This window comes from Leptodactylus fuscus, chromosome 4 (genome assembly GCF_031893055.1).
Source record: "Leptodactylus fuscus isolate aLepFus1 chromosome 4, aLepFus1.hap2, whole genome shotgun sequence".
Taxonomy (NCBI): domain Eukaryota; kingdom Metazoa; phylum Chordata; class Amphibia; order Anura; family Leptodactylidae; genus Leptodactylus; species Leptodactylus fuscus.
The window spans coordinates 181,164,260-181,308,438 of NC_134268.1; the positions used below are offsets into that span (position 1 = coordinate 181,164,260).

The 144,179-nt window shown below is 41.5% G+C and overlaps 1 protein-coding gene across 1 annotated transcript; it reads left to right on the forward strand.

Annotated features, from left to right (window-relative positions):
* Positions 1 to 20,369: 20,369 nt before the first annotated feature.
* On the forward strand, positions 20,370 to 109,454 carry AHR (aryl hydrocarbon receptor). The gene is made up of 11 exons (XM_075271422.1): positions 20,370 to 20,660; positions 38,241 to 38,428; positions 72,004 to 72,107; positions 78,830 to 78,919; positions 91,390 to 91,510; positions 94,161 to 94,291; positions 95,681 to 95,883; positions 96,023 to 96,132; positions 96,723 to 96,864; positions 98,699 to 99,941; positions 104,800 to 109,454. Exons 1-11 carry the CDS (start codon positions 20,605 to 20,607, stop codon positions 104,953 to 104,955), a joined length of 2,544 nt encoding a protein of 847 aa, XP_075127523.1. The 5' UTR covers positions 20,370 to 20,604; the 3' UTR covers positions 104,956 to 109,454.
* The last annotated feature ends 34,725 nt before the right edge of the window (positions 109,455 to 144,179 follow it).

Consider the following 144,179-nt stretch of genomic DNA (forward strand, 5'->3'; position numbering starts at 1 on the left):
CATGCTGCGATTTTCAAAAACGCAGCTTTTCCTTTGCAGGTTTTTTTCTGCAATGTGTGGATGAGATTAACCAGAATCCTATCCCCGTTTCAGGTACTGTAAAATGCTGCATCGTGGAAGCTGCTGCCTTAAAACCTCATTTATTTATTTTAGAAAAATTTTTAAGTTCTTTTATTTATTTCAGGAGTTCCTTGTTAAGATCTCTTTAAGGCTCCTGCCAAGGGCAAAAAACCATCTGCAAGGAGTTTGTATGTTCTCCCCATCACATATTCCAAAAAAAAGACATACTGATAGGGAAAAAATGTACATTGTGAGCTCTATGTGGGGCTCACAATATACATTAAAAAAAAAAGGATTTCTTTAAAATGAAGATGAAGAAGAAGGATGCCCCCATTGCTGCCGAGACCTCATTAGCATATCGGTAAGTTCCGGTATTTCTAAGAAACGGCGCGACGGAGACCACATCTAAAGGTAGGAAACGAATAGCCTTTCTTAAAGGGGTTGTCCCATCACAAGGATCCTATCTATAATGCTTGTTAATGTGAATGTAAGACTTTTCCTAAATACATTGCTTCAGCAAAACTGCTTTGTTTGGCCACTATCTTACTTTATTCATTTTTTTGTGGCCACAGCCCTGACCTAGCTGCTCCTGAGTCAAATGATGTATCAGCCTGCTCTCAGGGGGAGGGAGGAGGGGCTAAGTGCACGGGAGCGAGCCTGGAGGGGGGGGGGTAGTTTACCCTTTGGGGGAAGGGGCCGCCAATACAGGGTTAGACGCCGGCACAAGTGAAGTCAGCAACATCTCTATGCTTCTGCCCTGCATGAAGCAAGTAGCGGCAGAAGCGATGCTGCTATTCCGGGGCGGGGGGGTGGAGGAGCGGAATAACAGCATCGCTTCTGCCGCTGCTGGCTTCATGCAGGGCAGAAGCATAGAGATGTTGCTGGCTTCACCTGTGCCGGCGTCTACACTCCCCGGCGTCCGCTGTAATAGAGAGGGAGATGCTGGGGACAGTTAGACGCCGGCACAGGTGAAGCCAGCAACATCTCTATGCCACCCCAGCCACCCCAGAAGCGATGCTGCTATTCCGCTCCGGGGTCACATATGCAAAGCCAAGCGGCGAGATGCCGCCGGCCCTGCGTGCCCGCTCATACACCAGTCTAGCCTTCACAATGCGAATACAGACCCGACACCCTGTCGCGTCTGTATTTGCACTGTGAAGGCTAGACTGGTCTATGAGCGCGCACGCAGGGCCGGCGGCATCTCGCCGCTTGGCTTTGCATATGTGACCCTGCCCACCAATGACGAGACAAAGCCGGAAGACAGAAGAATTCACAGAAACGAAGACTGGTAAGTATGCGACGTGGGACAACCCCTTTAAGGCTATTCCGACGTAGTAATTAGAAAAAAAGTTGCTTTAATGGTAGAATCCCTTTAAGGCCGAGGCCCCCCTTGCGGAAAAATACACACAGAGGACACGCTGTGATTTCCAAAACCAATGTTTTGTAAATTGAAGCATGTCAATTATACCTACGGAAATGCCAGCAGTTTCCCAATAGGTATAATGGAACTAGAAAGTCCACAGAGGAAACCTTCCTTACTTTATTGTGACTCATCATTGCAATGGGATTCCTGTATACCCTCACATTCCCCTCAGAGCACCTACCATCACTACCCCCAGTAGCACATCCTCTGCCACTTACTACCTAAGCCAACACTCATTTCACCTATACCTCCTCTACATCAAAAAACACAGTCCATTCTTATCCAACTCTTTAAAAAGAGGAAGAAGATCAAGAAATCTCGGCCATGAGGAATATCATTCTCAGCATATGCCACATGACTACAAGAGAATGGGATTTGTGTCAATGAGGATTAACGAGAAGACATGGTTGACAGTATAGAAAAACAAAATGGTAAATTACATGTTGAGGGGGAATGTTTAAAAATGTCATTTGTCTCAGGAAGTATGGCAATACTTCAGCTACTAGCAGGGTTGTCAAGATCAGAAGCAGTGTTGCCGTTGACATCCACATTCTTATTGTTAACAGTAGTACTTGCATAAGTGTTTTCTTGTCCCTCTCCTGTTGACTGTCCCCTGTCCTGTTTTTTTCTTTATTGCTTTTTCTGGACTGTGCTAGCCTATGATGCAGTGAGATGGATCACAAATCTATTTGCATGTCCACCATTTACAGCAATTAAAGGCTAATCACAAGTGCACAAGCTATTATACTCCATATGACACCAGCACTGTCCACCTTCTAGTGCTTATTGGCTGAGAGGCTGTCAGGTGTTGCTACAATGTCACCAGGGCTCACACCTCAGTCACTCCTGCCATGACAAGGACACTTCTACTGTACACTGACCCTTTATAAATATCTCCCTCTTATAAGACTTCTCCCACTCCCTATGTGTCTCATCTGGTGTGTGGTATGACTGCAAGTCATTAAGGGACTAATCGTTCAGCATCACAACATGGCACTGTGATCACCATACAGGCATTAGTGATGTCGATACACAACTTACATTGACCATAGTTAAAGGTTTACTAACTCCCTGAAATTAATGATAAAAGGTATGTCCTCAAGTACTGCCTGAATGTATATAATAAGAACACTATTTATATACAGTACAGACCAAAGGTTTGGACACACCTTCTCATTCAAAGAGTTTTCTGTATTTTCATGACTATGAAAATTGTAGATTCACACTGAAGGCATCAAAACTTATGTAACATGTGGAATTATATACAAAAAAGTGTGAAACAACTGAAAATCTGTCTTCTATTCTAGGTTCTTCAAAGTAGCCACCTTTTGCTTTGATTCCTACTTTGCACACTCTTGGCATTCTCTTGATGAGCTTCAAGAGGTAGTCACCAGAAATGGTTTTCAATTCACAGGTGTGTCCTGTCAGGTTTAATAAGTGGGATTTCTTGCCTTATAAATGGGGTTGGGACCATCAGTTGTGATGTGCAGAAGTCAGGTGGATACACAGCTGATAGTCCTACTGAATAGACTGTTAGAATTTGTATTATGGCAAGAAAAAAGCAGCTAAGTAAAGAAAAACGAGTGGCCATCATTACTTTAAGAAATGAAGGTCAGTCAGTCCGAAAAATTGGAAAAACTATGAAAGTGTCCCCAAGTGCAGTTGCAAAAACCATCAAGCACTTCCAAGAAACTGGCTCACATGAGTTCTAGCAGCAGACACATCTCTACAACAACTGTTAAGAGGAGACTTTGTGCAGCCGCCGGCCTTCATGGTAAAATAGCTGCTAGAAAACCACTGCTAAGGACAGGTAACAAGCAGAAGAGACTTGTTTGGGCTAAAAAACACAAGGAATGGACATTAGACCAGTGGAAATCTGTGCTTTGGTCTGATGAGTCTAAATTTGAGATCTTTGGTTCCAACCACCGTGTCTTTGTGTGATGCAGAAAAGGTGAACAGATGGACTCTACATGCCTGGTTCCCACCTTGAAGCATGGCGGAGGAGGTGTGATGGTGTGGGGGTGTTTTGCTGGTTACACTGTTGGGGATTTATTCAAAATTGAAGCATACTAAACCAGCATGGCTACCACAGCATCTTGCAGCGGCATGCTATTCCATCCGGTTTGTGTTTAGTTGGACCATCATTTATTTTTCAACAGGACAATGACCCCAAACACCTCCAGGCTGTGTAAGGGCTGTTTGACCAAGAAGGAGAGTGATGGGGTGCTATGCCAGATGACCTGGCCTCCACAGTCACCAGACCTGAACCCAATCGAGATGGTTTGGGGTGAGCTGGACCGCAGAGTGAAGGCAAAAGGGCCAACAAGTGCTAAGCATCTCTGGGAACTCCTTCAAGACTGTTGGAAGACCACTTCCGGTGACTACCTCTTGAAGCTCATCAAGAGAATGCCAAGAGTGTGCAAAGCAGTAATCAAAGCAAAAGGAGGCTACTTTGCAGAACCTAGAATATAAGAAAGATTTTCAATTGTTTCACACTTTTTTGTTAAGTATATAATTCCACATGTGTTAATTCATAGTTTTGATGACTTCAGTGTGAATCTACAATTTTCATAGTCATGAAAATACAAGTATAGTTTGTGTGTCCAAACTTTTGGTCTGTACTGTATATATACGTACAAGTATTAGTTGGGAACATTTCCCAATGTATACCCAAAACAGGAAAAAACAAAGTGTGAATGTAACCTAACAAGGTAAGACTTTGGTTTATTTTAATCTATAATTTCCTGTTTTCTAAATGAGTAAAGTCCAAAGCAGGAGAGACCAAAAAGTTTTTAAGCTTCAAGCTAGTTTTTTTTTTATATGAAACCACTTGTATTAAGAAAAAGGAAGCTATGTTTGCTTCAGAAAACCTTTATATTGCATTACTTAAGGCGCTATACAAATAGATAAAGGTCTAGAAATGCTTAAGCCTCTGCTTTTCTCATTCAGTTGCATAAATGAGAATTGGGAAACTTTGATAATAGATTTGTAAGATGGAATTGTAAGGGGTAAGGGCTGCACTGTCTGTACAGATGAAATGTGCTTTTAACCAAATTTGAACTAAAACCTGTGTGCTTTAGTAACTCGACAGAGGTGGTCAAGTCTCTTACACTGCAGAGCTGCAAAGTACTCATACACTTACTATACAGCCATATAGGACTATATGAGCCATTGTACAAGGCTCTCTTGGATGTCCTTCCTATTACTCTTGTTGTGAGATAACCTGATATTGATAACATCCTAAGGTTACAACATTAATACAATAACCCTGAATAACCCCTTTAACTTCAATCTTAGGGATGCCACAGTGCAGACATCTGCTATTTATGATATGCAGAAAGTCTGCATAGAAACCTAACATGGGGTTTAAGCTTTGACAATTTAACAAATAAAATTGCAAATTCTATTGAAGCAGGTATTAAAGGGAGTCTGTCAATAGTAAATTGGTTACATAGAAATAGGGCTCAGACATATTTGGAAATTGTAGAATCACGTCATAAAGATATTTGGATTAGGCTTATAACCAATTTACTGATGCCAATCTCCCTTTAAATGAAAGAGGTCACTGAAACAGCGAGGGGTCGGGGAAATGTATGCTTATCATAAAGTCAAAGAGGTGTTGTAAAAAATTCTATTATCACTTGGGGCTCCAGTACATGGAAAAAGTGTCCCAGCGCGCCACACTACAGTACTTGATAGATCAGTTAAGAGCGGTCTGGAAAGGAAACACAGTAAATACTTCCAGATGAAATAATACAGGAGTTTCGCAGTTAAAGCATATACCTCCAGTTGGCCATATATAGAAATAGATTAAAATGTAACAATATAACATGAGAACTTGCTAGTCAAAGGAGTTTTAGGGACTAAAATAGTCTGGGTTCCCAACAGATTAGATTTTCGAAGTGGCAGTGGCACTCTGGTGCTCACTCTGGTAAGTATCTATAGGCAATATGACCTGTTTGCAGCTCAGTCCCATTCAAGTGAGAAGCGTGGCTTCTAGCATGTAGACATTACCGGGAGCTGAATATGAGATTTGTGGGGGACTCACCTGTTGGACACTCAGGAATCTAATTTAGATGACCTGCCCGAAGGATAGGCCACCAATATTAGAAACTGTAAAGCCTATTTAAAGGGGCTCTATCAGCAAAATTATGCTGCATGAGCCCCACATATGCGTGAATAGCCTTTAAAAAGGCTATTCAGGCACCGCTAAAGTTATTTTAACTCCCCTGTTTTAAATTATACTTATCGTGCAGGCTGGGCGGTCATGCACTGTCCGACATCATCTTCTGGCACGCCTTCTTCTTCTTTCGGCGATGACCTCCAGTCCTGGCTCTTCCCCGGCTTCATCGTCCTCTTCTTCCGGCGGGATTGGCTCAAATCCTGGACGTGAGCAGTAGCGCCCCCTCCGGAGCTCTACTGCATATGCTCTGGCGCCATTTTTGTCAATGGCAGTACGCTCACGTCCTTGAGGCAAGCAATACTGCGCACGCGCTGGATTTGAACCAATCCCCCTGGAAGAAGAGGACGATGAAGCCAAGGAAGAGCGAGGACTGGAGGACATCGCCAAAAGAAGAAGAAAGAAGTGGAAGGCGTGCCAGAAGATGACGTCGGACAATGCATGATTGCCCACCGTGCACGATAAGTATAATTTACATATATGTTTTTAGGGTTTTATTCTAAAACGGAGGTGCCTGAATAGACTTTTTAGAGCCTTTTTAAAGGCTATTTACACATATGTGGGGGGTCATACAGCATAATTTTGCTGATAGAGCCCCTTTAAAGAGGACCTTTCACTTCCTGGGGCACATGTGGTGTAATACACCGCTAGAAAGCCGACGGTGCGCTGAATTCAGTGCACTATCGGCTTTCCCGTTCTGTTCCCCCCGGTGAAGAGCTATCGGAGCCGGTACCGTAGCTTTTCACTGTCAGAAATTCCCTTCTGACAGTGAAGAGCTATGGTACCGGTACCGATAGCTCTTCACCGGGGGCACAGAACGGGAAAGGCGATAGTGCACTGAATTCAGCGCACTGTCGGCTTTCTAGCGGTGTATTACACCACATGTGCCCCAGGAAGTGAAAGGTCCTCTTTAAGGCCGGGTTCACACAGGGTTTTTTGGGCCGGATTTTGACACAGAATCTTCTTCAAAATCCGTCTCAAAAAACCGCCTCCCATTGAATTCAATGGGTTCCTTTTTCCACAAGCGGTTTGTTCCCATTTGCGGAAAAAAGAAGCGACATGTCCTTTCTTCAGGCAATCTTAGCAATGTATTCTTGAGACTTTTTTCTCAAATGCAAAATAATTTTTTCCTAATAACCCCTCTAAAATGGATATATACCCCAAAATGGTGCAACTAAGAAATATCACTAGTGTTGAGCGAATAGTACTCGAAACTATTCGTCGTATACATCTTATGGGTGCTGCATCCAGAAGGGGAATGAATGGAGAAGTGGCCCCACGTAACAGCCAAAGAGTGCAGTGGGAAGGCGTTTTTTTCCTGCAGTGTTTTTCATAGAAAGTCTGCAAAGTTTTCCACTGTGGACTTTCTGCTTCAATTATACCTATTCGGAAACCACTGGCGTTTTCTTAGGTATAAACTGACATGCTGCGATTTACAAAAACGTTTTGTTTTTAAAATTGCAGCATGTTCACTGCAGATATTTTTGTTCAATGTGTGGATGGAATTAGCCAGAATCCTATCCCCTTTGCAGGTTCTGTAAAATGCCATAGTGTTTACTCTGCATGGGGCCCATTCCAAAATGTCTTAGATAGGATTATCCCAATTTAAAGGGAACCTGTCAGGTAGTTTTTCCACCATAAATTGACCTTGTTATATGCAGGATCAAGCACATCCATTTCCGTTAGTGTCGTTCTGTGATCTTTCTGTTGCAGCAAAGTGAAGTTATAAATATATGAAAGCATAAAAATTCCTTAGTATATTACTCTAAGTAGTCACTAGCTTCAGTCTTGTCAAACTGTCCAGTTACTAATCACACGTCTAGGGCATGATTGACATCTCCCTCATAACATTAGAGAGTAAGGTTACATTCACATGATAGTAAATACTGGCCATATTACATAGCAGATGAGGTTGGATGGAGACCTCAGTCATCAAGTCCAACCTATAACCCTACAATCCCCTACAGTGTTGATCCAGAGGAAGGCAAAAAACCCCATGAGGCTCATGCCAATTGCCCCATTTCAGGGGGAAAAAATCCCTTCCCGACTCCAATCTTGCAGTCAGTATAAAAACCCTGGAACGTGTCCTTAAAATCCAGAGTCCATAACCTGTAATATTGTTCTATTGGAGAAAGACATCCAGGCCCTCTTTGAACTTGTGTAATGAATCCACCATCACCACTTCCTGGGGCAGAGACTTCCATAGCCTCGCTGTTCTTACTGTGAAGTATCCCCTTCTATGTTGCCGATGAAACCTTCTCTCCTCCAGACGTAGAGGATGTCCTCTTGTCACTGTCACTGGCCTAGGAGTAAAAAGATCCTTAGAAAGATCTTTGTATTGTCCCTTCATGTATTTGTACATTGTTATTAGATCTCCCCGTAGATGTCTTTTCTCTAAACTGAATAACCCCAAGTTTGTTAATCTATCGTTGTACTCCAGTCCACCCATTCCCCTAATTATTTTGGTTGCATTTTTTTGAACTTTTTCAAATTGGATTATGTCTTTCTTGTATACTGAGGCCCAAAATTGCGCACAATATTCTAAGTGTGGCCGTACCAGTGATTTGTATAGAGACATAACTATGTCCTTGTCATTAGAATCTAGACCTCTTTTGATGCATCCCATAATTGTATTTGCCTTGGCAGCAGCTGCCTGACACTGGTCACTAAAGGTAAGCTTGCTGTCCACCAAAATCCCCAAGTCTTTTTCATTGGCTGTCTTACTCAGTAATTTACTATTAAGTACATAGTCAGACATTTTATTACATCGACCAAAGTGCATTACTTTACATTTGTCAACATTAAACTTCATTTGCCAAGTCTCCGCCCATGCTTCCAGCTTCCTTAGATCCCCTTGTAATATTCTACTATCCTCCTCATTATTGATTACCTTACAAAGTTTAGTATTATCTGCAAATATGGACACCCTGCTTTGTAAACCCTCTACCAGGTCATTAATAAAGATATTAAACTAGAGAGGACCTAATACTGACCCCTGCGGCACCCCACTGGTGACTGTGGCCCAGTCTGAATATTTACCATTAACAAGTACCCTCTGTTTCCTATCAGTGAGCCAGTTGCTAACCCAAATGCATATGTTTTCCCCCAGTCCCAACATTCTCATTTTGCATACCAACCTTTTATGTTGTTGAAAACAGATTCACCACATCCACTGCATTACCCATGTCATGAACTGACCTTTTCATAGAAGCTGATCAGATTAGTCAGTTGTGATGTCAGTTTTTTAATGAACGTCACATGACAGAATTAATTTCACTGTCAGACAGTGGGGGCTATTCATATGACCGTAATTTTGATGGTCCATTGTCACAGAATGTCAAAATATAGGTCTCGTTCTATTTCTGCCCATTTTCACTGTCTGTACACTAAATGTATGGGGGGTTCTTGAAAACTTGATACTGGAAGACCTGGTGAACCCTTTATGAGCCCCTGGTGGTTTGCGCAACATGATGAGGCTGAAGCTAGTTATTTTATTATCCTAAAATTTTTATTGTTTACGTTTATAATATGACCTATTAGATCCCCGTTGCCCAACCCACCAGGTCTTCCAGTAAAAAAAATTTGCACAACATACTAGCTACAAGGTTCACACTAGTGTCTGGGGATTCCATCCCCCTATTTCACTTAAAACATGAAGAGAAAAAAGTCCTGCAAGCAGGACTCTTTTCTCTTCTCCGATTTCGGGCAGAAACTGGGCAGACCCCATTACAGTCTATTGGGTCCACGGATTTCCGTTGGTAACCGTTTTTTAAGAGTATAGGGTTTCTATTGTTCAGATCCCCAAGTGGACACAAAGAACGGAAAAATTAACTCTAGTGTGAACCTAGCGTTAGTGTCGTGAACTGTATATGACCCACAGTAGAGCTATAGGGCCACCTTGTAGACCTTATCTATCCAGTATGGAGCAGCATTCTAAGAAATGCGACTACTGCTAGCAGCTTCTTTCTATAATTAGAAAGGCCCTCATCTCCCTCAGTGTACGGATGCTATTTCTGAATTGTGGTTTTTTATGCTATGTACCATCACAATTGTAGAACACTGTTATTTTTGTCACAAACATTCCTAAAACGACAAAATAATGGTCACGTGTCACTCGGAAATACTGGGTGCATTGTATCATATAAAACCCTTGACTTATTCTGATCCTTAAAACACATTTAATCATTCATTGATCATTGTGGTGATTCATTGATCCCTGTGGTATCATCTACTTTATACTTCCTCTAAACTAAAATGACAAGTATGCAAGCCATGATAAGTCAATAGGTCATTTATTCAGTGTAATTCTGTCAATGTAATGCGCTCCACGAGTTATGTAACATACATTTTCCTGTTTATGTGACATACCACAAGAGATGTTTTCTTGTAGCACAACACAAATAAAACTAAAGTGCAGCCCAGACATATTTTCACAGTGAAATATTTAGCAAATTTTAACAGAACACTTTATGTAGATATATGTCAAAGCGGTATTATAGTCTCAGCCAATAAATTCGTTGGATAATGAGAACCAGAGGAATAGCTAGTGGGGGGGAACAGGAAGGTTGGGAGCACCACAACGTGGCAATTTCAATCGAATCGGCATAACACCAGTACAGTTGAAATATATGGTAGAGGAGGAAGCTGATATATGGTAGAGGGGGAAGCTGATGGCTTCTTTCTCTACCACACTTAACTTACAAGATTTCTAATAATAGAATAGGCTCTTGTACACAGCCTGTGTGTACTTCCTGATTTGCCCCTGAGTCCTGCAGTACTAGTGAGAAGTAGATAGGGGACCCCAGAGGAGAATAGAAAGTGCACACAGGTTATGTACCAGAGATCTCTGGGCGGTACATCAGAAGGTACATGACACCTATACAGTATAACAGTGCAGGGGACGTGGTACAGAAGGTATTTGGAGGTATGTTACTAATTTAAGGGGGCGCACAGGAAGTATTGTTAACCTAAAGGTGCACATATGGAATATTATTCATTATAGATGTTATGATTGGGGTAGCAACAGGATGGGTGTGCAGGTGAGTAAAATGTGCAGCAGGTGCCTGGAAAAAGTGAGGAGCTAAAGATGTCTGTGTTACAAACTTTAGAGACACAGCTGGTAGAAGTGGTCATGGTGGTCCAGATGGAAGAGACAGGAAATGTGAACAATTATGGTCATTTATGTCACCTGTAAGCAACTCAATTTTTCCTGTGCTGTATCCCTCAAATGGTTTGCATAATCCTGTGTATTGCCAGTATTTATTACTAAATGTTCACTGTATGATGGTAATTTTGAAGGCCCCCTCCCTCTGCTCACACAGCTCGTCCATAGACGAGCATTATCAGGAGCGGGAGGGGGGAGTTCCTCCCCGCGCCACAGTACAGCGCGATTGGCGCCGCGAGGCAGAAGGACGTCTCTGGCTAATGGTCAGAAACGCCCTTCTGACCATAGAGCACTACGGTACCGGCACCGTAAGCTCTTTACACCGGGCACAGATCGGGAAAGCCGACAGTGCGCTGAACTCAGCGCACTGTCGGCTTTCTGGCAGTATATGACACTGCATGTGCCCAAAAGTGGTGAAAGATCCTCTTTAAATCTCTGTCAGTTGTTTCAGTATCTGATATACTCCATATTAGACCATGCATGCCCTGCTGAGAACTCTGGGTAAGGAATATACAACGAAGTCCTCATTGATTAAAAAAAAAAAAAAAAGATGAATTTGATCCTAACATAACCTTTTGGAAGGTGTCAGGATTCTCAATTCAGCTGCTATTCCTTTAAGGTTACCGTGTTCAGTTTCAGAGGTTCCCTGTGCTTATCCATTTAGCCTCTGAGGAGGAATATATATTCTCCTGGTGATAATTTTGACGCCCAAATTCAGTAAAACCCATCTGGCCTTGCGGCTGGCGCTGGTGAAGGTGTTTGGGTTTCTGTCTCTATCCCGTTGTGCTGGTTTTAAATAGATTGTTCTTCTGCTGGTTATCAGCCAGCAGGGGCGTAACTACCGCAGAGGCAGCTGCCACAGGGCCCGGGACATTAGGGGCCCGGTGACAGCCGCTATTGCTGCGGTTTTTTTTTTACATTTTTTAATAGGCCGTTACTTCAGACGGTAACGGGCCCTATTTACGCACTGATCCTGGCAGGGCCAAGATCGGTAAGTGACACCGCGGGCCCCACAAAGACTATCATTATACTTGGGGGTCTTTTCAGACCCCCGAGTATAATGATCGGAGGCCCAGGAGGGTTAAGGGAATGTAACAAACACTGTTACTTACCTCTCCACGATCTATGCATGCCTCAGGCCTGTGGTACTTGTCTGACGTCACATGATCCCAGCCTGCGTCCCGGGTCATGTGACGTCTGACGTCATTAAAAAAGGATGAGAGCGGCGGCCGACAGCATAGGAGCCGGGGGACAGGTAAGCAACAGTATTTTTTTTAATGTTTTTATTCCCCCGGGTCTCCGATTATTATACTCTGGGGTCTGTAAAGACCCCAGAGTATAATAATTGTTTATGGGTGTCCACAGTGGAGCATAATACTGAGTGCAGGGGACACTATAGGGGATAAGGGTGCATGCACACTACGTAACGCCGGGCGTGTATGAGAGCCGTACACGCCGGCGTTACAGCAGGGCTGCCGAACACTTCCCATTCACTTCAATGGGAGCGCTCGTAACAGCGGCGTTTACGAGCGCTCCCATTGAAGTGAATGGGAAGTGTTCGGCAGCCCTGCTGTAACGCCGGCGTGTACGGCTCTCATACACGCCCGGCGTTACGTAGTGTGCATGCACCCTAATACTGTGTGCAGAGGCCACTAAGGGATATAATACTGTGTGCAGGGGCCACTATGGGGGATAATACTGTGTGCAGAGACCACTATGGGAGATAATACTGTGTGCAGGAGCCACTATGGGGGATAACATTGTGTGCAGGGGCCGCTAAGGGACATAATAGTGTAATAATAATAATAATAATAGCATTTTTTTTTCAGGAGCGGCAACAAACTGCTCGCAGAAAAAGGAACCCATTAATTTCAATGGGAGGCGTTTTTTTGAGCTGGATTCTGACGTGGATTCTGCAACAAAATCCGGCCCAAAAAAACCTGTATGAACTCAGCCTAAGATAGGAAAAAGAGGAATTTGCTCCTAGAGTCATCTTTTGGAAGGTAGCTCCCTATAGATTAACACCTGTTTTTCAAAGAAATGTAAGGGCATAATCTGGGAATATTAGCTAAATCAGTTTGACTTCTGCAAAAGGAAGAGATTCCTATCCACAAGAGAAGGGGTTAATCCTCTTCTTCGACATCCAGGCTGTCCAAGATGGCACCAAAATGTTATGATTCTGATGAAAATTACAATCATGAATTCTTGAAATGGTGAATTAATCAAATGAATCTAATTAATAGCATAGCCCTGAGTGCAGGAGACAGGAAGATCTACTGGAAGTGTCCAGGGAGGGTCTGCAGCTATAGCTTCTCATTACTCATCAATTGATTTATTGCCTTAGACTATGATAATTTTTTGACATAAATCTACATAAAATGTTGTTAGAATTTCCTAAATTTTTCAGTGTGCAAATATTTCTGGACTGCACTTTAGTTTAATTTGTGTTGTGCTACGAGAAAACATCTCTTGTGGGATGTCACATAACTCCACTGGAGCGCATTACATTTACATTAGATATTGATAGAATTACACTGAAAAAGTGACCTATTAACTTATATGCTCATCTTATTAGTTTAGAGGAGGTATGAAGAAGGAGACGGAGAGAAGTCCAGGCTATGAACTTGAAGGATTCCCTCGGGCAAAGAGTACCTGAGGCATCTCCAACCAAGACAGAACCATAAAAAACTTACACTTGATCTTAGCCAAAAGGCTGAGGCACAAAGCACAGCAAGCTGTTTTGAGGTTTTTGGCTCACGTCAGTGCAGAGTAGTACACTGGCTGGTGGAGAGTCAGAAGGGGTAATGTCTCTCATTAGGGAGAGACTGGTACAGGGACTAATTAGACCATGCGTGCCCTGCTAAGAACTCTGGGTAAGGAATATGCAACTAAGCCCTCATTGATAAAAAGAAAAAAAAAAGAAGACGAAATTGCTCCTTGCACAAGGTGTCAGGATTCTAAATTCAACTGCTATACCTTTAGGCTAAGGCCCCATGGGACGATCTGCAGCGCTAAAGCACTGCGGGAAAACCAGCGACGGGAACGCATCACGATTAAAGATGAGCGAGTAGTATTCGATTGAATACCTCCCCGCCATAGGTATTCGTGTAAGCGTCCGAACACCGGGGGGGTTAAGCGCATCAGTATCAGTATATTCGATGTGCTTAACCCCCTGGTGTTCGGACGCTTACACGAATACTTATGGCGGGGAGGTATTTGATCAAATACTACTCGCTCATCTTTAATCGCGATTCTTCCCGCAGCCCTTTAAACAGAAAGTTCGCAGAGTTTTCCTCCGCAGACTTTCTGTTACAAGTATTAGAGATGAGCGAACACTGTTCGGATCAGCCGATCCGAACAGCACGCTCCCATAGAAATGAATGGAAGCACCTGGCACGCAGACTTTGCTGGCGGCCGGCCGCTTAACCCCTCGCGTGCTGGCAGCTTCTATTCATTTCTATGGGAGCGTGCTGTGAGCGTGCTGTTCGGAACGGCTGTTCCGAACAGTGTTCGCTCATCTCTAACAATTATATCTACGGGAAAGCGGCTGGGGTTTTGGAAATCGCAGCATGTTCAATTTTACCGCAAAGTGGGTATGGGATTCATGCAAATCCCATCCACTTTGCTGTTACTGTATAACACTGCGATTTTTCCCGCGGCGGCAAATCACGGCATTTCCGGCCTGTGGGGCCCCGGCCTCAAGGTTACCATGTCTACTGGGGAAGCTCCTGCAGTTTCAGAAGTTCCCTATGCTTAATAATAATAATAAATTTTATTTATATAGCGCCAACATATTCCGCAGCGCTGTACAATTTGTAGGGTTCAGATACAGACAGATACAAAACAAAGAACGTCATTTCACACAATGGGACTGAGGGCCCTGCTCACAAGAGCTTACAATCTATGAGGTAGAGAGGATGAAACAAGAGGTAGGAGGGGCGGCATTGCTTATACAGTGTTCAGACAATTTTGTAATAGAGGTTGCAGCCATTACACAAACAAAGCTTTATGGACCGTCACTAGTAGTGTCCTTTAACATGTGGATAGAGCATGGACAAATATGTTAGGCTGAAAAGGCATCAAGAAGGGTTTGCATTAGGAATTATGATAGGCCTGTCTGAAAAAATGCGTCTTTAGTTTGCGTTTGAAACTGTAGAAATTGGGAGTTAATCTGATTGTTCGGGGTAGAGCATTCCAGAGAAGTGGTGCAACTCGGGAGAAGTCTTGTATACGAGCGTGGGAGGTTCTGATAATAGAGGATGTAAGTGTTAGGTCATTGAGTGAGCGGAGAACACGGGTTGGGTGGTAGACAGAGATGAGGGAGGAAATGTAGGGAGGTGTGGCATTATGGAGAGCCTTGTGGATGAGGGTGATAACTTTATATTTTATTCTATATTGAATAGGCAGCCAATGTAGCGACTGGCACTATGCTTATGCAATTAGCTGAAGAAGAGGCATATATATTCTTCTTGTGATAATTTCGACGCCCAAATTCAGCAAAGCCCATATGGCCTTGCAGATGGTGACGGTGTTTGGGTGTCTGTCACTATCTCGTAGTGCTGTACTGGTTTAGATAGCTTATTTTTCTGCTCTCTGTTATCAGCCAAAAAAAAAGAAATGTGCTCCTAGCATCACCTTTCATGGTTTTCATAATCTGAGAACAATAGCCAAACCAGTATAACTGTTCTGAAAGGAATAGGTTCTTATCTACAGACTGCTGTTTCGTCTAAGGCCACATGCACACAACCATAGTGGTTTTTACTGTCTGCAAAAACAGATCCATATTCCGCAAATATTGCATCTCTATGTTATCTGCAACCATGGACCAAACCATTTTGCAGATGGTTTCAATGGCCTGGACATTGACCTGTAAAAATTACCAGTGTGCACATGGGGCCATATTCTATCTGCAATTATAGATCAGTAATTGAGGACAATATATTAATGATAACTACAGTTGTGTGCATGGAGTCTCAGATTCTCACTACGGTCTCCAAAACTTTTCCTGTGATGCACCAGTTCTTTGGGTGTCAGATTAGAAAGTTATTTCAATAATGATCTGATCATTGGGGGTCTAAGCCCTGGAACCCCCATTAGTCATGAGAATGCCCATTATGAATGCAGCGGATGGTTGTGCATGCATGCTGTGGCTCCATTCAGTTGTATTTTCTATATTTTTTGCTTACTTATATAGAACCATCATATTCACAATGATTTACAGGTATGCAAACTATCCCGAGTAGGGCTCATAGTCTAAATTCCCGATCAGTATAGGAGAAAACCAGCATGCCCACGTGGAACCCACACAAACATGGGGACTCCATTTGAACCCAGGACTCCAGTGCTGCAAGACAACATTGCTGTCTATGGGACGAGGCCAAGCTTCTCTGCAGCAGTTCTATAGTGAAAATGAAGACGTGTAACATACCTCTCCAGTCATATCAGGCGCACAGGACCAACTTGATTGGTGATGGTCTAACCGCTGACCACTGGATAGGGGATAACTTTTAATTATAGGACTTCCAATAAACAGAATTAAAGGGGCTCTATCAGCAAAATCATGCTGATAGAGCCCCACATATACGTGAATAGCCTTTAAAAAGGCTATTCAGGCACCATAAAAGTTATATTAAACTACTCCCCTGTTTTAAAGTAATAACCTAAAAAAGAATGTGCTCTACTTACGGATCGTGCACCCTGGGCGGGCATTCAGGGTGTGTCTTCTTCTTCGTCCACGCCTCTTCTTCCTCCGGTCCCGTCCTCCTCCGGCGCTCGCGAGCGGACACTGATATAAAAAAATAGCCTGGGTGCATGCGCAGTAGCATGCGGCTTCTACTACGGCTATTGCGCATGCGCCCAGGCTATTTTTTTATATCAGTGTCCGCGAGCGAGCGCCGGAGGAGGACGGGACCGGAGGACATCGGAGGAAGAAGAGACGTGGATGAAGAAGAAGACACACCCTGAATGCCCGCCCAGCGTGCACGTTCGGTAAGTAGATCACATTTTTTTTTAGGTTATTATTTTAAAACGGGGGGGGAGGGGGGTAGTTTAATATAACATTTACGGTGCCTGAATAGCCTTTTTAAAGGCATGATTTTGCTGATAGAGCCCCTTTAAGCAAGTCTATGACCATTATTATTCTAAGTATCCTCATGATTTTTTGCAGCACTTTACAGACACTGGCCCAGATTTACTATTGTGGCTCCTATGACTAGATGTAAATGTGGTGCATCTCAGGACATGTAGTTTGTACTAAAATTTTTCAAACTTTTTAAAATAAGCCAAGGAAAACATAGTATAAACCTAAACTTGACAGTCTAAAGATACACTAGATGTAACATCAAGCACCAGCAACTGTGATAAATTTAGCACATATTCAGACTGCCAGTCTAAATATACAATGTCAAACAGTATATCTAGGCCGCTGCCATCAGTCACTGTCCCAAGCATGGCTTACATTCTAAATTCCCGGCATGTGCAGGTCCTGATGGGCTGACAGAATGGGGTCAGAGTAATCATCAATAGTAAAGCACAAGGTGTAGAGGTGGAAAATACCATGCGGGGCACTAATGGGACATTAAACTTTGTGGGGCCACTAATGGGCACCATCATGTTGTGTGGGAAACTTATAATGGGTCATAGTAATGTGCATAGGGGCAATAAGGAGCATTATACTGTGTATAAGGGTCAACAAAGAGCCTTATACTGTATACAGAGTCCGGGCATTCTACCACACATGGAAGCTTCTAACAAAGTATATACAGTATCTACTTTCTGTATTACAGCTGCAAGTCCTGTTATGGGGTCAAAACATGAATATTAATTATGGCATGGCACTGCAAGTACCCCATCCTTTCTTTTCTTTAAATTGACACGCCGTATATAAATGGTTGCCTATACCTGCTTTAGATAGATACTGGCTGGGTGACTCATGCAGCTCTATATGTAGTATACAATTCAGTATAAAATCACTTCTCCGTCCTGTGTCAATCCTCTTTATTTATATCTTATAAAGACTTGTGAGCAGGGCACTCACTACTATTAGTTACTTCTGAACCATATGAAATGTAAAGTGATGCAGAGCAAGCTAATAAAGATTAGTATTATTGCAGGAGATAATCTGTCCTGGTTACGTGATGATCATACAGATGAACAACTTCTTACAAACCGCAGCTCTGGTGACTGTTACTGTATCAAGCTGCCCACTAGTGTAATGCAAGTAAATAAAGAACTTCCCATTCACTGCAAGCAGAGATCTTAAAGACCATAAGCAATTGGTACAGACATTATATTTTAATAACTGCATAACTTTGCATTCATTCCCTAGTAAGAAAAGGGCAAGAGGAAGGAAGTGCAAGGATCTGACTGACTTTGCTAAAAGTTATTTTGTGACAGCTAATATTAGGTATTATGGGTTGTTCTAGAAATACTCTGTTAAGTACCTACCAAAAAAGGTTCAAGGAAGGAGAACTGTTAACTAGTGAGAGGCTCGTTGATGAGCGTGTCAGGATCAGACCAAGGCTTGTCCATTTTGGCCACTCCTGCAGAAGAGATGCTAAAGCACAAGTTACTGCTGGCTACCACAGAGAACACATTGAGTGTAGTAGCGTGCTACATGTGGGACTTCATAGCTGTTGAGCAGTCAGAGTAGCCATTGCTGAGTCCTGTTCACTGCCAAATGCAGGCATGTAAGGATCAGAACCAGACCACAGGAGAAGGTGTCTGATGGATCAGGTTTTCTGTAGATCATGTGGATAGATGGTTGTGCATCATCTACCTGGATGCACTATGAAAAGTCAAACAAATGTAGTCAATGTTTTGCTGGGAGACCCTGATTCCTAACATTTATGAAGATTTTACTTTGACGTGTCCCTCCTACTTAAAGGGATTTCCAGGATCCTTAAGATAGCCCATGGATCAACTAGTTGAGGCTGTGTCTAATCTTTATTATATACAGCATATGGATCCAGAATCAGAGCGCTCCATACACTGTACAGTGGCCTGATGGCATTACGGCACCTCAATGTATCTGGGATCAGTGAAAACAGGTGCCCCTCCTTTGTGTGAATCTAGGCTTAGAGCTTGCACAAGGGGAAGTGAGGAACCTAATGTATACGCAGCCACTGCAGGGGAAGTGCAAGGTTGATTCTGGATTTACTGGAGATAACTACACTGGCTCATTGATATGAAGGTCACATAATATGTCAGGAGAGCACGGGGCTACTGATCAGGTACAGGGGCCACAGCACATCACTGCCATAACAATACACTGGGATTGTGTTTATTATTTTACATTATAAAAGTTAGTGCATAGCTTGTTTTTTTTCTAAGTAGAGGGAAAACCATTGAGTTACAAACAGCTCTGCTTCATGCACACTACATACTCTGCTATACTTATTATTATTATTTATTTATATAGCACCATTAATCCCATGGTGTTTTACATTTGGGGGTTACATACAATACACAAAATATACAGGTAGATATAATACTAACAGTGACCGACTGGCACAGTGGGGTAGAGGGCCCTGCCCACGAGGGCTTACAATCTATGGGTATAATTGTGTACATCATACAACAGCTCTGCTTCATACACTATACCTATACTTTTTTTTCCACAGTTCTGCAATACACACACAACTCTGCTTCATGTACATTACACACTACTCTACTTACTGTACATATACACACCACTATCCCCCTGTGCAATACACACACAGCTCTGCTTCATGCACACTACCACACTCCGTGTACACTTCATGCACAGCTCTGCTTCAGTCACACACCTGTATATTTCATGCGCAGCTACTTATATATTACACACACCACTATTACACACTCTGCTACTTTTTCCTTCCCTATACAGGGCCACTCCATCCCGCACGTAGTATTACATAGCACTGTATTACATAGCACTGTATTATACATAGTGCTGTATTACATAGTGCTGTATTACATAGCACTGTATTACATAGCACTGTATCACATAGCACTGTATTATACATAGTGCTGTATTACATAGCACTGTATTACATAGCACTGTATCACATAGCACTGTATTATACATAGTGCTGTATTACATAGCACTGTATTACATAGCACTGTATTATACATAGTGCTGTATTACATAGCACTGTATTACATAGCACTGTATCACATAGCACTGTATTATACATAGTGCTGTATTACATAGCACTGTATTATACATAGCACTGTATTATACATAGCACTGTATCACATAGCACTGTATCACACAGTACTGTATTACTTAGGGCTGTATTACACTTCCTTCCTATGCTCTCTCGCATACACCGCCCTACTCTCTACCACGCTCTGTCACTTCTCCTAGTGGGAGCCTCGCGCCTGACTCCTCCCCCTCATGTGACAGGTCACATGGTCATGACATCACCGAAGGTCCTTTCGCTGCCCAGGATCCTGCATCTACCGAGAGTTCAGGCAGGGAAGAGAGAGAGAGAAAACACACAGAGCCGTGTCCAGGCTGGGCGGTCCCATTATCTCCTGTGGCAGCAGCAGCAGCAGTAAGCAGCAGCAGGAGGAGGCAGCAGCAGCAGTGACGGCTCCGGAGTTTCACTTTGTCTCCGCTCGTCACCGTCAGCAATGTGCTGGACCTAACCCGTAACCTGTGCGGACCCGGGACGGCTACTGGAGCTTTACACCCGCTGCCGGCCTGGCAGGAGGAAGGGGGCGAGGAAGCCATTAAATATTCAGGCGGCTTTGGATCCCCTGACGGCAGTGAGTGCGGGAGAAGACGAAGCCATGAACACCAACATCATGTACGCCAGCAGGAAGAGGCGCAAACCCGTGCAGAAGACGTAAGTCCCCCGGCTCTGCACACAGTCCTATAGGCCTAGCACTGACTGCTGTGCACAACACCCCGGGCAGCACAGCCACAATGTATGTGTCCTGTGCGGAGACACCGGCCCACACTGCTTGTTTACATGGCTGTCACTCTATGCAGGGCATGCACGGGTTAATGAGAGAGGGCGCCCCCTGGAGGAGAGGTGTATGACTGCCCAGGGATAGGACAGGGCACTGACACTTGCATATGCCTGATCTGTGTATGTGTGTGTATATTATATATAGCTGTATGTAAGTTATACACACCTGTTATACTGTATGTAAGTAGGATAAGACAGGGCTATGACAGTCTTATATGCCTGCTCTGTGCATATGTGTGTGTACTGTATATTATATAGCTATAGTTATGTTATACTGTATACATGTAGTATAGGACAGGGCTAGGACACTCTTATATGCCTGCTCTGTGCATATGTGTGTGTATATTATATAGCTATAGTTATGTTATACTGTATACATGTAGGATAGGACAGGGCTAGGAAACTCTTATATGCCTGCTCTGTGCATATGTGTGTGTATATTATATAGCTATAGTTATGTTATATTGTATACATGTAGGATAGGGCTAGGACACTCTTATATGCCTGCTCTGTGCATATGTGTGTGTATATTATATAGATATAGTTATGTTATTAAACTCCTGTTATACTGTGTATATATATAATTTTTTTCTTGACATTGACACTTTTGTCTGCCTGTTTTGTATGTGTGTGTGTGTATATATATATATATATATATATATATATATGTGAAAGATTTTTTTTCCCTCTATTGCACACACATATATGTATTAGGATCGGACTGGACGCAGTATAATATGTTTCTAGATTATACATCAGTGACTTGGATGCTGATTCCACCTAGTATGTCCATGTGGTAAGCCTTGCCCTACCTACCCTGCATTCTTGTGCCCCCTCTCCTGCATGCTGATAAGCAATATCCCCTCCCCCTGCATTCTGATAAGTGGTGCCCCTGTACACAGTGGTGAAATTTAGGTTAGATATTTGGGGAAGATGTTTAGTTACAGGAAACCTGTCTACCATCTTCACATCTACGTTGGGTTGCTTAGGCAAAGGCTGTTTACTGTTCTGGTATATAAGCCGAAAGGAGAGGATGGGGTTAACAGTGATCTGTATGGTACTGGAGGTGTTGGAAGTGTCTGCTGTATACATATAGATGTTGTTAGCCTTATTATATAATGTATTGCACTTGCGGTGGAGATATTACCCCAGTGATTACATCCCTGCTTATACTGTGTAGTGTGTACTTTACCAGACATTTTAAGCATTTTGTGTGCTGCTTTTCTAAGCCTGCTCCACCCCTTATTGTTTGGAGGCTTCTTTTCCTTGTCGTTCACTATGCCATACAGTTGTATATTATACCGTATATTATTTAGTATTTGAGCTGCAGTGACATTCAGGATGTTAATGTAATAGCAAAAAGTTTTTAAATAGTTGGGGTGGTTGAAACAACTGCAGTCCATCCATTCCATACTATTGTATAACCCAGTTGACCTATTTTCACCCCACAGTGCACTTTCGTATCGGACTTGCCTATCGCCTGTGGTCAGTCCCCTCCTGCCTGCCATACTGATAGAGGAGCAGCTACATAGACACAAGTACCATTGTGGTGTGGTGGTTGTTTACGTATCTGCTTAATTCTGAATATGAGTCCGAAATAGAGAATTATGTTCATTGAGTTGGTCAAAGGTGTAGCTGCTGCAGGGGGCATTTGCCAGGGTGGGTGCCAACATGCCCTTGCCAGGGTATTTAGATATAAGTTTAGGGCAGAAATATCAAGAAGAGGAGAAAATGGTCTCTGCATCCAAGTGAGATGCCAGGACTTCGACGATAGATCCAGGATATTTACGTACAAAAATATAGTAAATTCATGCTGTTGCCTTGTTCTACATGTTTGTAATGGCCGCCGAGCCTTCACAAGTCTCCTGCTTCCCTTAATCCATCTCCAAGATGAGTCATGTAAATATCACAACAATGAAGTTATGAAATACTTATGAAACCTACACGCATATTTTGTCTATGCTTGGGAGATTGCATCCATTTGTCTCAGATTTCTTACAATCAAACCCTCTTCTCTCCCCGCGACAGAAACTTTGCAGGAAATAATCCCGTTTCAGAATATTTTCCTTCTGAATAATAATGCAGAACCAAACCCCTGTCGCAGTGGCTTATGACACCATCCCGAAATTAATACGGTGTCATGTATACCGATGCATTGTGGGAAATTCCAATTACAGAATTTCAAAGAAATATACCAGCGGTTTAGCAGAGAGACCCAGGCTGGACGCTGAGGGGCCTCCTTTCTTTTCTTCCGTGCCACTGCTGCAGACGGTGGTGGGAGCGCTGCTTGTTGGGACTTGTAGGATGATACTACTTAGCCTGTTTGTCATCCTAACATTAGTGATCGGGTGTAGTTGGAGGGTGGGCTGCCTGGAAATGTGATGAAGCCCTTTAATTTACTGCTTCACTGGAAGAGGCCAGACCCAAGCACTGGCGACAAAATACACACAGACCTTGGATACTGTATATAGGTTCTCAAATATAGATCCCAATATTTTATAAAGTTTCCCTTATTTTTCCTGTCTTTTAATCTATATAACCTCTTCGGAAGCGATTGGAGAATACTATTAATTACTTAATTACTTAATTAATTATACTATTAATTAATTCACACCTAGCAGGAAATGGTAAAACATCAAAATGGCAACAAATAAACATGTGAACAGCGCCTTGTCATTCAGGGAATTCAGAGTTGAATCCAAACCCGGTTTCTTTTATGTATTTCCTTTTTTTAGATTTCTTATGGGAATTTTTTTCTGCAATACTTTATTGCTATTTTTGTCACCATTTTTTTGCTCTCTTGCATACAGTTATTTCGATGTCTCCTTCCCGATGAGCTTGTGTTCTCTGCCTAGTCACCTGTGGTGATTTGTAGTGACTTTGGATTATTTATTTTATTGGATTATTTTATTTTTATTGCTATTTGTTTGTAATATTTACTTAGCATTATTACCTTTTTACTTTTTGTTTGTATTATCGTGTATAAATTGTTCTTTTGGCTCTATTAATGCAAATGTCGCTTTAAAGGCTGCGTGATCTTTTTTTCTTTATGAGGAGCGATTTTTAGACAGCGATAATTGTAATGTTCTTCCTGAAAAAATCCACAAAAATATCTGCCCCCTCCCTATCTCTTACAATGATATTCATATCTCTGTTGATATACGCTATTATATAAGGATAAGTTATATAAAGTCGTGAATGTAGTTTTTTTTTTTTTGTCTGCTTTTCGCATTAGGTAAGGAAAGGGTTACTGGCGGCTTAGTGGTATGCTACAATGCAGCAAGAGTGGGCTTCATGCCAAATAATATGTCAGAGGACAGCGGGAAGACCTTTGGTCTTTATTTAGAAAGATCTTCAGCCTTTTAATGACTCTGCTGCATCGTTTTTGCAGGAGATTTTTGCAGGTCCCTTTCCAGTTTCGGGAGCGCTGCTTTATATTAAGTGTTTGTAGAGCCCCCTCTCTCCGCTCAGCCATAGCCTTGTTCCCTCTATTCAGCGCCTTGACATTGTACATGACATGAACTTGTTCAGCGCTGAGGTCTTTTTTTTCCTCCCTCATTCGATTAGATATGCTTTGCTTTGTGACTGGCTAGTCGGGGGTGTGGAGAGCAGCAGAGCTCCACAAAGGAGACATGGACTGTGTAATAGGGTTGTGTACACACATGACTGTAAGGCTATGCCCTTTACTGGTGGGCAACTGGGAGCTTTCCTTATTCTTATCCGTTCTATTGCACAGGGAAGTTTCTAGCCTTGTCTTGTGTGCAGGAAATACAGAATGGAAAGGCTGTAGGGTGAGGATCGAACTATCTGAAATAGTCTATGATTTATGCATAACTGAGAGTGTTGCCGTTCACACCCCTTCCTGGCCGAATAATAGATGAGGTTAGTATATTCATGTAGACAGAGATGTGTGCGCGAGCGTTTCGTGTGACTACAAATGTGGGTGGCCAAATCACATTATCCCCTAATTGGTTAAACTCTGTCACCTTTATGGACTCTCTCAAATTGTCCAGCTTAGTATTGAGTTTTACGGGCTAGAAATAGCCCTGTACCTTCTCCCAATATCACACCGGCCAGATAGTAAATGGATGGGAGGTAGAAATGACATTTATAGTGTGAGGACTTAGAAGAAGGGAGAAGTGTAAGTGTTTTCTTTATATTTACCTTTCCGTGTGAAGTCATTCTTGGCATTAGCTCAAAACAAACAAACAAAACACAGCTTTTCCTTAATGTGTGGACTTTAACAGGGTTTCTGGATATTTCATTCTTTTTATAATAAAAAACAAATCACTTGTCTTTCTTATACATTTATGTTAAAAAAAAATAATAATAAAAAATTCATAAGACTCATAAATTCTGCTCCTTTATCTAAGCAGTAGAGCAGGGGCCGGTGTAGCGTCCTCTGTAATGTCATACGTGTCAGTGTGAGTGGATGATAAGGTCATGAGATGTCACAATAGATGACATCAGCCAAGGCTGTGCTCTTATATATGGGGCCGTGGACCTGTCACCTCTCCCGATGGGCCCTAAGAAAATACTATAGTAGTATAACAATTCCGTAGCGTATTTTCTTAGAACTCTGTTGTGTGTTGTATTGTTCTTCTGTTATTCCTCCTGGAAATTTACCAATAAATTGACAATTGGTGTATGAATTGTGTGTTTAAGGACAAGCCCCCAAAATGGGAACTCTCATTTAAAACAAAGCACTTACTAGGGTGTAATAACTGACTCGGTACATTGCATGTGAACAAATAAGCGGAGCACACGTCGTATTATATGATTGGACCGCATGTTGTCCTTGTTACTGTTTGTTACGTCTTTCTTCTTTTCAAAACAAGAGAAACATCCTAAGTGTGAAGACCCACGTTGCGAAAATGCTGCGTCTTACATTACCTGCAAAGTGGATGGAGTTGCTGGCTAATGTCATCCACACATTGCAGAAAAAGACTGTAGCGGAAAAGCTCTGTTTTTTATGCATTTCTATCCGCAACGTTTTTTCCTGCATTTCGTTACATGGGGCTTTATCCTAAAACAGAAAGTGACACGTTTTTAGGAGGATTAATAACATTGGCACAATACATGTTTATAAAAATTAAAAAAAAAAAATGAAGAAGCAGAAGATGTCAGGAGAGGGTCAAGTCCATTGTAACATGGTTTGTTAGAAGGAATAGAAGGTTTCTAAAATATATATATATATATATATATATATATATATATATATATATATATATATATATATTTTACAGTTTGTTTCAATATTTCTAGTTTTGTATGAGAAATATTTTTATTTTTTTAAAGACCTAAAAATGTCATTTTTGTTTTTCCTTGTTTCATTCTCGTTTTGTTGAATTAGTAAAATTAGTTTGTTGAATTAGAGTCCCAACAAATCTGCCTCTAGTATTGCAGCGTTTGCCTGTGATGTAATGTACTATAGAGGTTGCACAAATTGCTGGGCAGACAGTTTTGTAACAAGAACGTGCAATTTTTTTTTGTCAATTTAGAATTTGTAAAGAAACTCGACATCTGCAGAGACACAGATATTCTTCCGTTGTAAATTGTTTGCATGAATATCTAAGACCCTTGGGTTTCCCTGCAGTAGGAGTAAACTTCTGGTTGAGATGCAGTTGATGGCTGAACTCAGTTCACGATAGTGATGGGCGTTATTCCTAGAAATTAGTGCAGGCGAAACGTGGCAGTGTCAGGCGGATTCTGGCTTTATGAGTTTCTGATCAGATGTCTGACAAGTCGTCTCACTGATCAATGTGGCAGCGATGATGCTTATTGTGTGCATGCGGTTTTATGTGAAGTCCTTTTACTCCTAATGTCGTAGATTCCTTTACAGATTCTCTCCATAATGGCTGATTTTTAAATTGATTGTCCAGTTTCCACAAGTAAGGGCTCGTTCACATCTGCGTTCTCCTCTCCGTACTTGAGGTTTCCGTTTCCTGCCTAAAACAGAGCAGGAGACGGAAACCTGCAGGAGTCTTTCTCACCCATTCATTTGAATGGGTGAGAAAGCTGTCCGGCCGTGAGCGGCGGTGAGCGTTTTGCGCTCTCCGCCGCAAAACCGGGTTTTATAATCCGGACACAGAGTCGGACATGCAGTACTCTGTGTCCGGATAAAAAAATCCGGTTTCGCGGCGGAGAGCCTAAAACGCTCACCGCCGCTCACGGCAGGACCCGGTCTATGGTTTCCGTCTTCTGGCATGCAGAAGACGGAAACCACAGAACGGAGACCAGAACGCAGGTGTGAACCTAGCGTCAATGTTATTGTTTCTATAATAAAATCTTATACAGTTTTCCAACATACTTTCTGTATCAATTCCTCACGGATTTCTAGATCTCTGCTTGCTGTCATTCATTCTGCTTACATCCCATGGATAAAAATCAGTCCATGGTCATGTGATATACAGTAATGGTTATGTCATATACAGTCCATGGTTGTGTTATGGACACACAGGTGCACAGTGCGTTACAAGACAGATGTTTGATTATAGTCACAGCTCAGTAACGCACTGTGCAATAACATTTATTTGTGGAAACTGGACAACCCCTTTTAGGCTAAGGCCCTATATAGCGGGGCACAAAACACTGCGGGAATGCCTTGTAAGGCTCGTTCACACATGAACAAAGGGGCGGATTTTGACAGCGGATTTCGGTTCAAAATCCGCCCCTTTACAATGGTGGTCTATGCAGACCACCGGGCTTCTTTTTTCCACTAGCGGCGGGCTGCTGCTAGCGGAGAAAAGAAGCGTCATGGCCTTTCTTCAGGCGGAAGCCGCGGCGCGCTGGACCGTACCATGGAAGGGTAAAGTTGAGTTTTTTTTGTTGCAGATTTTCTGTATATTTTTGAGTCAAAGCCAAGAGTAGCTTTGGAAGGATTTGGAAATATAAAGGAATCTTTTTTTTTTTTCTCTTCTGCTAAATCCTCTCCTGGTGTTGACTCAAAAAATGCACAGCTTTTCTGCAGCATAAGGCCTGGTTCACATTTGCACATGGGTTTCTGTTCGGGAATCTGCTTGGGGACCCCTATAACAGAAACCTAATCCACTTAAAAAAAAAAACGGTTACTTTGGCTAACCCGCAGACCCTATAGACTATAATGGGGGTCCGTGTGGTTTTGGCTCAGTTTCCGCACAAAAAATGCAGAGAGAAAAGTGCTACTTGTATTTTTCTTATGCAGAGAGGGGAATGGAATGGCCCGAACGCAGATGTGAACTGGGCCTTATAGGTGGAAATGCTTTTGCACGTGCAACTTGAGAATTTAATGCAGTAAAATGTTCTTAATCCATTACTGACAGGACCTAATAGATTAGCATATACATAGCAATGCACATTGTTCTATTTGACAATTCCCTGGTCTTGTAAAATTACATGTTCAGTCCAGTGCCTTAAAGAAGTGGTTACCAAACTTTCTGGCGCTTGGCTATCTGTTTGTAGCAGTAGTGTGCGTGTATGACCATTGCTCCACTCCATTAATCTATGCTAGATGGGGGGCTTGGGACAGGAGGAGGGGGCTCTGTGCAGGAGCTCCCAGCAATCATCACCCATTCTGTGGATAAGTTAGAAGTGGTTTTTGTGGGACAATCCACTGTAAAATTATACTAAGAAGATAAAGGGTACTGGTGGTGGGGTGATGTGTAGTAGTGCGGGGCCCCATCTCTCAGCATGATTTGTTGCAAATCCAGCCCTTTTAGAACAAAGCAGCATAACTTCCTGATGGCATCATTTTCCTTTGTAGTGCACGGCTCCATCCAGTAGGATCCTGTCCTCCGGCAGACTGCGTTCACATTACTAAAGGTTCATGTTGTAGGCTTGTTTCCCTTTAAATAATCCACTTCAGACTTGTCTTGGCTTTCTTGGTTCTATTTTTTGTTCTTTAATGTGTTAATCCTTGTATCTCCAGATAATAAGACCTTTTGATGGATGAAAAAAATAGTCGTGTTGCTTCTTGCCCATAGAAATGTAACTTGCCCTAATTTGCTTGGGTGCAATTTAGAGACTGGAACAGTTTCATTATTCTCCAAGAATGTTGTGTGTGTTTAGAAATGTCTGCAGCATCGCACCTTAAGGTGAGGAGACTCCGGACTAGTCACTAGACAGTAAGTGATACGGTCTCCATTACCGAAGTGCAGCGCCAAAATATCAGACATGGCAGTCACTACAGCATTGGCATGTGTGGATCAAATTAATCTATTCAGCAAACCTAAGACATATATCTTTACCATCTTGTAACAACAAAACTGAGGGGTGAAGAAACAATTCAGTGTTGACTTTTCCTATGCCTGTCTTAATCATTTGTCCTGCTGGCACCAAATGTATCCAGAATTAAAGGGGTTTTCTAGCCCCAAATTGAGTTTTCATTCTCATTACCTATCCAGATCTAGCGGCCTCCAGATGCCGGAGCTGCTTGTGTACGGGTGAAGCCTGCGGCAAGTAAGAACTGCACATCCACTAAGCCATCTCTGTTACCTGGAGTCTGCTAGGACACATGAACTGTGCGGGATCTGGGCGTCACACCCTGACAGATCACTAGGTCATCAGTATGAAAATTTGGTTTGAGACGGAAGACTCCTTTAAGAGGCTCCTGCCTCTTAATATCTACAAAGCACCACTTGAGATGCACCAGAATTATTACCGGTTTTCTTTCCCTGCCCGCCATGATACTTTCTCTTCACAGTCTGTCCTAAAAAGTGTTCAGCATGGTGAAAAAAAACCCTACAAAATGTCAGCTCTTTGGTGCAATTCAGCGCTGTTGCATCATTTCTGTGTCACTTTTGTTTGGCTCTATAACCTGCTGCTTACAGGAAAGACTGCTTGTATAAAGCATACCTACCAGGCTTTGCATAGCTCTATAGTACATCAGGTGTACATGAGGAAAATAACCCTTTTCTCATCAGGTTTCCCCTTTATCATACAGTGCACTGTAAGGTAGAGAAGATGTGTTTTCTGTGGTAACGCTCTCCCTGCACATTGGGATCATATAGGACATTACAGAGGAATACTGACTACTATTGCTGTGGATATATGACTTTGGTTGTTATGTATTCTTCCAGTTCAGCTCCAGCAGGCTCTCTTTCCTATCTCAGCTCCTGCTCGCTCCTCCTTCTCCCCTCTCCGTAGACTTATGTGTAAAGCTGTAATATTATACATCAGTATGCCTAAGGGCTCGTTCACATCTGCGCTCGGTCTCCGTTCATGCAGGTTTCCGTTTCCTGCACAAAACTGAGCAGGAGACGGAAACCTGCAGGACTCTTTCATATCCGTTCATTTGAATGGGTTTGAAAGATGTCCGGCCGTGAGTGCCGGTGAGCGTTTTATGCTCTCCGCCGCGAAATTTTATTTTATTTTTTAATCCGGACACAGAGTCGGACATGCAGTACTCTGTGTCCGGGTTAAAAAAAAATACGGTTCCGCGGCAGAGAGCATAAAACGTTCACCGGTGCACACGGCCGGACCCAGTCTGACAGCTTTCCATCTTCTACATGGAAAAACGGCTCCCATTAAAGTCAATGGGACTTTCCATCATCGCTGGGTGGTAAGGAACGACCACTCTGACGGTATAGAGCTATGGACGAGTACTGTCAGGAACGCCCTTCTGAAGATGAAGAGATATCGGTAAGGGCACTGATATCTCTTGCCCCGGGGCACATAACGGGAAAGCGCACTGTCTGCTTTCTAGTGGTATATAAAATCGCATGTGCCCGAGGACATGAAAGGTCCTCTTTAAGCTAAGACTTCAGAGTGAACGCCAGTTTAGTAGGGAGGATAGAGCCTGAAAAGTAAGATGTATTCATTGCATTATTGATTTATGCAAAGTTTGTTGAAAAGTTAATGACCATTTAAAGGGGGTTTTGTCATGTAAGACTTGTATCCCCTCTCTACATGTTAGGAGATAAGTGTCAGATCGCTGAGGGTACAACTACTGGGAGAAAAATGGGGCCTAAAAGTCTCCCATGCCTCCTTCATGTAAAAGAAGTGCTAGTGCACTTGCCTGATGGGTTCTCCATTCAAGTCTGTGAGACTTCCATGGATTGCAATTCTGGAAGCCCCATAGGCGTGAATGGTGCGCCTGTCATAGAAACACAAGTTCATTCCTTCACTCTCAGGATGCATGAGAGACTTTCGAGTCCTCCTCCTCCTGATCCTGGGAGTCCCAGCGGTTAGACCTCCAGCAATCTGATAATTATTCCCTACCAATTGGATAGGAGAAGAGTGTCGGGTTTACTATTTTAAAGCTTTAATTCATTTGATGGTTAGTGGCCCCTGGTATTTGTGAGAAGCTGTACTGTCTGCAAAACCATCTGTCCTCCAAATAACATGGCGATCAGTGGATTATGCGGGAACTTTACATACAAATTCATTGTGAGACCATTTTCGACTTGTTGCAGATCCCCTGTCATGTAAAAGTGGAGAAGTCTCGGCAGTCAATCTATGTTATAAAGACTTCTAATGTAATGACCTATGTACTAGTAGAGCACTTTTGTATCTGAGGATAGCGTCACTCGAGATGGCTGACCCTTCTCCTTGTTGAGCATAACGGGCCATAATAATTTTATATGACTTTATTTTTTTGTTGTAAATATTGGTGGCAATCCATTATTTTTTGTCTTATTTTAATGGTTTTCAGGCAAAAATATTAAAACCATCCTTAAGTGGCAGAAAGGTATATATCTGTATGGCTTATTTTCCCCCACCCGGTTTCGTTGCATACGACTCTTACTATTTTCACACGTCCAGGATACACTTGTAACACTGCTGATAGATTCTGTGACACAATATGGATGGAGTTTTTTTTTTTTTTTTTTGCACATATTTTGCATTGTAAATGTAGAGCCTTCAGCAAGTTCTATATTGTTGGGGGTAGAGAGTCAGGACAATGACTAAATACTATGATATTTAGTCATCGTTCCTTGGTGTATATAGTATCACTGTTGTTATGAATCCATTTTCCGGCCGGTCAGGATGTTCTCCCTATAGATTATATGAGATAAGCTCGTAGAGCAATGCTCTGGTCTCCATCCTTGTCTGTGGCGTTCGGAGCTTGTGTATACACTTCTTCCATGTCTGTTCTGTCAGTCACTAGCTGGGCGCCACTTGTTTGAGGTGGATCCTCGCAGCGATTTCATCCCCCTCCAGTGCTGGTTGGCACTGTCATTTATAAACTAGTACACACTTGCAGAAGAGCCTTGTGAATCCCCGGCTAAGACTGCTCTTCAGTGGTGAGTTCAGCATTTTCTTCGTTTCTTCGTCCTGTACTCGCTGTGTGATATACAAACTATATATTGTAACCCTGATGGAAGGCGCACAGAGCGGCTCTGTAGATCTTATGTGCTTGTTATCTCCAGCCATGTCCTTCTCTGTAGTGTTCAGTAAGACATTATAAATCTAATCTTAAGATCTGTACATAAGGTTTTCCCAAATTGGAACGCCTTCAATATAATGTGAAGAAATCCTTAATAATTTTAATTTTTTTTTTTTTTAATTGAAAGTTTTTAGATGTTTTAACTATTGCAAAATGTATACAATTTATAAACTGCAAACCTTATTAAAAGTAACAATTTTCAGGATTTCTAAATGAAGGCTATATAGGTGTGATCTTTTTATTAATTGTAGCCATCTTTATAATATTTTAGTAGGCTTTGCAGATGCCAGGAGTCGGGTAGCCAGTAGTATTTATAAAAAGAGAGACCTACTAACCAGAGCACCACATAAGGTGTCCCTTAGATATACGACCAGCACGGATATCCACAGGGTCGTATAGTTGTCACCATTGTTGATCCTTTGACTTTATGGGCATGCCTACTTTTTGAAAGGCTACTTCTTTACAGCGGACGTAAACATTCAAACAATGATTCTCTTTTATTAGCAGAATTTGTTGCCTTTCTGTGAAATCCTGCCCTGCTTTTATGCTATTCACAGTTTCTGTATTGTAACCTGAATCTATACACTGCTTCTCAGTGGTATATAGGTAGGTAGGATATTGTATAATGCAGTGAAGCTGAGGGAGGATAGGGGGTCACTTTGAACAGTAGTATTGGGCATTATAAGGCATAGAACAGTGCTCCTGGTGTCATCTGAAAGATGAGATTAGGATTCGCTGCATATAAACTTGCCAGTCCAGTTGTGTTGTCTTCAACTGTTGATCTCTCTGGAAATAATATCAGTCATGGTGTTATATGAGAGTTGAGAATCTCATCTGTGCTGTGACACCAGAAACACTGTTCTATGTTTTATAATGCCCGAGATATAACGGTTTAGTACATCAGCTTCTATTATACACAGTCCAGTCATATTAATGTGACCAGCACCTACTTTTGACGCCAACGTTAAATAACTAATTACAGAAGGCACGTGTCATCAGCCATCATTGTGGAAGGCACGATGGATCAACCCAAGTATGCATCTATCCTTGCGGACGATGTTCACCCCTACAAGCTAAATGTTTTCCGTCAGGATGATGGGCATCTACCAGCAGGACAATGCGACGTGTCATATAGCTCATATTGTACGTGCGTGGCTCGAGGAGCACCAGGATGAGTTTACCGTACTCCCTTGGCCAGCAAACTCCCCAGACTTGAACCCAATTGTGAATCTGTGGGACCTCCTTGATTAGGTTGTTCGCACCATGGATGGTCAGCCACGTAACCTAGCGCAGCTGGCCACGGCACTGGAGTTGGCATGGCTCAACATCCCAGTGATCATCATCACAACATCCCCTCTCTTCCTGCTCGTCTCGCAGCGGTCTGCTGTGCTAAAGGTGGTTATTCTGGATTTTGAAAGGGGGTCACAGTAATGTGACTGGACTGTGTACAATAGCCTACACAACCCTATATTCTGATGAGAAACAGTATATAGATGAAAGCAGAGAACAATAAAGAAGCGACAAAGTAGATTTTGGTGCAGGACACCGAGATGTGTTAATAAAATGAATAAATGACACACATGTTGCTTGAAAGTTTAAGTATGCTTTAAATGTTATAGACTATTATCCCCTACCCTATAAGTGCCACATAACTGGTGGTCTGATGATAGTCGGCTAAAAAGTCCCCCCATGAATGACGCGCCAGTGCGCTTGCGTGATCCTAACACCTCGCGCTTTTATGGGGCTTCTGAGGATAGGGGATAAAAGTCTGTAATGGCAAAACCTCTTATAGGTATTTGCAGGGCTCGTATGAGGCTTGAGCGGCTGTATTCTGTGTAGTTATGTCACGTGCACCTTGCGTGTGTGCTGCAGAAGGGAGGCCTATTTCATAGTTTATTCAGAATCCTTTCTTTAATCAAATAAACGCACTATAATTAATTTGCGCTATTTTAATTGACCGGTTCAAAAAATTAAGAAAAGGCCTTTGCACTCATAACACACTTCAAAGCCTCTAAATGGCCGCATGTGTAATGGTTTGTTCTTATCACTAGGCCTTTTCATGTCTCATTATGTTTCTGCTTCGTTGACTCTCGCTCTCCATAGCCAGTTCTGACTGTCCTTAAAGCACTTCTGGATGAAGAAAGTAAATAAAAACTGTGTACACAATGAATTAGGGCACATCATTGAGGGCAAAGCTTGTCCTATAAATGCGGATAATCAGCACCAACCATGGTCGGGCCAAGACTCTGGATTAGAATCTCTTTAGAACGGTCATAAGGTACTGAATTTTGGTTGGTCTCATACATTTGGGTCATGTGTGTGTGTTTTGTTTTTTTAAAATTTTCCTAAGCTAATAGATCAATAGATATTTTTCCCCTCCCCCACGCATCCATGGGGTCTGTAATATTAGCCACATACTCATCCTTCCGTTTTTATGTGTATAGACAGTACAACAGTATGTGTGGTGTTTTATGGCAGCTGCAATGAGTTAGAGTGATCGTTTAATTTCTATTGATTGTACACCAACACACCTTTGTTTAGTGGTATGAAGTAGTGCAATTGACTATGCTATTCTACAAAAAATAAAAAACTAAATATATATATATATATATATATATATATATATATATATATATATATTTAGTTTTTTATTTTTTGTAGAATAGAATAGCATATATATATATATATATATATATATATATATATATATATATTGTATATTCATTTCTTTTTTTTTTTTTTTTTTTTTTTATATAAACACCGGTGCCTATGGGCAATGGATGCCACTATGTAGCAGCATCTGTTGAGGGTGTACATCAGGAAATTGACTGGAGACCTCATACATTCCAATTCATAACTGAGTTGTTTTTTTTTTTTTTAATCCCCCCCCCCACAAAAAAAAAAAAAGAAGAAAAAATGACAAAAATAACAAGGGAGGGGGAACACTTTCTTAAATGACAGGCAGCATCAGCTATATACATGTAGGTACAAAGCACAGTGCTTATCGGTGGCCTGCACCCTGACCACTGGCATATGAGAAGGAGATTGAATCTGGAGGTTCTCTATATACGTAGTATATTTGGTGAACCCAGAACTTATATAGTAGGTGTGCTCAGCAGGGGGGACTGTGCAAAAGCATGCCCACCTCTTACACAAGTATTAGTGGATTTGTCTCACCAGATACATGTGGCTGCTTTCTAGTCTGCAAACCTGTCTAGATGAATGGTCACCATAGCTGTCCAATGTAGCAACCAAATGCAGTATTTTAAGGTGCTCTGCCACCATTCAGTAAAGTCTCTTGTATATTATTATTATTATTGTTTACTTATATAGCACAATTAATTCCATGGTGCTATACATTTGGGGGTTACATACAGTACACAGAATGTACAGGTAGATATAATACTAACAATGACCGACTGGCACAGTGGGGTAGAGGGCCCTGCCCGCGAGGGCTTATAATAATCACATGCATTAAAATTGCACTATGCAAGTACATCACTATATGCATCTCTGTCGATTTAAGCACTACAATAATTTGTATGATCAGCAGTGTTTTGTGGCATCTATGTAGGATAGACCATAAATATCATCTGATCAGTGGGAGACAGATAGCTGGCCCTGCACTGAACAGCTGTTCAGGGCTGTATCCTCTCCTTGTACTACACAGTGTATAGAGCCAGAAGTGGATAGCGCAGTACACTGTGCAGTGGCTTGGCAGCATTACTACACTTCAATGGGAACTATTGGAGCCAATCTCTCCAACGCCATACACTGTATGTGAATAACAGCGGAGGAATCAATTATTCACTTTTCACAGGAACCCTGTTTCATTGTCAGGATTAGCCATATTTAGACACTGCACATTTCAGATTAATATGCTTTATTATGCTTTGGGTCTTAGAATTTTCCCGGGTGCATGAGTCTTCACATTATACCTCCGCGAAAGTCACCACATGGATTGCTAAGTAGTTCTCCAAAATATCAATGTATTAAGTATTTATTAGGTAAACGGAGTCTGCATGTAGATGGACTGATATAAAACATCAAGTAGTCGCAGTCCCAAGAAATAGCTTATAGGTAAGTTTGGGACCCCCCACCAACCAGACAATGATGGCCATAGAACGAAGAATGCAATCCAGAGCTTTAGGCTGAGGCCTCATTTTGTAGAAAAGCTGCTTTTTTGCGCTTTTGCTGCATTTTTGAGCCAAAGCCAGGAATGGATTGAGCAGAAGGGAGAAGTATACTCTGCTTCCTATATATCTCCAATTCCTTCTATAGCCACTACCTGGTTTGGCTCAAGAAACGCAGCAAAATCTGTAACGAAAGAGAGTGCTTTTCTGGAATAAAGTGGAAGGACTTTCCTTGTTAAAATGTTGCATTGTATTTTTTATTTTTTCTTCTTCTCGGAGTTATGATGGCCCATTGTGGATCTGTACGCTGTGAACGGGTATAAAATGCTTTTCTTGCCAGATGAACACAAGGATATACTCTATTATACTATATTATACTCTATTCCACCCCATCATTTATCAAGTCAAACCTCCTATTCACTTTATGTACTCGCTTGTTAACACTGGAGGGATGTTCCTTTAGTATAGTATACTGTGTTGCCTTATGACACCATCATATCTTGTGGTGTAAATGATATGTTTGTACACTTGTGGATTTCATGTTGCTATATGGCTTGTCTTGGGGGAATATGTATCCTCTAGTTGTCAAGGGATCGGCTTCTTCTGTGGTATAGCAGTTGCTAAGTTCCCTCCCAATTATATTCCTTGTAAGTTTCCTGGAGTCTAACTTCTACTCTTGAGATCACTTACCTGTACTCTCTTAGATTTTTTTTTTTTTTTTTTTTTCATTCGAGGTATATGTTTATTTAAAGGGATATGTTCATTGTGATTTTTTTAAATTTTTTATTATAACTTTAAAGGGGTTTTCTTGGACTTGTTTATTGAAGACCTCGCCTTAGGATAGATTCATAGAGATTTGACACCTGTGACCCATGGATCAGCTGTTTTTTGCTTCATAGGCCATGTGGCATCACAACAATTCAACTTTGCTGAATTGCATGTTGAAAACAAATATATATATATATATATATATATATATATATATATATATATATATATATTTTTATATTCCTTTAAAAGACAAACTCTCCTCCCAAACTGCAGACCTGGAGAGCTGTGCCTATTTCGGAGCTTGGAATCCCCCCCCCCCCCCCTCGCCCCCATGTTCCTTCCATTCTCTTAGAGGACATTATTTTGCAAACAGAAATGAGAACACGAATAACTAATCTTTGTTCAAACATTAGTTTGCTGTGTCATTGCTCACAAGCGTGTGAGTGGAGCCCTGCCGTGGATCCCATGACAGATATGCTACACTACTGGAAGGAGTTCACTTCGTTTATTTGCAATAGTGAAAACATATTAGATTTTTTTTTTTTTTTTACTTTTATAAAGCTCAAGAAATAATCCATAAGGGGGTTTCTGGGGCTTTTAAATTGATGACCTATCTTGGCCATGTGACGTCACGTCCATTGGTCTCTGAATATTGTAGCCTCTTCAAAACAGTGGATCAGCTGAGGGCTTGGGCTAAGGATAGGGCATCAATTTCTTAGCCTGGGTAGCTCCTTTCACAAGTCATGATTGCTATTTTGGTTATTTTTTGCAATTTTTTTCACATTTGCCACCGTGAAAAGGCCCAAATATTTTTAATATGTGTATTTAATCTTGGGTTTTAGATTTAGCGATAATGAAATGTACCTGTAGAGGAGGAGAGGTCAACTTGCCGGTCTTAAATTGGTTACTTGATGATGTATTTCGCTCTTCATTGCAAAATCAAAAAAGTGACAGTAAAATGCCAAATTCTCTATTGGAAACCCACCAGATTCCATTATGGTCAATGGGGTCAGTTGGGTTCTGTTCATATCTATAAACTGATCTGCCACTTATGTTGGTTTTGTTGTTCTTCTATAACAGAGGTGAACACCAGGAATACCAATAAAGCTGTGTACCTAGCCTAAAAGCCTTACATAATGTGCCCACCAACTTATTGTGTTCTTTGCTGTTTTTCTTTTTATACAGAGCTAAACCCACACCGCCTGATGGAATTAAGTCCAACCCATCGAAGAGGCATCGAGACCGCCTGAACACAGAACTGGACCGACTGGCCAGCCTTCTGCCCTTCCCGCAGGAAATTATATCTAAACTCGACAAGCTTTCAGTGCTGCGGCTCAGTGTCAGCTATCTTAGGGCCAAGGGCTTTTTTGAAGGTAAGATATGAGTACGCTATCTCGCTTCAGAAGGAAGTTCCTTATTGATCACAATATTGGGTTATTTATAGCGCTTGTTGTGGACTTTGAGATCATTTACTATGTTTATAGGATGGTTGCATTTATTATGATTGATTCTTGGTTTTCTATGCGTTTTTTTTTTTTATCTTGGTTACATGTGGTGTTATTGGGTTTGTCAGCATCTTAGGCCACTGTTATGGTTGTCCTAGAGCAGTGATGGCGAACCTTTTAGAAACTGAGTGTCCAAACTGCAACTCAAAACCCACTAATTTATCACAAAGTGCCAACGCGGCAATTTAACCTTAATGATCTTCGGATCCACAATTTCACACAATTACAGACCTGCAAAATATGGTCATACGAACGGGGCTTTATAGAGCTATCTGCTCCACTGTGACCCCCACTCAGTCCAATCTGCTTCACACTGATCCTCACACAGTATAATCTGCTGCACAGTGGCCCCCACACAGTATAATCTGCTGCACAGTGGCCCCTACACAGTATAATCTGCTGCACAGTGGCCCCCACACAGTATAATCTGCTGCACAGTGGCCCCCACACAGTATAATCTGCTGCACAGTGGCCCCCACACAGTATAATCTGCCTCACAGTGGCCCCCACACAGTATAATCTGCTGCACAGTGGCCCCCACACAGTATAATCTGCTGCACAGTGGCCCCCACACAGTATAATCTGCTGCACAGTGGCCCCCACACAGTATAATCTGCTGCACAGTGGCCCCCACACAGTATAATCTGCTGCACAGTGGCCCCTACACAGTATAATCTGCTGCACAGTGGCCCCCACACAGTATAATCTGCTGCACAGTGGCCCCCACACAGTATAATCTGCTGCACAGTGGCCCCCACACAGTATAATCTGCTGCACAGATGGGTGCCCAAAGAGAGGGCTCTGAGCGCCACCTCTGCCATCCATGCCATAGGTTCGCCATCATGGTCCTAGAGGATGAGCGTCTTACATGGAGGATAACTTACTGTCTTGGCTTCCTTGTGTATTTCACTAGGTTTATCTTGTTTTAGGTAGACTAGATACCTCTTTGTAGTGTTAAGTGGGTAATGCCAGGACAACATAAGTAGTCCAGTGATATATATGTTTTCATATTTGCTTTACATTTAAAAAGTAAGTTTCATACGTCGAATGTTACGTTTCCATGTATATCTTACATTTACGTATGAGTTTGCATCTATGGTTGAGTAAGTCTTTCTTTCCACATCTTGTGTAAGTAGTTTTTGAAAATCTAAGTTTTGTCTACTCTGGATAATCTATTGTTAGAACAATCCCACCCCAGGAAAAGCCCCTGTGTGGCCACTAGAGGTAAAATGTGGTATTACACAGTGTCCATTCAAAAGAATAACTTGCACAGTGTTCACCAGAGTAAAAGCTGGATTTTGCAGTGACTCTTCTCCCACACAGTGTTCCTTATACATTACTATCAATGTGTTTAGATACTTCCCCTGGTTCTATTTGTGCCTTGGATCTGACCCTGCATTAGAACTGGCAAGTGATGGCACCCTCACACCCGTCTCACTTTACTATTGTAACCTAGATTGTCAGTCCCCATAACTGAACACAGGAGTAGCTGGACCTCTGATGCTGGTTCTAATCATGTGACCCAGGGTCGGAACCAACCTAAAAATCAAAGGTACCATCCAAATAGAACCAATGGCATGTAAGTGTTTTAAACTGGTTGTCCAGAACCCAGACTTTTTCTACTTGCTGCACCAATGTCACATATACCTGCTCATCCCTGTCCTGGCGTGGTGTCTGCATTCACTGATGTGGGTTCACCTAGCCTTCCCCCGCCCTGACCTGTGAGCATTACTTGTCTACTTCTCAGTGCCCTCCTCTATTGCACATGTGTCCGATATCTGTTCTTCCTGTATATAGAGACCAGAGATTGGGCGCATGTGCGCTAGAGGAGCGTGAGGCACTGGACCACGTGGTCACATGACTATATCGGAAATGGGAGAAATGGACCATTCTGGTTATAGCAATATATTACAAATTTACTGCAGATGGCATGAATATTTAGAAAAAGTTTGGGTACTGGACAGCCTGTTTAACAACTCCCTGGATAACCCCTTTTAAAAAAGATTTTCCAGATGGATCAAGCCCTTTAAGACTGCTTACAGATTTATTTTCCTTTCCTTAAAAGGTTTATGCAGAACAGTATTTAGTATAATTTTTGAAGCGGACAATATTTGGATAGGCTTTGGGTGTGTTGTGAAGTTTTATAGTATAATTTTCCATTTAGTTTAGCTTAGTGTAAGGTATGTGAATAAGAAGTAAAATATACCTTGTGTAATAGGAAGCGTCCTCGGAGGAACTGGAAGTCATTACCCTACATCACATGCATGTAATTGTAAGCATAAGACTTGTACTTGTGTATAGGAGCTTTGACATTTTCCTTGCTTTGCTCTAGGCCTAGTTTCGTTTATTTCTGCAAAAAAATAGGAGAAGGTATATAACTCAAGATAATGGCGGTATTGAAAAGAATGTAATGCAGATGGCAAACTGCAACTGTATTCCCTTATATGCTGGATAATATTACTGCCGGGATATACTAAATAACATTGTGCCTAGAAAACTGTTGCGACTTCCTCTTCAAATGAAATAGTGAGATATATAGATACATATATATACATATACATTTTTGAGAGGGGATGTTTATGTCGTGATGTTTATGTATTCAGGTTGGAGTGCAAGTGGCTGTTTTTACTCATATATTATAATATAGATAATTTTTTATTTTTTGGGGATTTCAGCACAAACAAGAAAACATCAGTATATCTGTGCTCAAATGTAAAAATAAAGACTTTGTGTTCAGCAGTATTATAATCAATTACTATCTAGATTTTTTACAGAAATGACTTAAATTCAGTAAATGGACTCCTATCCCTCTCCTCCATAGACTTCTGTGTAAACTTACACTGCTTCTGTATGGAGCACAGACTAAATTCAATTACACAGAAAAAATGCATGGCAAAGTCACTTTTCTTTAGAGAATTATATTGCAAAGTTGGTTTCTTTCACCTGCACTACTAATATATGAAAAAGTAAATATGTTTACTTGCACCATAAAGGGGTTTTTCAGGGCTCACCATATTGGTCTGTCATAAGGATATGCAATCTAGATGGTGGAGTTATGGTCCCTAGCAATCTTAGGGCTTAGCTATTCACCTATGTCTGAGTCAGCAATGATGATGAAGGGGGTGTTTGGCTCCATTCATAAACTAAATCCGTCCCCCTTCCTGTGGATTTAGCAAATGAGAACAGGACTGGATTAACTAATGAAACAATCCGGATAGCCGGCCCCTTCGAACATGTCACAAACCTGATAGAAAGTTCCCTGCCACCAGAGTCTGTGTCATAAAGTTGTAACTTAGAGCAGAAGCTCCACTTAGAGGATCACAGATCCAACCATCTGAGAAGTTTACAAAATTAAAGCTACCGTAATTACTTTGCATTTGCGCATGATAAATAAATGTTTGTACAGCCGGTCAGACTCTTTAAGAGAACTTTTCACCATCTTCTCCCAAATCAAGTTCTTGGCATCCGTGAGTAGGCGCTGCTCCATTAATTCCAGCACAGTTGGCATTTACTCTCTAACCCCCACCATTTATGAGCAATCAATGCTGTTTTGAGGCCTGATGTAGTGGTTAAAGGGATTCTATAATTAAAAAAAAGTTTTTAAACTAAAACCACATAGAAGGCTATTCATCTCTTACTTTTATTCTGAAGGTCCTCGTGGACGTTTTTAAATTTTTCTTTAATTCTTCATTAAGGTAATTGTGCTCAAAAAGCACAGGGGCATATACCCCCTGTGCTCTAAGAACAGCGATGTTATCCATTCCTGCAATGCCTGTCTTCTGTGTCTCCTCCTCTTCACCTCTCTTCTTACACAAGACCACCACAAAATGGCCGACGGATGTGCGCAGTTTGGCATTATGCGGTGATCTCGTGTAAGAAGAGGAGTGAAGAGGAAGAGACCTTGAAGACAGCGAAGGCACTGGAATGGATAACATTGCTGTGCTCTGAACACAGGGAGAACGCCCCTGTGCTTTCTGAGCACAATTAGCTTAAAGGGCTGATTGCTCATGTCTGCGGCCAGTTTTTTGTGGCCGCTTACACAGTATGCTTGTGTAGAAAAATTCAGAATGCGGCAGCGAGGATCTTCAAAATAAAGGTAAGGGATGGATAGTCTTTCTAAAGGCTAGTCATACGTGGTTTTAGTTTAAAAACTATTTTTTAATGCGAGAATCCCTTTAAGCACTGTAATGTCAGGCAGGGGGGTGTGATTCAGAGCTAAAAAGTTTGCATTGTCAGCATAACCTTTGCTCACTGTAAGGCTAAGCCCACACATGGACATCTTGTGGTGAAATTTTCCATTTTTAACTGTTGTGCTGTAGCTGACACATTGAGCTGTACGCAACGAAATGAAAGCTGTCGACTGCAGCTGTCCCTTATTACTCTCACTACAAAAGGGCTGTGTGTAGCATTACACATCTGTGGGTGGGCACTGATATCCTTGTAGATATGTATATAGCGTAATATCCTGTAATGTGCTTTGCATGGCCTAAAAAGATTGTGAAGTCAAGATATTGAAGGGGTTTTCCAAGACACATGTTTTTTTTTTTTCTTCAGTGTGTGGTCTGTGGAGGCCGACACCTAAACTCTGCAACCTTCACCTGTTGCTTCAGCCTCCGGGTGCCAGAAGTTTGTAGTCTAGAAAAGAAAGTCTATTCTTCTCCTACCTTTTAGATGTCATCTCCGTACTGCCATTCGGTATAAATCCTGGTTTTTGTCGGTATACAAATGAGTTCTCTCGTAGCACTGGGGGCGAGCCCCAGCGCTCAGACAGCACTGGGGGCGTCCCTAATGCTGCGAGAGAACTCTCCAGCACCGCCTCCATCTTCTTCAGGAATGACCTCTTCACGCGTCAAACCCGCGACCACAAGAAAAATGGCCACTTACACAGTAAGTAAAGACGCATGAAGATGTCGTTCCTGAAGAAGAGGGAGGCAACGCTGGAGAGTTCTCTCGCAGCATTGGGGACGCCCCCAGTACTGCAAGAAAACTCGTTTGCGTACCGACAAAAAAACGGGATTTATATCGATCGGCAGCGCGGAGGAGACATCTAAAGGTAGGAGAAGAATAGCCTTTCTTAAGGTTACTCCTACGTGTTAGTCACAAAAAATTGTGTTTTTAATGATAGGATCCCTTTAAGTATGTGATCCTGACATGTTCATACTTCTAACAGGCTCCGCTTTCTGGGGTTTGACCAGGTTCTATAATAAGTAAATGTTATCCATCACTACTAAATGAAGTCTTTTGAGCAGTATTTACCGCCATGCTATATGAAGGTCAGTGTATAGGGATTTGTCAGTCGGAGGGCCTGGTTTACATGACTGCCTCTATTTATTGCTAGGACTGTAACTAGAGTTAAGATGAAGCAGTCTGTGAATAACAGGATGCGAATGGGGGGGGTGTGAATTCCTGAGGAAAGTAAAATATAAATGTGCAATCATATCATCTGCTTTGGAAGGAAGCCGATTTTTCTGCCAGTAACAATAGATATCTTTTAAAGAAAAACATTTGATCCGAGTTGAAATAAGTTGAAGGCCAATATTTTAACTATTTAAAGGGGTTTTCCGGCTCAAAAAAAAGTTATGAAAAGATAAATCTAAAATGTAGTGATACCCGCCCTCCTTCTTTGTGGTGGTACCCTGGGGGTCTCCATATCCTTTGATCCAGTAATGATCTAAGTTACCCTCATGCAGCTACTACAGCCAGTTTTTGGCCTTGGTGGTCTGTGCGGTCGTCCGTCGCATCATTGATGTCCACGGGGGCCAGTCAGTGATTGCAGAGCCCACGGTGAGGGGCCGTTCAGGTCATTGTCATTGCTTTGCTTGACCTCCTACTGCTCTTAGCATTGTGTCCCACCTTTACAATTTTGCTTGGAAATTTCGGCAAAGTCTTTCATCCACTCCCATTTAGGGTCGAAGATTACATTCAATTCCTCCATGAGAGTGGGCCTTAAGGCTGAGTTCAGACGGGTTTTTTTGGTCTGGAATTTGACTAGGAGGCCACCTTAGATTTTGGACCAAAAAAACAGTACCCGCGACTGGATGCCAGTGCAGTGCATCGGCATCCAGTCGCGGCACATTGCTCCAGATTAGACCCAATGAATGGGCCTAGTCAAGAGGGAGTGTCTTCAGGCGGATGTCCACAGCTGAACCGGCTTCGGAATCCGCCTGAAGAAAGAGCATGTCGCTTCTTCAGGGAACGAGCTGCTCATGGGAAAAAGAAATGACTGGCACCCATTGATTTCAATGGGTGACGTTTTTTGGTCAGGATTTTGATGCAGATTCCACGTCAAAATCCTGACCAAAAAAACCCCATCTGAACTCCGCCTTAAGGGGATGACTGCTGGATCATTCTCGCCCCCCCAAGAGTGACACAAAAGTCATAGACTCTCCCACTGCTCCCATTCTGGTAGTGCCATTTTGAGTCTTTAATAAGACATTGATCCTCTAGACAACCCCTTGAAACCCCCGTATATTGCACTACAAAGCATCATGGTCCTGTAGTTTTTTTTTTTTCTCTAGAATTGAATGTATGGGTGTCGTATAAGATCAGTAAATAGAATTTGTTATTCCGTTCATAAACGCCGTTCTTTTTAATAATAAAAGTATTGTAGGAGCACGCGGGGGACCAGCTGCAGACTGTGTCCCCTAGACTTACATGCTTGTTTTGGTGACATTGACATCATTGCAGTTGATGTCAGCACTGGAGAATTGCTCCCTGTTCGTCGGGCGCCTGTCACATGCAGCTGTTGACATCTCTGCACTAAATGGATAAAATCCACAATGCTCGGCTCTTGTTTCTCAGCTCAGAAAGGAAATAAGAGAACCTGCAAATCGTATGTGTTGTCTGAGTGCACGCTTAATATTGTCTTGTTTGCCTGTTTGTGTCAATACAAAAGCGAAGGAAGTCAAGTTAACCGGGAAGGACTTCCAAGTAACAATTTTCTATCCCTGGTCTTCAACTTTCTCCATTTTCATCTAGCAGCAGCTGCCTCCTAGCCGGAGCCTCCAGAGGATATATGACCTGGTTTTCTTTCTCCTGCTGAGAGCTATGAAACAGACTGGTGGCGTTTCGTAGACTTTGAAGTACAGTCCAAATATTTATCAATGAAAGCTTCATTTCTGAGCGCTGCTCTTCAGGCCTTTATACCTCCAAAGGATTCAGCAGACAAAACATCGCATTATTTGCCAATACTTTTTTTTTTCATACTTCTTAAATTTGGGTGCAGAGTTACAAAATACCAAGGAATGAAGTGATGATCCTGATGAGATTTGTTCACAGCCTTAAAGGGACCCTACACAATTCTATAGAAATACCTTTTTAAACATGTAGGTTTTATTAGGACCAAGAAATTGAAGTTATAAGGATAAGTTCACACAGGGTTTTTTGGACCAGAACTTGAGGCAGAGGCCGCCTCAGGTTCCGGTCCAAAATACGGGTAGCTGCGACTGGATGCCGCTCCAGATTAGGCCCAGATTGGTCAGTATTTTGAGGCCGTATCCGCTATCCGTATCACTCCGTGTGAACTTACCCTAACAGTGCCTTTCACCATGTTAGTCGCAGGATGGTCCTGCAGTCGTAACTGACTAGTCGTGATTGTGGCCGCAGTCTTTACTATAATCGTGCCCACTTTTCCTTCACTCTGTGTGATGTCAGCGGTAGCTGTTCTGAGTAGGATGTCAATGAAGTCTACAGCATGGCGAATGATGGATGGGGAGGGGAATTGTTGGTGAGTATATAATGGATGCATGCCCTGTGCTATCAACTTTGGGCCACCTGTGCCTAGCATTAGTTATTGCAGATAATGCTATGTTACTGAGCTTATTGTAATTTTTATGGCGTCCTGACCAAATTATCATTGAGCTCACCCTCCATTTAACATGGGAATTGAACAGATAATGAATTCGAAGACTTGACAGGGATTACGGCACCCCTTTTTGCAAAAACCTTTATTTTATTCTGTGAAAGGGTTGTTAAAGGGGTTTTTTAGGTCTTCGAAATTTTTATTTTTTATACTGATGGCCTACCCAAACGACTGTCCATTAGCATCTCATTGGTAGGGGGTCCTGGAACCCCCATGCAGCCGCTGATCAGGCTGATTCTGGGCCTTGGAAGCTTCTGCAGTGGAAAAGGTCAGAAGTAACTCCCAAGTAATAGGCGCAGGGCTGCACAATCCCATCCCTACCAGATCAGCGAACAGATACTGACCCCCACTACTGATGACCTGTAGATAAGAGATGCTATTTGGGCCGGAAAACCTCTTTAAAGTTGCATTGTATTCTCTCGGAATGGATAGAAGCCATCTACACAAGTGATTAGTGTTCCACTTGAAAGACGGGATAAGTACTGTACTGTCATAGTTTGTGGACTTTCAAGTGAACTCCCTGAACTACAAATGTCATGTGATATCATTGCGATGCTTTAATATGTGGAAGCGGTTTATAGCCTGAGTCATAATAACCTCAGGAGGTCATCACTTATTCTGCCTATACAGGATCTAGCATAAATGAGGCAGTATAATGCTATTAACAGATGACTTCAGACTGGTTGTCATGAGTGTATACGGTGTGTATATATGCGGATACAAGTCATGATTCTCTAGTAGCCTATGTTCAGCACACATAATGCCCCTGTATAACATGACTATGGATGCAACCCCTCCTAAAAGCGCTCTTATTGCTATATCCCTGCTGTGCTGCTGCCATCATAAAACTTTGTGACGATCAAAAGCTGAGTATATTCTATTTAAAGGGAGTCTGTCAGCAGCAAATTGGTTGTAAACCTAATGCCAGTCACGTGTAGAATTGAGTCTACAGTATCCAAATGCCTCTTTTGAGCCCCATTTATTCATCTTTGGCATCTTATTAATACGTAAATAAGGAGAAAATGCTTTGCTTAGTAGTCTACTGCTGAGACCAAATCCAGGCAAGACACATCCCAAAGCATCTTTCCTGTCATTTGCATATGAATTAATGCCATAATTTAAAGGGGTGATCTGGGACTATGATATTGATGTCCTCGTATCTGCTTACCAAGCACAGGGCTCCTTACCAGGCAGATGTCTGATTACTGTAACGAGCTCTGCACCTGCGTGTCCATCACATGGCCATGGACTGTAAGGGCGAGTTCACATCTCCGCCTGGTGTTCAGTTTGCGCAATCCGGCAGGTTTCCAACTTCTGCCCCGAGCAATTGGACAGGAGATAGAAACCCGGCGGTCAGTTTTCAAAGTGGCGATTTGGAAAGTGACAGCCTGTGTGTTTCTTCTGCCTGTCCACGGCAAAACCTTTTTTTTTTTTTTTTTTTTTAGCCGCACGCAAAGTCGGACATGCAAGACTTTGTGTCCGGTAAAAAAAAAGCTGGCTTCACCGCGGACAGGCAGAAGACGCACATGGTCGACCACTTTGCAAACCCATTCAAGTGAATGGGTTTAAAAGCTGTTCGCCGAGTTTCCATCTCCTGCCCAGTTTCTTGTGGCAGAAGATGGAAACTCGAAAGCGGAGACCGGGCGCAGAGTGAACCCGCCCTAAGCTGAATGAATGACATCTAGCAGAGATCTAGAAAACTGTAAGGAAAGTCTATTGGAGAATTGTACAGCTTTCCCTTATACAAACTCTAATACTTGTCTCTGAATTTTGATCTGATAGAGGACAGCCCCTTTTAGCTCAGTCATTTATCACTTTGATATTTCAGATATTTCTGGTATTTTCCTCCATGGCTGCACATCACATTAGCAGATTGTCATTCGGTTCTAAACAACTTTTCATGAGTGAATAGTGCATTATAGAGACTTTGTAAGATTCGGTATCTTTATTAAGGAGATCTGTTTGTTCCTCCACTTTATTAATTTGTTCTCGTGCTCTGTATCTTACTACTACTACTACTACTACTACTACTACCTTTATATCATTTCAACATAGACTGCAGCACATTACAAATCTGAGGGTACATGAACAGACTACAATGTGACAAAGAATTATTATATCAGACAATAGGAGTGAGACCTCTTCACGCAGGAGCTTACAATCTATGAGAAAATATGGGGACACAGGAGGTAAGAGGGCTTATTTGGTACAATGGTCCAGGTCATATAAGTAAAAGTGTCTGAGAATATACAATTTGTATGTGTGGAGTGCAATATAACTGTATGTTGACATTCTATTTCGGTATTCAGCCTCACACATACAACTCTATAGACCAGGGAGGAGCTGAGCAGAATTCTCCTGATTGGCTGGTTAACTGATTTCTTGCCTCATGCTGTGTACTAGCAGCCTCTTAACTACAACCTAGCACTGTGGTTTTTGTATCCCCCTTCCTCTCTTCATAGACTAATATGGAGAAAGTTACTGCCTATAAAGTCAAGAAAACAGATTTCTTAAAAAAGCTAGATTACAATGTTTGTCATTTTCACCAGTATTATTCATTTAGAGAAATTTGGTTATGTCTGAAGTTCTGTTCTAAGTGCCTCGTGGTCAGTATTGGTTCCGCTATTGAACAGGGGTTATGGCTTTTGGGTTGGACACCTGATGAGATGGTTTCTGAAACGGCATTGCTTTGTGGAGAGATCCCACAGAAGGCGTTGCTGAAGGAGCACTTTGTGCAGTGAACCGGAAGCGCTGTTTGTGTCTAGGGAATGCTTTTAAAAGAAGAGATGAGGAACATGGAGTTATTGACCTCGCTGCACAATCCTTCTAAAGGCTTTACAATCAGCCCTGTGTTCAAGAAGAGACATTCTCATACAGGCATCATAGAAATCTGAGAGATCTGGGCAAACAAAAATGAGTTGTTTAATGCTGGCAGTGAGCTGCCTGCATTTCTGTCTGCGGAGAAGTCATTACAAAGAATTCTTTGTTTAACATTCCTCCTTCGCATACTGTAAATGCACGTTGTAGCATGTTGCTGCTCATCACAGGCTTTCATTTGTCTCTAGGACCACTACCAGACCAGATTTGCAGCGACACTGCGTTTTCCAGCTTCTGGCCTTCCCATAGAAACCTCTTATGCTATATTGTTCAGCAGGATATGTGCCGGGGTAGAGGGGGCTTAGTCATGGCGTTATCGGAGCCATTTGAGGGCCTGTAAGTTATGTCCAGCCCCATAGCCCCCTTAGTCATCATTTTGGTTGTGACTGCTTTCGATGTATACATGCAGACATTGTACATGAAGCAGCTTATTGCATAGGGCTGCATAAGATATATGCACAATGTAGACAACTAATTAATAAGAATAAATATCAATAATATAAAAAAAAATGTGTATCTGTGTATGTGTCTAATAAGCCTTTTGCATCATACAGGGTCAGGGTGAGGTCCTGTGCATCATGTTTCCTAGGTTGTTGGATGCTTTAGCTGGTAAATGTGTAAATGGAGTGCAACGTTGGGAAATCAATAACGGTGAAAATGGATTGACTCAGTTTTTTATTTGGTCGGAGGGGCCATTTGGTCATGATGGCAGTACTAGGTTTCCTTATACCAGAGAGTATGCTGCGGGGCTCTAGAGTTGGCTGGCCACAGACTTCTCTTTTGTTCCACCTTGTGACTAAGTGGCTGATGGTCAATCCGAAGCAGTAAAGGCTAGGGATTGATTCCTATGAAAGTAAGTCTGTAACAGAATATACATCTAATTTAATTATAGAAAACTAACGAGAATCCAAACCTCATTGGGCTAGAATCTACCGCAACTTTATTTGTCCGTTTGGACAGGTAAAATATTCAGCAATACAGACCATCTCCACACAGCGTCCTTTCCTCTGACGTGTTTACGACTCTGAGTCCTTAGTCATCGATGAGGAAGGAAAGAACAATAAGACCTGAGCTAGGTGCGGACAACAATAGAAATCGCCCACTCCAGGTGTATATCATACACTAAGGAAAAGACAAAAAATAAACAAAAACAAAATATACATTGAAACCTCTCCAAAAGACTGCCACTTTGAGACCACCACGTATTCTGTGACAGATTTTCAGTTTTCCATAGTCACTATTTTTCAGAAGACCATCGCACTATGGGACAACTTTTTTTTTTTTTTTCCCTATCAGTATATCATTGTAGAATGGGAGGAAATTCACACAAACATGTGGAGAACATACAAACTCCTTGCAGATGTTCCTGGCGGGATCTGAACCCAGGACTCCAGGGCTGCAGAGCTAATCACTGAGACACCACGTTGCTTTTTAATGCCATTCTGGACGGTCGTCTCAGAGAGGTTTCACTGCATAAAAAGACAACAGATATAGTTTAAATTAAGATTTTTTTGACACACACACACACACACACACACACACACACACACACACACACACACACACATATATATATATAGTGTATACACACACACACACACACACACACACACACACACACACACACTGTAATTATGTTATCACCTATGTGTGGATAAAAAAAAACAATCACAACATATTCATATTAGTCATCCTCACTAAAACAGGATGTTGCATCTAAGTAATACCTTTTATTGCAAGACTTTGATGTAAGATACTGAGAAGAGGCATTGAGGAAAATATCCTGAATTTCACAGACGTCCCTTGTAAGTCATGCTTGGATTTCTGCTTTGAAGAGACTCCCATTATGGCTTCCTGTGCTTAAGTATAACTCGATGATGGAGGAGTCTTACTATTTTCTGGTCTGAAGTTTGTGAGACTTTGGTTGTGTTTAGCTATAATTGTCCTGGGAGGGGGCTTACTTACACCTCTCCCCTTCATGTGCCTGTATAAACCTCACCGCAGAAGTGACAATGTGTTCATATGGGGTAACTTCTTTGAAGAAAAAAAATAAAAATTCTCCTAAACTTGGTTTTTCCATTTTTCAGCTGTGCAATCCACATATTTAACTCCTATCCATACTGATCAGTTATGTCTGTCAGAACGTGTAGAGACAAAAACAAGGCAGTAGAAATCTTCTTGCTGGACCCACAGTGCCTTATTAAGGATCATATTCCGTTTTGTAGCTTACCCCACGTTCACATGACCGAGTTACACGTGTGTAAACTGGATTTACCAACCTGAATCAGGACTCCAAGCAAGACGGATATGCTGCTAGGAGACCCTGCCTCTAAAAGACATGGGATATGTGGTACAGGACAGTATGTCACTGACAGGCCGGCACATACTGTAGATATTGCTGAGAGTCCTCCTGGCACACTGATCAGGCCGGTCAATCCAACCAACACACTCTGAGATTTATGGGTGAAACTTAGGGTCTGTTCACACGGAGTAAACGCGCGTGTATTTTGGCAAAATACACATGTAAAAACTACACGTGTAAAAATAAGACTCCCATTGACTTCAATGACATTTTACACGTGTATTTTGACGTGTTTTTTTTACACATGTAAAAAATGTCATTGAAGTCAATGGGAGTCTTATTTTTACACATGTATTTTGCCAAAATACATGCGCATTTACTCTGTGTGAATGGGCCCTAAGTCGTGTGAATTCAGGGTTAAGCTGGCTGACGTTATTGCCCAGTTACCCATTGCTTTATCTATCATTTGCAAGTATATACTCGAGTCTAAGCTGAATTTTTCAGGACAGTTTTTGTGCTGAAAAAGCCCACCTCGGCTTATACTCTAGTCAAGCAAAAAATTGACCAGCTGCAATAGTAATGTATAAATTTATAGAATCTCCCATAAAATAGTGGGGGGAAAAAAAAAAAAAGCTTTAAAAAAATAAATAAAAGTTGTAAATCCCTCCTTTACCTAGAATACATATAAAAGTAGAGAATGAATGTGAAACACATACACATTAGGTATCCCTGTGTCTGAAAGTGCCCGGTCTACTGAATATAGGGGATCTGCAGTGCTCCTGTTCCGTCAGGAAGGGGTTAATAGGAGCACTGCAGATACCCTATATTCAGCCAGGCTGAATAACAAGTGTGGGGGGGGGGGGGAAATCCCAGTCCTCAAGCTCAGGGAAGGGGCAGACAGACAACCAAAACACCCCCTCCCCTTCCCCAGCACCCAGCAACTACTGCACCCAAAAACTCCGACCATTTTCATTTTTGAAATTTTCCAGTAGCTGCTGCATTTTCCCCCCTCGGCTTATACTCAAGTCAATAAGTTTTCCCAGTTTTTTGTGGTAAAATTAGGGGTCTCGGCTTATATTCAGGTCGGCTTATACTCTAGTATATACGGTAACTAAATCTCTCTTCTTTACAGCTGGTTGTGTAGATTACATACCTGGTTTGTTTGTTTTTTGTTTTTATTTATTTATTTTTTTAGATATTGATCTGAAAAATTACAAGCATTAATATGTTACACCCAAAAACATGGTTTAAAATATAGGTCAGTTCTGTTGATCCATTCCCTTTAATAGTATACTGTCTAAATTCGAGAAATGAAATGTAGATCTGCTCCATTGTGTTCCTGAAACATCTCTAGCTTTATTAGTGATTTTTTTTTTTTTTTTTTTGTATGCAATTACACAACTTATTTTGGTGACTGCATAAAGACTTATCGTAATGCATTTAGAGGGAATGAGTTCCTTTTCTTTTATACTAAACTACATATGGATCTAAAACTAATATGAAGAAGTAATTTTTGTAATCCATTATGTAATTTTTTATTTTTTTTTTTATAAGGTACATCACTGGCACATAGATATGTTGCCTGAGCCAGTGCTCTGCTCTGTTACCAGCAGTTCAGAGATTCTTCACAGCAATCACATGGTCCCTCCATAATGTTGTCTGATCATTCCACCAGTGATGATAATGGCTGCTGAGAAGTGATCTCTAGAAAACAGGAAGTAGTAATCTGGTTTGAGGTTTAGTGGTCAGCATGCAAACTTAATAAAGACAGTCCTGATGATACATTCCCTAGATGCAAATTTCTTGACTTTAGAATAAATGAAGGATTCACACACTATTGAAACACAAAGGTAAAAATCAGCATGGCGTTAGTTAAAATTCTACCTAGAAGTACAATACAGATTTTAGAAAATTGATAAATTGTATCATGACACTACTTTTATTTATCTAGGCTCATGGGGTCAACAGAATATACAGAAGGCGAAATTCGAAAAACTGATGTGTAATAAAGATGGTTCCATAATAATAAAATGAAACAATAGTTATACAATGAATATAGAAATGCTTCTATATAAAATCATATTACATGGATAATTCAGATTAAGATCCATAATCTGATGAAAACCTACATCTAAAAAGACACTGAAAGTTGTTTTTTAGTGTATAGATGTACATTTGTATTTTCAAAAATTGTAGTAAAGATTAACCCATGAGCCGTGTGACTGGAGTACAACATCCGCCCTTAAACACCATTATTTTTTTTCGATGTACCGGTAATACTGTCAGAAATGTGGTAGGATTCATTTTCTTTATATATCTTTACATCTGGTTTTCTTTTCCATATGAAGAAACCATAAGAATAAGATCCTCATAGAGGTGACTATGGGCAGGTAGTGTTTTATCATGTTCTTCTATGTTTACGTAGAGGATCAGGTCTCTTAAGTGCTCGGCTAGTACATGGATGGCGTCCATTTTTTCTCACTGCAGCCACAAGTTGGGATCAAGGAACCCTTCCCATGAGACAGATGAGGTGTTGAGGTGCGATGCAGATGAGTGCGGCTATAGCAGTCAATGACAGGAGAATATCCCATACAGTTAGCAGGGTGTTATTAGCTGTGTGGGGGTGTTTGTGTGGTATTGTTGTAGAATTTGCAGAGGGACAGACTAAGCACGTATTGGGCAGGATTTTTTATACCACTAATGATCTTCATCCCGTAGGATTAGTACAGATTCCTACGTAGTATGCCAGACATTTTTGGACATGTACCTGCAGCCTCAGATCTTTTTGGCACTGCCTTGTTAAGTAAAGCCGTACATTGTATCCTTGTATCCTCTGATGTTTAGCCTTTTGACTCCCCTCTGCGAAGTGCCGGGCATGTTTTACTTTATCTCAGTTTTTTTCCATTTGTTTCTTAGGATAGTCAGAGTAGGCAACAGCATTTTAACCATAAGTGAAATGTAACAAAGGAACTGCCATAAGTCATAAAGTCGTGTGCCAACACCTATAAAACATGGCCTCATAAAGGCAACATCCGTTACAATAACAGGAACTCATTAGGAGCGAGAGCTTCAGCAGGACATGTATATACAAGAAAGTATGTTATATCACCCTGAGAGCGGACTGAATCAGAGTTATAGGTTTCTGTACCTTCAGCTCATTCATTAATATGACAGAAGAGACTGCACGTGAGAATGGATAGATAGATGATAGATAAATAGAATATAGATAGATAGATAGATAGATAGATAAATGATAGATAGATAGATTGATAGATAAATAGATGATAGATTGATAGACAGATAGATACATGATAGAGATAATATATAGTTTTATATATCTTTATTTAAAAAAATAGTTTGTTTTTTCCAAGTCCATATTGTACTATTAGATTCTGTTGCCCACAATGTTTCCACAACATATTGTTTCATTTATATTTATTTATATATTTTTTTCCTTTTATCCATTTAAGAGTGCATTCACACGGAGTAACGTGTTGTGTGACCTGGCACGTATACGCCATGTGAGATTTTGAGCGCCGTATACGCTCCTATTGATTTCAATGGGAGCCTGGATCGTATACGCTGCGTTATTTTGCGGCTGTGATTTTGCAGCCGCAAAATCACGCCCGCTAATTAACACTGTGTATACGAGACTAACTCCCATTGAAATCAATGGGAGCGTATACAGCGCTCAAAATCTCACACGGCGTATACGTGCCAGGTCACACGACACGTTACTCCGTGTGAATGCACCCTAAAACTATCTTCTATGAAAAGGATACATAGATGAAGTTTATAGTCTAGAATTGCCCGTTTTTGCCAGAATGAATGAGCTTTGTAGGGAACTTATACAGTATGTGTTGCAGTTTATGGCATGTTTTCTATGATTGCTTTTACAAAGATCATGGCAAGAAAGCCTGCCATGACTGGGACATGTGGATTCGGCGATAGATAGATAGATAGATAGATAGATAGATAGATAGATAGATAGATAGATAGATAGATAGATAGATAGATAGATAGATAAGGTTTTATTTTCTGAGTCACTATTAAAAAAAATAAATAAATAAATAACAAGACTAATAGTAGAGTGACCTTCACCAATTCAATAGAGTGGTTTTCATTCAGATAGATATGAGATAGATATGAGAGAGATTGATAGATCTAGTCAGTTACAAGAGGCCGGTTAGGTAGACCTTCGTTAGACTCAGGATGAATATGAGTCGACAGTGTCTTCCCGAGGGGCCCATGTGACCTGTAGGGTCTTGTACAAGGGGTATTGCTGCTCACAGGGGGTACCGTTGGTGTCCTCATTGCATTTCTATAGCACTAAGATTGAATTTATGAGCTCGATATAGACTTTTACAGCCGAAAAGTTGCTCATAACGCTGCATTTTCACCACGTGTAGCACAATGCTAATGAAAATAAAAATAAAATCGGAATTTACTACCTAATATGCATCTATTGGGATCCTTTAATTTACTTGTTATACTGGGGTGGGACCCTATCCTATAGACTATTACAGGTGCCGGTCATCCCTTTGACTATAGTCAGTTACAGCTTCACAGCTTATCTATTCTCCCTCCCTGGATGTCTAGAAAACTCTACCATAGACCTCATATAAACATCACCTGATAGAAATACTTCTGTTTAGAAAAAAAAGAAATCTTCTTCTCTATATAGCCTCTATAGTCTTAGACTGCTGTTATTTCTGCTCCTTTGGGCCTGGTCCTTGTCACTCCTGTCGCCCTTACATGTGATGAGTACAGGCGGCTTTGTCTCTACCCTTATTGTCTCTGTTTCCCATTGAAGTGTCAGCTTTACCTTTATGATACCGCTGTCTGATGTCATGTGGCCTTAAAGTGAGTACAAGCATAAACCAGCTCGTAAAGATGTCAGTGTGTTACTTAACATGTGCGGGTTGTCTTTTTGCAACACCATAAGTATTCATAGAGCCCTTTTTTAGAATGTATGGGGCAATGAACATTTCTAGTCGAAGGGAAAGACCTCTTGGATAAACCGCATGTGGCTTCAGCATTGTTGTACAGTTTTAGGCTGGAGTGGGACAAATGCTGCAGAGCCGGGCATAAATCAAAAATAGAATTGTTAGATTTTTTTATTTTTTTTTCAGTTAACAAAATAGAAAGTGAACGAATAAACGGGAGATTTGAGACTTTTTTTTTTTTTTAATTCAAAGTTTTTATTGTTTTATCATTTTCAACTACGGGGCAATACAACATTTGCACAATCATACAATTACAGCAAGGTATCAGGATTATACAGCAAAGAGTGAAAATATGATATTGGATAACAGTCTCGGAGATAACAAATCAGATTAGAATACATAGAATTACTCCAATGGAATAATCAATTGTTGTTTTCAACGGCATCTGATGGGGTATTCTAATCTTTGAGATGTAAGACCATATTTGAAGGAACTCGATAGGGAGGTTGTTCCAACATCAACTAAGCAGAGATCTTCTGTGGATGTAGACTTGCTCCAATCCTTCTGTCTCTTCATGTAATCCAAGACTGACTGGAGCATGTTGAAGTCCGGGCCATATCACCACATCCAGGACTCTTCCTCCAAGGGAACCTCGCACCTAATATTGATGGGGTTTAGGTTTCTCTTATAATCTATTAACCCTTCTATTTTTGGAACCATTCTTACTTTGCAGCATTTTTCTTTATATTACATATATATATATATATATATATATATATATATATATATATATATATATATATATATTAAATTAATCATATTGGAGCTGTGTGTCTCTGTTGCATAGGTTTTACTAGTAACCTCATGACTAGACGCTGCATTCCCTACCATAGATTTTAAGAATGCCGTCCAGTATTCTGGAATTTCTCTGTTCACACGTTTTCTGCCAGTCGGCCGCCATCACTCACCACCTGCTACAGGCTTAGCACTCATGCACTATATAGATAACTTCGGATTTTCAGTCTTTACGATTCCCCTTTAAGTGATCCGCTGGCTGGGTTTCTCATTCATGTGCACAGTTGTGTGATGTGAGATTTTAAGGGAAAGGCTTTTTACTTGTCCTTTTGATGCTGAAATGGAAAAGGAAGTGTATTAAATGTCTATATAAAGAACGGGAAGCGGCAATGCTATATGTTCCTTTATAACCTTGGCAAGGTTAGCTACTGCATATAATGTAGGTCGAGTGAGTTCAGTGGAGTAGAAGGGAGCATTTATTATTTATAGGACACAACCAATGCAATCTCTAATGTTAGAAAGGATTTTTTTTTACAGAATTCCTGATTCTGAGTACGAACGGTCTCGCCGCCTTTTATTTTTATTTCCTTCATAAATTGTCTTAATGTAGAGATATGTGGGGGTTGTAAGATATCCCAAGGTCAGATGAAATCCTACCCATGGACATGTGTACAAAGGCAGGATATGCTATATAGATTTTTAGATTTTTTTTCTTTTTTCAGTTTAGTTAGCATGTAACTATTGTCTCTCTCTCTCTCTCTCTCTCTCTCTCTCTCTCTCTCTCTCTCTCTCTCTCTCTCTCTCTCTCATTCATATATATATATATATATTTAAAAAAAAACAAAAAATGGACACCTTCTGAACAGAATCCAACGTTAGTGTGAACTCTGCCTAAAAACAGTGGAGCAGATTTCAGTTCAGGACTGCCTCTCTGTATGAATTTACCTTAAAGGGGCTGTATCAGCAAAATGATGCTGTATGAGCCCCACATATGCGTGAGTAGCCTTTAAAAAGACTATTCAGGCACCGCTAATGTTATTTTAAACCTCCCCCCATTTTAAAATAAAACCATAAAAACATATATGTAAATCATACCTTATCGTGCACGGTGGGCGGTCCTCCAAGGTTTGACGTCATCTTGCTGTCACGCCTTCCTTTTCTTTCTTCTTTCAGCGACGTCCTCCTATCCTGGCTCTTCTCCGCCTTCATCTTCTGTTCTTCCGGCAGGTTGTGTTCAAGTCCCATGTGTGCGCAGTATCGCTCCCTACGTAGCGCTACTGCGCATGCATCGGCGCGATTTTTGTTTAGTTCTAAGTACCCCTTAGAACTACGCAAGTGAACTTCTTCATTCTGGAAGAAAATAAAATGAAGGCAGGGAAGAGTGAGGACAGGAGGACGTCGCTGGAAGAAGAAAGAAGAGGAAGGCGTGACAGCAAGATGACATCAGACCTTGGAGGACTGCCCACCGTGCACGATAAGGTATGATTTACATATATGTTTTTATGGTTTTATTTTAAAACGGTGGGGGAGGGGGTTTGTTAAAATAACACTTGCGGTGCCTGAATAGCCTTTTTAATAAAGGTGAATCCAAGTCCTAACTATGTCCTTCCATTTCTTTCTCACTTTACTGGCAATAAAACATCCTTGCTCAATAAGAAATTCAGTTGAGAAACTCCAGGAACATTAGACTCTGGTTTGGAGAAATGTTGCTCAGTGCATGAATGCTGAAAGAAACCTTGTTTTCTGCAAGGAATTTTTTGAGGAATGCACTTCCGGACTCTTCCTCCTATTGCCATTAGTATTAGTCATTGTGTGCCGGGTAACTGCAGATAACAACAAAGCAACATATGCTATAATGACATATTGTAGTGTATACAGAGGAGGGACTGTGCTCAGGACATGCAATACTGGCATAACAAGACTTCCCAGAGTTTCCGGATCTGTAGAACAGTACTCCTACCGTGTATCATTGACAAACAGAAGGGAACAAGCATCAAAGTACTAACAGAGCAAACAGAGGAAAAACAAACGTTTCAAGTCACTTTTTTATTGCAGAAAATGTCTTTCTGTATAATACATGGACTGGAAGTCGGACGAAATCGCATTATAAACCTACACGCTCCTATGTAAACCCATATAATAATACTATGACTTTGTAAGGAGCTGTACTCTGATAAAAGATTACAGTCACCTAGTAGAAAAATATGTCAAAATACTGCAAAAGCGTTAACGTTGTTCTAATGTCACTCTCGGGACAAGGCTGTGTGCTCGGTCAGGAAAAGGATGAGTTTTGTACCTCCGAGGGTTGTCCATTTTCACGGATCCTCTTAAACTTGAGTCTAGTGAGTGGTGTGTGTGGTGGGGGTTGTTTTTTATTTATTTATTTTTATTATTATTTAAAGAAACTAAATATTGGCCAAATACTAAAGCTACGTTTGAGAAAACTATTATCTAAATCAGAGATGTCAATAGAAGCCCCCTTAGTGTATGTATCTCTGTGTATACGGTTTGTATTCGTGTATATGTAGATATCATTTTACAGTGTTCAGTAGTCGTCCCCATTGAACATATACAACGTGACCCTTCGATGGGGTCAGTGATGATCCTCCGGTTATGCAGGCAGCCATCACTCTGGTTCCTGTTCACGTTACCTTGCCCAACCTTCTAATCTCCCCATGTTAGAACATCTTTCTATATATGTTACTCCGCTAAATAGCCTTGGAACATCAGGAAGGTAAGAGGGGGTGGAAATGAGGATAGAAAGTTCAATGAGGCTATAAGTTTTTATAAATGGGTGATAGGCTAAAAATGAGAACTGTATCTGTGCAGAAAACTGTATTCCAGGGCTGTTGGGGCCACATTTCTCCATTTTGCTCACATCTGGTATGCTTTAAAACATTTGCACAGTGTAAGGCCTTACTCACATGTTGTTATTATTATAATAATTATTTTGATTAATTATATAGCACCATCATATTCCGTAATGCTTTATCAGTCGCTGTCCCACATAGGGCTCACAACCTACAGTCCCCATCAGTATGTCTTTGAATTGTCGGAGGAAACCGGAGACCCCAGACATCCATATACCATGTGCAATTGCTGTCCGCACTTTTTGCTGACTGCCTATGTACACGTTATTTTCATTGCCTTTATTCAGCCTGTCAAAACAAAAAAGTCATACATGTGGCGTCTGGGTTTCTTACAAGTCCCATACTTTGGAAGGTTAATGGTCTTCTCCATTGGCAACTGCTCATGACAAGATACTCTTCACGTGCACGTCTGTGCATGGGTTTCCGTTCGGGAAGACTGCTTGGGAACCCCTGGAACAGAAACCTAAAACACTTTAAAAAAAAAAAAAAAAAAAAAAAAAGGGGTTACTTTAGGAAACCCATGGATCCCATAGACTCTAACGGGGTCCATATGTTTTCCACTTGGTTTCTACATGAAAAATGCTGAGGGAAAAGTGCCATTCCCCATGGAGAGGGGAACGGAATGGCCCGAACGCCATTGGTTAGCAAGAAAATGTTGCAAAGTTTATTTGTGATTTTTTTTTTTTATTTTTTTTTTAAATTATATTTTCAAAAATGTTTTTTTTTTTCCCGCAAATGTAAATATGGTTATGTTTGCGGGAAACCTCCTTCAAGTATACTTTATTTTACTTTTTTATTTTTTTTATCATAGGTTTTTTTTTTGGCCATTTACAATTTTTTTTTTTTTATGGATCGTCTTTAGACTGAACTTTTAGGGGTAGTGTTTTTTTTGTTTTTTTTCTTTAAAGCTAGCATTGAATCCAAAAGGCGGAAAAAATGTAAAGTAAATACTTGTCCTCCTCTCCTTTGTTCACTGCTGCCTGGCATAGTTCTGTCAATAGGCAGAAGGAGACAAGCCTTTGTCTGACGTTCAGCGTTTTCTATTTTATTTTTTTCTTAGTTGACATCGGATTATTGTGCATCCAGCCTATACAAATTGGGTTCAATAAATATCAAATGTATTTTCTGAGATATGTGTGTTGTTTTGTTTTTTTTTATTCCCCCTGAAGCCTCAGAAAACTTCCTCTCGCTGTTTCGCTGTCGTGCAGGCGTTGTTGCTCGGCCAGTTATGTTCAGCTGTGGTGACCAACCTTTTTTGAGCTAAAGCCAAGAATGTCTACAAAGGAATGGAAATATATAGGAAGTGTTTTTTTTTTTGTTTTTTTTTTTTTTTTTACTTCTTATATTTTTACCTTTTGCTCGATACACCACTGGCTTTGGCTCAAAAAACAGCAACAAAATCTGCATTTCCACAACGTGGGGTCCTAGCCTGAGAGGTGGCTGTATATACTAGAGTATAAGCAGAATTTTTCAGCACAATTTTTGTGCTGAAAAAGCCCCCCTTGGCTTATACTCGAGTCAAGCCAAAAAAAAAAAAAAAAATGTATTTATTTTTTTTGGGAGGGGGTATCTATGACCAGCCGCAATAGTAATGTATAGAATCTCCCATAAAATAGTGGAAAAAAAAAAAAAAAGCTTTAAAAATATATAATTAAAAAAATAAAATGTTCTAAATCCCTCCTTTCCCTAGAATACATATAAAAGTAGAAAATGACTGTGAAACACATACACATTAGATATCCCTGTGTCTGACAGTGCCCGCTCTACTGAATATAGGGGATCTGCAGTGCTCCTGTTCCATCGGAAAGGGGTTAATAGGAGCACTGCAGATACCCTATATTCAGCCAGGCTGAATTCCAAGTGGGGAAAAAAAAAAAAAAAAAACACAGTCCTCAAGCTCAGGGAAGGGGCAGACAACCAAAACACCCCCTCCCCTTCCCCAGCACCCGGCAACTACTGCACCCAAAAACTCCGACCATTTTCATTTTTGAAATTTACAGTAGCTGCTGCATTTCCCCCCCATGACTTATACTCGAGTCAATAAGTTTTTACCAGTTTTTTGTGGTAAAATTAGGGGCCTCGGCTTATATTCGGGTCGGCTTATACTCGAGTATATACGGTATTTCCTGCATTTCAAGGGGGACCTGAAAGTAGAGACCAACAATGGACCCTGGCCATTGACTCCAAATGGGTGTTTAGTGTCCTAATATAATGTATTTGTGCAGAGGTGTCCATTGTATGCCTGTAAACTAAGGACACACAAGCTTGGTATTTGTCCATGGGATAACCTCATTTGTTTGTCCTCTGATTTATGTAGTAATGGAGTAAGGGAAGGTTGCGTGCCTAATCTACAATACATTTGTTGAACTTTTGACTCTGGTTATGAAATGTAAGGTTGCAATGTTCGAACGCCCACCTGTTTGGCAGATCGGTCAAAGCTATGCCCAGTGTTAATGCAATCCATTTTTTTTTTTTTTTAATCGCTGTTTTTTGTAGAGCTTTTTCCTAAGAGATATTGGGCAAGTTTTATAAGGATTTTGATTGTCTTAGTTGTTTCCTATTTTTCTTTTACAATGTAAACCAGCAGCGCTAGATCTCTGGACATGAGGTTTGTGATCGGCGATGGCGCGGAGTGCTGGGGAATTGATTTCAGTATAAACTTCAATGAAGAGCTTTGTAAACATTGTAAAGTTTATTGCAGCCCTTACAGTCTCTACAATAGCTGCATTATGTAAAGTGCTCACATGGCCAAAAAGTTCAGGAGATGAAGCAAAGGAAAAATATGTAAACGTATTTTGGGATTAATAAAATGATTTCAAGCTGTATATCACTGGGATGGGACGCCTCTATAATTCTGTATTCTTAAGATATTATAAATATATTTCGGACCACCACCATTCATGGCCATGACCAGTCCTTTGATATATAGGTCTCTCTCTCTCTCTCTCTCTCTCTCTATCTATCTATCTATCTATCTATCTATCTATCGGGTTCACAATGTACTTTTTTTTCCCCCCTTATCAGTATGTCTTTGAAGTATGGGAGGAAATCTATGCAAACACGGGGAGAACATAACTCCTTGCAGATGTTGTCCTTGACAGGATTCGAACCCAGGACTCCAGGACTGCAAGGCTACAGTGCTAACCACTAAGCCACCATGTTACTCCTTCAGTCCTTTAATTTTTTTTAGTTTCCTGTTATTATTCTGTTTAGTATTGACTTTGTTCAGCACCCTGCACTATTTTCTACAACGGTGGGCATCAGGTCAGAGGCTATGAAACATGTAATGTCAATGGTTGCCTCAATAAAGGGATTTTCTGGGACTCCAGTTCCTGGTATGGCTGTGGTTGTGCCCTTTTATCTATTTCCATACGCAGCGCCATATGTTTTCTAGTGGCCGTGCCTGGACTTGCAGCTTGGTCTCATTCACTGGAACAGGACTGAGGTTCTGAGAGCTGTAGTACTTTGTATAGTTGCTACAAAATATAAGGCAGTCTTGCTGGTAAATCAATGGGACAAATTGGTGGTTAACGTCCTAGCTTTAGTTATCTGATCAATTGGGGTGTCAGGACAAGCCCCCCTACATGCGCACACAGGATTGGTACCTTGGATCCCTTGTAATCCATATGCCAGTACCCTAAATATTAGCTGGTGGTCAGTAAATTTCCTTGCTACACTCTGGGCTCCTTCCCGCGTCTGCTTAACAAGAAGTTCCCAGTCAGTAAACCTCACTCGTGATAGGATTGTACAGCTTAAGCCGACCCCTTTCTTTGAGCTGCTGTTTGGTCATGCCTATAGAATTCAAAGGGAAATCTAACTTGCAGATCTGGAGGAAATATCTGTCATTTCTGTAAAATCCATGCAGTGTCGAGAGATACTGAGCAGGGTTGAAATCGGAACTCGGAAATGTAAGTTTACCTCGATAGCTGTGGAGCTTTTGTGTTCTTACTGTACATCGGCTACATTACAGGAAATGGGTTCTGTTTTTTTTTTTGTTTTTTTTTCTTTTACCCTAAGGAGAGCCGAATAACCTTTAACCCCTTCACTAATCCACTCACACCGTGTGAAAGGAAACTCTGAAAACATTGAGTACTACTACTACTATATGGCTCATATCGATTACCTTATCTCGGAATATACATTAAACGCACCTATTATTTTACTTCCATATTGATACATTGGCGGTCTGATACCTCATTGAGTTAAACCTTCAGAATTGTAGTTAGAATATATAGATCATTGGGGGGCAAGACTGGAGTATGAGTGTACCCCACCTCCATTTATATGGGGGGAACTAGATCTCATGATCATTGGGGTATACAAAGGTACAAATGGCACTTCAGACTTCTATATGTGCAAGTGAGATTTCATATAGTTAATAAATGTGGCTAGTATGGCAATTTATTGAGAAATAACCAAAAGTCATCTCAATCAATGAATGTGAACTTGCTGATATGGATAATATTGGGTCCACGTTATCCTGACTCTCACTGCCATTGGCTAAGGGATATGACGCTAACTATGGTCTATCCAATCAGAATGACTAATGTGAATCACCACTCAAGTACTACAGTTTACAAACCCGGTAAGGCCCTTTTCCCATACCCCTATATTATCGCTTGTATTATTTCTTCATTGAAAAAATGTGTCCTTATAGTGATCATTATTAGTAATACATTTGTTTGTAGGGTTTGTTTTTTTTCCCATAAAAGTTATGGGATATAGATAAAGTACCTTTACTGGTTGGCAAATTTTAGTATTGAAGTGAATTTTTTCCTGGTTCCACACCATACCTATTGGCTGTTAGGTTTTGTTGTATGTGAATAACCAAAATTCAGTGGCCTATGAATAGGGGGCATGGCGTGTAGATGGGTATTATCAGGAGAGGGAGGGGGCGTTCCTCCTCGCTCACACAGTACAGCGCGATAGGCGTTGCTGGGCAGAAGGGTGTCCCTGGCTAACTGTCAAACGCCCTTCTGACACTAAAGCGCTACGGTACCGGGACTGATAGCGCTTTACCCGGGGCACAGATCGGGAATGCCGACAGTGCGCTGAATTCAGCGCACTGTCAGCTATCCGGCAGTATATAGAACTGCCTGTGCCCGATCTGATGAAAGGTCCTCTTTAACAATGATAAAGTTGTAGGGATTATCCGTAAAGCTCTGCTTCCAATTTAGCTATATTATTGTAAATTATAAGTAAGAGTTAGCTTGTGTATTTTGTGCTTCCCCCGGACATGACACTGCCTGCACATGGAAATGTATATGTACCAAACAAAGGTTGCCTCAGTTTGTAATTGCAACATGTAGTCACTCGTGCAAATTTAACTTCACGGGCTTATCCCATTATCACAGGATTATTATTCTTCACAGGGTAAGTGATGACTGTATGATGCCTGGGGGTCCCACTGCTATGGCCCCCACCAGCCAGTACAACTATGTGGTCCTAAGCTCCCCATTCCAAAATGACTTGTATGAAGTGATAGTCTTGTATTCCATTCAATGTCTACGGTACTTTATCAATATTCTTGAATGAGATGGGCCCACAACTTTAAAGGGTTTGTCCAGGGATTATAGGAAACTCATGAGTGACCAGAGTGGGTGTTAAACAAAAAAGTCTCAAGTGCTTCTTGGTGCTGCCTCGTCTCTGAATCAGTTGCCTTTCCCATAAAATAACAATTTTGGGGCATCTTTTCTTTAAAACGCTTCATTGTGCCATTCCTCCTAGAAATGGATGACTGGATATTACTAGCAGGGCTTTATTTTTATTATATTATACAATATATAATGTAAATGCATAATATTGTATAATGAATTAGATGTATAGGTTATTACATATTTACTTTCATAGGAATTCAATCACAAACTTTTTACTGAGTTAAGGGATCTTTACTGCCACTGACGAAAGCCATTTGGGAAGGTGCTGAGGTTGGAGTTGGTCTGTGGGGAAAAATAAAAGAGTCAACTAGGAGTCACTAGTTGGGGGAGTATCCAAGCCTTCCACATGTTTTGTGTGTTTTTTAATTTAATCTTTTTTGATAGCCCCTAAAAATGGTCATTTATGTAAAGACAGCATTCGGTACAATTCGGTAAAAAAGTAAATTTTTATAATGAAATTGTGTACACACACAAAATATATACATATACACAAAAATAACAAAATAAACACTAAAACTATATAAAATGTCTTTTTTCTTTTTATTTATTAAGTATATTTATATAGTGTGTGTGTGTGTGTGTGTGTGTGTGTATATGTATATATATATATATATATATATATATATATATATATATTTATTATATGGTCAGACTCGTTTAGGCCAGGTTCACACAGGAATTCTTGGACTGGATTTTGACGTGATGGCCACCTAAGAATCCGGTCAAAAAATTGCCTAGTCGCGACTGGATACCGATGCATCGCCACCTCCATCTTCTTCTGGAACGGCCTCTCTTCGTGTCTTCTTCCGGCGCTGGCTTCAAACTTCTAGGCCTAGGGCAAAGCCGACTGCGTGTGGCTGGTAGGCATGCCCAGTCGGCTGCCCGAGGCCTAGAAGTTTGAGGCCAGCACTGGAAGAAGACGCGTGAAGAGCCCATTCCTGAAGAAGATGGAGGTGGCGCTGGAGAGTTCTCTTGCAGCATTGGGGACACCCCCAGTGCTGTTTGAGCGCCGAGGACACCCCCCCGTGCTGCGAGAGAACTCCTTTGCATACCGACGAAAACCGGAATTTATACTGAACGGCGGCCCAGAGAAGATATCTAAAGGTAGGAGACGAATAGCTCAGAACTCAGATATAGGTACCCAGAAATAACTGCATTTTAATGATCGAATCCCTTTAAGGAAAAATGCATTTGCATCCTGATTACTAAAACTTTGGGTCTATTAAAAAAAAAGTGAAGTATCAGAAATGTTGCCCTCCTTTCTGGTCTATAAAAGTATATCTACTTAATTCCCAGCATATTTTAGCAGCGATTTCCAGCATTACCATTTCCTGAGTGAAATATGCTGTTGGAAGCTTGGAGAAAAGCTAAGCTTATCTTTATTCCCCTAAGTCTTAAATAATTTATAGTGTTGATACAACAATATTAAGAGTCTGTCGCTGCTACAGGCCCCAGCTACAAATCTTTTAAGTCTGCCTCATATAATTTTCCAGCTATGTTAGCACACTTCAGTCTTCTATATTTTATAATCTGTGGTTCCAGCCGAAAACAAATGAAAGCAAATTCGATCAAGCACTGGATTTCTGGAGTGAATAAAAAGCTCTTAACATGTAGCATCCAACCTTGAGAAACGTGTAGCATGCATTTTATCCTCATGACAAGTCCATCTGATTGACACCTGTGTGTCCGATGTGGCGGGTTTTTCACTTGACTCTGCCCTACAAAAAAGATATTTGACCTTGGATCCAAATGATAAATATTGGCCTCAATATAAGTTATCGCCATAAGTGTGTTTTTGTAATGTGTTGCCATCATATTGTCATCGCTCAGCTCAGATCCTATCCTCATTGACGCTCCTACCTAAAATTTCAGGTTAACATTTTAGTAAATATTTGGAGTGTGGGATAAAATTGGAGTACCCGGTGTCAAGCTGTGGAAAAATAGCCTGTAAACCACTCCAACTCCTAACAAACTCAATTTTTTTTGTTTTCAAGTTTCTCTTATAAATTTATATTGAATAGGAAGTTATTTTATTATTTTTCTACCTGTGTATGTGCTGTGCGCCATATATAAAATTTGGAGATTTAAAGGGATTCTACCCTTAAACTACCTTTTTTTTTTTCTAATGAACACGTCGGAATAGCCTTAAGAAAGGCTATTCGTCTCCTACCTTTAGATGTGGTCTCCGCGGCGCCGTTCCGTAGAAATACCGGTTTTAACCGGTATGCAAATGAGCTCTCTGCAGCAATGAGCGCGGGCCCCAGCACTGAAACACCGATGAGCGCGTCCCCATTGCTGCCCAGAGCTCTTACCTGCGCCATCTCCTTGTTCTGCAGCAACTCCGCCTCTTCTGGAAGGAGGTGGCGCAGGAAAGAGCTCTCGGGCAGCAATGGGGATGCGCTCATCGGCCTTTCAGCGCTAGGGCCCACCCTCATTGCTGCAGAGAGCTCATTTGCATACCGTTTAAAACTGGTATTTCTACGGAACGGCGCAGCGGAGACCACGTCTAAAAGTAGGAGATGAATAGCCTTTCTTAAGGCTATTCCGACATGGTAATTAGAAAAAAAAGTAGTTTAAGGGTGCATTCAGACTACGTAACGCCGGGCGTGTATGAGAGCCGTACACGCCGGCATTACGGCAGACTGCCGAACACTTCCCATTCACTTCAATGGGAGCGCTCGTAAACGCCGCTGTTACGAGCGCTCCCATTGAAGTGAATGGGAAGTGTTCGGCAGTCTGCCGTAATGCCGGCGTGTACGGCTCTCATACACGCCCGGCGTTACGTAGTCTGAATGCACCCTAATGGTAGAATCCCTTTAAGTATTGTAGTTCAGGAGCTTTGGTGGAGCCACATAGCAAAGCTTTGTACTTAAAGGGTTTGTCCATTTCGTATTTTTATCAATATGGCTTCTACTGGGATTGTAACTATATTGCGCCAGTACTTGTCTTTACCCTTATCTCCGTTTCCAGCAGCAGCCACTCCATTGGTCTGTAGCCAAGTCAACTGGCGGCTGTGATTGGCTGCAGCAGTCCCTTTTCTTTTAACGCGTGTGATTTTGTGCACATCGGTTGTTACCGTATTTGCGGTGTTATATCTACGGTTTTGTGTGAACCGAACATTTCCATACTGGAACTTCAGTTATACTCTATGGTCTATTCAGGTCCTTGAGCAAGATGAGCGGAAGACCTGGGTAGTTGACTAAATACAACAGTTATACTCACCTCTCCTGGACTCCTTGTCCTCTTCGGGCCTGTTTATGTTTGCTCACCTCCCCAAAGCCTTTATCAACAAAAGTGCTTGGCTTAAAATAATCGCGCATTAAACATGATCAAGGTAAAATGCCAAATTATGACCGCAAACTCTCCCCTAATCCATATACACAACTAGGGAGCTACTGACCCAAGCAGGGGTGAACCTACCCCTTTTGCCGCCCGAGGCGAACTACAGAAAGCCGCCCCCCCCCCCCGAGGAGGGGGTGGAGCGAAGGGGCGTGGCCGAGTGAAGGGGGCGTGTTGGGGTGAAGGGGCGGGGCTTAGCGCCGCTCGCAGGCAGAGAGCAGGCACGGAGATCACCTGCTCTCTGCCTGAGTGTGAGGGGAGGCTGCTGGAGCAGCGCTGCTCCAGTGGCCTCCCCAAACCACCGCTTGGTGCTAAGCCAGTCCAGGACAGCTTGTCCTGGACTGGCTTAGGTAACCAAAAATGCCGCCCTCCCTGGGGTCCTGACATAGCGCCGCCTGAAGCGCTCGCTTCAGGTCGCCTCATGGGAGGTGCGGCGCTGGACCCAAGGACAGATGAGTATGCCTTTGTGTTTATTTGACCAGTAGCATAAAACTAGGAACTGGACAACCCCTTTAATACAAGAACCCAATAGACCAAGTGTTTCTATTTCAGCCATGTTCACTAGAATGGGATAAGTCTACAAACTGATGTGGCACTGCCTTTTGAGAGCCACCCCCCCTTTTTTTTTTTTTTTTTTTTTCCTTTTTCTGTAAAGTAACACAAATCTATTTTTGTAATTATCTGCTTAAATGGCATTAATTTTCCAGAAATAATTCCAAAGTGACATCACAGATAACGTGTTTCTTTTACTGACTCTTGTTCGGTTGTGGCCTTCGCTTCAAATTTCTGTTCCTCTTGAAGTTTTTAGCTAGGAACAGCCTTCACACCTTTTTATGTGGAATTTTATACTGGTCTTTAACATCTGCCCATTTTTATTTGCCGTATTTTACACCAGTCTTCACTTTCACAAAAAGCTTTTCACTGTTTTATAAATGGCCTGTGAAGTCAGTTCCTTCACAAGACGACAAGGTCAGCTGGAGATGGAACTTTAGAAGCGCTTCTTAAGAAAAGAGGATTTGTAGACTATTTTTTTTTTTTTTTTTTTTTCCCGTCTAAAAAGCAGGAATTGTGTTTATTATGAGCCAAATTGATCTTCAATCCGAATAATTTCTGATCAGCTTTAGTATCCTAAGATCTTGTCAAAATCTTAGTCAATGTGTTCATAGTCTAGAAGTTGGTTTAAATTTATTGGTTGGTCTTACAGTCAAAAATAGGCCAAGATACCAACATTAATTGTTTCATTATAATATGAGAATCTTTTCTAGTTTCAGAATATTTTTGTTGATTTTTTTTTTTTTTTTAAATACATAATAAGCATATGCATTTTCTCCTGGATATGATGTACCGTATATACTCGAGTATAAGCCGACCCGAGTATAAGCCGACCCCCCTAATTTTACCACAAAAAAACTGGGAAAACTTATTGACTCGAGTATAAGCCTAGGGGGGAAATGCAGCAGCTACTGGAAAATTTTTCAAAAATTAAAATGGTCAGAGTTTTTGGGTGCAGTAGATGCTGGGTGCTGGGAAAGGGGAGGGGGTGTTTTGGTTGTCTGTCTGCCCCTTCCCTGAGCTTGAGGACTGTTTTTCTTCCCCCACTTGGAATTCAGTCTGGCAGTGCTCCTATTAACCCCTTCCTGACGGAACAGAAGCACTGCAGATCCCCTATATTCAGTAGACCGGGCACTGTCAGACACAGGGATACCTAATGTGTATGTGTTTCACAGTAATTTTCTACTTTTATATGTATTCTAGGGAAAGGAGGGATTTAGAACCTTTATTTTTTTATTTTTTATCTTTTTTTTTTTTTTGCACTATTTTATGGGAGATTCTATACATTAATATTGTGGCTGGTCATAGACTCCCCCTCCTAAAAAAAAAAAAAAAAAAAAAAATTTTTTTTTTTTTGCTGACTCGAGTATAAGCCGAGGGGGGCTTTTTCAGCACAAAAACTGGGCTGAAAAATTTGGCTTATACTCGAGTATATACGGTAATAATCTTTGGCTAGGTTATAGAGATATTCAGTATGTTTATCCAGTAGGTGTGGTCTGATGGGCCAGCCAAGAATTCTTTAGATTATGTAAGAGTACCTTACCCAAATGTGTATAAACCGCTTCTTACAAAGCTCAAGATATAACTGAGTGACTCATAAGATGAAATAACATATTTGCTTACTCTTCTTCATCTGCTGGGCTTGTATAGTGTCTTTCATTGTTCTTGCATTTTCTTTTTTGACTGAACAAGTACAATAGTTGTCAATGTCTTTGGTTTTTGTTTTTCCTTTTGTTTTTTTTGTTTTGTTTTTTTTCTCGAATAATTTTTAATTTATCCAATGCTGGACCATTTTTTTTAAAAATGCTATATGCTATGTGTGAGAGGTCGTGTGTATATACTGTGTGTGTGTGTGTGTGTGTGTGTGTATGTGTATATATATATATATATATATATATATATATATATATATATATATATGTACAGTGTATGTGTGTGTGTGTGTATATATATATATATATATATATATATGTGTGTGTATATATATGTGTATATATATATATATATATATATATATATATATATATATATATATATATATATACTGTATACAGTGTGCAGTTACAACAGTGTTCAGGAAGTTTGTAGAACTGTTTGTATATTATTTTAGTTTGTTTGTGCCGCTACCATCATCGTTGCCATGGAAAGTTGACTAAAAGGGAAAGATTATTTAGTTCTTGACCTCGCTGTGGTTCAGTTTTGGAATTGACCACATTGTTTAATACGTTTGTTCTTATTTTGCAGTTGCACTACAAAACAGGAAAGACGGCAATGGAATCGGTGACCTTCGAAGGGGCGTGAAAAGTGGAGAAGACTTGCATTTATTGGAAGGAGAACTTCTGTTACAGGTATGGGAACCCATCATCCATGTAGAATTATTTTCTCATTTAGTATTTGTCGATTACTTTTGTTTCATGCTTGTTCTGAAAGGCTGCTAAATTCAATGGTATGGACACAAAATTTCAGCCTGAAGAGTGTAGAAAACCTCAGTAACAAGGTGTGATTTGTCCAGTTTGGCTTCCTGTAGTCGAGGAGAATGACGGTAATGGTGTATCATAGTTGATGAAATCATCGATTACGGTTTTAGAGGCATTTTTATCAAAATGTGTTTTGTTAAAAAAAAAAAAATTCACGTCTGTCTTGATCTCTTGGGCAATCTCAAATTTGTCTGCCTAACAAATCTATATTGTTTTCCCTTGTATTGTTAGATTTTTTTTGTACTATTCTACTACTTCACTACTTCCTGAGCAAACAATACTTATGTTTGTATGTTATTTTTTTTCCATTATAGTCAAGGCTCATATTTGGCAAAGTAGGAAATGAAGACAAGCACAATAGGTTATATAGAGGCCTTTAGATGTCTTGAATGAGCCATTCTGGTACATGTTTCAACAATTATGAGTTGTATGTCATTAAACTATATGGTTTATGGGTACATTTTCTTGAGATGGCCACATCAAAGGCCGGGATTCCTTTTTATGAAGTTGCCTGGCCTCTCCTACTAATGTAGATTTACTCTGTACCGTCGCACTGTATCAAAGCATTTTTAAGTCATTAAGGTAATTGGCGTTTACATTTGTCCTCGACGCAACGCATATTCATTTTAACTTTCTTTCCTAATGAATTCTTCATGGAAGTGCTTACAATAAGCAACTTATTGAGAGTAAATTGGCATATGTTAGAGCGGGTTTTACCCCTGGGCAAGCTCAAAATGAAGAAGATTGCTGCTTTGTAAATGGCTGGCGCAGAGTTTTGCTAAGCTTTATGACAAATAACACTATAGATCCCGGACTCTGTGGTCATTAAGTGGCCTGCCTGTCATAGACACCTCCTCGGAAGGAGACTGGATTTACAAAATGTCTGCTCTTTGTAGACTGAGATTGTGATGGTAAGAATGTCACTCAAATTCCTTCGGCTTCAGTAAATTACAGCCAAAAACAAAACTAAGCCATCTTTATAACGTAACTAATTCCACCAAAGTCAGTTCTGTAATTTATCATCTCTTAGGGTAAGTTCACATGTCAGTTTTTTGGACCGGAATTTTAACACTGAATCCGCATCAGAATCCGGCTCAAAAAACAGTCTTCCATTGAAATCAATGGGAACCAGTCATTTCCTTTTCCCGCAGTGCATCGGCTAGCCGTTTTTTTGGACTGGAATCTGAGACTGCCTCAGTGTCAAATTCTGGTCCGAAAAAGTCCTGCACACCATTAAAGTCTGGATTTCTGAGTAAAAAAAAGTAAATCTTGACAGGACTCCAAGTAGATTGTGGATGTCCTGCTTAACCCAACCATACACAGTGATTGACCGGCTACTCTGTACACACATTGACACAAGCTGTCAGTCATCCTATGTGGACTAACCTATGGTGTTTCCACCTGTCCACAATGCAACGTGGAGCGCTGGACTTACTTTCTCTCCTGGGAGAATTTACTTTCTTTTTTACTCAAATTCTTGTCCAAATCACATAAACTTATATAATAACAGAGCTCGGCTTCTCACCCTCTCGCATCCTATTCTCAGGACAGTGGACCTCACCCAACTGGTTTGCTTAAAGTGACAAAAAAAAAAAGCCTCATCTTGCGTCATAGATCTGATCGTTTTTTAGCACACTTCATATTTTAGGATTAAATAACAAGCACATGTCGCACATTACATAATGACATTTTTTCATCTTAAAAAGATCCAGAGATCCAGAACTTTTAGATTCCAAAATTCTCGAGAAATGTTACAGATACTGATCTTAGAAGTCACATTTTAGTCAGTTTTCTATCATGTCTAGATTATAGCTCTATGCAACCTCCAAGCTGCAGTACAGCACCTTTAGGGGTAAGTTCACACTGGGTTTTTTGGGTCAGGATTTTGAGGCCGTATTTGCCTCAAAATCCTGACCTAAAAGACGGCTCCCATTGAAATTAATGGGAGCCGTTCAGGTGTTTTTTCCGGGAGCCGGCTTGTTCCGGAAAGAGAAGCGAGATGCTCATTCTTCAGGCTGTTTCGCCTCGCGATTTGACCTGAACACTCCCTCCTCCCGATTAGGCCCATTCGTTGGGCCTAATCCCGAGTGGAGCACACGACTGGATGCCGGTTGCGGCTATTCGTCTTTTGGCCCGGAACCTGAGGCGGCCTCCACTTTAGGTTCCGGTCCAAAAAACCTTGTGTGAATTTACCCTTAGACTTCCTTATCCATCCCCCCCCCCTCATATTTTCTACATTTCAGTCTGGTTCAGAATTACACTTGCTTTCCCATTTCTATAGGATCTGTAAGAAATATTCGGCAGACAATCTAAACTCTTCCCACCCCCCAGTCATTTAAGGAATGTTTCCCATTAGCTAGGATCCATGGATATTGAGATTAAAAATGACTGTATTCTCAATTCATGAAAACTTGTCAGACACACTTAATATAGCATGTAGCGTTGTAACACTTGGAGCTTATGAAAAACGTAATGTTTGCTTACTTTGTAATCAGTTTTTGTCCATTTTACGGTACTACTCCGATTTTATAGGCTTAAAGCTGCAATAATCCATATCCATCTCCCTGACTAATGGAGTGTGAATGCTGAAGAAGCCACCATTGTTTTAGCAGATTTAACTCAAGTGTATGAGCTGGGATGTTTGTCATAATGAACAATGATAATAACATAATGAACGTCTCTGGGCCCATTTCACATGTGGATGATGATTTCTTTCATAGAACAACAAAAAAGTAGTATTTATGTGTTAACAATAACACCGTTTTACCTGCGGCTGTTGGCACCATGTGTGGGCAGGGATTCAACACCATGTTGGAGCCCAGTCTGGTTATCCTTACCCTGAACATGTATATGCAGTTATTGTGGCGGAGCCTGCTACAAGTTCTGTGACTTGATGATCTAGACTTGATCATCCATAGTAGGCTTTCATGAACGTTAATGGAATTGTAGGAGATTTTTAATTTTTTTTTGCATTTTCCATCTACTCTTCTCTGCTTACACAGCAGCAGTTCATAGGTTTGTTTCCGTATGGCTCGAGCACAATGTACTTTCACATACAGACTAATTGTAGATTACGTTTTCTTTTCTGCTTTGTATAAAGAAGAAATTGGATCGCGAAACGGCTTCATTTATTTTGGCTTTTGTTAATTCCTTTTACTGGAAGTCGATCTGTGCAAGTAGATGTGCTGCCAATTTTTACATGTTTTGTTTGTTATCAACAAGGCATAGGCCATGTTGATTGTACGAGCAGATATATGCACTTTCCGTGACTTATCACAAAAGGAGCCGTTTTGTCTACTTGTTTACGGAGAGGCAGATCTGTCCAAATCAGATTTTTGTCCTTTTGCTTTATTTAATAAGCAAATTGAGACTTTGTCCTTTTAGACGCTTAACCCAAAATTTGCAGTTCTTAGGCAATGTAACATAGGGCTGTAAAAAAAAAAGTATTACCGTATATACTCGAGTATAAGCTGAATTTTGCAGCACAGTTTTTGTGCTGAAAAAGCCCCCCTCTGCTTATACTCCAGTCAAGCAAAAAAAAAAAAATATATTATTTTTTTTTTTTTTTTTTGGGGGGGGGGGGGGGGGTCTATGACCAGCCGCAATAGTAATGTATAGAATCTCCCATAAAATAGTGAAAAAAAAAAAAGCTTTAAAAAAATTATAATAAAAAATAAAGTAAATAAAAGTTGTAAATCCCTCCTTTCCCTAGAATACATATAAAAGTAGAAAATTACTGTGAGACACTTACACATTAGGTATCCCTGTGTCTGAAAGTGCCCGGTCTACTGAATATAGGGGATCTGCAGTGCTCCTGTTCTGTTGGGAAGGGGTTAATAGGAGCACTGCACATACCCTATATTCAGCCAGACTGAATTCCAAGTGAGGGGAAAAAAAAAACCCCAGTCCTCAAGCTCAGGGAAGGGGCAGGCAAAAACCAAAACACCCCCTCCCCTTCCCAGCATCTACTTCACCCAAAAACTCCGGCCATTTTAATTTTTGAAATTTTCCAGTAGCTGCTGCATTTCCCCCCCTAGGCTTATACTCGAGTCAATAAATTTTCCCAGTTTTTTTGTGGTAAAATTAGGGGCCTCGGCTTATATTCGGGTATATACGGTACATACAAAACTCTACTTTTATTTTATAGATTTTTTTTTTCTATTTTTGGTCTTGCAAAAGAAATATATAATATCTCCAATTTAAAGAGGATCCATCTCCAGGTCCTCTTATGGGTGCTGTCACCCTGAGCCCTGGTAGCGTTGATGCAAACTAAAGTATACCAGCCAAGTGGGTGGTTACATTGTTTCTCTGGGGGAGTGGCTGTCTGCTGTATGCCATGCATGTTACCGCCCACTTGGCTAATAGATACTAATTTCCATAACCACTAATGGGACTTGTATTATAGAATGGCTGAACAGTTTTGGATAGGCAAAATATCTGTATGCTCAGATGTAGTATACCAGGGACCTTTGTGAGACCTGGTGACAGGTTCTCTCTAGAGCACCCACACTTAGGATGTATTAGCCAAGTGGGAGTGTTAGAAGGTTTGGTGCCTACAAACCACCATCAGGTCATTATGTGGGTGCGGTTTAGGGTTCTAAAAATGTTGCCTCTTCGGGTAGGCTCACATCTGAGCTGGGCTCTCCATTGTTTGGGTCTATTTAAGGATGAGAATGCCGTAGAGTGTAGACACTGGCAGACCCAATAAACTGTAACTGGGTCTGTTGGGTGTCCATCAATTTTATACTGAAACTTGTGGAGTGAGGACGTTTTCTTTCGGTCGATTTCTGCTGGAGACTCCGCTGCAGATATATTCTTAGCCTTAGCATTGTGTAAGAAATAAAAATATAAATTGCCAACATCAAGATCAAGAGAGTTGCCTAGTGATACTGGCTACATTTCCGTTGCGTAGATGAAGCTCAGGGCACCTTCATTTATTGTGTAATTTGCACCCACTTATCACTGGTTTTTGGTTATATTGAACTTCTTTTACTGCATAAATGCCAAACCTAAACCCTGTCTCAGTAACCACATGATCATGGTTTATTGGTGACCTAGTGATGGATTCCCTTTAAGACCAAAAATTACACACCTTGATCTAAACCATAAAACTGTCTTACCCCTTTGACCCTGCTGCTGTGTTATACATTTTACAAGACTGAGAATTAAGTTGCTGTGCAAAGAGTGGTTTTGTAAATGTTTCCCAATGTCACTATGTGTTTGGATTGTTCCCTGAGGTGCCTGAAGTCCAGGCATTGAACCCTCCTCTCCATTTACACTTCCTCTACTCCATTTACACCTATAGCTTTCGCCAAATTTGCTCTCAATCTTTATTCCTGTATACAAATGTTTTTTTTCCTGTTTTTATTATTTGGTTTGCTTTTATTTTGTTACATTCTTTCATATGATTTTCATCAGATTTTACCAAATCTAGGAAACTAATTTTGTTCAATTACCTTGTCTAATAAGAAAGGTGGTCCACATTGACCATTATTGTTGGCCACGTTCAATGACATCAGATGAAGAAAAAGCGACTTTTCTTGAAACTGTTTTTCACTGATCATTTGATCAAGCGACTGTTGGGTCATCGGTTGACATTGTATCGTTTCACCTGATGGGTGATCTTTTCAGTAAAAATCATGTGTTTTGATCACCTTTAGACTAAGGTTAGGTTCACTCCTGCTCTTATATTTCCAAACCCGCTTAAAAAATGCTGGGAGAAGTCCTGCAAGCACAACTTTTCTCTCCGAAATTTTTTCAGCCGAAACCCAGTGGACCACATTATAGTCTATGGAGTCCGCAGGTTTCCGTGGGTAACTGCTTTAAGTTGGTTAGGTTTCTGTTCTTCGGGTTCCCAAGCAGAACCAAAGGGCTAGTTCACACTGGGCTAAGGACCGTGTATTTTGGTCCTGATTTTGAAGCGGGGAGCTGCGTCAGAATAGGACCAAAATGCGCCTGCCGCGACTGTCACAGCTTCCCGCTTCGGAGTAAGCCCAAATGAATGGGCCCAGTCTGGAGGGTGCTGTCGCGAGGTGGACGCCGTGGATAAATCAGCTGCGGAATCTGCCTGAAGAAAGGGCAGCTCGCTGCTTTTTTACCGTGAGTGGGATCAAACTGCTACGAAATAAAGGATGTTATCAGTCTGCATAGACTTCTATTGTGAGGGGGCGGATTTTGAGGTGGATTCGGCATCAAAATCCACCCCCTCTTGCCCCGTGTGAACGAGCCCAAAGAATGGAACTTAACATAATGTTTATACCTTTTCAGCAGCTTTCTGGCAAATTGCTTTCTTGCCAGTGTGTATAAGGCCTTATAGACTGTATTATTCAATTTATGGTTTTTTTCACTCTTTTTATCTTTTGGCTTCCAATTCTTTGCTATAAAGTATACACAGCCAGTGTAAAATAAGTCAATGATAATAAAAAATGTAATTAATTTTTGCGGACTTAGCCCATGTTTTTGATCAAAGGAAAATCTTCTGTGTTGTCTCCATTTTGTAATTCTAAAGCAAGTAGGGGAAAAAATTCATGTTCTTTTCGTTACTAAAATTATGTTTTTGATCATACTGTGTTAAACAATTTCTTCTCTTGCAGGCACTTAATGGATTTGTCTTGGTGGTTGCCTCAGATGGACTTGTATTTTTTGCTTCATCCACCATTCAAGATTATCTTGGATTTCAGCAAGTATGTATTTATTTTTTACAATTATACAGAAATGTGTAGATTTTTTGCATTGATGAATGTCTTTTTTTTTCTACACTTTAAAGGGGCTCTATTAGCAAAATTACGCTGATAGAGCCCCACATATGCGTGAATAGCCTTTAAAACTACCCCCCCCCCAATTTCACATAAGACCCTAAAACAGAATATGTTCATCTTACCGAACTTGCACAGGGGCCAGGCATTCAGGGTCCGACGTCATCTTCAGCCACTCCTCTTCCAACAATGTCCTTTGGTCCTGTCTAACTCGCGAACTGACATTGATAAAAAAAAAAAAAATGGCGCGGGTGCATGCGCAGTAGTAGTAGCAACATGCTACTGCGCATGCACCCGCGCCATTTTTTATCAATGTCCGATCGCGAGTTAGACAGGACCCGAGGACATCACTGGAAGAGGAGGCGTGGCTGAAGATGACGTCAGACCCCCGAATACCCGCCCCCGTATACATTCGATAAGATGAACATATTCTGTTTTAGGGCTTTATTTTAAAACGGGGGTGGGCGGGTAGTTTAATATAACATTAGCAATGCCTGAATGGCCTTTTTAAAGGCTATTCACGCATATGTGGGGCTCTATCAGCATAATTTTGCTGATCGAGCCCCTTTAAGTTAGAGATGAGATGATATCTTGTTGTACTGACAGTTGATAAGTGTAAGCATCTCCCGCTCCAGTGGAGGGGCCTTACACTAAGTTCACCCTATCGTTTGGGTTTCTGCCGTTTGAGTCCGCATGGGGACTTCATAGACTATTATGTGGTATTTCAGTATAAAACCAGTTGGGATGATTTTAAGAGGATTCTGCGGTCTGAAAACCCAACATCACCTCCTCCCCCCCTTCCCTTCCAATACAATAATAGCAGTTCAGATTTGGACATGTTTGGTAGAACCTAGCAAATATTGTAATAACCAAAGGTGAACAAAATCACATCGGTTATCCTCGGTGACATTCGGTTTTGGTTCATTTTCGAATTATCGCCCAGTCTTAGTCCATGGTCGTGTGATGGACACTCAGGTGAACAGCTTGTTACAAGGCAGTTTTCTGATTACTGTGCTGTTACTATAACAAACCATGCATATGTGTGTTGATCACATGACCATGGACTGATTTTTATCCAGTGCAAGTAAGCAGAATGACAACCACCAGAGATATAGGAAATAAAGATGAGCGAGTACTGTTCGGATCAGCCGATCCAAACAGCACGCTTGCATAGAAATGAATAGACGTAGCCGGCACGCGGGGGGTTAAGCGGCCGGCCGCCGTCAAAGCGGAAGTACCAGGTGCATCCATTCATTTCTATGGTGCGTGCTGTTCGGATCGGCTGATCCGAACAGTACTCGCTCATCTCTAATAGGAAACCTTGAGGGATTGGCACAGAAAGTACAATGAAAAATTGAATAACTTTTCATTATACAGAAAATAACAATTATATGCTGAAACTAGACAGCCCCTTTAAGGGATAACATCTGGTTTTGTTGAGGCACACTACAGTCTGCCAGATATTCTTCCTGTATTCAGATAAGGGAATCATATGCTGGGCCTTCGAATGAATTTGCCAGAGCCCACTTTGGCAGTGGACCCCCATTCATATGTTCCGATAAGTTATACGTACATGGATTGTCCAGATAGCACATTCCCTTTAGATCACTGATGTATGAAGCCATCGTAAAAACATCATTTCAAAAAAATGTAGGAAAGCTGCGAGCAGAGAACACTATTTCTGTCCTGATTTATATTTAGGATTTCCTCTGTTTTGCTGGGAGACCTGTAAAGACAGGGTTAAATATGCTCCATGCCCTGCTATTCTTCCGGCTGTAAGGTCCAAGCCTTGGAAAAAAAAAAAAAAATTTGCGTGTGAAGTTCTAATTAAATACTATGACTTTGATTGCTTTGGTATTTCCTCAGTATCAGCTGGCACAGGCCCGGCTTTCCCAAGCCAAGTAAAACAGATTTCTTTTGGGTTTTGTTTCTATTATATTAAAACGGTGTCAGTAGAACTACAGGCATTGAAATGTTATACTGTGTGCAGAGGACGAATTCCGTTTAAAGACCCCGGGCTGACACTCTTAAAGTTACAGTACAACGGCAACCATTAAATATAGCTGTATCTGTTTAGGAAAGATAGAATCTATCTCAGAAGCTCCAATTCACCTAAACCTATGTAACATAGCCCTCTGTGTTGTGTCTGTAGCTTTATAGAGATTCATAGGTCCGTGGGGGAGATGGATTTGGAGATGTTTTGGGAGACTCCGGCCCCTTACTCACGTGTATGAGTTGAGGATGGAGGCTTACAAAACGTCACCGCTAGACTTGGTGGTCTGGGAGAGACTTCCCGTTCTCCAAGGTGTAAATTCTAATCACATTATAAAGCTGGAATTCATATTAAGGATGGATAGACAGTGGGCGAGTGTGATATTCACCCCCAAGGCATGATCACTATAACATATACACTAGTTACAGATCTGCACTCCACATATAACTGGTGCAGAGCAGACTGGTACTTTGGAGTGAATCTGCTGCAGAAAAGTGTTATGGACTGACATTGAGGATATATATCCATTGACAGGCTTTCCCTGAATCTGCACAGTCTTCTCTGCTGGTCGGAGAAGTTGCATCTTCCCACAGACAGAGAACATATCACAAAACACTATAGTGAAGGATGCACATATACTTCTCCCAAAAAAATGCAGCAAACTCTTCCAACAGCCATTCTGCAACATGGGGCCTTTGCCTTAAAGGGGGTCTTCTGTACACAAATTGATTTTTTCCATGTTGATGACCTGGGTATCCGACCCTGACAGATTGCATACTTATGGTCTAGGCACTACGTCATCTTTGTGAAAAAATGATATGGAGCCGGAAAAAAGTTTAAAAACTTTTTAGGGCTTCATAGCCTTTTATTGCTTTACTATTTGCATGTCTGTGCTTGGCAAGCTGAGCGGGTTCTTGGAATAACCCCTTTTATGGCCGTAACTGACCAGAACTTGGTGAGTATCAGTATTTGTAAGCTAAAACCAGAGGTGGTCCAGGAACATGGAAGTGGTATACGTCTGTACATTTTGTGGTTTCTCTGTGTACAGGTTCTTTCTGGTTTTGGCTTGTCAATGCTCCTGACAAGTGCTGACCATGTGAAGCTGTCGTAGGCTCTGTCTGTTCATGTCAGGGCTTCCTTTATCTCAGATTCACTTAAAGTGGGGTCTCTCTAATGATAGAAACTTAAAAAAAAATCTCTTAAAAAAATGGACAATGTCGACTTTTTAGATACATTGGTGGTAGTTTTTGCTTTGTGTTGGGTGTTTTTGAAAGATTACGATATTTTCACATGTCCTTTCACTTCCTCGGCAAGGGCCACTCCACTGATTCCATTGCATTTTCGACATCGGCACCCAAACCCCTAGAAGTTCTACTTATCTGGAGATTTGGATGACCACAGTGGTGTGGATTCCTGAAATTCTAAAAATGGCTCTTGAAAATAAAGAAAGATATATTGTTCTTTTATCTCCTTTCTTAGTTACCTTGTACTTGGAGTATTCATCCAGTTGGAATGCAACTTTTTTCTTCTCCTTGGCTTTGAACAGTATTGGTTTGGCTCATCCTAATTGTTACTGTAAAATCCAATTCTTTATTTTTACAATTCTGCTTTCTTTTAAGTTAAACCAAGACCTAGCCGCATCCAATAAAGTTTTATATCCAAATATTAGCTCACGCTAAATAAAGCACCAAATAAAAACTTTGCCGTCTTCTCGCACTCGGTTCCACATGTTTGTTCAGCGTTCGACATTTGTAGTTTACGTTATTAATAAGATGTTATGTCTGCGTGAAACTCCCCAAAACATGCGGCAATCTTTGGTTCACTTTGTCGGAGGCAGCTTTGTGGAGCTTCACATGATTTGTTAGGAGCTATTTACAACATAACTGGGAATGTGTAATGGCAACACAAATCGCTTTTTCGTTTTTTTTTTTTTTTTTGTAAACTTTGCCAAAGCGGAAAAAGTTAACTGCCCACCTTGTAGACTCATAAAATTCGATCAGCCACAGATTGTCATGTCCAGTATTAGCAGGAAACGCGTCCAGTTAGGACAGAAGAGAGTATCCACCTAGACGGGCTTGTTTTCTGCCATTACATGCTTACTTTGTAATGTTTGTACACTGCTCAAGGTTCCCAAAAGTGGAACTTTACTTTACTTGAACTCCAGGGCAATACCATGAAGCGCAGTTATTAGTGTTGAGCGAGTAGTATTCAATCGAATACCTCGCTGGCATAGGAATGCGTGTAATTGGCCGAACACCAAGGAGTTAAACGCATTGAATTTTCGATGCGTTTAACCCCTTAGTGTTTGGCCGCTTACACGCATTCCTATGGCGGCAAGGTATTCGATCGAATACTACTTGCTCAACACTAGTAGTTATGAACCAGATGGTTTTTGTATCAGCCTGTTTCAGCAGGGCTCTTAAAGGGAAACTGTCGCCTTTATTGACATGTTTGTTTTTTTGTAAATTATTTGTATTCTACATCAAAGAACAATTTTGGAGCATGTTTTATTCTTTTCTATGTTATGCCGTTCCCTAGTTATTTCTCCCAGAAATATATGAATAAATTGTCCGCTTGGTTTCACCAGTTGTGGGCGTGTCCATGTAAATTCCCGCATACTAACAAAGTGAATGGCAATGCCCAACTGTTAATTTATTCATAAAATTCTAATAGGATGCGGTCAGCACTACACAGAGCTATAACGAATATGGAATTGAAACAAGCAGTCAGGCCCAATTTCATTTGGAGTCAGAAAAAAAGTTATCGACTTGAGATTTAAAATAATTATTTTTAATTACAATATACCATTATGTTGTATGATTAATTAGATGCATAGATTGAATTTCTACGAAAGCAAAAATGTGACAATCACTAGACTTTTAATGGGAAGAGTATGCAAATCTGTTTCCCAAGATGTGAATAGGGAAACAGTGCCTCTGTATGCTGCCCTCTAGGGGAAGCTCCCTTGAACATCATGCCCGACTTTCCCACAAGCCTTTGCTGCAGTGATGCGGAATTTTGCCAAGTCAGTTTCCCAGCTGTGGACAGCACTGTTTTGATCTGATTGAATCTCATCAGTGCAGTCTAGGGAGAACTGACTTGGCAGAGGTGAAAGACTTCTACTCCAGATTCTGGGGATAATGTCACTCTTTGGGGAGAGACACACCTGACAAGGTAGTGGAGTCTTACAAAGCCATTTTCGCTCCACTGTAGGGGATTAAGGGAAGAATATGCAAATCTGTTTCCTAAGATTTAAATAGGTAAATGGTGCGTCTGTATGCATCATTGCAGCAAAGGCTTGTGGGAAAGTCGGGCAAAATCTAGGCTTTTAATTAATTAAAGGGTCTTTACTAGAGATGAGCGAACAGTGTTCTATCGAACTCATGTTCGATCGGATATTAGGCTGTTCGGCATGTTCGAATCGAATCGAACACCGCGTGGTAAAGTGCGCCATTACTCGATTCCCCTCCCACCTTCCCTGGCGCCTTTTTTGCTCCAATAACAGCGCAGGGGAGGTGGGACAGGAACTACGACACCGGTAGGCAAAACCCATTGGCTGCCGAAAACATGTGACCTCTAATTTAAAAGAACAGCGACGCCCAGCTTCGCGTCATTCTGAGCTTGCAATTCACCGGGGACGGAGGTTTCCGTCCAGTTAGCTAGGGGTTAGATTCTGGGTAGGCAGGGACAGGCTAGGATAGGAAGGAGAAGACAACCAACAGCTCTTATAAGAGCTAAATTCCAGGGAGAAGCTTGTCAGTGTAACGTGGCACTGACGGGCTCAATCGCCGCAACCCAGCTTTCCGCGGATCCTGAATGGAATACACTGACAGTGTATACCCGATATATACCCCCGATACCCGTTCCAACGGTGTGCCCCCCCACCTTCACCCCAGAAATACCCTGCAAGTCCCCTAGCAATAGAATTGGGGCTATATACACCCACTATTTTTGCTACTGCTATATAGTGCCATTGTCTCACTGGGAATTCAAAGAATATATTGGGCTTACATATAACTTCAATTCCAGGGAGAAGCTTGTCAGTGTAACGTGGCACTGACGGGCTCAATCGCCGCAACCCAGCTTTCCCAGGATCCTGAATGGAACACACTGACAGTGTATTCCCGTATACCCCATATATACACCCCAAATCCCCGTTCCAACGGTGTGCCCCCCCACCTTCACCTCAGAAATACCCTGCAAGTCCCCTAGCAATAGAATTGGGGCTATATACACCCACAATTTTTGCTACTGGTATATAGTGCCAGTTTCTGACTGGGAATTCAAAGAATATATGGGGGTTACGTGCACCCACAATTTTTGCTACTGCTATATAGTGCCATTGTCTCACTGGGAATTCAAAGAATATATGGGGGTTACGTGCACCCACAATTTTTGCTACTGGTATATAGTGCCATTGTCTCACTGGGGATTCAAAGAATATATTGGGGTTACGTGCACCCACAATTTTTGCTACTGGTATATAGTGCCATTGTCTCACTGGGAATTCAAAGAATATATTGGGGTTATAAATACCCTCATTTCTTGCTACTGGTATATAGTGCCATTGTCTGACTGGGAATTCAAAGAATATATTGGGGTTACAAATACCCTCATTTCTTGCTACTGCCATATAGTGCCAGTTTCTGACTGGTAATTCAAAGAATATATTGGGGTTACGTGCACCCACAATTTTTGCTACTGGTATATAGTGCCATTGTCTGACTGGGAATTCAAAGAATATATTGGGGTTACAAATACCCTCATTTCTTGCTACTGGTATATAGTGCCATTGTCTGACTGGGAATTCAAAGAATATATTGGGGTTATAAATACCCTCATTTCTTGCTACTGGTATATAGTGCCATTGTCTGACTGGGAATTCAAAGAATATATTGGGGTTACAAATACCCTCATTTCTTGCTACTGCCATATAGTGCCAGTTTCTGACTGGTAATTCAAAGAATATATTGGGGTTACGTGCACCCACAATTTTTGCTACTGGTATATAGTGCCATTGTCTGACTGGGAATTCAAAGAATATATTGGGGTTACAAATACCCTCATTTCTTGCTACTGCCATATAGTGCCAGTTTCTGACTGGTAATTCAAAGAATATATTGGGGTTACGTGCACCCACAATTTTTGCTACTGGTATATAGTGCCATTGTCTGACTGGGAATTCAAAGAATATATTGGGGTTATAAATACCCTCATTTCTTGCTACTGGTATATAGTGCCATTGTCTGACTGGGAATTCAAAGAATATATTGGGGTTACGTGCACCCACAATTTTTGCTACTGGTATATAGTGCCAATTTCTAACTGGGAATTCAAAATGCGCAAGGCTCCCGGAAAGGGACGTGGACGAGGCCGTGGGCGAGGTCGGGGGAATGGTTCTGGGGAGCAAGGTAGCAGTGAAGCCACAGGGCGTCCCGTGCCTACTCCTGTGGGGCAGCAAGCATTGCGCCACTCCACAGTGCCAGGGTTGCTTGCCACATTAACTAAACTGCAGGGTACAAACCTTAGTAGGCCCGAGAACCAGGAACAGGTCTTGCAATGGCTGTCAGAGAACGCTTACAGCACATTGTCCAGCAGCCAGTCAGACTCTGCCTCCTCTCCTCCTATTACCCAACAGTCTTGTCCTCCTTCCTCCCAAAATTCCCAAGCTTCACAGAACAATAACCCCAACTGTCCCTGCTCCCCAGAGCTGTTCTCCGCTCCTTTCATTGTCCCTCAACCTGCCTCTCGACGTCACGATTCCACGAACCTAACAGAGGAGCATCTGTGTCCAGATGCTCAAACACTAGAGTCTCCTCCATCTCCGTTCGATTTGGTGGTGGATGACCAGCAACCCACCCTCATCGACGATGATGTGACGCAGTTGCCATCAGGGCATCCAGTTGACCGGCGCATTGTGCGGGAGGAGGAGATGAGACAGGAGTTGGAAGAGGAAGTGGTGGATGATGAGGACACTGACCCGACCTGGACAGGGGGGATGTCAAGCGGGGAAAGTAGTGTGGATGTTGAGGCAGGTGCAGCACCAAAAAGGGTAGCTAGAGGCAGAGGTCAGCAGCTTAGGCGAAGCCAGGCCACACCCGGAATCTCCCAAGATGTTCCAGTTCGTACCCAGCCCCGAAAAACTCCCACCTCGAGGGCACGTTTCTCGAAGGTGTGGAGTTTTTTCAAGGAATGCGCCAAGGACAGATATAGTGTTGTCTGCACAATTTGCCTCTCGAAATTGATTAGGGGCTCTGAGAAGAGCAACCTGTCCACCACTTCAATGCGCCGTCATTTGGAATCCAAGCACTGGAATCAGTGGCAGGCAGCAACGGCAGGACAAAGGCCGCCTGCCGTTCACGCCACTGCCTCTGCCACTGCCACTGCTGACTGTGCTGGCGATGCACTCCAGAGGACGAGCCAGGACACCACTTCATCTGCCTCCGCCACTTTGTTGACTTCTCCCTCATCCTCCCCTGTTCCTGTCTTATCTCCTTCTCCTGCACCATCAAAGGCCCCATCAGGCGCTTCTTTACAACAACCCACCATCTCTCAGACATTGGAGCGGCGGCAGAAATACACTGCTAACCACCCACACGCGCAAGCCTTGAACGCCAACATCGCTAAACTGCTGGCCCAGGAGATGTTGGCGTTCCGGCTTGTTGAAACTCCCGCCTTCCTGGACCTGATGGCAACTGCGGCACCTCGCTATGCCGTCCCTAGCCGTCACTACTTCTCCCGGTGTGCCGTCCCCGCCTTGCACCAGCACGTGTCACTCAACATCAGGCGGGCCCTTAGTTCCGCGCTTTGCACAAAGGTCCACTTGACCACCGACGCGTGGACAAGTGCATGCGGACAGGGACGCTACATTTCACTGACGGCACACTGGGTGAATGTAGTTGAGGCTGGGACTGCTTCCCAAACTGGCCCGGTGTACCTCGTCTCCCCGCCTAACATTCCTGGCAGGGACACGAGAAGAACACCCCCCTCCTCCTCCTCCTCTACCGCCTCCTCCTCCGCCACCGCCTCCTCCTCCGCCACCGCCTCCTCCTCCGCCACCGCCTCCTCCTCCGCTGTTAGATTGACCCCAGCTACGAGTTGGAAACGTTGCAGCACTGGCGTTGGTAGACGTCAGCAGGCTGTGCTGAAGCTGATCAGCTTGGGGGACAGACAGCACACTGCCTCCGAGGTGAGGGATGCCCTCCTCGATGAGACGGCAATATGGTTTGAGCCGCTGCACCTGGGCCCAGGCATGGTCGTTTGTGATAACGGCCGGAACCTGGTAGCAGCTCTGGAGCTTGCCGGACTCCAACATGTTCCATGCCTGGCCCACGTCTTCAACCTAGTGGTGCAACGTTTCCTAAAGAGCTACCCCAATGTTCCAGAGCTACTGGTGAAAGTGCGGCGCATGTGCGCCCACTTTCGCAAGTCGACAGTAGCCGCTGCTAGCTTAAAATCTCTCCAGGAACGCCTGCATGTGCCACAACACCGGCTTTTGTGCGACGTCCCCACACGCTGGAACTCAACGTTTCAGATGTTGAATAGAGTGGTTGAGCAGCAGAGACCTTTGATGGAATACCAGCTACAAAACCCTAGGGTGCCACAAAGTCAGCTGCCTCAGTTTCACATCCACGAGTGGCCGTGGATGAGAGACCTTTGTGACATCCTACGGGTCTTTGAGGAGTCCACAAGGAGGGTGAGCTCTGAGGATGCGATGGTGAGCCTTACAATCCCTCTCTTGTGTGTTCTGAGAGAATCCCTGATTGACATCAGGGATAACTCAGATCACACAGAGGAGTTAGGGATAGCATCCGATCCGTCACAGCTGGAGAGTAGGTCCACACATCTGTCCGCTTCACTGCGTTTAATGGAGGAGGAGGAGGAGGAGGAGGAAGAAGAGTTGTCCGATGATGTGATGGTGATACAGGAGGCTTCCGGGCAACTTCGAATCGTCCCATTGTTGCAGCGCGGATGGGTAGACATGGAGGATGAGGAGGAAATGGAGATTGAACTTTCCGGTGGGGCCAGAGGTGTCATGCCAACTAACACTGTGGCAGACATGGCTGAGTTCATGTTGGGGTGCTTTACAACCGACAAGCGTATTGTCAAAATCATGGAGGACAACCAGTACTGGATCTTTGCTATCCTTGATCCCCGGTATAAAAACAACATCTCGTCTTTTATTCCGGTAGAGGGGAGGGCCAATCGCATCAATGCTTGCCACAGGCAATTGGTGCAGAATATGATGGAGATGTTTCCAGCATGTGACGTTGGCGGCAGGGAGGGCAGTTCCTCCAGTAGGCGACCAAGTTCTCACCGGTCCACACAAACGAGGGGCACACTGTCTAAGGTCTGGGACACCTTGATGGCACCCCCTCGCCAAAGTGCCGCCACGGAGGGTCCTAGTGTCACCAGGCGTGAGAAGTATAGGCGCATGTTGCGGGAATACCTTTCCGACCACAGCCCTGTCCTCTCCGACCCCTCTGCGCCCTACACGTATTGGGTGTCGAAGTTGGACCTGTGGCTTGAACTTGCCCTATATGCCTTGGAGGTGCTGTCCTGTCCTGCCGCCAGCGTCCTATCTGAGAGGGTGTTCAGTGCAGCCGGTGGCATCATCACTGACAAGCGCACCCGTCTGTCAGCTGAGAGTGCCGACCGGCTCACTTTGATAAAAATGAACCACCACTGGATAGAGCCTTCATTTTTGGGCCCACCTGTGTAAAGCACCCCAACATGAAACTCCATGTCTGTACTCAACCTCTCCAATTCCTCCGCATCCTCATACTCATCCACCATAAGCGTTGCACAATTCTGCTAATACTAGGCTCCCTCCACCCTGATTTCCACCAACTCTGCTGGTTAGAGGCTCCCTCCACCCTGATTTCCACCAACTCTGCTGGTTAGAGGCTCCCTCCACCATGAATTGGTCCAAACTGGGCTGTTTAGAGGCTCCCTCCACCATGAATTGGTCCAAACTGGGGTTTTTAGAGGCTCCCTCCACCATGAATTGGTCCAAACTGGGCTGTTTATAGGCTCCCTCCACCATGAATTTGCCCAAACTGGGCTGTTTAGAGGCTCCCTCCACCATGAATTGGTCCAAACTGGGGGTTTTAGAGGCTCCCTCCACCATGAATTGGTCCAAACTCTGCTGGTTAGAGGCTCAATCCACCCTGATTTTCAAAACAAATGTTGGTGCCAACCTCAACTTACTACAAGGGCCAAATTCACTGCTGGTGACAAGCTCTCCTCACTGCAAGTGCCAAATACACATGTTTCAAGGTGTTTTCCTACTGTCAGAGAGGTGGTATTGAGTGTGTAAAGTGTGTAGTTGTTAGGCTGTGATGTTGGGGTAATAGAGGGTCTTTGGTGTGTTAGATGCCCCCAGACATGCTTCCCCTGCTGTCCCAGTGTCATTCCAGAGGTGTTGGTATCATTTCCTGGGGTGTCATAGTGGACTTGGTGACCTTCCAGACACGGATTTGGGTTTCCCCCTTAACGAGTATCTGTTCCCCATAGACTATAATGGGGTTCGAAACCCGTTCGAACACACGAACATTGAGCGGCTGTTCGAATCGAATTTCGAACCTCGAACATTTTAGTGTTCGCTCATCTCTAGTCTTTACAGCTCCTGATTGACTCTGGCTGGCAGCCATTTGTGAAGTCTAGTGAGTCTAGTTGTGAAAAATAAAGAAGTCTGAGTGGGCGGTTTGGCCTTCTGACTCTACAGCTCTGGAAAGATGGCCCAATGGGTTTATCTGGTTCTGTTGTGCGGATGTAGGCACAGCACTAGTGACTTATCGGTTTTACATAGGGTAGGTTACTGCTTTCATCTGGATACCAAACTCTTATGGTAGTGGTACAAAAAAGGAGGACGTGGATTTTGCACTGCATAGATTCAACATTAAGGGGATGACTTGTTTATATATATATATATATATATATATATATATATATATATAATTGTATATAATTAGAACATTATATCTGTATTATATTTTTTTTTTTTTGGGGGGGGGGGGAGCAAATTGTTTTCTTCATCTGGTCCAGAAACTTTGTGAATGGGGCTCAGTTGCAAACTGCTCGTGAGAAAGGAAGAGGGGTCCCTTAGGAACTTTTTATGTGTTTTTGTTTTGTTTTTGTTTTGTGTTTTTTTTTTTTTTTTGTCATAATAAGTGGAGTTTCTTTTTATAGTGAGAATTGAGGGATATAAAATCTATTTGCAGACTTTATAGGCTGTATTTATGTTGCTGAATCTATGATGTACTATACCACCATGTGACCACTCCAGCCAATGACTGACTGCAGCAGCGATGTCCACCATTGCCTCCAGTTAGTGATGGTTATAGTTGTGTACTGTATTCACAGCATTGTAATGTAATTCATTGTCTTTTTCATTTTTCACCAGTCTGACGTGATTCACCAAAGTGTTTTCGAGCTCATCCATACAGAAGACCGGCCTGAATTTCAGCGTCAGCTACATTGGGCTTTAGACCCTGTTCAGCCTTCAGAGACGCAGAGGTCTTCAGGTACAGGATTGACGCACGCTTTGGAGTTATTATGGGGTGTTATTCTTATGTAGCTATGGGATGCTGTTGGCCTGTCTATATGTGTGTGTGTGTGTATATATATATATATATATATATATATATATATATATATATATATATAATAGCAGATTGTTGGAAATTATCTTGAAGTTCATTGCAAGAATACACAATAGAAAACCAGAGGTGGAGGATTAAAACATTTTCACTTTACCAATTCCCTTAAAATGAAGCAAGCTGGGCTTTTTCCTAGTAATTATGTGTTTTCTGCAGTTTTATGACAGGCGCTGAAAGTCTCCATGTTAATTGTAGGTTATTCCGTGCAGCCGGCCCAGACCCAAGCCCCTCCCTGCGTTTAATCTCATAATTGGCTAATTAGACGCTTGCATAGAATGACCTCATATGGGCAGTTTATGGGGACGTGTTTGCTGTTTTTCTTCTTTGGATTGTGTATGCCTTCTATTGTTTAAGAGTATAAAGGGAGACAAAACCTCTACAAAAGCACAGTACTTATCCTACATATAAGCATAGTTATGGAGGTAATGCACTGAATGGTCACTAAAACTAGAAACGAATAGTAAAAGTAAACTACAGATATAACTTCCTTTTAGTGTTTGCAAAATTTCAGAAAGATTGCCTCCAGATCATGTAGAAGATTCTGAAGACTAACAAAACAACACATGCAATCCAAGTGCTTTATTCACTTTTATTCCAAGTGCTTTATTCACGTTTATCCCACGTACTTTATTCATGTATTAGTGTTCAGTACTTCATATATGGTGTCACTGCTTCTAAGTGAGTGTTTGAGAGTTAGGGAGCAGGATCTCCTGTTTCTTAGTGTGCTGTCTATAGGAGAAGACATAGCAGCTAGTTTCCACCCACTAACACAAGGACAACAAAGAATTAGGCAAAAGCTGCTATAATGCAGGGTACAAGTCGTATGACCATAAAGTGTTTGACTTCAAAAGAATGTTAAGTATACTTTAAGTAATAGGAATAAGTGGTCAGTATTTTCAGGATGTACTGAAGCAAATCAATGAATACTCTTCACACATTCTGTCAATGCTTCTTAAGCAGATTTAGAAGTGTGAAAGGTGGACAAGCATGGGTGTCTCTTCCTGCCTTCATAGAACGTACAGGTTGTTTACGTGCCTCCGTTGATGCTAATGGGGTACTTGGTCAGTTTGTCCTTTAGTATACAATAAGATATATATATATATATATATATATATATATATATATATATATATAATGTTGTGTACAGTATATTCTAGGATAACATTAGCTGTCCCCATTTTGTAAATGGACAGAGTTGCAGAATAGCTCTGTACCCGAGCCCTTAGGTAGGATCCTATCAGCAGATTTTTGTCTACACGCCATATAATGTTTCCTAGGTGCGGCATTTTTGGGTACTTTCCATGTGAAGACTCTTATCATTGTGTCTGTGGAAAGTCTGAGTGTTTCTCATTGATTAATAAAGGTTCCATCCTGTAATGTTACTGTATTAGTCTGGAATTTAGGACGCATTAGGAGAGATAAATATTTTTCCTGGGTGATGAGCGCGCGTGGGAGAGTTTTCTTCATCTTGAATATATAAATTGCAAAGCAAATTTTCCTGAACTTTCTCTGGAAATAAACATTTACTGTTTTCTAAAGTTCAGGAAAACTTGCTTTGCCATTCATATATTCTTCAAGATGAAAAAGTCGCCCACTTGAACTTAGCACACCACTTTTCTTCTCCCTCTCTATCTATCTATATTTATTTATTTTTAATATTTGACATAGCAGTGTTTTTTCTTGTTGGGAATAAACTATATACAACTTATTTTTGGGGTATGATTCTGCCATTTTCGGTGTCTAGTGCAGGCCTGCGGTTCTGAAATACAGTGCAATAGGCTTCCAATACCTCCCCACCATTTGTCACCTTTTTTGATGTATTTATTAATATCATGAATCATTAATATCATTTGTAATTTTGTTTGAGATCTTGTAATTTGTAGACTTCTTTTTTCCTTAATTTTACATTTTTGTATGTAATTATTGGGGCTGTCATCTTGCATGAGCTTCTCCTCTGCTCTGTTAACAGCATTTAGCAGTATACTTTACGGCATTCTTAGACAGCAATAAATTGGAACCGACTGATTGAGGTTGAGGGGAGAAGATAAGCTGTGATGTGATATATTTTCAGTAGTGGATGCAATGATGGGTCAGTGGTGCTTTTTATAGAGGCGTTGACTTCTTTTGTCTTTGAGGAAAATGAGATTACTGCTGCAAAGAAATCTCCTACAGAATTGGCAAGAAGCTGTCTATTTTTAGGCTGTGGCCAGAGTAAAAGTTGCAGGATATAGTATTTTTTTAATATATAGTAAGTAACATGTACAGTACATTCCCTATAACATGACGAGATAGATAGAACACCCAATAGAAGTATCTAATCTCAGACCTTTTATTTTCTCCGTCCGTGAGGCTGCTGTGTGATCTTGCTGCTTCTCAAGGCGATCCAGCACACTGTTATTTTTCTGCTCCTATGAATTAGCTCAAGTGTGATCAGGGCCTTATCTGTAGGACAGCTATAACTTAGATTTCATAACTTCTTTATTGTATTTCTTGAATCTTCCTCCTCTTTCTGCAGATGGCAATGAATTTGCAATGATCACATCTTGCTACAACCCTGAGCAACTTCCACCTGAGAATTCATCTTTTATGGAGAGAAATTTTGTCTGCAGATTAAGATGTCTGCTGGATAACTCTTCAGGATTTTTGGTATGTGATGCAAGTCCCAAGCCAAGTAAACAACTGTATGAATTGTTATATTTAGGGCAATGTATAGTATATGGATAGTTTCACAATCATTGCCCACACTTCTCCATTCCACTTGTGACCACTTTTAGTAGGTTCAGACACCGTCTGTATGTCATTCCCTAATACTACTAAAAAGGGAAGTAGACGTGACAAAGTGACTCCAAGATATGTCCCTGCAGTAAGTACAACATTGAGGAGGGGTCTGCTCACACAATAATAATAATAATAATAATAATAATAATAATAATAATAATAATACAGAGCAAATCATTTTGTAAAAAAAATCATCCAAAAATTCATTCCAAATTGCATAAATTGTTTAAGTATCAATTAAGAATATGGATTTATTGACACAAGTTTTTGGCTCTGATGCTTTGCTTTGAGTTTATTAATATTTATAACTAGAGCTGAGCGAATATACTCAATCGAATACCTCGGCCACATAGCTCCCGGCGCCAGGGATGGTGGGAGGGGCAGTAAAAATTTGAAGCTCCCGAAGTGTTTTTGCACCAGGAGCAATGCGGCGGCGGTATTCCATCGAGTATATTCGCTCAACTCTACTTATAACCTTATTCTCCTTTGCATTTGTCATCTTGTGTACATATAACATTTAAATGGATGTTAAAAAGTTAAAAAAAGAAAAAAAAAGCTAAGTTTTATTTAAAAAATAAAAAATCCACATATTAGAAATTGGCTATCACATTTAAGTAGCTACACGTAAACAAATATGGAAATCCTTAGAAGGAATTTATTATCAGGCTCGCACAAGGAAACAGGCCTGGAACTACAGCATCTTTGGCTCCACTTTCTATCTGTGTGCCCGTAGGCAGAGAAAGGTGGAAGTCAAGTTGACCCTGGACAAGTTTGCCTCAGTCTATCCGATTTATTAGAACTCATGTCGGAATACTGGCACGAGTTATACCAACAGTCTGTGCCAGTCTCTGGTGTAGGTTTCAATTCCGCAACATGGCATCGCCTGCAGTACACCAATATTATTTACAGGCTGAAGCCTCTTAGTAATTCTGTCACATCTCAAGCAGGACTTTTCTCTCTGCATTTTTGGGTGGAAACCCGGCAGACTGGTGGACCCCTTTATAGTCTATCTAGTCATCTTTCGGGTCTCCAAGCGGACCCAAAGAACGGAAAGCCAAGCGCAGGTGTTAACTTAGTGTAAGTAGACATCAAGCAGGTAGATGGACTTGACAATTTGTGGGGGGTTTTTGCCTTCCACATTGCTATACATCTGTGACTGCTGAAACAATATATATAGACCACATGTTATAGCAGGCTTGTATACATAAACCTCCGGGCCTATTGTAACTGTCTGTATGTTCTTCTGTTCTACACCAGGCGATGAATTTTCAAGGACGTCTGAAGTATCTTCATGGACAGAATAAGAAAGGGAAAGATGGATCCATAGTCCCTTCTCAGCTTGCACTCTTTGCTTTGGCAACTCCATTGCAATCACCTTCCATCTTGGAGATCCGAACCAAAAATTTCATCTTCAGAACAAAGCATAAGCTAGACTTCACACCTATAGGATGTGACGCTAAGTAAGAGCCAGACTCCCTCTATAGCGATGAATGTTTTTAGTCTCGTCTGTCATCCGTTGTGTATCTTATGTTCTCAGTCTTGTTTCATTATGAGTTGATGTATTATAATTAATATCTTTTGGGCTTTGTTTTCCTGCAGAGGAAGCATTGTGCTGGGATACACAGAAGCGGAGCTGTGTATTAGAGGAACTGGCTATCAGTTTATTCATGCTGCAGATATGTTGTACTGCGCAGACAATCACGTCCGAAGTAAGTCCTAGAGATCCTAAAGGCTTTCACTGTACTGTAAACTCTTTAAGGAACACTACTAAGATCCCTTTAGTGGGTAATAATCGTTTCCGTACAAGGACCCCTGTATGTATGTATAGTCATTGAGACCATCTGGTTACTTCCCCTCTACAGCGATTCCTTACAGACACCGCAGACAGACACTTGTAATCTACATATAGTATTGTTATTTTTTTCTCTTCTCTATTTTTGGCTGGTTCTGTTTAGTGTCATATCTTAAAAAAAAAATGACCCACTAAACCGGAATCTTTCAAGGTAGTCAGTACTGCAGCTGGTTCTGCTCCAGCCTATGTGAATGTAGACGGCTGGAAGAAGAGGTGATGATAATGACAGCTAAGCGCTTTAGCAGGGTGGGGGTGTGCAGTGTGTGCATATAGATAAAACCGTACAGAAAATATTACTCAGTTCAAGGTAAGCTTAATACACTGTAGTCTCCGAAGCCATTGTCCTATTGTCTTAATCTTAGGTCATAGGTAATAGTTGGCAGTGTAACATATGGGTTGAGATTCCTTGTTGCTGAATTATATAACCTATATACTCCTTTAATGCAGTGATCAAAACTGGCGAAAGTGGCATGACGGTGTTCAGACTTCTCACTAAAGAAAACGGATGGGCTTGGGTTCAAGCAAATGCACGGCTTGTTTATAAAAACGGAAGACCGGATTATATCATTGCAACACAAAGACCTCTTTCGTAAGTTTTTTATGTATTAATATTTATTGATTTATGCCAAAAAATGTTGTACTGCGAGTTTGACTTACAGGATTTGTTTTTGCCTGGGTTAAAAATCTTGACGTACCTTTGGTGTAAGTCACCAGTTTCAGATCAGCGGGGGTCCATTGCTCAGCACCCCCATCATTTAGCTGTTCTCAGCAGCTGACACACAGAGAATGGAGCAGACAGCACTGTTCAATGAGTTATTGCAGCTTAGCTCCCATTCATGTGAATCAGAGTTGATCTGCAGTAATCTGGTTTGGCCACTAGGCTGAGAACAGACTATCAACTTCCTGCTGTATTTTCTGTGTATCAACTATTGAAGACTGATCTATGCGATTGTTTGATGTGAAATCTCTACTAATATGATATTGGTGACCTGTCCTATGGAAAGATCGTCAATATTTATTGCATGGAAACCCCTTTAAAAGCTAACGTAATATCCTATTTCACCAACGTTTCTAATCAAGACATGACTATGGATTCCTTTTACATTGGTAATGCCTTGACTGATCAGTTCTGCTGCTTTAAGAGTATTTCCTACTAGCTTCATGTTTACACAGAGCTTACGGAGTGTATTTTATATCCTGGGAACATTACGATGAGGGAAAAGATAACTTTTCCATTGCTTTGTTGGAGCTCAGCTTTGGCATTCACAACACATTACTGTTTTTCATTGGAGGTATCGTACCGCTGAGACAGGGCCGCAACGTATCTCACTATATACAGGCGTAGAGTGAGAGAAGTCACCCATACAGAGCTTTCTCACCACAATACATACTGGTGCTGGGCAATATTTGGGATTCCTCTCTCTGCCCACATCTTCAGTATCCGGGGTCACTATTTTGGGAAGTCCAAGGGCACAGCTGATGGTCCCAAAACAGCAGACTGCTCTATAAATAGTGTCCCAATGTTCAGGACTCGTGTGACTTAGCAATGCAGCATTCAGCAGATCTCTAGAGTTTGAACTGAGCCATAGCCATTGCTCACACCCAAAAAAGACCAGCGAGGGAAGCCCCGATGGTGTAATAGTACATTGGCATTTACTATGTGTAGCAAGTCTCACTCCAGTTTCCCAGCAGGGCTGTTTGGCTTTGTACACAACTTGTTTTGGGAAGGTTGAGTTCAGGAAGAAAAGATGAAGGGAAAACCAATAAAGGGGAGTGCACAATAACCTGCCCAGGGAAAGTGCATCTGACCACACCGGAGTCCACCAAGGGGGAAAATAGCGGGCTGTGATGTGTGATCAGACTGGGCCGGGCATTCATGGCAATGTTAATGTTACTGCTCAGCCTGAGTAGATCTCTGATCCACCCAACCAAACCTTCAAAGGGATCACTTAGGACCACCCCATTCCCAGACAATTCTCCGTTGGACCTTCTTTACAGCCAGCCGGTAGCGGAACTATTGGATTCATATCTTTTACGTATCTCATGTGATAGTGTCCATTTATGGACACTGCGATCACTGGAGTTTCCCAACGTATCCTGCTAACAGAGGGCCGTGAGAGACGCCACACAATGGCATCCAATTCACTCATAAGCTCCTATTGTAACCTATATATCCTAAACCTATGGCAATAACAGGGTTTATGTGGCCTATGGTGTTAGGAGTTTGTTGTCTATCATGCTTTGTGACTGTTACCGGTACAAAGCAGCAGTTCTGTGAATACAGCTCTAGATTATAATCCAGGTAGGTAGATAAATATCTAAGTAAAGTATTGTCGGTGTCTTCACAGTTTTACAATTTTTTTTTTTTCCTCCCAAATTCACTTTGATTTCTCAACATGTCTTTTGTTTGTTTTTAATCTTAGAGAGGAAGAAGGAACCGAGCACTTAAGAAAGCGGAGCACACAGCTGCCTTTCAATTTTGCAACCGGTGAGGCGGTTTTGTATGAAGCCTCGTTCCCCTTCCCTCCAGCTCTAATGGGATCCTCACAAAATAAACCTAAAGGTTCCTCCAGTAAAGGGACTCCTGCCAAAGCGACTGTAAGTGAAGGACCCGTCAATCCTGCCTCCCTCTTGGGTGCCATGCTGAGGCAGGATGAAAGTGTGTATATTTGCCCTCCGGCTCCAAACACCTTTTCTTTTGAGAGCTTTTACACAGATGACGGAAATGAACTGAGCAATAACTTTTGGCAAGACAGTCGGGAACCAGCGGCAAATAACAATATGAAGCAAGAGGAAGGAGCTTTTTCCCAAGTAAAAAGCACATTGCCGTCTATAGAGCGCACAGATGTTTTACCAGAGGTTAAAAACAATGAGCTTTACAATATTATGAAGAATTTAGGGATTGACCTTAATGATTTGGAGATGTTACAGCAAGACGAAGAGTTTTTTAGAGGCGAGTTTGAGTATCCCGATATTGGAGATATTGATGTGGCGGATGAAATCCTCACTTATGTGCAGGATTCCCTAAATAGAAAACCAGACTGTATGTTTATGAACTCTCTTCCGCAAATGGCTTGTGCGCAGGACTCCAGCAAAGCGACACAGGAGAGCGTCAACACGCCTCAGATGCTTCAACAGCAGCCAAACCAAATGATGCCGCAGCAGCTGTGTCAAAAAATGAAGCACATGCAGGTCAATGGCTTGCTCACAAACTGGAACCCTGTGAGTGGCGCACCGATCACTTACCAAGAACAGCAGCCGACTGAGCAATATGTACCTAGCCTCAATAATGTGGCTCAGGAGTTTTATAAATCTGAACTGAGCAGTGCTCCATATACTTGCAAACAGGAATATATGCCTTACCAGGACTCATTGCCTGCAGTGCCACTGCCCTCTAACCTTACACACATGGACTTTGAACTAGGAAATGTGGACCAGTCCATGTATACCTCTTCCTCGAACTTGGATGGGTTTTTGGAATGTCTCCCACAGACTTCTGAGCTCCAAGAGTGTAGCTTAAATACTCAGACAGTTATGATGACTTCCCAGCCTTGCTATTCTGGTGCAGTGTCCATGTATCAGTGCCTCCCGGAACCTCAGCCATCCTGTCTGAATCCAATGCAATATAATGCTGTGATGCCCGGTCAGCAACCGATGGTAAACCAAGTAAGTAGCGGATTGCAGCCAAGCCAGAATTGATCTTCCTAAATAAAGAGCCGCCAATCTGCAGAGGTTATTGCCTCTCAGTGAGAAATAGGGATTGGGCTGCCTGGGTGAAAGGTCATAGAAGTTTTCCCTGATGTGTCTGAAAATGTGTCTATAAACCCCATTCACCCAGCAAGTCCCAAAGAGTCTCCTTTTGGAATACGCTGGGCCATTATTTGGTCCAACATTGAGACCCTTGAATGAACTAAACCCTGAGAATCTTGCAATTTCAACTCTTGCCACTAAGCCTAAAGTAGTCTGTCACTTTTTGTTTCCTGGATATGGTGTAAGGACCATAAACACACTGGTCTGGAGCAGACCTTATTCATGTCTGTGGGAGAGTTTTCTAAGCATGCTCTGTGACCTCTGCAGAAGTCATTGTGCAAAGGGAGGGGGGGGGGGTAGATAAGCTGTGATAAGCGACTCCCTTCTGTCTTCAGCACTTCTGGCTGATGTCACGGGCTGCTGATTGGGCCCCAGCGTCACATGGTGCCGTGACACACAGATGCCAGTGTCACCACGTGACTTCAGCCACAAGTGCCAAAGACAGCAGGGTGTTGCTCCGTTGTGTTGGAGAGGTAAGTAACACTGTTTGTTTCCTTACCTCCCCTGGTCCACATTATAATAATAGCAGTTTCAGTTCAATACAAACAAAACTGCAAATATTGTAATAACCCATGTGACCAAAATCATGCCGGTTATCCTGGCTGATGTTCGGTTTCGGTTATTTTTCGATTAACTTCAGCCCTAGCCTATACAATTGCTTACATTGGAGGAATGCTTCTGGAAAAACTCCTGGCGCATGCCTCTGGCGTGCCTAAATAATATGTGAACAGAGCCTTAGAGTAAGTTCACATGGGGTTTTTTGGACCGGAACCTGAGGTGGAGGCCGCCTCAGGTTCCGGTACAAAATACGGGTAACTGTGACTGGATCGCAGTTGCACATTCTGCTCCAGATTAGGCCCAAATGAATGAGCCTATTCGGGAGGGATTGTCTTCAGGCCGAATCGCGAGGCAAATCCTCCTGAAAGAATGAGCATGTCGCTTCTTTTTTTGGGAACTGGAACAAACTGCTCCAGGAAAAAAAAACTGACCAGCTCCCATTGATTTCAATGGGAACCAACTTTTTGGTCAGGATTTTGAGGGGGGTACGGCCTCAAAATCCTGACCAAAAAACCCCGTGTGAACTTCTCCTTAGAAGCCTTTGAGTTTTCATTGGAGAGAGTCAATAACTTTCATCCATTAGGCATCACAAAGGCTCTGATGGACTGAATAAGTCCTGCCGATTCTGTCACTGTCTATAAGAATGCTGGAGATAGCAGATTACAGTGTTGTCTTCTCTCTACCAATCCCACAGACAGGGAATGAAACCCCCTGTTCTCGTGTTCGATAGGGGTTCCAGCAGCCAGACCCCTATCGGTCAGCATAGAAGAGAACATAAAATCTTCAGGTAACTCCTTAAGTTGGGCCAAAATTATGAATAGAAAATAGAAATACAAGTGTGTAAAAACGAGCGCTGATCACATCTCTGACAATTGAATGATGATGTTTTTGGACGCAGAGAACAGCAGATGTTCCATCACCGTGTCATGTCAGGAATATTAGCAATGCTTCACTGCTTGTATCCCTGCAAACAAAAGTGTTTGTCTGCAACAACTTAAGAAATGAAGGAATTTACCGAGGTTTTCCCATAATAGCTTTTACTGACCTTTCATTTCGGTGGGGTCCAGTATAAAGACAAAAATTCAAGTGCCAACCTGTATAGTAGTCGAAACCACCTCCGCCCTTTTCATTGAAAGATACAGGAGAATCCGGATTATGCGATTTTTACTGTTACGCTGGGTTCACACCTGCGTTTGGGGTCTCCGTTCTATGGTTTCCGTCTTCTGTATGGCAGAAGACGGAAACCATAGACCGGGTCCGGCCGTGCGCGGCGGTGAGCATTTTAGGCTCTCCGCCGCGAAACCGGATTTTTTTATCCGGACACAGAGTACTGCATGTCCGACTCTGTGTCCGGATTATAAAACCCAGTTTCGCGGCGGAGAGCGCAAAACGCTCACTGCCGCGCACGGCCGGACAGCTTTCTCACCCATTCAAATGAATGGGTGAGAAAGTCTCCTGCAGGTTTCCGTCTCCTGCCTGTGTTTTAGGCAGGAAACGGAAACCTAAGTACGGAGACCGGGCCGCAGATGTGAACGAGCCCTTACTATTCATATCACAAATGGTGACAAACCACAAAAAACAAAGGCCAATAAAAGTGCAGCTAGTGTAGTAGTAATAATAATACCCATCTAATACACATTGAAACGATCAAAGCTGCAAGTCAGAGACTACTTAACCCGTTATGGGTTTTATTTTTCTATTGACAGTCATACAAGGACCTTTTTTTTTGCAGGATATTTTTAGATGGCAATATTCTGGAGTTCAGATATTGTTTAGTTTTTATTAGTGATTGGCATGAGAAAACCTTGCAATTCTGTCAGTTTTTTTGGCTTTCTTTTGTTTTGTGTTTGTTACTAGTTTACTTTGCAATAATAATGGCAAGTAACTTTTTCTGTGGGTCATTACATTTACTGAAATACCAAATGGATATAGTTTATTATTATTATTATTATTATTATTATTATTATTATTATTTATTATTATTATTATCATCTTTAGGGCACCATATTCTGACACCTGTAACTTTGATTTTTCTGGTGTCAGTGTGAGGGCTTGTTTTGTGCAGAATGGGCTATAGTTTTTTTTTATTGACCCATATCTTTTTCATTTGGGGCCACATGACTTTTTAAAAATGGTTTTATTGTTTTATTTTTGGTTGGTTTAATTTATCCTATAATCATCATTTATCTTTCATGACTTAGATGGGCAATAAATGTTATATTACTGGGGACCCTCAAGTGGCACAAATCACTAGTACAGGGAGCCCAAATCCAGTCATTCCACCTCACTAGAATGGCCATGTTGTTGTGGAATTGGAGAGATGATTCTACATGTAAACTGCTGCTTTGGTCTAACTCTATCGGAGGTACAGAAGAGCAGACGCCATACAGGTTCCATAAATCCCACATGTTACTGGATGGCGATAATTTAAATAAGACCTGTCGCATCTTCTGTTGAAAATACTCGCATTCTGCATTATTTAACAACAGTGTTGTACATTCCTATTATTCCTACTAGAACGGTGTTAATAAATTTACCACTAAGTGTTATCTGTTGGGTGTGTTATAACACATGCCTCACACTGTCCATCAACACAGCCGTAAGAAAAGAGGTTTCAGAAAAAAATTTAAAAGTTAAAAAACACAAAAATAAAGGATAAAAAAAGAACAAACTGGATTAAAAATTTATAATTTTTTTTTTTTTGTCTGTAAGAAAATGGCAGTGCTTCCAGCTTCTCAGCATAGAATAATAAATGGCGCCATTAGGAATTACAGATTGTTCTGATATGGCTTTATGAAGGGGTTTTATAGATTTCCTAATATGTACCGGATTGTAGTAGTGTACAGGCCTAATCACGATACTTGGAGAAGACTCTTTCATCATGGAGGTGACAGGGCAAGCCATTTTATAATTTTGACATTGCGTTTAATATATTGCCATTTCATCACCTCCATGAACTTCAGTTCTTTCCATATTTTATTAGCTGCCCCTCCACTGATTTGGAATTTTGTTCTCTAGCCCCCCACTGTTCTTGCACCTGCTACGCTACTTAGGCTCTGTGGTGTCAGCTAGGAGCAGGCATGGGGTGCTGAAAACTGGTCTTGGAGGGAGTGCTGAAAGGTAGTCTTTTAAGGAGGACCTCTCACATCATCTATCATGTCCAGCTCTTTACATCATTTAATACAGAATTTACTGATTCTGGCACAGTTACAGTTTTTGCCCATTAAAAATACCTTCATTTGAAATTTATTCTCTAGCCCCCATCAATTTTTGATGCCTGATGGGCTATTTAAGCTTTGTAATATCTGAAGGGCAAAGTCAGCTGGGTGGCAGGGGTTTGTGTGACAGTAAAAAGCCTAAATAGCATATCAGGGACCAAAACTAACAGCATTGATTGCTCAGGAACAAAGGTGGCTAGAGAAAAAAATTCCAACTGAGCTGGAATCAGAGGAGCAATGCCTATTGAGAGATCTTAAGCACTTGAATTGTTGGATGAGGTGAAAGGTCCTATTTAAGGGAATGTTTTGTGTCTTTAATTAGTTTCATTCACCATTAGAGTTAAGAATGAGGACCATGGAGTAAGAGAGTCTTATCTTAGGCCAAGCTGTTAGTAGCTTAGCTCAAGCTGTAGTGAGAATGGGAGAACTCTGCTTACTCTTGTCCTAGTCTATACAGTAAGTGAGCTGCAGAAAATGGCGCTCTATTGTGAATGCTCCAGTGACTGGAGTGCAGATGCTTATGTCTAGCGCAGGACAGCAGAGGCTGGGAAAAGTGAATCCGTTATATCTCTGGCATTGTATATTCTAATTATTCCAGTCCTACACGGTTTTCCACTAATGATATCACTGAATATAATACAGCTAGAGCATCAATCTTGATGAAAGCTTTTATATGGTTAAACCCCACCCAGCTTCAGCTTTCCTGCACCCGTATTCTAGTTACAAGTGGTGTACAGATTTCAGCTAACCAAATTTGTTAATAAAGTATATTAAAAAATGTATTCATATCCCAAATGCTCCAGAAAATAAATTTTAGCAATACTCCAAGTGCCAAGTTAAAGTTTGTGACCCCCATGTTTCAAAGAATTGTCCTCAGTTGTTGTAAATTGTATCAATAATAGTTACTCTATTTTTTTATTTTTTTTTACCGTTTTCAGCAATTTCAAAATGGTTTCGGTGGAGGAAATGTGAACCAAACCTATACAGCACCGATGGATATGGCAAACGGCACCCAGACTGCCACCCTTCTACCGTCTCACCATCATCTTCCCGCAAATTCCAAACTTTATCCTGACTTGCCGTCATTCTTGTAAATGCGAGGAGATCAGCCCCTGTGCACACTTGCGTGTGTATTTCTGTCGACCTCTGTAAACAAAGACCTGATGCTGAAAATGCTTTAAAAAGCCACATTACATCCTAAAGAGTTTATTTGGGCTATTTGCACTTGGTAGGCCGCCTACCGCTTACCGATTGGACTGGGCTGGCCAGGCCACATCCGGATGTAGAGAGAGCTTATTTTGGAGAAGAGGAAAAGCATTGGTTTTCCCAACTTATTACAAGAACTTATCATTTTCAGTGGAATTTTAAGGCAATGTATTTTTGCAATACAGTTCTGTATAATATACGACATAGGATAAATAACAAGATAAGGCGAGTGGTTGATTTTACCCCTTCACTGCTACCCAATGACATTTTACCTCTGTAGAGCACTTATACCCTTTGAATACCAATGGTAGGTTTTACCGTTTTCTAGAAAGAGCGTTTTCTTACCTTTTAATAATTTTATGCCTTCTAAAAATGATAACGTCACGTATAGAAAGCACTTACTTTTAAAGTGGCAGTTCCCATTCACTGTGTCTTGACCACTTGCACTGTCGGGTAGACTGGAGTCCTTAGAATGTGTCACTTTAATGCCTATATATTATGATGAGATAGTGAAGCCCAAAGTAGTTGTGATGTATATTCCAGCACTGGAAGTTCATTTAGACAATCAGCTGGAGACTTTTATTAGGAGTTTTCAGTCCTCCGAGTGTGTGATGTAGTTCTATATTTGGCTGCACTTATGTAGAATCCCCCTTTATCCTCGACATTGACTATGGCCTATACAGCACAATGCTAAAGATGGTAAGTTCTAGTAGATCCCTAAAGAGAAGATGACTTTATGTTACCCGTCCATTTTTATCTGCCTCCACACTACACTTTTACTTTACTTGTATTGACCACTTACTGGATATTATGAAGATTCCTCAGTCTCCAGTTTTTTTGCAAAAACTTGACCCAAAGAGACAACAAATAGAATAACTTTGTGGAAATTTAAGCAATGCGTTCAGTTTTATGTAGTTATATATAGTTCACATGATTCTGCCCAGAAAACTACTGGATCCAAGCACTACACTTGAAATGAATATAGTAGTAGTAGAGTTCATGTCTACTCCTTTGGGGTTTTCCAAAATAACCGTATGGATGCCTTGACATATGCCATCAATGAGATCGATGGAGATCTGACTCTTGGCACCCAGCTGTCAGCTAAAGCATGTGCTATGGCCCCTTCACACTGGGTTGTAGAGTCGGAGTCAGGTGTATTTTGGGTGGATTCGGAGTCAGAAAAAAACAGGAGGTATGGCTGGATATACATACATTGTATGACGCAATTTTCCCCTACGATTATTGTTGGATGTCAGATTGCTGCCACTTTAATCATGTAATTTGGATATACAGAGATCATCGAATATATGTTGTACTTTTGTAATCCAATTTCACTTTTGACATCTGTTAATATAGGTTTCAAGTAATTCTTTCCCTTAGTCCAGATTACATAAGGTATGCCACATCCACTGTGATCTGTTTAGGAATGGACCTCATTAAAAGGTATAAACTTAGGGGGAAATAACTGATCGCTAGGGCTGTGACTAATACCCCCAATGTTTGAGAACAGGAGCACATGAACGGAGCGCATGCACACATGCACTACTGCTTCTCCATTCACTTGTATGTGACTGATGGAGAAAACAGAATATAATGCTTATTATTGTAGCAGTGGTGAAGCAAGTGCATTACATTAATACCAGGGGTGTAGGGACCCTGTTCTCCCAATCATTTCTGGTAGGAGTTGTAGAACCCCAGTGTGTGCTACACTTACTGTGTCTCGTGGTTAGAGTATATGCGCTGCCCTTGGACAAACGCCTTTCACTCTTGGGAATTTGTCGGTAAGAATACTAGTACAGACTGTGCTTGCTGTCGTACATACCAAAATTCTTGATGCGTGGAAACGATATGCCTCAATGCATGTAGAATAGGGGCATGGTTAGTTTAGTACACCTAGGAGGACAGGTTTCCCATCCATCTGAGAACAATCCCTTTTTCTACCAGTTTGTACAGTCTTAAATGTGAGTATAATTTCCAGATCACTTTTATTAGAATTTTAAATTTTTCATTTTGTTAGTGTTAAAATTTTGGACCTGCTCCATAGACAACAAACTGTAGGATTCCAAAGTGCCCTAAACCTTTAGTAATGTCTAATAATTACATATACTTATCTCAAGGATTTTAGCTCTCTAGCATCAGCTACAATCCCCCCCATTATCCTACCTGCAGTAATGTTACTGGTATTGCCTTTACTGTATCCAGGTAGTATCAGTAGTCTATGCTAGCGTGATATATACAGTAATGTATTCCATTTTGAAACAAAGGTGAATCTGTAAGATATTTCCCTATTAAACCTTTACAAACAATGGGCTAGATATACTAACTCTTAAATTATTGCAAAGTTAGACTAGACAGTCTTAAAATGCAGCAGATTTATCAAAGTATTTAATGCTGGATGATAAATTTGTTGCAATATTAGACCTGGTTCACATCTGCGTTCAGTATTCCGTTCGGGGAGTTCGCTTGGGCCCCCACTGATCATGATAGTGGACCTTTGTCCCCCGGTTCATTAGAGTCGTAGTGAAGAGGAAATAAGTGGTGTGCATTGGGGGAACCCCATTATTTGTAGATGTTGATTCACCCCTGACCTGGTAACATGTACTGTTTAAAGTTATCGATTTTCGAATACATTTAAGAAACTGGGAGTTCCGAGGATCTTGCCCTTTTCTGGATCCCTAAATATCAGCCATAGTTGAGTGAGACTTTTGAAGAACCCATCTTTGCCGTGCCCCCCACACACAGTCCATTGATTTTTAGTTTGCAGCATGTAATGCTTCATTTCCCCTATGGGGGTGCTGCAGGGAAATGGACTCTCTGAAGCCATGCTCCCTAACAGCTACAACAATTTCTACTTCTGATACTTCGAAGACCCCCCCAAAAATCATCAGGAGGTTCTTCTAACAACCCGACATTATTCATCCCCTGTAATCTTACACTTAACCACATTTTATATAAACAGGTTTCAAATCCGGATTTGCCATAAGGAGAGCAATGTATTGTAAGATAAGAAACTTGTACTTGTCTCTCCTTGTGAGGCTGGGAAGCCAATATGGCATTGGTCTAGTGAAAGTCTTTCCAAGCACCAGGAAAATAGCCTGTGCCTTATCTTGTTTTTCTTCTTATTTTATTTTATATAAATATATATATATATCTATATATGACTCTATGCAATGTTTTTCATGTCAACCTGTCCAGTCACCAAGGATGGCATCTGCATTAGGGTTTGTTTGTATAGTAGAAAATGAAACAGTATTGAGATTTTTTTTTTCTTTAGAGTGTAACGAATGAAAGTAAATGCTTTGTGTTATGTTTTTTAGGTTTTTTGTTTTGTTTTTTTTCTTAAAAAAACAAAGTACAAAAAAAAAAGTCAGTTTTATGCATTATTTAGATACGGAAATCCTCACTAACGTTGCACTTGATGGAGTCCATGCTTGCTTGGAATGAAGGATTCCTCGGTTGCATTGAATATGCATTATCTTCCAAGCTTCAGCCATGTTGTATTTGCAGCACTGTTTATTTTTTGTCTGTCATGAGAGCTTCTCCAAGGTGGAAGATGCTCTGTCCTCAGCCTGTTACACTAAAATGTCCAGATTCAAGACTGTAGAACATATTCCGAATAATCCGCCTCTTCTAGCTGTTGTACTTGCCGCTTGCATATGATTTCCTATTTTACCGTGTACAAACCACAACGATTGCCGGCACAAGAAATGTCTTAAAGGATCATAAATCAAACCTGCGTTCTGAACAAAAACACAAAAACCATAAAAACAGAAATCACCATGAAGGCTGCTTTGAGTTGTAGCATAACCCGTGTGCGAATTGTTACATGTTATTATACCTGCTGACTTATATAGTTTTTTATTTTATTTTATTTTTCAATAAGGTGTAAAGTGTAAACACAATTCTATGTTCCTATATCGTCGCTTTTTGTGGTGTCAAGACTTGCCCAACACATTTTTTTTTTTTTTTGTTCCAGTCTTGTCGGACACAAAAAGGTTTACAAAAAGAAAAAAAATCTAATTTTTAAAAGAATACTTTGTATTTTTTTTTTTTTAATCTGAAAAAAAAAAAAAATAAATCTTTGAATTGTAGATGCATCGATACTCGGTGCAACCATGTTTGAAATAATAATAAAAAATGTATATGTTAAAGTGATGACGTTGTGTGTGCCGTGTAACTTATATGTAATGAACAAAAGCAGCTTTCTATGTAAGAATCTTATAATACTGAAAGTTTATTTGCCAGTGTATGGCAGAAGAAAATCCTTCAGATTAAAATTGTATTCTGTGTAATTCAAAATGAAGCAGAAAACAATGAAATCACATTTGTGTTTTTTTTTTCTTTTTTTTATATATTCTTTAATAAAAAGACAATCGTATGGACTGGACTGGGCTGGCACAATTTCAGAATTATTTTGCGCAGTTCTATATGTGGCTATTATAATGTATAAAATCATAGTGGACACTTACTTTGTAACTTTTAGGCTAAGGCCCCATGGGACGTCCTGCAGCCAAAAAGAGCAGCGCTTTATACAGAAAGTTTGCAGAGTTTGCCTCCACGGACTTTATCTATGGGGAAACCACCCGCGTTTCCGTAGATATAATTGACATATTGTGATTGCGATTTCCAAAACCGGCATGGTTTTGGAAATCGCAATGTGTCCGCACAGTGCTTTTTACCGCAAAGTGGGCATGGGATTCACTAGAATCCCATTCACTTTGCACTTACTGAAAGGGCTCGTTCACAGAGTTTTTTGGCAGCAGATTTTGACGCGGAATCTGCCTCAAAATCCGCTGCCAATACTGTCTCCCATTGACTTTAATGGGAGCCACTCGCTACTTTTTTCCGCTAGCTAGTAGTGGGGGGGAAAAAGCGAGATGACCCTTCTTGCCACGTCCACAGCGCAAGGCTCCGGCAGTGCACCGGCATCCCATCGTGGCTAGCCACGTGTAATGTTCACACGCGGAATGCAAATTCCGCCATGTGAACATACCCTTCAATGCCATGATTTTTCCCGCTGCGTTTTTGCCGAAGGCAAATTACAGCATTTCCGTCCCATGGGGCCCTGGCCTTCTAGTCATTGTATAATGTACTGCTGCAGTAGCTACAGTAGTTTGTTCTGTAAGACAAGATCATCATAAAGATATTTCCTGCCAGTTATACAAAATTGCATTACTACCGTAGTATACAGTATGCCATCATGTAATGGGTGGTGGGGGTCCAACTTATAGAGACACATCCTGTCGGCCATTGCAGTAAAGTAGCACTGTGACCCCAGCAATCGAATACACAGATCACCAAGTAATTGCAAATCCTAGAGTAATGCCGTCACTTGTAACAGTGGGTTAACACCTTTAATAGGATAATGAGATAGTGTTCCTTGCCTCTTGTGTGACCTTCTCGGACTAATTTGACTTGATCGGAAGAGCTGGGTTAAGCCTAGTGTACACTGGACAACGATCATCTTCATTTACTCATTAACGCCACAAAATCTCTTAATTGTTGGCCGATGTTTATTCTGCATGACTATTGGGAGAGCTGCCGCTAGGTAATAAGGACACGGCTCAGGAGAAGAAACTCCTTGTCTAATGGAAAATCCACTAATTTGTTTGCAATTTTCAAAATTGTTCAGTGTAAATCTAGTGAAATACATGGTGATTGCTAAGGAAATGTTATAGCAACAAAAATAAGCCGTTCTAAAATGACTGATCTATGAAGTTGATACTGTTAGTGCATAGCGTGGTAGGACAGGCTCTTTGGTCGTCTTTCCATCTCTGAGCCCTGCGCCACCTTCTTTAGACCCTGTATTACATTGCCTAATATTGTATAACTTTTGCCAGCGGTGTTTCTTTTAAGACTAGGCTTGCTGGGGGATATTCAAGGCTTGCAGTTCCATTCAATAACCTACAATGTTAGATAAAATTTCACAGGAGAAAATTTATAGGTAGAGAATTATTCAAAACATCCATTCACATCACCTAAAAGCTGCCTTTTATATATTTGTTCTGTAGATTTCAGTAGTTGGTAGTTAAGTAATCTTGAATATTAAGTGAATCTTAAAGCAGAGTTGAAAGAGTCTTGAATTAAAATAAGATAATCCTTTAATAGTCCCAACGTGGGGAAATTTCAGTGTGTTACAGCAGCATAGTAATACAGATGCAGGATAATAAACAGTAATATATTACAGAAGTAGACACACATAAGCTGAGAAAAAAAAATACTAGGAATCCATAGCATCTAAGGAAGAGAAGAAAGAAGGAAGACTTCAGGATCATTTAGTTCTCTGTGCGAAATGATCTTCACTTACTAGAACCCTTCATTCCATCCTTCTGCGGAGAGGTACAAGCACACACAAATGTATCTAAGCCAAAATAGCAAATCCAAATTGTTTGCGTCTAGTTAATAAAGTCCTGTGATCACAGCAGCATCTGCTTCATGCAAGTAATGTGTATTAACAGGGCAGAGGACAGAACTGGTAAGTGGCAAATCTGTTGCTTGTAGAAATGGTGGCTCCAATATGGCAAAAAAAAAATCACTGTTAATACATCAGGAAGAAAAGGCTCTACAACGCGGTTACAAATCTACCTAGGCTGTACTGCACATGTGCTCTAAGAGTGCACAACAGTTGTCTATAAGTTGATATTTTTTAAACCCTATTTCTGTTCAGGACCCCGTCTAGTTAATTTTTTTTTTCCCTTGTTGCTTTAGTTAAGATAAGATACTGTAATCCTTTAATAGTCCCACAGTGGGGAAATTTCAGAACTGTGTAACTTCAGCACTGTTTTGAGTTTCATGTACCTACAAAGAAAAAAATAAATTTTTATATATATATAATTAGCTTCCCACAAATTCTGCCTATAGATGTTAGCCTTGTTCCACACAACCATGTGCTTTCTGCCCGCTGTGAATGAATGGCACAGCCAGCACATGAACAATACATGGGATGTTATGTGTGCCATCTGTGCACTGACTGTTCTTCCTTGCCCCATTCATTCAGTGAATAGGAGCCAAGGAAGCATGGTTGTTCAATCAGACAGGAATAGAACCTGTTCCATATTTTGCTGCCAGGACTGTGCCCCGCACACAGGGACCATGTAATTCACCATAATGTGCACGGGCCAACAGAATTTAATGGGTCCGTGTGATATCTGGGAAAATTTGGATAGCATACTGACCTAGCACACGATCATCTGCAAGGGGCTTTAGTGCACCTAGTATAGACTGGAAATGCCAGTGTAACTACTAGTACTCATATATGCAGATCTACACGGACGTAGCCAAGACTACTTGAATGCAAACATCCATTGGTTACATTGCTGACTGTAAGCAAATAACTTGACAAAGCAGTCACTATAACTGTTAGTGCTCCTTCTGAATAAAGCCTCATTCACATGTTTCATAGTATTAGTTCTGCATTGACCAGAGTAGAAGTACGGCAATAGTGTTGACTTATAGAACTCATGACATGACCATAGTTTTAACTGTTCATTATCTCAATATCTCACATAGTTGGATACTAAGGGGCATACTTGGCAAAGACCTGGGCCAAACGATTGACTTGGACCCCACCCCCACATGGCATAATACCTCCTTTCTTGGCCCCCACTTGGTAAAACACTTCCATTGCTGGCCCCCCACAGGTTATAACACCCCATTTACTCACAGCATGATAAAACAAATGGCTCAGGGATCTAGAGGATTTATACAATTTAATTCATGGCAAGCAAATGGAGAACAATTGAGATGGATGGACTGTATAGTAATGGATGTGTGGCTCCTCCACACAATCGTCTGTCCCACAATGGTCCCTTTGGTGTTCGTTACTAATACTGCAAACATTTCGGTCTTGACAGAACCAAAACTTTTTGGTGTTAACCACCCAAAAACTGTTATACTTTGAGGTCTCTTCAGAGCCCAGATTGTAATGATTGGAGGCCAGAGCCCAGCCGAGGTATGTAACACTTTTTTACTGAGAGGGCATCAGTGAAGAGGTATTCTTGAATACTCCATGGGAGTTGTTAGGAAATTGGTACTCATGGGATACAGTAGTACAGGGGTGTAGCTAAATGATCATGGATCCTATTGCAAAACTTCAGCCCCTCTTCCCTACTCTTCTCTTCATGCCTACTGCACCGTAGTAGAGAGCAGAGTAGTTAGGGAAATGAGCAATACAGAATGACAATACATAGATATTGGTGACCTCCAGAGGCAATGGTTCTCCTAAACCCATATCAAATTACATTCTTAATTTTATACTTTCCTCTTCTTCCTGCAAAGAGCTGATCCCTTGCCCAGCCATGCACCTCTTCTATTGCCCTCCCGGCTACTCTGTGAAGTGGTGCCATAAAGCAGGAGACCACATGGCTGGAAGGAAGCCCAGAGCTGCATCGGCACTTTTCCGGAAGAAGAGCTAAGTATTCAACGCCATACACCTGGACATAGTAGTGGTGAAGGGGCCTACAAGGCTCCTTTGCTTAGAGGCCAGGTCACAAGGATGACTGTTATGACCCCTAAAGCTATCTGTTCTGTCTTTGGCTGGAATGTGCTGGGGACCTGCAGGCCAAAGATGGAACAAACTGAGTAACACTGCTTAAGGGCACCTGGCCTGTGGACCGGATTTGACCCCTGAGCCTTATGTTTGACACCTGTGTTTTACAGGCTTTTTGCTACATGTAGTAGGTATACAATGGATAATTAAACCGCTATAAATACACATGCATTACTATACAGTCCATCCATCTCAATTGTTCTGCATTTGCTTGCCAAGAATGAAATTGTATAAATCCTCTAGATCCCTGAGCCGTTTGTTTTACATTTCTTTTCTACAGACCTCCCATATCGTACACGTCTGGCAGGGGACGCGAGTGTCTTGTACTGTTACTTCTTGGCTATATAACTCATTAGCCTTCTAAGTAGAAAGTAAACATTATTATTACTGAATGTTTGCAGTTAAAGCTGGATTTTCTTTGCATGTAATTTACAGAAAATGATGCGGTCTATGGTAATATCACTATTTATATCCAAACAGAACACTGAAGTTTGGAAAATGGAATAGTCAAAGCTTCTTGGTGTAAATAAACCCAAGAGAGTCTATCTAACATGGCACAAATGCCACAACTGTCTAACATAATGTTTTTATTGATTTTATATAATAAAATGTAAAATACAATATAACTAAATCTCATTCTAAGAAATAAAGGTGATGGACAAATGCACTTATCAAGAAAAGATGTGTTATATTGGGTGGAATTATATATGGAGACGAGTGAATCGAAGCTGATGAAGTGGAATTCGATCCGAATTTCAGGAAATATTCAATTCGCATTGAATCCAGATTTCTTCACACTTCGTGGTAATGAATCACACAAGTCTAATCAGGGGTTTTAACCTCTTGGATATCGCAGTCAAACATGATTGCGGCATCCAAGGGGTGTAGCACCAGCTCTTCAATAGGTATACGCTGCATACACGTGTATTGCAGTGTATAGGAGGATGTCAGCCCATGTAGACGCATAGGCTGACAGTCTCCATTCAAGGCAGGATCAACCAGGTATGCGGAGGAACAGCGATGGGACAGACTTGGGGTCACTGGTCAGACCCCCGGCTGCCAAATTTGAGCATCTTCACCCTATAAACCGTTGCGGGGGGGGGGGGGGGAGTCAGGACCCCATTATATAATAAAAACTCTGGGGATGCCAAAGTCATGTTTTCATCATTATGGAAAATTCAGTAAATTGGTCAAATCAAATGTTTGAAAAATTTGCTCATCTCTAATTATATATCATTCTGTTCAGCTCCTCCTGAGCATTTTTGAAGTGTCATGATCAGATGGTCTAGATCAGGGGTAGGGAACCTTCGGCTCTCCAGCTGCTGTGAAACCACCACAACTCCCAGCATGCTCTATTCACTTCCATGGGAGTTCCAAGGAAAGCAGATCATGTATGCATGCTGGGAGTTGTAGTTTTGCAACAGCTGGAGAGCCGTACGTTCCCTACCCTGGTCTAGATGGATCCCCATCAGATTAAAGCGGGTGTGTACAATTGTTTCATTATGGTCCTTAGTATAGGTCATAAACATCTGGTTGGTGGGGGGCTGACAGCCGACCCCTGCATGAATCAGATGGTAGGGGGTATGTCTGGTCCCTGTTTTATACAGAATCAGATAACTCTGTGCCCTTTATAGCCATATGTAGTTTCAAAATAAGCAAACGGGTGAAAAGCTTATATGAACTGCGTTTATAAGAATGCCACTTCTATAAAGCAGGCTGTGAACCAGAAGGACTGAGGATTAGATATCATAGAGACTGCAGGTGTATGAGCAGACATGAAACCTGATTTTATACACAATTTATCCCTTACATTAAGTAGAGCATCGTGGCAGTCATACATTGAGCTGCTTTTTTTGTTCTTCACCCATGTAAAAGTCTTTAACTGTAAGTGACTTATTGTACTAGTCCAAGTGTAGATGCATCTTGAGCATATATCTCCAAAAGTTAACTAAGATGGACCTCCAGTTTGAGCCAATGTGAATATCATATTGATAGTGTATGGGTCACAAAGCCAAGTGAGATGGTATGCACTCAAAAGATGAAGATTTTCCTCTAACTTTGATAAAACATGGAAATATAACTTTTATATAGATTTTCTTTTTTAGTAAAGGAGATAGTTTACAATATGTGATCAGTGGGGATTCATGTCCCTTTGACCAGCCTATCTGTGGGGGTCCCAGGTGTCAGACCTCCATCAATCACATATTGGTGATTTTACCCTAAGGACATGTTATCCATATGTGTAACATAGGTGCTCTGCATTTGCTGTCTGTCCCAGCAGACCTACTGTAGCAGCGTGGCTACTTATGTGCATGCTACAGTATCTCAAGAATTAGTGTTATCACCTTCTAAACTTCCTTCTGCCTATGTCTATAAGTCTGCATCTTTAGCCATATTTTGCTCAGCAATGAGTTCAGGTACCTGTTCATGATTTGTTGGAACACGCACACACATGCTGTTTTTTTGTCTGATACTGGAACCTCTGTCTGCCCCCTTGGGACAAAAGTCCTTTCGCCTGTTATGTATTAACTATGTCCTAGACTATGCCCTCCCTGTTTGGATGCAAATCTGTCTGCTATATCTGAATGATGTTGCAGTCTATGTCTATCATGTTTGGAAGCATGTCCTTCTGTGTGAACTATGAGCTTCTGCCAAATATGCATCTGTAACCATAAGGAATGTGGACATAGAATTGTCCTTCTATCATGTTTGAATGATGTTGCCATTTGGATGTATATTTCCTTTCATGTACTATGTCTTGAACTATGTTCTAGTCAATGGCTGTCATGGTTGGAGGGTTGTCCTTCTGTAATTCTGCTACTAGGACAAGGGGCTTCTGGATGCCTCTCCTACCTGTAGCCTTCGGGCTTCTGCAATATTTCTGCTCCCTGCGACCTTTGGGTTTATGCATACCACAGATACCTTTGGATTTCGGGCTTCTGCCATATTTGTACCTCTGTTACCTTTCCTGATGTCCTGCTCTGCACTATTGTTTTTGGCCTGGCTTGTGTTATCTGTATGGAAGTCTGTTCCTGATTCTGTACCTTTGTTATCAGTTGTGAATCCCTGCCAGTTTTTAGACTGTGCACATATTCTGTTTTCCCTGATGCTCACGCTGCATTTTTGTCTGTTTTTGTGTTGTGCCATGCCATAGCTTAGAACTGCTTGGTCAGCTGCCACCAAATCAGGACCGCCTCAGTAAGTAGTGACCTGGCGGACCCTCCACATCAAAGTCCAGATCCTCGTATGGGGGCTAAAGAGTGAAAAGTAGGGAGTCTGCTTAGACAATGCTTTAGAGGTGCAATATTGAACTCCAGGAAAACCCCTTCAATGTTTGAAGCTTCAGATATGTTATTGTTACCATGAAGTGCTAACATTGTACAAACTGCATGTAGATCCAAAGTTCTACACAAATCGAGTAGAGATCTTAGCAGAGACACGATTATTAATAGTATACTATTGCATCTCAATAAATTAGAATATCATCAAAAAGTTTTTTGTTTTTTTTTAGTAATTCAATTGAAAAAGTGGCACACAAGTGTTTATTTCTGTTAATATTGATGATTATCTCAAAAAATTAGAATATTATATAAGACCAACTGTAAAAAAAATGATTTAACACAAAAATGTTGGCCAAATGAAAAGTCTGTCCAGTAAATGCCCTTAATACTTGGTGGGGGCTCCTTTTACATGAATGATGGTATCAATGTGGCACCGCAGAGGTGTTATGGAAGCCCAAGTTGTATGATAGCAGCCTTCAGCTCGTCTGCATTGTTGGGTCTGGGGTCTCTCATCTTCCTCTTGACAATACCCCATAGATTATCTATGGGGTTAAGGTCAGGTGAGTTTGCTGGTCAATCCAGCACAGTGATACTGTAGTTATTAAACCAGGTTTTGGTACTTTTGGCAGTGTGGACAGGTGCCAAGTCCTGTTGGAAAATAAAAATTCCATCTCTAAAAAAAACTTGTGGGCAGAGGGATGCATGAAGTGCTCGAGAATTTCCTGGTAGACGGCTGCACTGACTTTGGTCTTGATAAAACACAGTGGACCTACACCAGCAGATGACATGGCTCCCTAAACCATCACTGATGGTGGAAATGTCACACTAGACCTCAAGCAGCTTGGATTGTGTACAGCGACCTCTCCACTCTCCCTCCAGACTCTGGGACCTTCCAAACGAAATGCAAAATTTACTTTCATCTGAAAACACCTTTGGCCACTGAGCAACAGTCCAGAACTTTTTGATGATATTCTAATTTATTCAGATGCAATAGTATCATTGGCAAAAATCCCCTTAATGTTATGGCATGTTAATAGACCTAACAGACCTGTGACGTAGGTGACTCATGTTCTCCAATCTTAATACATGAGGAATGAGAGGAATAAATAACCACCAATTCCAAATTTAGATATAAGGTAACTCCAAGAGACCAAATCAAATGCTTTTTGGATATCCAAATCTAAAAGCATTCTCTTTAAGGTGGGTCCTTTATCCCAAATATATCTTAGAATCAAAATGAAGTCAATAAACCTTCACATATCTATAATGTATAAACAATGTGGCACTGGGATTTAGAAGGTCCAGATAAAAGTTAGTAGAGTCCATATAAAACTGACTTGTCACCTTAGAATGGGCCATTATTACCCAAAGCCATATCTGTAGTGTAGTGTAAAGTAAGACTTATACAAAGGTGACAAATACCTATGTCAAAGTTTATGACGGTTATTAGAGGAAGAGAAAGATGAGACATCGTTTTAGCATGGGGAGAAGAGACATTAAAAACCATTCCAGTTAGACTCGCCCAAACCTGAATTTCTATGTTTCTTCTGGTGGAGGCCGAAGACAATGGAGCTCTGCAGAGGTTGGCAATCAGTTTTTATATAAATGGATTGGTCAAGAATATCATATCAAGTGGTTTTGGTATCTTTTTTTTATATTAGGTCGGGGATTTTCTTAGTTTCGAAGTAATAAAATATTGATTCTATGCTATATGAGGCTATTGTAAAGGGGTTGTCCCAGAATCAAAACTTCTGGATGAAAAATATCCCCTGACATTTGGATCCACCACCGATCATAAGAACAGAGATCCCACATCTCCTGCTATATGGAACTAAAGCTCAAGATATAGCAAGTTATTCTATTTAGATATTATGTTGGCTCTTCGTATTGAAGTAGTTGTGTTATGGAAATAGTGTAGCACAACATGGTGCGGAGGAATCTTTCATTTGGCACTTGCCACATCTGTAGCTGAGCACTGTGCTCGATTATCTTCATCAGTCTCTTGGAGTGATAGATGAATGAATGAATGAATGAATGATTGAAGCAGCAGCAGTGGAATGAAGACACTTTTAGGTTAAGGCCCCATGGGACGACCCACATCCAAACAGCGCTGCGCGAAAAACCACAGCGGAAATGCATTGCAGTTCTTCCCGCAACGCTTTAAACAGAAAGTTCGCAGATTTTTCCTCTGCAGACTTTTGTTTACAATTATACCTATGGGAAAACCGCCAGCATTTCCGTAGGTATAATTGACATTCTACGATTTCCAAAAACGCGCGGTTTTGGAAATTGTGGCATGTCCGCACCGTGGTTTTTTCCACAAAGTGGGCATGGGATACTGTAAAATGCCGCAATTTTTTTCTTTTTTTCTTTTTTTTAATGTAGTTTGTGAGCCCCATATAGGGATCACAATGTAGTTTTTTTTTTCTTTTTTCATTTACGTATGTTTTTGTAGAATGGGAGGAAATCCATGCAAACACGGGGAGAATGTACAAACTCCTTGCAGATGTCATTCCTGGTGGGATTTGAAGCTACGACTCCAGTGCTGCAAGGCTGCAGTGCTAACCACTGAGCCACCGTGTTGCGCCTGCCGCGATTTTTTCTGCAGCGTTTGCGCCGGCCTTAAAGAGAACCTTTCACCTGCTCCTCCAACTCAAACTCTTCGCAGATGTTAATAGGCACCACTTCACTGATTCCACTGCAGTTAATAAACATTTTTTTAGTCCCCACCATTTCCAAGCAATAAGTGCTGTCTGCTGTTTTGGTGCCTGATATACTATTTAGGCTCTGTACTGTCAGGAGGGCGGTGTCTGGCAGGAGCAGACAAGGGGAAGTGATGCAGAGTTCCAAGGCAGTGTCAGAGCTCAGAATCACACCCCTAGTCTGCTGCTGCCTGACACTTTCCTCCTGACAGTACAGAGACTAAACAGTATATCAGGCACCAAAACTAACAGCGGGAACAGTAGAAAGAATTGCAACTGTGTCAGAATCAGTGGAGCAGTATCTATAAAATGATTCAAAGAGTTGGCGGAGGTGGTGAAAGGTCTGCCGTAAGTTAGCAGGATGGAAAAAATAGACATATATATATATACAGTGGGGCAAAAAAGTATTTAGTCAGTCACCAATAGTGCAAGTTCCACCACTTAAAAAGATGAGAGGCGTCTGTAACTTACATCATAGGTGGACCTCAACTATGAGAGACAAAATGAGAAAACAAATCCAGAAAATCACATTGTCTGATTTTGTAAGAATTTATTTGCAAATTATGGTGGAAAATAAGTATTTGGTCAGTAACAAAATTTCATCTCAATACTTTGTTATATATCCTTTGTTGGCAATGACAGAGGTCAAACGTTTTCTGTAAGTCTTCACAAGGTTGGCACACACTGTTGTTGGTATGTTGGCCCATTCCTCCATGCAGATCTCCTCTAGAGCAGTGATGTTTTGGGGCTGTCGCTTGGCAACACGGGCTTTCAACTCCCTCCAAAGGTTTTCTATAGGGTTGAGATCTGGAGACTGACTAGGCCACTCCAGGACCTTGAAATGCTTCTTACAAAGCCACTCCTTCGTTGCCCTGGCGGTGTGCTTTGGATCATTGTCATGTTGAAAGACCCAGCCACGTTTCATCTTCAATGCCCTTGCTGATGGAAGGAGGTTTGCACTCAAAATCTCACGATACATGGCCCCATTCATTCTTTCATGTACCCGGATCAGTCGTCCTGGCCCCTTTGCAGAGAAACAGCCCCAAAGCATGATGTTTCCACCCCCATGCTTTACAGTAGGTATGGTGTTTGATGGATGCAACTCAGTATTCTTTTTCCTCCAAACACGAAAAGTTGTGTTTCTACCAAACAGTTCCAGTTTGGTTTCATCAGACCATAGGACATTCTCCCAATGCTCTTCTGGATCATCCAAATGCTCTCTAGCAAACTTCAGACGAGCCCGGACATGTACTGGCTTAAGCAGTGGGACACGTCTGGCACTGCAGGATCTGAGTCCCTGGCGGCGTAGTGTGTTACTGATGGTAGGCTTTGTTACATTGGTCCCAGCTCTCTGCAGTTCATCCACTAGGTCCCCCTGTGTTGTTCTGGGATTTTTGCTCACCGTTCTTGTGATCATTTTGACCCCACGGGGTGAGATTTTGCGTGGAGCCCCAGATCGAGGGAGATTATCAGTGGTCTTGTATGTCTTCCATTTTCTAATTATTGCTCCCACAGTTGATTTCTTCAATCCAAACTGGTTGCCTATTGCGGATTCAGTCTTCCCAGCCTGGTGCAGGGCTACAATTTTGTTTCTGGTGTCCTTTGAGAGCTCTTTGGTCTTCACCATAGTGGAGTTTGGAGTCTGACTGTTTGAGGGTGTGCACAGGTGTCTTTTTATACTGATAACAACTTTAAACAGGTGCCATTACTACAGGTAATGAGTGGAGGAAAGAGGAGACTCTTAAAGAAGAAGTTACAGGTCTGTGAGAGTCAGAAATCTTGATTGTTTGTAGGTGACCAAATACTTATTTTCCACCATAATTTGCAAATAAATTCTTACAAAATCAGACAATGTGATTTTCTGGATTTGTTTTCTCATTTTGTCTCTCATAGTTGAGGTCTACCTATGATGTAAATTACAGACGCCTCTCATCTTTTTAAGTGGTGGAACTTGCACTATTGGTGACTGACTAAATACTTTTTTGCCCCACTGTGTATATATATATATATATATATATATATATATATATATATATATATATATATATATTTATAGCATTTGTAGCACTTCAACAAGTGGTGATCCACATATCTGCCCTGAACTAAGGTAACGTGAAGATGACCTTTAGGTCCTATTTGCTTTGTAACTTTCCATTCTGGTTTTACTGGATTTTCTATAGTTTAAAGCCATATGAGGAAATAAAATGCAAGTTTTGGTTGATTTTCTTCCGTTCTGACTTCATCATTAAGTTATTCACCAATATGATTAGCTACAAGCGGGCGAGAGTAAATGTCTACAGTAACGCAATGTTTGTCAGTGACCTGAGGTTTTTTCATGAAATAAGTAGCAGTTGAAGGGAAGGGATCAGGAAAGCTGGCCGTTCTCCAAAGCAAACACGGGAGAGCTGAAGACTACAGCGCTAAGCTGCTCTCCTTTTGTTACCAAAGCCAAACTCAGTGGGATGTTATGTAAGCACTGAATTGCTGGCATTTACTCCGTGCCATATTTTTTTCTCTTTGTACCAGGCACATAGCACATGTTTCAAGGGGAAAGAAAGCGTAGTTATTTAATAGTAAAATATGCCAACTCCCACTATTTATCTGAAAATAACAAAATATAAGGAATGAGGAATAGAAATCAGGGCACTACATACTAAACGGCAACCACAGACCACGAATAATTGCATATTAACTATTTTCTTTGTTCATAAGTAAGTGGAAGTGTATAAAGTCTTATTCACATGTCAGTGTGTGGTCAGTAATTTGTATCAGTGTTTGTAAGCCAAAACCAGGCGTGGAGACTACAGAATGTTAATGTGTAATGGAAAGATTTGCATCTGTTCTGTACTTCTGGCCTGCTCCTGGTATTAGCACACAATCGCTGTTGTAAATCATTGACCAGTGCTCTGGGGGTTAAAACTGTGGAAAAGACGCAATTAGGAATAGGCCCAAGATGACTACTGCACTTGTCACGTTGACTTTTACTGCCAAGGCTTCTTTCAGGCCTTGGGACGGTGATGAGGATCCCTAGGGCACTTGTTGCTATTCATCTCCCATGTGTTGGTGTTTCGGGGTGCCTTTGGTGTTAGGTGTGAATAAAGGCACAGGAGACATGTTGGTAGTTGAAACAGGTGATGCTCTGGTAGGTCAGGCAACTCAAGCAGATACCATTCAGGTACAAAGCAACATGGAGGCATAATTCAGGCTCCACATGTATGGCACTGTACGTACACAGACGGGAATGGCTAATGCTGTGTACCCCATCTTCAATTATCTGACCCTTTCCACCATGGCTTCAACTGTGGACTCTAGAGTTTACTTACTGGCTCAGCAATAGAGATGTTCGGCAAAAAACAGGTTCCAGAACAGTGGCGTAACAATCGTGGTTGCAGGGGATGTGACAGGGCCCGGAGGGTTATGAGGTCCATGGAGAGCTGGAAATAGCTGGGGCCCTGGACTACCATGATAGTGGTTGGAGAACCAGTCTTCCCCCGACCGCTATACATGTTAACAGAAAGCAGCCCCGTCAAGTTCCTTTCCAGTTAATGCCAAACCCAGGATATGGGGTGATTACAAAAATAAATAATAAATGATACTCACCTGTCCTGAGCCTACCATCCACTCTGGGGATCTTCTGGCCAGTTTCTGAGGTCATGCACCACAAACCTCACTGCTGGGTGCATATGATTGGCCCCTGTAGACACATGGGGCACACTGGCGTAATGACATCATCAAACCCCACATGACCACTGAGGCCCAAACACAAGCCCCAGCAGTGACATTTGCATTGCAGGACCTTAGTCCCAAGACAGAAGAGGAGTGAGGATACACAGGAAAGGTAAGGTAAGGTGAGTATAAGTGTTTGTAATTTGTAACCATTCCCCTGGGCCTTTACTTTTTATATGCTGGGGTCTGAGGAGACCCCAAAGTATAATAATACCACTGGCTAGAGGGATGGGGGCTCTTGGGAGCTCATAATACAGTGGGGGCCACTATGGGCTTATAATACTGTTTGGGGGCCATTGTGGAGCTCATAATACTGTTCCAGTATTGTTGACATGCTGGTGCTGCTCTGCTCACTCACTGTATTCTTGATAACTAAAGTTGTGGGTACTACATCTGTACCCCTTTCAAGTATTAGAGCTATCACTGCAGAACCCGTAACTGGCACTATCAGGAATTTGCTCTAGGGAGGGGGCCCGGACAAATTTGGCAAACATTAAAAATCTTCTACAGTTGTCTGTTGGTCACATTTTTTTTTTCAAGTAATCAAAAAGTTACATGTTCCCCTAAATGAAAACATCAAGTCTCCCTGCAAAAAAAAAAAAAAAAAAATCAAAAAGCACCTCACAACACAATTTTGTTGACAGGAAAACAATAGAGTCTTGGAACTATGTTACCTGGAAATACATTTTTTTTTATTAGAAAATAACACATTATTTTTCAAAAATAATCAAATCAAAAGAAAAGCCATTAAGCCAGTCCCATGCCACCAACGAGCGATGACATGTTGCTTTGTCCTGTTGGTACACAGCATCCCCATCAGGGGACTCCAACACCAGAAAGTGGTGCAGATAGTCTGCCATAAGTTGCACGTATCGAGCACCAGTCATTCATCCCTGCACCCGGACGATGGGACCCAATTGCGACCATGTTAACATGAAGCAGACCATGACGGAGCCACCTCCCGCCTGGACACGTCCCTGTTGGCATGCAGGATCCATGGCTTCATGGGGCGTACGCCATACTCTCACATGCCCATCGGCTCCCGACAACTGGAACCGTGATTCATCACACCATGCCACATGCCGCCACTGTTCCATGGTCCAATGACGATGGCCACGGGCCCATGATAGTCTTAGAGCTCTATGTTGCGGCGTCAGCAGAGGGACATGGGTCGGGCATGGACTGTTGAAGCCTATGAAGTATAGTTCTCGGTGCACAGTCCTGGTGGAAATGGGGTCCTGGCGCCCCACATTCAAATCGGTGGTGATTTGACCCACAGTAGACCGTCGAGAGCCCCATATGACTCTGCGGAGGTGACATGACATCCATTCATTGAACACTTGTGGTCGACCAGTGTGCCACTTTAGGCGGCTGCCAACATTGTCTCTGCGATATTGCAGGTCTACCCGAGACACTGCTGACCTCGGAAACCCAAATTCCCTGATAATCTCCAAAATGTTATTCCCCATGCGTCTTGCGCCAATTATAATCCCATGTTCAAAGTCACTTCACTCGTGATGTGCTGCCATGTTCACAAGACACCCGTCTGCATCAGACTACTCAGATATCCTGGCGACACTAGCGCCATAGGCCGCATCGTGTCACAACATTTGAGCGTCGTATATACATATATATATATATATATATATATATATATATATATTTTAAAGAAAAACAATTGTAGCAGCACCAGCAAATCTGGGGATCATCCCATAAATTGCACGGCCGAAACCCCTCTCCAGGCAAAACGGTTTGCAATAGAAAAAACAATCCAGTCTGTCAGCAACTTGTATGGATGGAAAAATGATGTTTTGATACGCAACAACAGAAAAATACAAAAATTGTTTGGCCATTAAGGCCAAAACAAGCTTGTCACTAAGGGGTTAACGGGGTGGCTTATAAAACAACAAACTGTTTTTTATAGTAGCCAATCAAATTTTAGTTTAGTTTATTTTAGCGCAGGATTGGAGACAGAAGTAGTGATGTGATTGGACACTTAATCTCCATGAATGAGGCCCCTGTCCCACTGTACACAGACATATATCTTAATTGATTGCAGATTATTTAAATGATTATTGCAGATATTGTCTAGTACATTAAAACGCTGTTCTCAGATGTGTAAGCAGCTTAATAGGAACAGAATTTTACTGAAAATAAACATAAATCATCGCTTTTTTCCTTTGCCTTTGATGATGTTGTATGTCTCCGGATACAGATTCTGCCTCGAGGATGAAAATTAGAAACTATTCTTGGAAATCGTCAAGACGAGACATGCCACACCTGTAATGTTGTGAGAGCTGTAACTTCTACCAGAATGTCTTAAGTAGTAACTGTGAAAATCTCATCTTGTAGCTAAGGAAGGAACGGTCAACTCATATTAAGAAAGTAAGAGACAACTTTACATTTTACGCACAAAACAAGAAAATCTGCTATGAGGAATTCAACCACAACAGAAATCATAATGTTTTTGAAGTCACAGGGAAGTGCAATTTACTTTCTTAAAAAATAAAGAGGTTTTACCGAAAGAACCTTGAAAGCCCAATGAGAAATAAATACAATGTAACTTTTCTTAAGTATTTGATTAAAAATTGCATCTACAAATGATAAAAGATTCCACCTATGGTGGGCATAAACACCAAGCCTATCCAAGTCAAGAAGAGGAAGCAGCAAAATCTGATCAAACATGGTCTCAGAACTGAGCAAATAACCCCTTAGAGAGTGCAGCCTCCTATGATGTGGTCAATATGACTCGAATTGACCCTGTATCCCGGTATATGGAGTGTTGCGGCAACAAACTAAGGAGAAAGTGCTGTCCCTTTAAGGTCTAATTTGGGGATGCTGCCCCTCTAAGACTAATTTTGGGGAGCGTCCATAGTTTCAAGTGACAGCCAGTGCAGATGTAGGCATCAGTTGGCTTGGATATTTTGGGCTGTAATTGTTTGTGTGGTGGTTAGACTGACAGACCTTTGCGTGACTTGTATATTGTGGGCATGTATTTGTACTACCAACTCCCACCCCCCAAAAAAATAATATATGTCATCTTCTGTTTTTATTGCTTCATAGAAATAGCCAAATTTCACTGCCAATTTTTAGTCAGAATATTCGATGTTGTTTGTGTGTTTGGAATGAGTGATTAGCAAACGTTCATTCTGGATGAACAACAGCAATCTAAAATTTATTATGTAAGGACATCTTAAGGGACTGTCTGACGTGTTTTTTTCCTAATAGGGACATAGCTATAAAGGGTACAGAGCTAGAAATCGCTTCCAGGCCCTGGAATCTGAGGTGCCCCAAAGGCCTCCGCACAGTATAATAGGGCACAACTCCTATAAATAACACAAGTGGGGTTCTGTTAACAATCTTGCATTGAGGCCTCAGAGCTTTATGTTATGCCTCTGTCTCTCTAACTCCTATAATGTAATGAACAGTGGGGTAACTAAAGTCTTGTAGACCCCGGTGCAATCTTTTGTCAGGGCCCCCTACCTCATCCCTACAGTGAATTCTTGATAGTGATGGTTACGGATACTAAGGAGTTTAATAAACCTTAGTGTGGTTAGGGGTAATCTGTGGGTCTCCTTGGTTTATGGACCAGATGGAAGCTGCAATCTCAATACTGATGTCAGGGCTTATGGGCCCCCTAAGGATCTTGGACCCCGATGTGACTGCACCCTCTGCTCCCCTTCAGGTTACACCCCTGGTAATGAACAATATTTAGACTTTCATGTTCACTTGTCCAAAGTCAAACCTGTCTTTTGTTTGTTCTTTGGCGCCCGTTATTGTTTCTTGTGGGCTCATCGGAAAATCTTGTTGTTGACCAATCTTTCCCTATAGCCTAGAGAGAGCAACAAACTAAACTGTGACATCACAACAGCGACACACAATACTACATACAAAAAGGATAAACAGTTATGTCTTTGTGACATTAGAACACAGCTCATAGATGAAAACTCGTAGCGACAATATCAAATTAGTCAATAAATGATGACAAGCAATACTATGACATCATCACAGGGAGAACAAGTATAGGATGAAACACCATCATTATAACACAATAATAAAAGGCAGCAATAGAACACAACCTAACAGTAAAAGACACAAAACTGAAATCTTCTGAATAGAAAACAAGATACCCAGTATCTTGTGATGTCAATATCAAAACCAACTAATAAACAAAAATATATTTTCGTACAACTGGGTATTACCATTTCCCTTATCCCCAGGGTGTGTCCCTATACAGTCTGATATGACTACGTGTGTAGGAACGTGCCCAACAAGGCAAATGGTGACACCCAGTTATCAAGGTGAAGTTTTTTATAATAGAACACAGAAGGGAAATAAAAATACAGACTACAGTGACCTCATAATACAGAACAAAGCCTAAGTAAGGCAGACTGACATCATCACGTGACAGCCTGAAAATGAAGACACAATCACATTAACGTCTTAAAGAAATCAAACACGTTTGATAAAAAGGTCGGAACAAAGTTAAATGTCACAATATAAAATATCATATATATATATATATATATATATATATATATATATATATATACACACACATATATATAGTGAATGTCTATTGTATACCACTACTATACAGCACAATATACAGAAGTAATAAAGGCATGACATGACCACAATGTAACACAGCCTAGGAATAAAGTGTCACATTATACTATATAGCTTATATACAAAAACACAACTAATTGTGACATCTTCAAACACATCTTATCAAAACAACAGCATTGTGACATGAAATACGATAGAAAACAGATTATAAATGAAGTCACGGTTTATTGTCACAACATGAAGTTCAATCCCAATAAATCTCTGCCACTATTTTGACATCAACACAATAAAGAACAGCCCAGGGATAAAAACAAGCACAAGGAGTTGTTCTGAAATGTACTTTTAGAGTTTGTTTGTGTGTCTGGTGTGCCAGTCCAATCCTGTGTGGTAAGGATAATAGCAAACAATACTATGACATCAGGAAAGCATAGCGCAATGTTGTCACTACTGGTAGCATGAGCTGGTATCTGCAGCCAATTTGGGTCACACATTTAAGGGGTTTTCCAGGCAAAATTTATTTTTTGTTTTTTAAGTGTTTTGAGTGATTTCTGGGTTTCTTGGAGCTCCTGGCATCCCTTGCATTTGTTTACAAGGTATAACTTCCTGTTCTTTTATCCTACAACTATCATGATGTATTGCTCTTCACTCACACTACCTCCCCCTCCCTTTCTCAATCCACTCGCCCTCACTGTTTCCCTAGCTAGTCCTTCATATCTAACTGACTCACCCCATCATACTTACTTGTCTTCCTTCCGGATCTTCTGGGCAAGGTAGATCACATCTTTCTACAGGGCCGGCTCCTCCTCCTCTTGCTGTATGCTGGCACCTGTACAATAGAGCTACCACTTTGACACTATTATGCAGGCATGGGAGGCCAGAAGATGTCAAGAAGTGGAGGAGCCCACCCCAGAGAGAAATGATGTTCTGTACCCAGACGATCCGAACATGAAGACAGGTAATTATGATGGGGTGGCATGGAGGAAAGTTAATATTGGTGACGTTCCATACCCAGAAATATGGAACATCACCAGAAAATCTGAAAATGTGCCTGGGGCAGACACAAGACCACCCCAGCGATAAATGGGTAAATATACATTTTTGGTAAAGTGAGTAAGTTAGAAGTTAGATGGAGGAGGGTGTTTAGCTTAGTTTAGAAATCCAGCTTCTCTGCCTCCTCCCTCCTTTCCTTATTACAAAAGTAGTTACTTGTGTTTTGGGGGCTGATTTTGCTATACTCCCATGGTAAAGGTAACTATCTGTGAAAATGGGAGAGGAGGGAGAAAGTGAAGTGACCTCTGGGGCGCTACTGAGTCACATCATAAGTTACTATGATACGTCATTCGGTACTCAATTAAAGGGACTCTATCAGCAAAATTATGCGTGCGCACTGCCATTGAGAAAAATGGCGCCGGAGCTTGCGCAGTAGCTCCGGAGGGAGCGCTACTGCGCACACACTGGATTTGAACCAATCGGATTTGAACCGCCGGAAGAAGACAACAATGAAGCTGGGGAAGAGCCAGGACCGGAGGGCATCCCCAAAAGAAGAAGAAAGAAGAGGAAGGCGTGCAGCGCCCAGCGTGCATGCTAAGGTATTATTTACATATATGTTTTTATAGTCTTATTTTAAAATGGGAGGGGGGTTAAAATAAGATTAGCGGTACCTGAATAGCCTTTTTAAAGGCTATTCATGCATATGTGGGGCTCATAAAGCATAATTTTGCTGATAGAGCCCCTTTAATTACACAATTTGTATCAGTAAAGATGTCATACTTGAATCTTTCAGGCATCAAGATCCAATGTGTGATTTAATTGTAGCCTTCATTTTTTGAGAATTGTATTTTAGGATTAAACACTATTGAGATATAACAATAAAACAGAGCTTAAAAATGATCAGACAATTAATAATAGATAGCATAATTACTTAAAGGGGTTCTCCATAGAATGTATCATTACTTCCTACAGGCTTTGTACCCAAGGGAAACAGGCTGGTTCTGCCTCTGGGTCATATGAGCAGAACAAGGACCTGGTCAAGTTGCTCCATCTCATCCTTCCTCTTCCATGTTCACTGCTAGTTACCTGTATCATGGGGGCTGGCTGAATATATCATTAGAATTGTAAACCTAGACCCCCTGATACAGATTACTAGTGATACAGGTTATTTGTCCTTCCTCCTTCAAGTCAATCCAACCACAGTCCGCACCGGTGACCTGGAGCTGCTAACATCACAGGGAAGAACCAAAAAAGCCATGGCAGACATTCCCCATATATAGTTTTCCTGTAATGGAAAGAACAGTTTTCATGTGGCAATGCCTGTGACGCAACCAAAAATCACTCTGTCATTTTGGAAAACCTTCACCAATCTATTATGAACTTCTATAAGGATGTCACCATCTTTACGTCTTACTCCACTTGGTAGATGTGCTCAAATACAACTCACTTTTACTCAGATTGTACTTTAACTTTTGTAATCTACTTCATACAATGTATCTGTAGATTATAATACGTAGGATGTATTACTACGCTACATTGTTATAACATCAACCCGCGGCAGTAATTTTCCAATTTTTGTTTTTTACTCCCTTCTTTCCAAAAGTCATAATGATTTATTTATCCGTTCACAGATCTATATGAAGGCTTTATTTTTGCAGGAAAAATTGTAATTTATAGACGTACCATTTAATATTCTGCATGATAAAATTCTGAATGGGGTGAAATTGGAGAAAAACTGCATTTGCACAACTTTATTACAGGAAGCATCCTCAATAAACTTTCTGAGATATTTCTTTCTCCAGAAGCTTTTTTTCATTATAAGAGCTTGTTGTTTAAGATATTGTGTATTTTTTTTGCCAAAAATTGACCATATGGGACATAGTAGCAAATAGCATCTACTAAAACATATTCCAAAGTTCCTGTGATGTCATAATGCTTCATAATGATGTCCCAGTTAACCATTATGTCAATATTAACCACTGTCTCAATACCCTATTATTATGTCACAGTTAACTATTATGATTGTTGCATTTAACTATTGTAATGTCACAGTTCTCCATTGTAATGTCACAGTTCTCCATTGTAATGTCATAGTTCTCCATTGTAATGTCACAGTTCTCCATTGTAATGTCACAGTTCTCCATTGTAATGGCATAGTTCCCCGTTGTAATGTCATAGTTCTCCATTGTAATGTCACAGTTCTCCATTGTAATATCTACAGTAGACCAATGTGATGTCACATTTCCCTATTATGATGTCCACAGTTAACCATTATGATGTCATATCATGAAATAAATTCTGACATTGCAAACATGCATCTACATAACTGTAATGATACTAGTGGTTTAATTTGACACCATCTAAATTGGAACTTCTAAGAGGTTCAGATACATTTTTAACATGGCCAATATTTATGTCCTAGTGTAACCAGTGCTTATGGCCATACCTGAGGGCTTCCATAAGTTACACAGATGTGGGTTGTTAATCATATATGGCTTCCTAGCTACTGACTGGGAACCACTGATCTTAGACAATCTGGTTGGCTTTTGGTAACTGTCAAGGACAATGGGGCTTTGCGTAACATGCCGTGTTCTACTTCCTTATTCTGTCCTCTTAGTCTTATCGTCTAACATTTGGACTGTAACTTCTTGGCTAAAATGGAGCATTTTATATTGTTTAAATAAGACACTACTTTCAATCCAGCCAAAATGTCCAACTTTAGATATCTTCTCAGTGTCAATGGAATGCAATGAAATCAGTGCAATCCCGTTTGTGTGCCACAATAAGAACCATATGTTTTTTCCTCAAGAGGCAATATAATATCCAAGATAAAGTGGAATTTATTCTGTGTTTATAGATTAATAATCTTAAATGTCAGATCTGGTTCTTGGCATTAGAAGGGTTTATATCAGTTCAGCTTCTTACTGGTTCAAATTATTCTTATTTTATTATCTAATATGACTATGGTCTGGCTGTTACCATAGGGCTCCATACATGAAAGATTTTATGTGAAATATGAAATATGTTATATGTCATATTGCTGAAATTGGATTCCTTAATAGGGCTGCCCTGGAAGCGTTTTTCTAGTAAACCTTGCAGCTATACTGACTCTTTCTATTCAAATAACATCCATGAAGATACAGGATACAGAAAGAATGATGAGAACAATCTCATGCATATTTTATTGCTGACATCAATGTCCAAGATTACTCTGCAAGAAAAGCATTCTACTATTTTTAATGATCCCTATTTTTGGCTGGTGGGACAGGTCGGCAGGTGTAACCGTAACTCAATATCAAGGACTTCTGGCACACAGCAGGATGCACTTACTGCAGCTAACAAGGCCCGGTTCACATCTGCGCTTGCTGAGCACGCAAGAATTCCACTCCCCATTCCAAATTTTTCGGGCAGAAACCAGGCTGAAAACCAGCGAACCCCATTACAGTTTATGGGGTTACCAAAGAATAGAAACACAAGCGCTTATGTAAACCTAAAGTAAAACCAAGTGAACTATGTCTTAGCCCTTACAGGGCTTCCTTCCTTTAGATCCTCTGCTCTTCTGGTACAATCCTTGTCTAAAGAAGGTCTACTTGTTAAAGGGGCTCTATCAGCAAAATTATGCTGTATGAGCCCCACATATGTGTGAATAGGCTTTAAAAAGGCTATTCAGGCACCACTAATCTTATTTTAAACCCCACTCCCGTTTTCAAATAAAACTATAAAAACATATATGTAAATCATACCTTTGCATGCACGCTGGGCGGTCGTGCACGATCCGACGTCATCTTCTTTCTTTTTCCAGCGACGTCCTCCTGTCCTGGCTCTTCTCCGCCTTCATCTTCTGTTCTTCCGGTGGGTTGTGTTCAAATCCTGCGCGTGCGCAATAGTGCTCCCTCCGGAGCGCTACTTCGCACGTGCCGACGCCATTGTTGTGGTTCTAAGTATCCCTTAGAACTACGCGAGCTGCGCAGTACGCTCGCGAACGTCTTCACTCCAGAAGAAAAGAAGATGAAGGCGGAGAAGAGCCAGGACAGGAGGACGTCGCTGGAAGAAGAAAGAGGAGGAAGGGGGGACCGAAGATGATGTCGGATCGTGCACGACCGCCCAGCGTGCATGCAAAGGAATGATTTACATATATGTTTTTATAGTTTTATTTTAAAACAGGGGAGGAGGATTAAAATAAGATAAGCGCATATGTGGGGCTCATACAGCATAATTTTGCTGATAGAGCCCCTTTAAGACTGAAACTTTACATGTCTACGGATTTTGGATTGCTACCTCTGTATCAACTCCTTAGTAGCAAACTCATCAAAGGCAGAATTTAATACAAATCTGAAGATTTTACCATAAACTGTAGCATTGCAGTCCATGGTATAAGCAATCCAATGATTGCTTATAGAGATGAGCGAATAGTATTCGGTTGAGTAGATATTCGATCGAATACTTCGATATTCAAAATACTCGTACTCGGTCGAATACCACTCGGTAAACGCAGTAAAAATTCACACTATAAATATACACTGTATATGGTTTTTTTTTCAATGCCTACGCTGTCCTACTTCCTGTCCCACCTCCCCTGCATAGTTATTGGTGTAAAAAAAAGCGCCAGAGAAGGTGGGAGGGGAATCGATTTTTTACGCATGGTATTCAACCAAGTACGAATATTTTGAATACCGTAGCATTCGATTGAATATCTACTCAATTGAATAATTAGAAGAAAAAAGAAAGCTGAAAGCTCACCACCTTCCTTTGGCTTGTCGATTTCAAGTAACCTGGGTGCACGATCCAGACCTCCGACTAAGGCTTGTGTATATATCAATTGAATACTATTCGCTCATCTCTAATTGCTTGTTCAAAAAAAAAAGTAGACTTTCTTTAACCACTTCAGGACCAGGCTATTTTTGCCTAATTCAGTGTCTGGCACTTTTTTTTTTTTTTTGTAAATGCGGTTTTGAGGGTTAGAACATTTTTTTCCTTTGGGTTACTTAAATAATTTTTGCATATTTATCCTTTGACACATAAGGCTTTATTTTTATGTTGTTTTTTATTTTTGTATGTTTTTTTATTTTAACATCCAAGAAAATGCAAACAAAATAGGAGGGGAAACGTGTCTGTTCTCACTTTTTTCATGCTTCTAAAAAAATAATTTTTTAATTAAAAAATGTTTTATTTTTTTAATTTAATTTTCTTTATTAAACTTTCTTTCTTTTTTTTTTACATCGTAAAAGTTCCAAAAATATAATAATATTAAAATTAACATCACGTTCCACCCTACGCATAAAAATAACCAGAAAATAAACATGTTCAGTATTCTCAGGGTTATAAAAGACTACTATAAACTATTAAAACCCAACTGCTCAAAGGGAAGGCTTAGTTTGATGAGATAGTAAAACTGTATGTTAGGCAATCACTATTTGAAGGTTGTATTTTTAACAATTTTTTGCCCTCAACATTTCTGTTTATTTGCAATAGTAATTACTAGAGATGAGCGAGTAGTGTTCGATCGAGTAGGTGTTCGATCGAATACTACAGTATTCGAAATACTCGTACTCGATCGAACACTACTAGCTGTTCGAAGTTTAATGTTCGATGCAGAACCAGTGTTGATTGGCAGAATGCTATACATACTGTCAATCAACGCTGGTTCTTCTCTTACCTTTCCGAAGTCTTCTCTGCGCTGCGTTCCCGTGTCTTCTTCCGGGTGGAATTCACTCTGCCTAGGTATCTGGCCTAGGCAGAGCCGACTGCGCATGCGCGGGCATGCAAGCGCATACACACGCATGCGCAGTCGGCTCTGCTCAGGCGTCGGGCCTGGGCCGAGCCACACGCACATGCGCAGTCAGCTCTGCCTAGGCAGAGTGAATTCCACCCGGAAGAGGACGTGGGGACCCTGCACCGGGAAAAGACTTCAAGCAGAATCCAGCCCGACTGTCACTCGTGGACTTGGTAAGTATGATTTTATCAAATGTTGCCTACCCCTGAAACGAGCATTTCCCCCCATAGACTATATTGGGGTTCGAACAGTCGAACAGTGTGCGGCTGTTCGATTCGGATTTCGGACCTCGGACACTTTAGTGTTCACTCATCTTTAGTAATTACTGATTTAAAAAAATCAAAATACTCAAATCGGCATTTTTGCCTCTTAAAAAAATTTAATGAAAAGTTATCAAAAAGTGAAACATTGCACAGTATGGTATCAATAAAAACTACAACTTGTCCCACAAAAATACTTGGAAATACTCAGCTCTGCACATCGAAAAATATACAGGTGTCAGAAAATGGCGGCGCATGGAATTTTTTATATTCTTATAATGGTATTAAAACATAACAGAAGCTTTCGAAATTTGGTATTAATGTGATCATACTGACCCACATAGATCCGAACTCTGAAATGTGAATATTATGCCCAATCTCTGCCGAATGAAATTGACTGATTCGGTTATGGTGGTGTGCAGATATTTACACCTACTTACGAATGCCTTTACTGTAGATGACTTCATGGGTGACATTTACATCTGTATTGTATGGAACTAATAAGCCAAGAGACACTTGACTCATTGATGCAGGTGCAGGTATTGAACAGGGATTGCTTTTTTTTTTTACCTTTAATTCAAATCAGGGCTGAAAAGCAGCTGATGGCCTCCAAGAATAGGAGAGGAAGAAAGACAAGACGTGAGGAGGAACAGTAAATTTGCCAATTGACATAACCTGCACATAGTAATAGGTAACAGTACGGTCACATAGAGCATGTATGTGGTCAACTAAAAGCACGAGGGCCACAGAGATTTTAAAGATCCAAACAGAAGACTAGAACTTGGCTTATACGCAAATCAAGTAAGTTTCTTGGTCACCCACAGTATGAGGATACCGTAATACATGGAGGCATACAATAAAGAGTTGGTAAATTATAACCATACAAGAAGAGTGAAAAATGGAGAGACATCAGCCCACAGGCTCCTTCTGGCGGCTGAGTGCAGGAATGGGGATTGGTACGTAAGCCATGGGCCTGCGGCAACAATATTTGTTGGATGAACCCCAACAAATACTGCTATTATTATACTCTGGGATCTCTCCAGACCCTACAGTATAATGAGGGGAAAAAACATAAAAAAAAGTGTTACTCACCTCTCTGATGTGACTCCATAATGTATTCGGCTTCTGTAGTGATGTCACAGGTGTCACATCGGTCAGGCCAGCATCGCAACACATAATAATGCCGATATAACCCACGTCTGTGACAAAATTGAAGACTCATATCTTAAGGCCGTGGCAGTGAGAGTTAACCCTTTCACTGCTATGACATCACCCATTGTTCTTGTACAGCAAGAGCAGTGCTCCCAGAGCTGAAGACCTGCCCCCAGTGCACAAAAAACCTCATTTATATAAGATTTCAAAGTTGTTTTTCTCAAAATCTACAAAAGTGACAGATATATACTGTTTATCAGTATAATGTGCTCTGTAATATGGTAATAGCAGTTGAATGTGCTCGGGGAGGTGATAGAAAGGAAAAACACAGAGATCTTTCTCTTGCCAGAAAGATTGATTATTATTAAAACTATTAAATTCAGCAAAACCAGATGCAGAGGGTAAAATACATTTCAGTACTGTACACATTGAAATAAGAACCTGCAATGGCAATGTATAGCTAGTGTAACAAATCTAACTGTAACATGGCTTGTAGTGAGAAGACGTTGAATGGACTGGTGGTCACACATGCACACTCGGCATCTATGGGGCTGATGGAGACAACCAAGTACAGTACTCGACTATTTCTATCTGTCATATTGATAATAAATCTGGTGATCAACTGAAAAGACTGGAAGGCTAAGGACCTCCATTCTAGTGATAACGGGGGTCCGAGCAGTGTAACCCCCAACCATCGTACCTGTATACCTTATCTATAGATTGGTGCTCAATGTTTTTCACAAGATAACCCTTTAATAGCCTCTTATACACTGGTGGGCTGATTTTGCATATATTTTAGATTTGGAACCTTTTGCAATCCCAGTAGGTACCAGAGTGTGCCGATGTGCCAATATATACTGTGCAATGTAAAAAGCGACAGAATCAAAGTGTGCGCAAAAGCACCCCAGTAGCAGTTGCCCCAGCAGGGGCCCCATGTGTTGGACCTCCCCGATCTCTTAAATCTCTTAGACTGTAATGACCCCACAGATCAGTTGTTTCCCACAGTATGTAGCTATTGTTTACATCATATTCTTGATAACTGGTTGGGGTACCATAGTTGTATCCCTTTCAAGTATCTAAGGTACTGCTGCAGCACCTGTAACCATTACTATCAAGAATTCGCTATAGAGTAGGTAGGTTGCCTTGCACAAAAGTTTTCACATTTTTTACACAACTACCTGAGAAGACCCAAAAGAGGTAAGGGAAAGTGAGGATGAATTTATAAAAGGCCAAACAATTTGGATATCTGGTTCAAACCCTGCTCGGTTTCTATTCACAGGCTTTTCTGTGTAAAGATCATAGACAGTTATTAAAGGGGTTGTCCAGTTTTAGGAAATAAATGTTATTATTTGTATAATGAAAAGTTATAGACTGATTTTTATCCACTGGACGTAAACATGAAATGACAGATTTGGAACATCAATTGATACAGAAAGTATATTGATATAACTATTCCTTATATAAACAATAACATTTATTTGATGAAACTGGACAACCCCATTAAGTCATTTGCCTTTGCTGCCTAGCTCTGGTTACCATTAGAGATGAGCGAACAGTGTTCTATCGAACTCATGTTCGATCGGATATTAGGCTGTTCGGCATGTTCGAATCGAATCGAACACCGCGTGGTAAAGTGCGCCATTACTCGATTCCCCTCCCACCTTCCCTGGTGCCTTTTTTGCTCCAATAACAGCGCAGGGTAGGTGTGACTGGAACTACGACACCGGTGACGTTGAAAAAAGTAGGAAAAACCCATTGGCTGCCGAAAACATGTGACCTCTGATTGAAAAGAACAGCGACGCCCAGGTTCGCATCATTCTGAGCTTGCAATTCACCGGGGACGGAGGTTTCCGTCCAGTTAGCTAGGGGTTAGATTCTGGGTAGGCAGGGACAGGCTAGGATAGGAAGGAGAAGACAACCAACAGCTCTTATAAGAGCTAAATTCCAGAGAGAAGCTTGTCAGTGTAACGTGGCACTGACGGGCTCAATCGCCGCAACCCAGCTTTCCCAGGATCCTGAATGGAATACACTGACAGTGTATTCCCGTATACCCTATATATACACCCCAAATCCCCGTTCCAACGGTGTGCCCCCCCACCTTCACCCCAGAAATACCCTGCAAGTCCCCTAGCAATACAATTGGGGCTATATACACCCACTATTTTTGCTACTGCCATATAGTGCCATTGTCTCACTGGGAATTCAAAGAATATATTGGGTTTACAAATACCCTCATTTCTTGCTACTGGTATATAGTGCCATTGTCTGACTCGGAATTCAAAGAATATATTGGGGTTACAAATACCCTCATTTCTTGCTACTGCCATATAGTGCCATTGTCTGACTGGGAATTCCAGGAATATATTGGGTTTACAAATACCCTCATTTCTTGCTACTGCCATATAGTGCCATTGTCTGACTGGGAATTCCAATAATATATTGGTTTTACAAATACCCTCATTTCTTGCTACTGCCATATAGTGCCATTGTCTGACTGGGAATTCAAAGAATATATTGGGTTTACAAATACCCTCATTTCTTGCTACTGCCATATAGTGCCAGTTTCTGACTGGGAATTCCAATAATATATTGGGTTTACAAATACCCTCATTTCTTGCTACTGCTATATAGTGCCTTTGTCTGACTGGGAATTCCAATAATATATTGGGTTTACAAATACCCTCATTTCTTGCTACTGCTATATAGTGCCATTGTCTGACTGGGAATTCAAAGAATATATTGGGGTTACAAATACCCTCATTTCTTACTACTGCTATATAGTGCCTTTGTCTGACTGGGAATTCAAAGAATATATTGGGGTTACAAATACCCTCATTTCTTGCTACTGCTATATAGTGCCATTGTCTGACTGGGAATTCAAAGAATATATTGGGGTTACAAATACCCTCATTTCTTACTACTGCTATATAGTGCCTTTGTCTGACTGGGAATTCCAATAATATATTGGGTTTACAAATACCCTCATTTCTTGCTACTGCTATATAGTGCCATTGTCTGACTGGGAATTCAAAGAATATATTGGGGTTACAAATACCCTCATTTCTTACTACTGCTATATAGTGCCTTTGTCTGACTGGGAATTCAAAGAATATATTGGGGTTACAAATACCCTCATTTCTTGCTACTGCTATATAGTGCCATTGTCTGACTGGGAATTCAAAGAATATATTGGGGTTACAAATACCCTCATTTCTTGCTACTGCTATATAGTGCCATTGTCTGACTGGGAATTCAAAGAATATATTGGGGTTACAAATACCCTCATTTCTTGCTACTGCTATATAGTGCCATTGTCTGACTGGGAATTCCAATAATATATTGGGTTTACAAATACCTTCATTTCTTGCTACTGCCATATAGTGCCAGTTTCTGACTGGGAATTCAAAGAATATATTGGGTTTTCAAATACCCTCATTTCTTGCTACTGGTATATAGTGCCTTTGACTGGGAATTCCAATAATATATTGGGTTTACAAATACCCTCATTTCTTGCTACTGCCATATAGTGCCAGTTTTTGACTGGGAATTCCAATAATATATTGGGTTTACAAATACCCTCATTTCTTGCTACTGCTATATAGTGCCTTTGTCTGACTGGGAATTCCAATAATATATTGGGTTTACAAATACCCTCATTTCTTGCTACTGCCATATAGTGCCATTGTCTGACTGGGAATTCCAATAATATATTGGATTTACAAATACCCTCATTTCTTGCTACTGCCATATAGTGCCATTGTCTGACTGGGAATTCCAGGAATATATTGGGTTTACAAATACCCTCATTTCTTGCTACTGCTATATAGTGCCAGTTTCTGACTGGGAATTCAAAATGCGCAAGGCTCCCGGAAAGGGACGTGGACGAGGCTGTGGGCGAGGTCAGGGGAATGGTTCTGGGGAGCAAGGTAGCAGTGAAGCCACAGGGCGTACTCCTGTGGGGCAGCAAGCATTGCGCCACTCCACAGTGCCAGGGTTGCTTGCCACATTAACTAAACTGAAGGGTACATACCTTAGTAGGCCCGAGAACCAGGAACAGGTCTTGCAATGGCTGTCGGATAACGCTTACAGCACATTGTCCAGCAGCCAGTCAGACTCTGCCTCCTCTCCTCCTATTACCCAACAGTCTTGTCCTCCTTCCTCCCAAAATTCCCAAGCTTCACAGAACAATAACCCCAACTGTCCCTGCTCCCCAGAGCTGTTCTCCGCTCCTTTCACTGTCCCTCAACCTGCCCCTCCACGTCGCGATTCCACGAACCTAACAGAGGAGCATCTGTGTCCAGATGCTCAAACACTAGAGTCTCCTCCATCTCCGTTCGATTTGGTGGTGGATGACCAGCAACCCACCCTCATCGACGACGATGTGACGCAGTTGCTGTCAGGGCATCCAGTTGACCTGCGCATTGTGCGGGAGGAGGAGATGAGACAGGAGTTGGAAGAGGAAGTGGTGGATGATGAGGACACTGACCCGACCTGGACAGGGGGGATGTCAAGCGGGGAAAGTAGTGTGGATGTTGAGGCAGGTGCAGCACCAAAAAGGGTAGCTAGAGGCAGAGGCACAGGTCAGCAGCTTAGGTGAAGCCAGGCCACACCCGGAATCTCCCAAGATGTTCCAGTTCGTACCCAGCCCCGAAAAACTCCCACCTCGAGGGCACGTTTCTCGAAGGTGTGGAGTTTTTTCAAGGAATGTGCCGAGGACAGATATAGTGTTGTCTGCACAATTTGCCTCTCGAAATTGATTAGGGGCTCTGAGAAGAGCAACCTGTCCACCACTTCAATGCGCCGTCATTTGGAATCCAAGCACTGGAATCAGTGGCAGGCAACAACGGCAGGACAAAGGCCGCCTGCCGTTCATGCCTCTGCCTTTGCCTCTGCCACTGCCACTGCTGACTGTGCTGGCGATGCACTCCAGAGGATGAGCCAGGACACCACTTCATCTGCCTCCGCCACTTTGTTGACTTCTTCCTCATCCTCCCCTGTTCCTGTCTTATCTCCTTCTCCTGCACCATCAAAGGCACCATCAGGCGCTTCTTTACAACAACCCACCATCTCTAAGACATTGGAGCGGCGGCAGAAATACACCGCTAACCACCCACACGCGCAAGCCTTGAACGCCAACATCGCTAAACTGCTGGCCCAGGAGATGTTGGCGTTCCGGCTTGTTGAAACTCCCGCCTTCCTGGACCTGATGGCAACTGCGGCACCTCGCTATGCCGTCCCTAGCCGTCACTACTTCTCCCGGTGTGCCATCCCCGCCTTGCACCAGCACGTGTCACTCAACATCAGGCGGGCCCTTAGTTCTGTGCTTTGCACAAAGGTCCACTTGACCACCGACGCGTGGACAAGTGCATGCGGACAGGGACGCTACATTTCACTGACGGCACACTGGGTGAATGTAGTTGAGGCTGGGACTGCTTCCTAAACTGGCCCGGTGTACCTCGTCTCCCCGCCTAACATTCCTGGCAGGGATACGAGAAGAACACCCCCCTCCTCCTCCGCCACCGCCTCCTCCTCCGCCACCGCCTCCTCCTCCGCTGTTAGATTGACCCCAGCTACGAGTTGGAAACGTTGCAGCACTGGCGTTGGTAGACGTCAGCAGGCCGTGCTGAAGCTGATCAGCTTGGGAGACAGACAGCACACTGCCTCCGAGGTGAGGGATGCCCTCCTCGATGAGACGGCAATATGGTTTGAGCCGCTGCACCTGGGCCCAGGCATGGTCGTTTGTGATAACGGCCGGAACCTGGTAGCAGCTCTGGAGCTTGCCGGACTCCAACATGTTCCATGCCTGGCCCACGTCTTCAACCTAGTGGTGCAACGTTTCCTAAAGAGCTACCCCAATGTTCCAGAGTAGAGATGAGCGAACAGTGTTCTATCGAACTCATGTTCGATCGGATATTAGGCTGTTCGGCATGTTCGAATCGAATCGAACACCGCGTGGTAAAGTGCGCCATTACTCGATTCCCCTCCCACCTTCCCTGGCGCCTTTTTTGCTCCAATAACAGCGCAGGGTAAGTGGGACAGGAACTACGACACCGGTGACGTTGAGAAAAGTAGGCAAAACCCATTGGCTGCCGAAAACATGTGACCTCTAATTTAAAAGAACAGCGACGCCCAGCTTCGCGTCATTCTGAGCTTGCAATTCACCGGGGACGGAGGTTTCCGTCCAGTTAGCTAGGGCTTAGATTCTGGCTAGGCAGGGACAGGCTAGGATAGGAAGGAGAAGACAACCAACAGTTCTTATAAGAGCTAAATTCCAGGGAGAAGCTTGTCAGTGTAACGTGGCACTGACGGGCTCAATCGCCGCAACCCAGCTTTCCCAGGATCCTGAATGGAATACACTGTCAGTGTATTCCCGTATACCCGATATATACCCCCGATACCCGTTCCAACGGTGTGCCCCCCCACCTTCACCCCAGAAATACCCTGCAAGTCCCCTAGCAATAGAATTGGGGCTATATACACCCACTATTTTTGCTACTGCCATATAGTGCCATTGTCTGACTGGGAATTCAAAGAATATATTGGGCTTACATATAACTTCAATTCCAGGGAGAAGCTTGTCAGTGTAACGTGGCACTGACGGGCTCAATCGCCGCAACCCAGCTTTCCCAGGATCCTGAATGGAATACACTGTCAGTGTATTCCCGTATACCCGATATATACCCCCGATACCCGTTCCAACGGTGTGCCCCCCCACCTTCACCCCAGAAATACACTGCAAGAGATAAGATAAGATAATCCTTTAATAGTCCCACCTTGGGGAAATTTCAAGTCCCCTAGCAATAGAATTGGGGCTATATACACCCACTATTTTTGCTACTGCCATATAGTGCCATTGTCTGACTGGAAATTCAAAGAATATATTGGGGTTACGTGCACCCACAATTTTTGCTACTGGTATATAGTGCCATTGTCTGACTGGGAATTCAAAGAATATATTGGGGTTATAAATACCCTCATTTCTTGCTACTGGTATATAGTGCCATTGTCTGACTGGGAATTCAAAGAATATATTGGGGTTACAAATACCCTCAATTCATGCTACTGCCATATAGTGCCAGTTTCTGACTGGTAATTCAAAGAATATATTGGGGTTATAAATACCCTCATTTCTTGCTACTGGTATATAGTGCCATTGTCTGACTGGGAATTCAAAGAATATATTGGGGTTATAAATACCCTCATTTCTTGCTACTGGTATATAGTGCCATTGTCTGACTGGGAATTCAAAGAATATATTGGGGTTACAAATACCCTCATTTCTTGCTACTGGTATATAGTGCCATTGTCTGACTGGGAATTCAAAGAATATATTGGGGTTACAAATACCCTCATTTCTTGCTACTGGTATATAGTGCCATTATCTGACTGGGAATTCAAAGAATATATTGGGGTTACAAATACCCTCATTTCTTGCTACTGCCATATAGTGCCAGTTTCTGACTGGTAATTCAAAGAATATATTGGGGTTATAAATACCCTCATTTCTTGCTACTGGTATATAGTGCCCTTGTCTGACTGGGAATTCAAAGAATATATTGGGGTTATAAATACCCTCATTTCTTGCTACTGGTATATAGTGCCATTGTCTGACTGGGAATTCAAAGAATATATTGGGGTTACAAATACCCTCATTTCTTGCTACTGCCATATAGTGCCAGTTTCTGACTGGTAATTCAAAGAATATATTGGGGTTATAAATACCCTCATTTCTTGCTACTGGTATATAGTGCCATTGTCTGACTCGGAATTCAAAGAATATATTGGGGTTATAAATACCCTCATTTCTTGCTACTGGTATATAGTGCCATTGTCTGACTGGGAATTCAAAGAATATATTGGGGTTACAAATACCCTCATTTCTTGCTACTGCCATATAGTGCCAGTTTCTGACTGGTAATTCAAAGAATATATTGGGGTTACGTGCACCCACAATTTTTGCTACTGGTATATAGTGCCATTGTCTGACTGGGAATTCAAAGAATATATTGGGGTTACAAATACCCTCATTTCTTGCTACTGGTATATAGTGCCATTGTCTGACTGGGAATTCAAAGAATATATTGGGGTTACAAATACCCTCATTTCTTGCT

Coding starts and splice junctions, on each gene's coding strand:
- AHR (XM_075271422.1), top strand. CDS start 20,605: ATGAACACCAACATCATGTACGCCAGCAGGAAGAGGCGCAAACCCGTG. Junction 38,429..72,003: donor GGCCAAGGGCTTTTTTGAAG/GTAAGATATGAG, acceptor CTTATTTTGCAG/TTGCACTACAAAACAGGAAA. Junction 95,884..96,022: donor CCTATAGGATGTGACGCTAA/GTAAGAGCCAGA, acceptor GTTTTCCTGCAG/AGGAAGCATTGTGCTGGGAT.